Consider the following 103,538-nt stretch of genomic DNA (forward strand, 5'->3'; position numbering starts at 1 on the left):
GCATTTTCAATGCCTATACGATGTATGTCTTTCCAAAATAAGTGGGGGATAAGCCCCCTCCCCTTGCCTTTCGCCCGGTTTCGATGCCTATGCTATACCCAAACAATGGATATGTATTTACATTACCGGTATGACGTTGAAAACTATCAATAATTGAATTAATTAAATTAAAACAGATGAAAACTACAAATTTTTAAGTACAGTAAAACGTATGAGAGAGAAAGATTTTTTTCATAGTCTTGAAAAATCAAATTGCCCCTCTTTCTTAAGATAAATACTTTGCTGTAAGTCGTTCACTTTTACCCCCCCCCCCCCCCCCATCTACATATTACAGACTAGAAATTTTAGAAAGAAACGGCAATAATAATATTAAACAATCATCTCTCTATTTTTTCTAAAAGACCCATTTCCCTTTTATGATGTTAATCAAAACCTTAAATATTCAAAAGTCAATATCTTAGGTCCTGATTTGACCTTATCACCAAAAAGTTATCCAACTAGGGTCAATTATTTATCATACCGATTATTTCTAAGATTATCAAGCAAGCTTTACATTTTTTTTTCAAAGTGCGATAATATGATCGATATTAACGCGCTTTGAAAAGAAATTTGATTTTTTCAAAGTGCGTTAGCTTGGTCCCAAATTTAACGCACTTTGAAAAATTTTTTCAAAGTGCGTAATTTTTCAAGTGCGTTGTAACAAACCATGGTCAATGACCTTGTGTCCTATATGCTAAAATAGTTTTTTGGAACTTTGTTGCCGACGGGCGCATGGTGTTTCACAAACACATCTTGTTTTAAGGACGGATGATACAAACAAACTTTTGTCAAAAATTTTGAAAATAACAACTTGGGTCATGTTTTAAGAATAAAATGAATAGGTTTCACCGCGTAGTTTTTAATTTTTTATTCTAATTTGCACAAACATGGAATTTGAAGTAAAGTCAGGGATCATAAACATGATTTAAATACCACCATTAGTGCATTTCAAGAATATTTCTCGAATTCAGAAGGGTAGAATTTGAATGTCACAGAAGGTTTACAATTTCTTTATATTCTAGAAATTTATTATTTGCATCAGTTGCATACCAATCCAGGCATCCATTTTTTGTTTGTATCATCTGTCTTTAATGAGGATGTTCACTGCATTTTTGTTTTTGACAGTAAATCCTCAAAGTTTGCATATAGAGGAAAGACCTACTTTTTTTTGTAAAAATAATTTTTTATGAAATATTAATTATTAGAATCTTTTCGAGAAATATTCTTGAAGTGCATTAAGTCAGGGATCATAAACATGATTTAAATACCACCATTAATGCAGTTCAAGAATATTCCTCGAATTCTCGAAAAGAAAGACTTGTGTAGTTTCGTGGTTAGCGTGCAGTCTGGTCTCCAAAGAAACAGTTAAGGTTCGAACCCGACGGATACCATTATATTTTTATTTTTAAAAAATTTGCCGTGAAATATTTTCCTCGAAAAAATTCTTATAATAAATACTTAATTCATAAAATGAACACGTGTTTTATATATGTGAAACTATTGGTTTTCTGCACGCTATGTTCGCAAATCTTAGCTGCAGATCTGTAGCGTTATGGTTTTATATAGTAGTCTGTTATGGTCAAGAATATCATATATAAGTAAAAATAATCACAATAACAATATTGAATGTCTATAAAAAATCTCATATTTGTAAATAAAAGAAAAAAGATTTCACACTTTCAATTGAATTTTGATTCTGTTGTACAAATAGAGAAAAGAAAAGAATATGATATAGGAGGTAAAAGTAAAAATTTAATCAACAATAACAATATTGGGAATGTCTATAAAAAAAAATCCATCAAAGTTTCGTATAACATATAAATGAATCTTCAATTCTTCATTTCGATGCTTTACATACATTGGTAAAATTACACATATGTAGTATGCTGAAAGACTTTACTGGGTTTGGTTTGGTTTGAACATATTTTATTGTTAAGATGTTAATTATAACAAAAGGATTGGACACAAGTACTTAATACTTAGAACGTCCTCTCCTTAACTTTACTGGGCTAGATTACGCGTATTTATATTTGCGTAGTACAGTTTTTTTTTAACATTTTGTAGTATTACATGTGTATGTGGTAAACTACAATAATAACAAATGAGACATTCAACAATTGAGTATTTGAAATACTCACAAGTCAAAATCTATATGTAGTACATAATTATAACGACACGCCAGAAATTTCTGTTTTCGTGTGCACATCTTCGTTTGCCAAGGAAGAAGTTCCGCTCAGACTCTGCTTTCTTCAGCAATTTAAAGAAAAAGATGCCATTATGCAATAAGAATGGGATGAAAATTAAGGGCAAGTTAATCATGTTGGATTTCAAGGTCAAATTATCCGGCACCTTTTCGGGACAAATGGACGAAAAGGGGTAATACGCAGAGCTGCGGTTCTTGGCTTAAAATTTTGAATTGAATGGAGAGGTAGGGAAAAAAACCAAATAAAAAAAAATAAAAAAAAAAAATATAGTGCTCAATCGGTCGGACACCCAACTCCAGTATTGTTTGTTGGCTTAGCCATTGGTTTTCGCCTTAAGTTCATTAGAATTTGTATCTTTCTTCAAACATCTCTTTTTAAAACTAGAATAAAAATATTTCATAGTCAGTATGTCTGCCAAACAGATAAGAGCAATGATTCCAAAAATGTTCCAAAGGGACGGTGGAGGCCGACGGACTACGAACGTCTGCCGGAAGTTGATGTCCCAGATGACACCATCCAAGTGATTCTGAGTACACAAGACGAACAGGATATGAAAGATTTGGTGGCTGTTTCCTATGAAGTCAAAAGTCCCCGGTGAGAGACGTTCTGGGAGTTTTGTAGAGTAGAAGAAACAGACGCCAATCATACTGGCCATTTGTTTAAGATGGTGAGCGATCCCGTCCGTCCACTCGTAGTTCCAGATTCTATGGAGAATTGGAATGTTGGACAAAAGATATATTGCACCTGGACCCGAAACTGTTAAGGCTGTCGAATTAAGTTCATGAAGTTTAGCTTTGGACATCGATCCAAAGGCGGTACTTAGTATAGCAAGTACTGAACCGAAGTAAAACACGTTCCTCAGAAGAACCGACTCCAAGAAACACTGATCCAAAGAATAATAGTAGTGGGTAAGTATGGAGCCGTATCCAAAGAGACCGATACATGCATAATCTGCCATAAACAAACAACAGTTCACTTGCATAGATTTGTGAGAAAACATGTGCGCGGTACTACTGGTGATGAACATGACCGTAAAAGAGAGAACTGTTGCTAAAAGGGGCCACGTGTAGGGGTCACCAAGGTCAAAGTTGACACATATTTGGTACAGACGTGACATCATCAGAAGCGTGCCCACGACATGCGTCCAGACATTGAGAGTCTCCATGTTCTTGTAGAAGACGCTGTAGAGGTAGTATGTCCATGGCTCGTGAATATAGCGGTACCCTGCCTCTATGTATGGCACGTGGAAATAGGCCGGGACCCGGGATTTAGGGAAGGTCTTCTTGTATAACTCGCCCTGAAACATAGCCTACAGATAGTTAATCAATGATTATAAAATATTTATACAAAACAGTTTGAAACATCCGTTACATTAATTAAAGCAATATGAGCTGCATTTTCGAGAATTTTATTTTGCTGGTTAAATGTGTTATTATGATTAATTTGTATATTATTTAAACCCTTTATATGACAAATAAGACCACCATAAAGTTTTAAAATGTTTTAGAAGGATTATTTCTTTACAATCGAATATACAGTATTGCATAAGAAGTCATTATTGTACAGGATGACAATAATGCAATTTTGCTTCAATCAGAGCTTATAAAAAGTTCTTCCATCGCATTTATGAACAACAGAAGTTTATAAATGTTGTATTTTTCTGTCATTGAAATAGTTCATTACAAATTTGCAACAAAATTTTCCGATGTCATACATGCAGCTCATATTCCATCCTCCTATGATGTCATATGTTTTTGCAAAAACTCTGATTAATTTAAATTCATATCCAATAGAATAATATCTTTTGGAAGAATTCTATTCAATAGGTGTAATGATGAAAATTGATATTAAAGTAAAATATTTTTAATATGCATATTTGCTTCATTTAAGCAATTATTCAATCTTTAAAAAAAAAGCTGACAGGGAAAATAACTCCTCAAGTATCTTCATTCAGGCATTTTTAGGTCACCTGAGTAACTCAGGTGACCTATTGCTATCCGTTTTCGTCCGTCGTCGTGCGTCGTGTTAACATTTGAACATTTTCAGCTTTTTCTCTGAAACCACTGAACCAATTTCAACCAAATTTGGTATACAACATCTATGGGTAAAGGGAAACAAAAATTGTGTTATGCTCCCCGCCCCCCTGGGGCCTGAGGGGTGGGGCCAAGACCACTAAAATTATTGCAATCTTTAAAAATCTTCTTCTTTACTCCTGGACATCAAGCAGACAAACTGTTGGTATGAATGTAATGAGCATTGAGTCCTCTACCAAAATTGTGAAATTCATGGCCCCAGGGTCAGGGGTTCTAGTGCTAGGGTGGGGCTATATAGATTATATAGTGAAAATGCATGATTTCTTTGAAAATCTTCTTCTCTGCTCCTGGGTATTAAGTAAAGTAACCAAGCACATAATTATCATGAGCAAGAGTGCCTCTTCCAAAATCGTGAATTTTATGGACCCAGGGCCAGGGGTTCTGGTGTTAGGGCGGGGCTCTATTGATTATATAGTGAAAATGCATTTATTCTTTGAAAATCTTCTTTTCTGCTTCTTGGTATTAAATAAACTAACTAAGTATATAGTTATGATGAGCAAGAGTGCCTCTTCCAAAATTGTTAATTTTGTGTCCCCAGGGTCAGGGGTTCTGGTGTTAGGGCGGGGCTCTATTGATTATATAGTGAAATACATTAATTCTTTGAAAATCTTCTTCTCTGCTCCTGGGTATTAAATAAACTAAGTAAGTACATAGTTATGTTGAGCATAAGTGCCTCTTTCAAAATTGTGAATTTTATGGCCCCAGGGTCATGGGTTCTGGTGTTGGGGCGGGGCTCTATTGATTACTAGTATATAGTGAAAATACATTAATTCTTTGAAAATCTTTTCCTCTGCTCCTGGGTTTTATGCCAATGATCCAAGTATATATATTTATGATGAAGAAAGGTGCATCTAGCAAAATGGTTAATTTTTATGCCCCCCGCGGGTCGGGGATGGGGGGAATGGGGGGTTACATAGTCTGAAAATAAATTAATGCTTTGAAATCTGCTTTTTGGTATTAATCAACCATTTTATGATAAAATTTGCAAAATTTTGAAATATGTTGCCCAAGGGTCAGTGGTTCCTTTGGGATGAGGTGCACAACTGGTTATAAAGGGGAAGTGCATTTTCTCTTTGTTACTCTGATCTACCTACTGGGTATTAAGTAAATAGAGTAAGCATGTTAAGTTTATAATTGTGATAAGCAATGGTGCCTCTTTCAAAATAGTGAATTGCGAATTTCATGGCCTCTGGTTTAAAACACGAACCAAATTTAATTGTTTGAAAGTTGTTACACAATACTCAGGTGACCTATAAGGCCCGTGGACCTCTTGTCCTTATTGTACTTCTAATGTAAAAAAGTTTCCCCGATATTCATAATTCAAAAGTATCTTATAAGTAGCAAGTTTTAGGAACTTTCAGCATCAGAATTATGCATTTGAACCAGTTTTTACATAATTTTTATGATGCTGTTTACAAGAAATGTACGATTTTTATGTTGACATATACTTCTGTTTATTTATGCCTCCCGTCTGAAATAATATGGCGACATATACATTTTTTGCGATAAATGGAACATTTAAACTTTATTAAATGAAATTAAATACAGTTTTTAGCTCACCTGAGCCGAAGGCTCAAGTGAGCTTTTCTGATCAAAATTTGTCCGTCGTCTGTCGTTGTTGTCGTTGTCGTTGTCATCGTAAACTTTTCACATTTTCATCTTCTTCTCAAGAACCACTGGGCCAATTTCAACCAAACTTGCTACAAAGTATCCTTGGGTAAAGGGGATTCAAGTTTGTTCAAATGAAGGGCCCTTTTCAAGGGGAGATAATCATGAATTTGTTAAAAAATTAATGGCATTTTTAAAAATCTTCTTCTCAGGTAGTGTAGATTCAAGTTTGTTCAAATCATGACCCCCGGGGCTAGGGTGGGGCCAAAATGGCCGACCCAAGTTTTACATAGGAAGTATATGGGAAAAATCTTTAAAAATCTTCTTCTCAAGATCCACTGGGCCAGGAAAGATGTAACTCATGTGGAATCATCCTCAGGTAGTGTAGATTCAAGTTTGTTCAAATCATGACCCCCGGGGCTAGGCTGGGGCCAAAATGGCCAACCAAAATTTTACATTGAAGTATATGGGAAAAATCTTTAAAAATCTTCTTCTCAAGAACCACTGGGCCAGGAAAGATGAAACTCATGTGGAATCATCCTCAGGTAGTGTTGATTCAAGTTTGTTCAAATCATGACCCCCGGGGCTAGGGTGGGGCCAATATGGCCGACCAAAATTTTACATAGGAGTATATAGGAAATATCTTTAAAAATCTTCTTCTCAAGAACCACTGGGCCAGGACAGATGAAACTCATGTGGAATCATCCTCAGGTAGTGTAGATTCAAGTTTGTTCAAATCATGACCCCGGGGGGTAGGGTGGGGCCAAAATGGCTGATCAAAGTTTTACATAGGAATATAAAAATCTTCTTCTTAAGAACCACTGGGCCAGGACAGATGAAACTCATGTGGAATCATCCTCAGGTAGTGTAGATTCAAGTTTGTTCAAATCATGACCCCCTGGGTAGGGTGGGGCCAAAATGGCTGATCAATGTTTTACATAGGAATATATAGGAAAAATCTTTAAAAATCTTCTTCTCAAGAACCATTGAGACAGGAAAGATGAAACTCATGTGAAATAATCTTCAGGTAGTTTAAATTCAGATTTGTTCAAATTATGACCCCCGGGGGTTAGGGTGGGGCAAAAATGGCCAACCAAAGTCTTACGTAGGAATATATATAGGGAAAACTTTTAAAATATTCTTTTCAAGTACTTCAAAGCCATGATTAGTGATATTTATATGGAATCATCCTTAGGTAGTGTAGATTCTAGTTTGTTTAAATCATGACCCCCTGGGGGGGTTAAAATTCAAGCCCCCCCCCCCCCCCAGCACCTCCCCCTCAGTAAACTTTCAGTTCTGATCAGATATGTGCTTTTTCCTAGCTGATGTGCTCAGGTGAGCGCTGTGGCCCCTGGGCCTCTTGTTATACTTTGAACCATTAGAATTGTGAGGGTGGAAAGAACTTAAGCCTTTTGTTGTCAAATGCGGGAAGAAGGCAGTATGTTCAGATGTTTGGTTGAATATGCTCTATGGAAAATTACATTGATTTGAAATGTATGCACAACAATGCAATTTGCCTGGGTGGGTTGGGGTGTTCAGGCACTATCTTTAATAAAGAAAAGGAATATTTCATATTTATGTTGCAACTGAGGGAAGGACAGGGTTTTTCAAATTAGGAGGGCACCACCGCCGTATTACATGGTGGTGAGAGCCCCATATGTATGTTTGATTAACACAGTAACCTGTTAAACACAATCCATCGATTACAGTACATGAATACACCCAAAGGCAACAAGTACTGGGTATATTGACTTATTGTTACATGCAGTCGGATCACACTGGGGTGTCCGAGTTATACATGTCATGACTGATCGATTTCTGTAATACTGTGAAGTTACTGATCTCTGTATATACGGACTTTAATTTCCGTGTTTGTCTTTGTACATAAAATGTTGGTATAGCGTAAATAGGAACGAAATCTAGATGAAAACATGAATGATTTTAGTTGTACAGTCATGCATGATGTTGTGTGTAAATGAGAAGAAAAATCCCTGACATTTATCATTCATCGTCTGTCATCTGGAGCAGCCTGTATAAAATATTATGAACAATAGCTAAGAAAATTTAAAATTAACTTATGAATACCCGGTGAATGTTTGTGAAAAACTGAATACCGCTGTCCACTATACTTAGTATTTTTTTTTAAACCTACCCCTATCATAACAATTCTGGAAGGGCTTGAGCAGCTACAGGACGGAGGTCTATTTTAGTCGTAGTAGCGACACATTCCCAAACTTTTTCAATGAAACACAAAACAAAAGAAAACACTGTATAATTTCGTAAGGGGCTGAGAGTACCTGCCTTGAATAACAAAGCGCCACTATACTTAGAGATATACGTACCATGAGTTCGCGCACGCACGTTCTCTCCGTTAAGTCCCCCGATCCTTACACATATCACCTTACTAAAAGAAGATTATCATCACAGTCTCTGCTAGTACAAGACCGTGAAATTCCGTCCTTCCTTACGGATTGATAAAGTACTGTTAGAAAAAGGACACAGTGATAATCTATGAAAAATTATAGAGGATATGATAAATCCTTTTACTAAATTTAAATGTGATATTTATCTACCAGCATTTTCATATAAGAATCTTCAAGATCCTAAACGGATCCAAGAATTTTACAAAGGGGGTTGGGGTCCATATCCCTGAATCTAATATTTTTTTTCAAATTTCTTAAGCTTGTTCAACCATTTTCTTTCATTATTAGATACTTTGTCGTGTCCTAAGAAAATTCCTAATGGTTTAATAGGTTTATTTGTCATTTTAATTCCTTCTACATCTTCCAGCATGTTTTTAAGCGGTCCTAAGAGAATATCCGTTGTTTTTTTTTTCTAAATTTAACTTGAAAAGCACCAGACATTTCAGATTTTATTACTTTAATAGTCTCTTTTAAGGATTCTCGATTTTTTATTGGCAATGTGCAGTCGTCTGCATGTTGTAAACATTTTATTTCATTTGATTGTCCAGTTTTGAAACCTTGTATATTTACAGAAGCATTTATTTTAAACACCAGGATTTCAATAACAAAAAGAAAGAGCTATGTTAAGACGGGACATCCTTGTCTAATACCTCTTGACATTGTACATTTTCTAGTTAACCAGTGATTATTTTTAACATGAAAATAAGGCTTTATGTGTAAAATTTTCACCCATCTAAGGAAATTTTCTCTAAAGTTGAACTTTTTAAGAGTTTGAAACAAGAATGTCCATTCAACTGAATCAAATGCTTTTTGAAAATCAGCAAACAATAATATTCCTTCTTCATTGTTTTCTTCACAATATTCATATATATCTTGTATTTATCTTGTAATCTTGTCTTTTCACTAATAAAGCTTCCCTTGGTAAAACCTGTTTGATTGTCATTAATGAGTTTGTCCATAATAATTTGTACATGGTCTCTTTGCAAATACGAAAGCTAAAATCTTATAATCGCAATTTATTAAACTAATATGACGATAGTTATCAAGATTTATTAAGCTCCTTTTTTATGTATGAGTGACATAACAGAAGATCTTTGTAAAGATGATAATTCGCGTACTTCAAATGATCTCACATAATGGTAGATCATACAAATGATCTCACTTTAAATGATCTCACCATAGGCTTTCATATCAATAAAATATTTCTAAACATTTTATAAAACTCCACGGGAATTCCGTCTAATCCTGGTGATTTATTTAATTTCATACTTTAAACAGCTTCTGCACCTTCTTCAATTGTTAGAACTCGCAATTTTCTGTGTATCCTCATCAGATAGGTAATTAGTAAGTTCCGTTTCTTGTAAATATCTATTTACATCGCTTATTGATATATTGTTATGTTAACATTAACATACAAATGTTATTTGTTAAATTGTTGCAAATGGAAGAAATGATTTTTTTTCTGTTTACAGCCTAAATCCCCCCCCCCCCAAAAAAAAATCGTTAGCTACCCAAACTCGAAAATCATATTTCGCGTGAAGGGGAAGTGGTGTTGTTGGAGCTATCTCTATCTCTGATATGTTTTTATTGTGCTGAAATTTGTCTTTGTTCGATCGTACATGCAGCAAACAAAAAGTGGGGTGGGGGGGGATCTTCTGAAATTTACGTAGTAAAATTACATCAGTTAAAGTTCAACGATACACCCCCCGGGACTTGTTTAGATCGAGTGCATTTTTTCCCTGCTACATTTTCTGTATATACATACACAAATACTCATAACGTTAATTCTAAAACCAAAAATAGTGCACTAAGTAGGTTAATTAACCAAATCATTGTACAGTATTTATGTATATGTTTTCGAAGCTGGCGTTTTATATATATATGAGAAATTTTAACTATAATCCTTAAAACATTATGCTTTGTCATTGAAGGTTTCTCTCCCAATGTTTTCCAGTGGTTTAAGAACATAATTATATGTAAATAAAGTCCCATGTCACAAAAGCTAGCATCAACAATACGATAAGCTTAAGCTCTTTTTGAATCCTGCATTAAAACATTTTACATTCTGTATTCTTTAATTTTCTTCTTCCTTTGCTTTATTAGGCCCTGATTTCATTTTTCAATCCTTTTCTATACTCTGCAGTTTTCTAAAATATTTATCTGTTATATCAGACTCAAATGGGAATAAAAGGATCCACGCCTGTGTGCTTCTTATAGTGCCATGTATACATAACGAAAGGTAGTGGCACGGTATGTAATTTACCTATCTAAGAAATCAATCATCTGTCTATAAGGTAAATATACTTCCGTATACCCGCATTTGACTTCAGTAGACTGTACGTACATAATATAAGGGCACGGGCCTCAGGCTAAACTTGTTACATTGTAGAATGCCCATATGTACGGATCAGCGTTTTATCTACTCGGGTTTTAAAGGCCGCCGAGGAACACCAGCGTCGCTAGGTGGGGATAAGGTGCGTGCACGAGCTCATGGTACGTATACCTCTAAGTACTGGCGCTTTGTTAATCAAGGCAGGTACTCTCAGCCCCTTATGGAAATATGCAGTGTTTTTTTAATTGACAAGTTTTTGGAATGCTTGGAATGTGTCGCTACTACGACTAAAATTAAACAGACGTATCGTCCTATTGTTATGATAGGTAGGTTTTTACTTAATAGTGGACAAGGATGTTAAGTTTTTTCACATTCACTGTCTATTCATTAGTTTTTAATTTTTTAAATTTTCTTAGCTATTGTTCATAATATTTTATACAGGCTGCACTAGATGATAGACGATGAATGATAAATGTCAGGGATTTTTCTTCTCATTTACATACAACATCATGCATGAGTGTACAACTAAAATTATTCGTGTTTTCATCTAAATTTCGTTCCTATTTACGCTATACCAACATTTTGTGTACATTGACAAACACGGAAATTGAAGTCCGTATATATATAGATCAGTACAATAACTTCACGTTATTACAGAAATCGATCAGTCCAGTCATGACATAACTCGGACACCCCAGTGTGATCCGCCTGCATGTAACAATAAGTCAATATACCCAGTATTTGTTGCCTTTGGGTGTATTCATGTAATCGATGGTTTGTGTTTAACAGGTTACTGTGTTAATCAAACATTTATATAGGGCCCACAACACTATGTAATACGGCGGTGGTGTCCTCCTAGTTTGAAAAGCCCCGCCCTTCCCTCATTTGCAACTTTGATTTTTATGAAACATTCCTTTTCTTTATTGAAGAAAGAAGCCTTAATCAACGCCCCTCCCACCCACCCAACCCGGTAAATTGTATTGTTGTGCATACATTTCAAATCAATGTAATTTTCCATAAGCATATTCAACAAAATATCTGAACATATTGCCTTCTTCCCCTATTTGACTTTGACAATAAAAGGCTTGTAACGGATGTTTCAAACTGTTTTATATAAATATTTTATAATCATTGATTATTGTAGGCTATGTTTCATGGCGAGTTATACAAGAAGACCCTCCCTAGATCCCGGGTCCCGGCCTACTTCCACGTGCCGTACATAGAGGCAGGGTACCGCTATATTCACCAGCCATGGACATTCTACATCTACAGTATCTTTTACAACAACATGGAGACGCTCAACGTTTGGACGCATGTCGTGGGCACGCTTCTGATGACGTCACGTCTGTATCAAATATCTGTCAACTTTGACCTTGGTGACCCCTACATGTGGCCCCTCTTAGCAGCGATTCTCTCTTTTACGGTCATGTTCGTCACCAGTAGTACCGCGCACATGTTTTCTCACAAATCTATGGAAGTGAACTGTTGTATGTTTATGGCAGACTTTGCATGTATTGGTCTCTATGGATACGGCACCATACTTACCCACTACTATTATTCTTTGGATCAGTGTTTCTTGGAATCGGTTCTTCTGAGGAACGTGTTCTACTTCGGTTCAGTACTTGCTATACTTAGTACCGCCTTTGGATCGATGTCCAAAGCTATAGTTCATGATCTTCATTCCAAACGACGGACAGCCTTAATAGTTTCGGGTCTAGGTGCAATATATCTTTTGTCCAACATTCCAATTCTCCATAGGATCTGGAACTCCGAGTGGACGGACGGGATCGCTCACCATCTTAAACAAATGGCCAGTATGATTGGCGTCTGTTTCTTCTACTCTACAAAACTCCCAGAACGTCTCTCACCGGGGACTTTTGACTTCATAGGAAACAGCCACCAAATCTTTCATATCCTGTTCGTCTTGTGTACTCAGAATCACTTGGATGGTGTCGTCTGGGACATCAACTTTCGGCAGACGTTCGTAGTCCGTCGGCCTCCACCGTCCCTTTGGAACATTTTTGGAATCATTGCTCTTATCTGTTTGGCAGACATACTGACCATGAAATATTTTTATTCTAGATTTAAAAAGAGATGTTTGAAGAAAGATACAAATTCTAATGAACTTCAGGCGAAAACCAATGGCTAAGCCAACAAACAGAAAAACCAGCCAATAAAAAGAGATGCTTGAAGAAAGATACAAATTCTAATGAACTTGATGGAAACCAGTGGCTCAGCCAACAAACAATATGGGGTTGGGGTTTCCGACCGATGGCTGTTTTTGTTTGTTTTTGTTTTATTTTGGGTTTTTTTGCCTACCTCTCCATTCAATTCAATTTTTAGCCAAGAACCACAGCTCTGAGAATTACTCCTTTTTGTTCATTTGTCCCGGAAAAGTGATAATTTGACCTTGAAATCCAACATGATTAACTTGTCTTAATTTTCATCCCATTCTTTCTAGTACTTGCATAATGGCATCCTCTTCTTTTTGTGAAAAAAAAAGAGGAGCGAAACTTCTTCCCTGGCAAACGAAGATGGATACAAAAACAGAAATTTCTGGCATGTCGTTATAATTTTGTAATACATATGGGTTTAGGGTATTTCAATACTCATTTGTTGAATGTCTCATTTGTTATTATTGTAAAAACTGGATCTGGTCTACACTTGCCAAAATGTAACAGTATATCACATACACATGTATATACTTCAAAATGTTAAAAAATATACTATAGTACGCAAATATAGCTAAGCGTGATCTAGCCCAGTCAAGTCTTTCAGCATACTACATATGTGTAATTTTACCAACGTATGTAATGCATCGAAATGAAGATTCATATACTAGTATACGTATGTAATACAAAACTTTGATGGATTCTTTTATATACATTTCCAATATTGTTATCGTTGTTTATTAAATTTTTACTTTTACCTCCAATATGACATTCTTTTCTTTTCTCTATTTGTACAACAGAATCTAAATTCAATTGAAAGGGTAGAATCTGTTGTTGTTTTTTTTTTCTTTACTAAAATAAGATGTGCGAACATAGTGTGCAGAAAGCCCATACCTTTAAATATATAAAACACATTCAATTTGTGGATTAAGTATTTATAATAAGCATTTTTTTCTCGAAAAAAATTTCTCGGCAAAATTTATTAATAAAAAAATAATGGTGTCCGTGGGGTTCGAACCTTAGCTGTATAAACTTTCTTTCGAGACCAGACTGCACGCTAACTACGAGACTACACAAGTCCTGATACATTTAAATCATATTTGTGATCACTGGCTTAATGCACTTCAAGAATATTTCTCAAAAAGATACAAATATTTAATATTTCATAAAAGTATATTTTGATGGTACAGTGAGTCTTTCCTCCATATGCAAACTTTAAGGATTAACTTTCAAAAAATGGAGCAAACACAAACTCATTTTAGAAAATGGTGCTATAGTATGATTGATTGATTGATTGATTGTATGTTGTTTAACGTCCCTCTCGAGAATTTTTCAATCATATGGACGATGCCACCAATTGCGGGTGGAGAGCAACAGATATTTTCCTATACTCGGCATTGAGGGACATTGAGCAATGAAGGATCTTTTTCGTGTCAGCACCTACTGTGATACGGGACCTCGGTTTACTAGTATACGGTCTCATCCGAAGAGTCTCCACGTCCCACAGTGGGATTCGAATCCGCGACGTAAGGATCAACTCCTGCTTTGCGACTCTAGAGCAGACGCTCTAACCACTACGCCACGCAGGCGACATTGTTGACGATCGAAAAGACGCCAACACGTTTTTCATAATACTCCTTGTCATGATCGGCAAAACGGGATATTCTTCGACAAATCGGTAATTAAGTTAATATTGGTCTTACAATTACATGTAGTATGAAAAACGTCATTCATCTTTGACTTAGATGGTATTGCTGACATTGTTGTATCAATCACAAAATAATGACTTTTAAACCAAGACTTGATATTCTTGTCTCATCAACTTGTTTGTCAATAAATTACCTTGTTTTAAAAACTGTTCATACGTACAGCATGCTCTTGCTCTTTCGTATCGAATCAACTGAGAGATATAAACACCGTTTGCAGGTGATGAAAGCATATTGCTGTATATGTAAGGGAAGTTGACGATTTAAAAGTTAAAGTAATCACGTTTATCATAAAGATTGGCTGTTAGATAACCATTAATGTTTTTTATGTAAATGTCCAAATATGACACAAATGTGTCTGACTCTGTGGTATCTTTTATTCAAATATTATTTTATCTAAAAGTTATCAAAACTTCAAATTTCTAGACGGGTTTGATTGACATACCCTTGCACTTTCACAAAGAACGAGGGCACTTTTGATTGGCATTCGACAGGACTCTGGGCGTAATTGAAAAGTGAAAATTTTATCGACATGTCACATGAAATTTTAACATTTTTTTTATTCATCGGGTATCTGTGCAACAGGAAAGGAAAATATTTTCCCGAAATTGAGCTTTGATTTGCTCAAAAATAACTTGAAAATTGGCCAGATCAGACATTTGGTACAAAATGGTACATTTTTACACACGTTTTTCTAAACTTTTTCTATCTCTGGGTCTTCTCTCCATGATTTTGAAACGTTATTTGTGTGTATTTTAATTCAAAGAAACGAATACACATTTTTAAAAAATGGAGAGAAGACCTAGAGACCACGAAAAATGAACTTTTTCCCAAAAAATCCAAATGTGTGAATGTGGTGCTTCTTTGTCCTTTTTAAATCGCTTGTATATGTGTAGCGGTGATAGCTCAGTAAGTAGGGTTACCTTTCAGTGCGCTCGACACAAGAACTTTTTGGTTCGAGCCTGGCATGGGCCGTTAATTTTTTTTTCATGCAAACAACCATTTATTTTGCCAGTTTCGTTTTATGTACTGATGTATTAAAATTTTGAATTAGATAAATTTTGGTTCAGTTTGGTTCTCGAGCGAAATCAATCTTTTATTCTATAATGTACATGTACACGTATCATACATCTATGCATTAAATATTTTAGGTGTTTATTTTTTGTGAAACATTACTATGTTATAGTACCCCAAGGAAAAACGGACATAAATGTTTACAATCTGACAAGGTCTTTCAAACTAAATGAAAAAAAAACCATGGACGTGTTTGTAGCTGCCCAGCTATGTTCATCCAACCAAATCATGGACATTTAAACCATACATGTTTCGTACAAATGCAGATCACACGCCAAATGCGCCCATCTTCTTTTAATTTTATGCTTAAAGGTGCATAGACACAGATTTGAAGTTAATATTTTCTGTATAATATCACGACTTATATTTTATTAGCATTTCACACAAAAAGATATCAAAAATTTTATTTCATCTTAAAGTTATTAAAACTTCAAATTTTCAGACGGGTTTGATTGACACATCCTTGCACTTTCACAAATTTTAATTTTATTCTTAATACCGGTACTTAGGAAAAGGGGCAATCTTGTTGTGTATTGATGAAAAATATTAAAACTTTAATCCAGAAAAATAATTATATTCAGATTAAAAATTGTAAGGAAGCAAATCCCCTTCACAAGTATCGTCATTCCGCGCTAAATGTTGTGTACAGAGTTTAGAAAATTGATCACACCCGTGAAACGTAAAACAGTTTTTGTAAACAGGGCATTAAGAGCTCTGTTATTGTTGACGTTTACGATTCACCGGTAGCGTTCAATTGTAAATGTCTGCTCACCACACCATGCATCTTTAAAGCTCACTGGGATGTTTTGTATCAATATATGAATGGAAACAGCTACTGTTCATTGATTATACGTCGTCGATATATAAACGTCGAGGAAAAGGCCTCGTGCATAAGATTTGAATAAATTCTGCATCAGCTCTGCTAACGGAGCGCAATTGGTATTCATGGGAATTCCTATAGATTGTTGGAAGACCTGGTCTCCAAAAAAAAAAAAAAAAAACAAACAAACAAACAAAACAAACAAACAAAAAACTCCAAATTTCTTGTGGTAAGACATTCCCTTGGGTACAAATATTTAAGCCTTGGAGTTTGTTCTAATTCGAAGAACATTTTTCTTTGGCCATTAATTTTCAACAGTTAGTGCTAGGCTTTTATTTTTCACTTGTACAGCTCTTGTGACAAACCTTCCCTTGTGTACCAACAAATTTGATCTGTTGACACATTTTTTTTCAAATCTTAACCATGGTCATGTTTGGGATTAGGTTTTATTACTTGTAGTAAGACTTTTCAATGGGTACTGATAATATTTAGCTCACCTGAACCGAAGGCTCAAGTGAGCTTTTCTGATCACATTTTGTCCGGCGTCCGTCTGTCTGTCTGTCTGTAAACTTTTCACATTTTCGTCTTCTTCTCAAGAACCGCTGGGCCAATTTCAACCAAACTTGCCACAAATCATCCTTGGGTAAAGGGGATTCAAGTTTGTTCAAATGAAGGGCCACGCCCTCATTCAAGGGGAGATAATTGGGAATTAATGAAAATTTGGTGGCATGTTTTAAAAATCTTCTTCTCAAGAACCACTGTGCCAGGAAAGATGAAACTAATGGGGAACCATCCTCAGGTAGTGTAGATTCAAGTTTGTTCAAATCATGACCCCGGGGGTAGGGCGGGGCCAAAATGGCCGACCAAAGTTTTACATAGACATATATAGGAAAATTCTTTAAAAATCTTCTTCTCAAGAATGATAAAGCCATAATTCATCATATTTATATGGAAGCATCCTCAGGTAGTGTAGATTCAAGTTTGTTTATTAACAAATATTTACATCCACTGAATATTTTTCTCCTTTAGACGTGTTCAAATTATTCATGACCCCCGGGGGTAGGGCGGGGCCAAAATGGCCGACCAAAGTTTTACATAGAAATATATAGCAAAATTCTTTAAAAATCATCTTCTCAAGAATGATAAAGCCATAATTCATCATATTTATATGGAAGCATCCTCAGGTAGTGTAGATTCAAGTTTGTTCAAATCATGACCCCCGGGGGTAGGGCGGGGCCAAAATGGCCGACCAAAGTTTTACATAGAAATATATAGCAAAATTCTTTAAAAATCATCTTCTCAAGAATGACAAAGCCATAATTCATCATATTTATATGGAAGCATCCTCAGATAGTGTAGATTCAAGTTTGTTCAAATCATGAACCCTGGAGGTAGGGCGGGGCCACAATGGCCAATCAATTTTTTCAAAGAAATTTATAGGAAAAACTTTTTAAAAATCTTCTTCTCAAGAATGGCAAAGCCATAATGGATCATATTTATATGGAAGCATCCGCAGGTAGTGTAGACTCAAGTTTGTTCAAATCATGACCCCGGGGGTAGGTTGGGGCCACAATGGCTGACCAAAGTATATAGAAAAATTCTTTAAAAATCATCTTATCAAATACAAATACAAATACATGATTGATCATGGGACTACTTTTGGATTTAAACTTTTCAATAATAAACCAGTAACTACTTTTTTCTCGTCACAGTGCTCAGGTGAGCGTTTTGGCCCATGGGGCTCTTGTTATCCTTTGACCTTGGATTTTGACATAGACCTGAAAAAAAATCTAACCTTGATCATAACTCTTGATCAATTACTGATAGGGCACAGGCACCTGACGTTACTTATTTTTCTTTTCATAAAAAAAAAAATATACCCTTACCTTATAATAAGGTATATAAGGGTATATTTTATTTATCAAAAGAAAAATAAGTAACGTCAGGTGCCTGTTTGATAGGGCTATTATATTTTACAAGATTTGGTTACCAAGATTCTGATCATTTGACATTTGAGTTTGGTCTGCTTTAAACAAAATCTTTTGATCAGATAGTGCTAGAATGTGTGCATTTCTTGTGAAAAGACATACTTTACGCATCACTGATTTTGACCCTTTGTCAGTGACCTTGGGAGTGACCCTCTTTTTAAAAACTTTAACATTGGCCATAACTTTTGAACGATTGGTGCTGGTGCTTTTCTATATCGGAGATGTTTCCTTGTGACAAGACCTTTCATTAGGTACCATTATTTTTTATATCTTGACCTTGGATTTTGACTTGCATTTGAGACACTCTAACGTTCGCCATGAACTGCCATATGGAGACGTCTTCAGAAAATGTTTATTAACAAATATTTACATCCACTGAATATTTTCTCCTTTATTTCTTAAGAAAACCCACTGCGTTTTAATCACTGCATTATTGAACTACATTAGGCATGTTTATCCTGTTCAGGCATTTCTTGATCAGTGGCTGTTCCACCAATGAAATGTATAAAGACGTTCGCGTCATTAATACAATAATTAATCTTTTTAATCCTACTTTTAATGATTATTTAAACAGATATAAATATAAACAATAAAATGTCTTTCTTTGTTTGTTATTACTGGAATTAAAGGTCGCAGCTATTGCAGAAAAAATTTACATTACCTGCTTACGCGGGTTTTGTATTTTTTCTGCAACAACTGCTTCCGTTAATTCCAGTAATAACAAACAAAGAAAGCATTTTATCGTTCAAATGAATGATACTTAAAAACATTTACAGTAAGTCGTAAATTTTTCTGTGAAAAGGGATGCAAATCTATCTTACCATGTTTTACATAGCGTTCTATTCAACTTTGATTTTGTGATACTGTGTATCATTTTTAATTTGAATATTTAAAATTTTCAGCCAAACCAAGGGTATAAAGCATCACTGGAAAAAAAGGAGCCCATATCTTTGTACAAATAGCCATGTTCTTTAAAAAATGATACGCATTTAATGCGATCATGTGGGAAAAGTCTACTTCTGGAGAGCAGTGGACACCAAGGTTCATCTTCTTCTCACCTTGAGTTAAGAGGTTGGTATACTAGTAAGTGTACTAAGACTGACCCCCATAGACGGTAGGTGTGACGTAACGGTCAACTGCTAACCCTCTACGTACATTTAACACTGAGTGATAATATTTATGTACAGGGGAAGAGAACATCGGTCACAGTTTGCCTACACCAAGGTAAGTACCGTCATTTCTATCCTCTTTTTGGGCCTGTGTGCGATTGTAAAATCTTTGAAATTCTGAATACAATTTATATAACTAGAGGCACGCAACATCATTATCATTGCACCTAAGTTAAAAAATTAAAAGGGGAAATCTTTCGAAATCGGAAATCCCTTGATGACAATGATGTGAATAAAATAAGTGGGGGTGCATCTTTTAGTTTAAAAAAAAAGACACTTTCTTAATTTAAAGATTTGGCATGCAACAATAAGTTGGAATAGACTTTCAATAAATATTTTCATTTAAAGTGCATACCTGATAGATACGTTTTTGATGCACTCAGAGGAGGCGAAAATGCATCTTTCTTTTGTTTCTCCTGAGTGAAATTGCAATTTAATTGCATGGAAAGGGGGAGGGGGTGAGTCCTCTCCCTTCCCAATCCTACAGGTCCTCAAAGCACCAATTCTTATTTTCAGATGGAATTGAAGAAGAGAACCCTCAGCAAATCCCAGGTACCAGCATACTTTCACATACCATACGTAGAGACTGGATATCGATACTGCCACCAGCCATGGAAATTCTATTTATACAGCATCTTCTACAACAACACGGAGACTCTCAACGTCTGGACACATGTTGTGGGCACGTTAGTGATGACATCGCGCATTTACCAGATATCCGTCATCTTTGACCTTTATGACCCTTATACTTGGCCTCTGCTGACGGCCCTTCTGTCTTTCTTTGCAACGTTTTTGGCTAGCAGCATGGCTCACATGTTTTCACACAAATCAAAAGATGTAAATTGCTGCATGTTTATGGTAGACTTTGCCTGTATTGGTCTCTTTGGATTTGGTGCCGTTTTGAATCACCATCACTACTCGGTACATAAGAATGCTGATAACACAACTCCGTGGCGAGTACTACTCGTTGGTACAATCCTTGCAGTCTTTTGCTGCACCTGTGGTGCCATCTCTAAAGCTGTCATAACTCACCCAAAACATCGCACCATTTTCCCTACTGCTGGAGTTGGCATTTTATATCTTTTATCCATTACTCCAATTGTGGACCGTATTCTGAATTTCGAGACAACTGGGGGAATTTATCACCATGGCATCCAAATATTCAACATGGTCGCCACCGGGTTCTTTTACTCTGCGCGACTTCCAGAGCGTTTATTTCCTGGAACATTTGACTTCATTGGAAACAGCCACCAAATATTTCACTTGCTTATGATCCAGGCATCAGTAAGTCACGTGGATGGTGTCATCTGGGACATGTTATTCCATAAACTTTTCGTCAGGCTCCCGCGGGTCACAGCCTCATTTTGGAGTACAACTGGCCTCGTTTTCGTTATAGTGGTAATTGATGCCTTTATCATACAGCGTTTTTATTTTCATTTCAAAAGAAAAAGTGTTTGTGATAACTTTTGCTGTCTCTCTGAACACAATAACAATTTGGAACAGAAGAATTAGCTTACATACATGTATACACTTTCTGTTGATTTATGTTTCGCTTGGTAAACAGAAAAGTTAACAAAAATGTCCAAGTAGAATAAAAAATTTTATTGCAACAAAGAAATTACAAGTACAATTGAATAAATGGTCCCCGCACCCAAAAATAAGCTGACAAGCCAATAAAATACCATTTTACTCCTCAATGAAATTTTTGCAGTATGCACAATGGTGAACTCCAACTGTACTGAACATTTTAGCTTGCTTCAAAAAGATCTGCTACTGAAACTGAATGTTTGGCAATTAATATTTAAAAATTTAGAATTTGACTCAGGCATGAAAAAAGAAATTTAAAATCATCTCCATTCCTCAGATTCAGTTAATGCTTAACAATAATATTCTGAAGTTAAAATAATGATATACAAAATACATGTACATGTATTTAAATACCGTATCTCTTTTGAGCTCTTCTTGTTTGAGTGTGTGGATACATGTTTCTGATACCTATCTACAGCCTGATCATCTTGATATTGGGACTTGTTTTGTGACAAATAGAGACAAAATGTGAGGACACATTAATAATCAGTCCTAAACTGATGTTCAGAAAAACACTGACATCTGAAAATTGTAGAGATCTGACACATGTGATACAAATGTGAAACACATGTTTTTACAAAAACTTGTTTTAGAGATGTTTCTTAATTTTAGTCAGAATACAAGAAGCTTAATTATACATATTAATTTTTCCCAATCACACTTTCAATTCTGCTTCATTAAAATTTGCCACGACAGAAATGTGTTGGTGAATGAGATAATGCTTTCTTCTTTGAGTTTGCCCATTTTTAAATTCTAATTCTTGGAATGGTGGCAAAAGGGACGAAAATATCCCTGTATCCATGCAGTGCCATTTCAAATGGGATCTGTTCCCACATTTGTTCACTTTGCAAACTTCAATGTGTGACTCTTGAATTGCCATATACTAACAGTAATTTGTACTTATGATTAGAGCTTGTCAGTAATTATTAGTATCCCTATTTCAGTCTTTTTATGCATATTATATTGAGCAAAATTGGTAGACTGAACTTTTTCAACAACAGCAAATGAAGGTATACATGTCTTTAAGTATAAGATTTTAGTTGTCTTAGTTGTAAGCAGTATCACTCTTTCGGCTTCTCAGTAAAATCTGTCCCGTGGCTTATTTTGTTGCAATGAGTTCATAAAAAATTCAATTCATTCATAAAGGATAGTGAATGATGCTTCCTTAAACAAAGAAAGCTTGACAAAGTTTCTATAGATTTATGATCTACATGTAGATAATTACTGTCTTCTAACACTATATTTTAAGCTTCAACTATGCCAATAATTTTCAGACGCTAACAAAGTTTCAACTCAAGTCAATAACAAAATTTCAAAGTCAATAACATATACTGGCTAATGTTATATAAAATAAAAATTTGTCCAGATCTCATCAAAACTATAAAAAAAAAAAGGCGTAATACAATAAGTTCAATGAATTTCTTCAAAATGATGATTTAAAACGCTGTAAATCATTAATTTTACCTTTCATGCAGTCAGCTATCTCCCTCATTTTCACAAACAAAACTTAGCAATAAAAATCCAAAACCAAATCATTCTTCCCATACAAACCAATACATCGAATATATTCAACTCTCAATAACCTCTAACAATAAAAATATAAATCTGGAAAAATAAGACTGAACAGAAAATATTGTATATATACATATACATGAGCCCACTTTCACTGATAACGGAACATAAAAGTTGTATATTGCATGCCAAAAAGAAAACAGACCAAATTGTACTTAATGGTCTTGATTTCCTAACATAATTCAGTAAAATTACAAAAATGTGCGTTAAAACAAACAAACACGTTTAAGCTACAAAAGCCTGGTTGGAAAGAGAAAGACCCCAAAAATACATGTTTGACAGATGAGTAAAAATCTACATGTATATCTACAATACCTTCTGTTCTGTGGAATGTGAGCACCTGTGTATAGGAAGTGACCTACATTTACACTGACTCGTACCCTGGTACTATATAGATAGAGGCACTTTTTATGTAAACTATGCTAGAAGAAAAGGAAATCACTAAAAATATTGTATTACAAATATATATGCATATTTTAGTAATTTCCAGTATTTAATAAAATAAGCAACTTTTTTTTAAAAATCACACAAAGATGTACATTCTCTCATGAATGATACATACATTTATATTTCATATTCATGTGACGGCAAGAAAAATTTGATTAATGATAGAATGATACTCGCAGACATGTACGTGCACAAATACTCACTAACCATAAACTTAACAAAATAAATGCATTCCAAATGATTTGTCTCGGCATGCCCTAGTAGATCTTGCTGATGTTATAAAAAAAACTTGTTTTAAAAAATATTCAGACCTACCTCGCACTTTTGACAATAATCAACCAAAAAAAAAATTAAACAACTTTTGAGATATCAAATTCTCCTCATTAAATCAATAACTTACATATTAAATTGGACATAAATAATTATAAAATTTTTAAAAAGTAAATATTCCCTACTTGTTAAATCATACTTAGACCTCCCTAACGCAGTTAGTTTTAATTTTTGTCCCATGTTTCTGTCTGACTAGATGAAGTTAATTTTTATCCCGAGCTAGTACTCTCTGAGATCAACTGAGTTTTCCAATCTCCAGCTTCCTAAAGACTTCAGCGGCGGTGAATATACAGGAATCAATGATCCCCGCCACTGTGAATGTTCCCCCAACAATGGCACAAACCTGTAAACAGAAATTAAGGTAAAAAGCACATGTTTTTTAAAATTCTTCTCTGATTTATAAAAACATGAGTTATCTCAGATGAGATGTTTGATTTGATACTTTTAACAATAAGGAATCAGTTCAAGTATCCAGTGAGCTGACCTCAGTCTAGATTACTAATATTACTGTAGTACACTAAACCTCTGCTAGGATAACTTGTATTATTTACTGTGGTAATGAATGGGTTGTAACCTGAATCTAGCATTACTTACTGTGGTAAGGAATGTGTAGAAAGGTTTTCTCTTCTCCTTGTATCTGACTGTAATTGGACTGAGATCGTAGCGGAACCAGATTGCTGGCATCATCCGTCCACCATGGCCATATTGAATAACATCCTAAATAATTGGGAAAATTTAGAACACAAAAAATTACTATATAATCTTACATATATAAAACACGTTTGATTTCTTTACAGGTCAAAACTTAGCGTGAGAAAGAACAGCAGCATAAAGTAACTTCTTGTATATCCCATTTTATCGGTGCCCCCCATCCACCCCCTTCACCCCCATCCCAGGAAGAATAGCAGCATAAAGTAACTTCTTGTATATCCCATCGGTGCCCCCCATCCACCCCCTTCACCCCCATCCCAGGAAGAATAGCAGCATAAAGTAACTTCTTGTATATCCCATTTTATCGGTGCCCCCCATCCACCCCCTTCACCCCCATCCCAGGAAGAACAGCAGCATAAAGTACATGTAACTTCTTGTATATCCCATTTTATCGGTGCCCCCCATCCACCCCCTTCACCCCCATCCCAGAAAGAACAGCAGCGTAAAGTACATGTAACTTCTTGTATATCCCATTTTATTGGTGCCCCCCATCCACCCCCTTCACCCCCATCCCAGAACGAACAGCAGCATAAAGTACATGTAACTTCTTGTATATCCCATTTTATCGGTGCCCCCCATCCACCCCCTTCACCCCCATCCCAGGCAGAGCAGCAGCATAAAGTACATGTAACTTCTTGGCTTGCACATCCTATTTTTCCCCCTAAGAAATGCATATTAAAAATCCACTACAGTACCTAATTTATAGTATGTACACACATGTAGAGTAATCTGAGATAAACTTACTATACTGGAGTATTATATTACAGATTATATAAAAAGAAGTCATTTCCCACCCGAGTATGTGTAAAGGTAATAGAAAACAAACCTATTTCAACAAGGTATGAGTACAGTTAATACAAAACAGACCTGTATCTCAAACGAGTATATCTGTACAGGTTAAATAAAACAGACCTGTGTATATGAATGTTGGTTATCTGATAGAATTTTTTTCCCCAAAGGAGTTTACTATATGTATGTCATCTTTAACAGACTTAAATCACAGAAATATCTGTGTATAGGTTTTCTAAAACAGACTTATCATACAGAGGAATATGTGTACCATTTGAAACAGAGGAGTAAGTATACAGGCACCCTAAAACCAAGAGAAACCAGTCAAAAAAATGTAATGAATTAATTTACCTAAATGAGTCTGTGCATTAAACTTACCCTGTAATAGTAAATGTATCAGACTTTCCCACAAGAGTACAATTACTGCACTAACCCTGTAAGAATATGTGTTATGGACTATTTCTAAAAGATCATATGTATTGAATCTCCTCTTTCAATGTTACGATATTTGCACTAGACAAGTCCTCCAAGAGAATGTGTATACAAAATTGGACTTGCCCTGTAGGAGTATGTCACTTGTATCTACATTTGCACTCATCCTGTAGCAGTAGGTGAATTAGCATTCACAGCTGGACTTACCCTATTGGAATATGAAAACTAGTATCTCCATTTGCACTTACCCTATAAGAGTATGTATACTGATATGGATATCGTAGGTTTCCTCTGGAATCTTCATACACTGATGGGACGATTTTCACAATGTAATCATGTGTAGCTATTGCTGTAATAAAGTGCAATGTTAAATGTAGTTTCATACAATATATCCAATACTCTTTTAAAATAGAAATAAATGAGAAAATCTTCCCCTCTTTTCAAACAATCACTACACACACATTTCTTTCATTCAGACAGGTATTTTAAATCATTTTCATGACCTTTCTTCTAACCTTGTGCTTTGGTCTTATCCAGGCCTTCCATTGGGTTGAAGGACCCAGAAACATCCTGTAACATAAAATAAATAAACATCAAAGACATATTCTGCATGTGCATGGTAGGCTTAGAGTTTTATTCAATCAGTCTGATAATAAATTAATGATTTGTTCCTCGTAAAACACATGAATCCCCATAAAACATTGTTATATTCTATCATCTATGTAACCTATCCTTCAACAGACTAGCCAATAAACCCTTCAATTCATATCTTCCCGACCCTACCTTTCCTTCCTGTAGATCCATTCCAAACCGGACTTTGTGGATGAGGTGAGTCATGTCCGGATTATCCGGCTGCTGTTCCGCGGAGTGAGTAGAGACGTGGAAGTTACCAGGCACCTGTTCATGGACAAAAACGCAAATTTCTGTCAAATATTTCTTCTCAACAACAAAGCTATCTTCTTACAAAGCAATTTTCTCTTTATTATTTAAGACAGGGTATATTGATACTCTTTAATTTATAACAGTAATTTCAGGAAAATTCATAACTTTATACTTTTTAGGGGGAACATTGCTGAGACATTGAAGTTAAACATGAACTGGCAGTTCATAGCGACAAAAAATTGGCGGCGTAAATCGAAGGTTTTTACAATGCTTGGACCTGTAGCTCTCTGCTTTATCTGTCCAAATTTTCTCAAGCAGAGAGCTACAGATCTGCAGCTAGCTTTTATAAAGATGATTCATCTGTCTAATTTAATTACTTTGTTGATGAGGAAGTGGGATTCCATGCGGCACCCTGTTCCCCCATTGACATCAAACTTTTGAGTATTGTCTTGAAAACCCACTTCATGTCTTCCCATATCATCCTGTATGTCAAGTCCTAGATCTGAAATCAGAAATCATTTCCTATAGTCCACAATGTCCATCTGGTTAAGTTAGACATGATGTAGTTAAAAGTTTGATCTCAAAATCAGTAGTAAAAGTACTTCATCATTATTCTTAAATTAAAACATATCAATTTCATAACTTTTTATGCAATATTAATAAAGTGGTGTTGGACTTACATTTACAGTTTAACTTGGGTAAAGTGAGGTTGATGAAGACAGGAATTTTCTCTGAATGTTTGACAGGATCCTCCACTGTCAATTCACTGACTCTGAAATGAATATTTATTACACTGTATAAGCTGATTTAAATGCTTGAGCAAGTTTAGCAAGGAGGTGAGGGAAATCAGGTGGTCAGTCAGTACACCAAAATTAACAGTAGGATAACACAATTCAGGACTTACACATCATGGGAGATGAAAAGCGAGAGCTCGGAGAAAAAGAGAAACAGAATAAACAGAACACTGCAGATAGAGATACAGGCACCAGTTAATGTGGGCTGGGTCAGATCCTTAGGAACCTTCCTGTAAACATCAAATCTGAAATACGAAAAAAAGAAATAAATCAACAACTTAAACGAATCACACAAATATGCTATGTATTAAGGATTTCAAAGCAATGAACTTTAATGGATAATCGATGTAACATATCAGGGGATATTGGAGAAAGTTTATTACAACAGAAAAATTACACTAAAATAGATAGAATATTGTAATTTGTACAGACACTATGACCAACCTAAAGCAATATCTCTTTTTTAATGATCAATCAAACATTAATTCAGTTTTTTTTGTTTTGTTGGGGGCAGAAATGAATAATGGAAAAAAAGTGAAGCACCGCTCATCAATGCAAGCTTTAATGACTACCCCTGGGCAAAGAGAAAAGAAAATTTGGGAATAATGGGATTAATGCACATTCACACAATAGGACCACAATTTTTTTTCAAAATACAGAGAAATCATGGATAAAGTTTTATGTAACTACTGGAAAATTTAAACCCGGATAATATTTTTTCTGTTATTCGGTAATTATTTCAGTAATCTAGAGTGCCGCAAATCATGTTCTGACTGAACAAGTTCAACCTATAATTTATTTTCCAGTGTTAGATGTTCATTTAATATTATATAAAGAACATAATTCACTAAATGCCGTTTCGATATTAAAAGGTGGCGAAGTTTATGTTTTTCATCCAACAAATGAAATGGAGAACAGAGATTGGGTTGCAGATGGACATAGGTATATTTCAAAGATTTATAATTGATAAATATATAGCTGTAAAACAACTGTTCTTATATTTCTTATTCTATCGATTTTCTCTTCTTTCTATCTCACTTCTTTCTTTCCTTTCTTGAAAGCTTTTCATGTGAAGGAACCCGGAAAGTGAAAGGGAACTACGGAAATCGAAAAGTATTATTACTATTTGCATATTGCTCGGAGTGTAGAACGCATTGACAAAAGGTTTAGGAAAGAAGGTATGTTATCTTCGAACTTTAAAAACATTGCCGTGATACACTATCTTGGAGATGCATCTTTCTCAAAACCAAAGGCGCAAGAAATAGTACAAAACAAACAAAAATTTCCAAATTTTTGATCAAAAAAATTCAAGAAAATGTAAAGACCAGTGACAAAAGCGCTCACAAAATTTATAAAGAATCAGTTGTCACGGATGAAAAGCGGAAATCAGGTTACTTTTTTGAAATGTTCGGCAAATTTTTACATAAAAGAAAAAGTCAAATTTTTTGATGAAAGGCCAACAAAAGATGCCTAAAAACAATTCCCCCATTGCCGGCTTTCAGCCTTGTGTCTATGCTGAAAATAATTCGTCCAGTTGTTGACAATTTTTTTCAAATTGTAAATACACACCTTAAAACTGGTGGTCAACATTGGATAATGTTTACAACTATGAATGTAAAATTTCTTTTGGCAGTAAATTTATAATAGCGCAATGTCAAACTCAATTTCATCAGCCGTTAAAATGAGCATTTAATATAATGCATTCTCCAGAGGAAAACATTACAGTACACTTTATGAATTCTGATGTCCAGAAAAATGGCAACGACTGTGGACTGTATGCCATTGCAAATGCAGTAGAGATATGTTTCAGTGGACTTCCAGAGAATACTCATTTCCACACTGAAGCAATGAGGCCCCATTTAATGAAATGTATCATCTCCGTGTAAACGCCAACAGTCAATAGAGTTTACATTTGATATGAAGTTGCTCTGCACGTGCAGAATGCCTGTTTGAAATGGATTCATGTTTAATTGCACAAAAAGTGTCGCCAGTGGTTTACCTTATGTCAAAAACAATACATGAAAAACAAATTGAAAGTCTAAAACCATTTTTATTGTAGAGCAACAGTTTATCATATAAATCTGTGTTATTTAATATTGTAACATTTTCTCCAGATAAATAAATTCCGTGAATATTAATTCAATTTTTATTTAAATCTCAGGATTTTTTTAATGTACAGTGAGGTTGCCATGTATTAAACTTATGTAAATTTGTATATTTCTCTCCCTGAGTTTGATTTAAATTCATTTTACAACATTGTTTGGTGGTACTATGTTTTACTTATAACATCATATATTTTCCCCAATAACCACTGATCAAATAAAAAATTATCGCCGTACTTATATTAATGATTTTTTCTCCATTACCGGATCATTTTCTCCATTACCGAATCACGTGACATAAAGCTGATTATTCTGGTTCAGGACGGGTAAATTTAAAAATACCCTTCTTACGTAACGTTTTACTATGCCTTAAAATATTTCAAACCCTAACCACCCACCCCAAAAAAGTAGAAAAGTTAGGAATCTTTTGAGTTGTTTGCATCCGACAATTAATGTAAAAACAACAACATTGAAATCATAGCGAAAACAAATGACTAGTTCATATAAGAGGACGTAAAATCTTATATGTGATGAACTGCAAACAACCAAAGAATTATTTTCTTATTCAAAAATTGTACTCATTGAGCTATCACACCCCCTCCTCATAATTTTGTCGCTATTGAGATAGAAAATAATAACGCTTATTAATTGTGCCCCCCTCAAAAAAAAAAAAACAAAAAAAAAAACCCGCCAGATGACCTTTTTATGCTTGATTAATTATTTGTCAGGGAAATTTGGTGGTAAATAGTGCCTCCTCAACTGCATATGCATGGCTCTGCACCCCTCCCCTACCAACTGAAATTGCTTCATATGAGCCTGTCCTCAGAGATGTACGTAAAGGCTTATATAACAATTATATTTTTCTAAAATAGTCGATCCAACACCTAAATTTCCTCCGATAGCAGAGACAACTTTACAAATAATGATGTTATATTTTGGAAAAATCCACAGTAGACTTAATATCAATATTCCGATTTTTGGAGGTTGTCCTTTCACTTTACAAAAAAACGTGCCCATCGTCTCTATAGAAATGAATAAGACAGCTCATTCTCCTCTAGTTGCTTTCATAGTGCTCTTTCTCCCTTTCACGTGAAGACATTCCATATAGGCAAAAGGCTGCAGTCTGCATATCATTTTCTCAATGTGTCATTTAAATCAAATGTTTACTAACCAGTATATGTTGATAAGGGGGGGGGGGTATCATAATATTCTGTTTATAATTTATATAGCTTGATGTTGAATTGAAAAAGTATTGTTAGCAATATGCATTTTATATTATACGAGCTTGATTTTGATCATGACAAGAAATAAAAATTAATTATTGGAAATAATTTTTTAGGGAATAGGAAAAGAAAAACTGCATGCGGGGTATTGTTGGAAATAATGACTTAGTAGGGAAGTTTAAATTGCAAAGGGATAAATAAATAAAATTTTAACTTAAAGTAATCAAGACGATTTTTATTTGCTATTAATGTCCACAATAGCTTACGACAGGTATATAGCCTATATATACATTCTGATATAAGCTCTGCACTTCTAAACATATCGATTTTAACTGCTGATTTTGTTTATGTGTATTTTAACCACCTTTTTTGTACGCTTTTGGTGGACATCTTCTGTTGTTGTATTTTATCGTAACTTGTGTGCAAAAAAAAAACGCATACGAAAAATATAATTTGAACAAGATTCCTGCATCTCATATTTCTTGAAACAGCGATTCGTTATTGGAAACGCCAAATTCACAAAAAGAGAATACTATTAATTTCTGATTTAGAAATTGTACGCTTTCAGAGTTAGACACATAATTTTACAAACATCTGCACCAAATTTGTTTAAGAAACGATTCAATTGGAGCGGTATGAAAATTTCTGCATGCATGTACGCTTTATCAGCGTCACAAAAAAGCTTGTTCATGTTTATTTAAAAATTAGGACATCAAACGAGTTGAATTTAATAATTTTATGATAAATGATAAAAGCAAGAATAATTCAGCATGACAGGGTAGGTTAAGCTTAGTATTGGACTTTGATGAGAAAAATACAGAATTTTCATCTTAAAGTGATTAGTTTACAAACCGGGTTAATTCGTTAACGCAACCTCTTATAAATATAGATTTCACAATTTGTGCAAAAAACAACTCCTGATTTGTACTATTTTCTATATTTCAGTGCATCCGTGATTCCGTGACCTGTCCGTGTTTTGTAAACGGCGACACAATAGGCCTATTTTTTTTTTTCTGCAGTAACTCTGGACCTATGATCCTTCGCAAATTGAATCTCGCCGCAAATCATGTTCTGACTGAACAGGTCAATTTATTTTCCAGTTAATCTCTTTTCAGAATGCTTCACAAACAGACTTTTTCTAACTTTGATTTCAAGATAAACAAGTTCATAGTCGACCTGTCAAACCAATCCATCAAATTGGCGATCTACCTCAGTTTTTGCATAGCAATATGCAATATTTTCACATTTAAAATGATAGAATATAAATAAATATGTGTTAAATTACCTTCTTATGTCGAACTGCATCTTGCTAAAATTTCTACAACATAAGATCAACAGCTGCCTTGGGATATGCCAACGTGAAAGGTTTACAACGGAACCGGAAACGCATCAAGTCAATGTAATACGGAAATCGATAACGCTTGACTTAATAAACTCCGAGTGTAGAACGCATGGGGGGGGGGGGGTTACTTCTTCGAGTATAATTTGTCCGCCTCCCCCTTGTTGTCGGTGCTTAGTGCTAGGTTAAGTAATGGTAAATTCAAGATTTTTTTTCAAAGCGTACGTATCAGAAAGTGAGAAATTTTTTTAAGCTTGGCTATCACCTCGGAGAAAATAACACGGTAAGGTATAGATAGAATGTTCTATCGTTAAAATAATGTTGCTCTTAAACACATGATTATCTAACAGGTAAGGTATAAAACAAAACAGGTTACTTTTTTGTTGCTGTTTAAATTTTTTTTGTAAGGTTGTGCCACTTTTTTTTAAACAGCTGCTATAAACCTTCCACCTGTCCTCTATCTATTAAATAATATCGGGAATCTGAAGTGGAAAAGAAACCTTAAAACAAAAACTGCAGAAAGTGCGGACACCCCGCCCCTTCTTTTGGCAGTGAATAAAATAATAAAGAATTCCAAAACTAACCATCAATAAAATCCATTTTTATTTATCGTAAAATAAAATTGATATTATTTATCTTTATCATTATCAACATGTGGGGTCTTTTCCACAAGTACCTGAAATGTGCTCAGAATGCATATTTTCAATTCAATTCAATTCTTTATTGGCACTAAAGCACATATTTATATACAGGAATGTGTTGTTAGCCATATACATGTATTGCAAAATATTATACTATTGTAAGCTTTTTCTAACATCAAAACAGTCTCTTATATATAGACAGATTTGTTTCGTAGATACAAAGTTATGTGGATTAAGCAAACAAGAAAAGTTATTAACATCTAGTATTTAAATACCGAATACAGAATTAGGACTATTCTCCCAAAAAAAATGGGGATGAGGAGTCCTCCTCTCGCACTAGCGACCTGTTTGAAAAGGCGTTATAGCCAAAAATGGAAGGATGTTACCTTATGTTAATCAATACATGTAAACGAAAAATTGAAAAGCCATTTTTATTTATGCAAAATAAAAAAGTGTTTTCTATTTTCCTGCACGTTTGCATGAGTAATATTAGAGAATTCAACACTCGTGGAAAATCCAGAATATCGGCAAATCCAGCTTGGGGCTTATGTTGGCCATGTATTAAACATTCATGTGAAATTTGAAAGTATATTTCGCTTCTCTGGAAAAAAGCAGACAAACTATTTGCATGGGTGTGCTGAGGAATTAGCCTTCAACTAAATGTGCGAAATCCGTGACCCTTGGTAGAGGTATTTGGCATCAGAAAATGACTAAGTTAGTTTAACATTGAAAATATATTACGCATTTGAAAATCTTTTTTTTTCCAGGAAATCTAATCACATTTTGTTTGAATTATTTTATGAGAAATAAGCCCTACATTAAATTGTGAAATTCCTGTCCCGAGGGTAAGATTTCAGCCCCCGGGGTGGGCTTTAAGTTAGTCGTGTATTGAAATAAAGCGTATTATAAATGACACATTTTTTAGAAGGCGAATAATAACGCCTTTTGGAAAGGAGTATTGGAAAGGCGTAATAACGCCTTTTTGAGAGGTCTAATAGGCCTAACACCTTTTGGAAAGAGAAATGTGTAATATAACGCCTTTGAAAAGGCGTAATTTAATGCCTGTTTTCGCGTTATTATATATACGCCTTTAGTTTTGGAAAGGCGTTATATAACGTATTTTCTTTTCTTTTTTTCTCCATAGATCGATCCAAATAGGCTTTCGTACGATACCCTTGTAAGTCGATTTACATTTTTAAAATCTAGAAACTCCAGATCATCTTCCATTTTTGTTAAAGAATTTCAGCGAAAAAAACGTATCCGGGAATTTTTCTTATGAAAAACCCCAAAGCATTTTTTTCCCCGATTTCATAATGTCAACATACTGAAAGTGGACTAATTTACCTTTTCTCTCATATACCCCTTTTAAATAAGATGGCGTGGCGTTTCCCAATACCTGTTATAATACCTGTTATGATCGCGTGTTGCAATCCAACACAGCAGTTTTATCGATAAATCAATTAAGCAAAATTAGCCCTCGTGTAAAGACAAAGAGATTTTATAAAACACTCTGGGGAAGATGCTTTAACTCAAAGGTACTGCTTAATGTCCAGTGTTAAAGAAGAAGTCTCTCATCAGTGTATATACACTGATATAAGCAGGGTGTATCTAAACATATCGATTTTGAGTTGGATGTTGTTAGGAAATCTACCCCGATCCTTGTCTTTTCTATCTGGAAACATGAAATGGATTTTGATTCCGACACCTACCTGGATAACATAGGCGGTGAGCATTTTTCGTATATTTCAATGTAACTGAGGAGGGTGTGTATTAGACTTGTAATTCCATGGGAATAGTAAACAGCTAATCGACTATATAATTATGCAGTGATTGGAAGGTTTAACGTTCTTTTATTACATAAGGGTTCTAAATCATGATTCTATTAAAAAGATAGTTATACCGCTCCAAACAGATGCCGTAATATCGCCGAGAATTTTTTGTGCGCATGTTTTAAATAATGTTTTTTGGAGGGGGGGGGATAAATAATTCTTATAAAGACAGAATGGTAATCTTAAAAAACACAATATTAATTTGCTCTTAAATATGTATATGACAATAAACATAAAAAAGTTAGTCGCGTTTACTTTTTATTCCCGAGTGACCCGCGTGTTCGAAGTGCTGTTAAGGTGTAATTAAACTTGGTATGCAGGAGAAAAAGTACATTCTGACAGTTCCTGCGTGAAAGTACAATAAATGAGACAACGGAAATTAGACTGGAGACAAATTAAATGAGTTCTAGTGTTAAGATGCCGATATTTACCGATATTATCCACTATTAAACACCCAGAAACTGTTCTGGCGTGTGTTAATAACTTAAATAATGATAACCTGGCAGTGCTCACGTCACCGGAGATCAGACCGATCTTATCGAAACTCTGCTGTAAACTTTAATATCAAATGGTGCACAACCGAGGCAGTAACGGAATCAGTTCTTTATTGTAAGATCAGGGGCCGGTAATTGTAATAAAGGACTCGTAAATCGAGGCTCAGTCAAGACAATAGAATTCTTATGTTTGTCATTCCCCATACACCCTGGAATCGACAAGAAAATATATGTAAAAGTATGTAGGGAAATGCAGATATAGTTATCAAGTTGGAGTAATTATGTTTAGTGTTACTTAACATGGGTAAGTTTTCCACTTTCCGACAAAACTTTTTTCATTATTTGAAAGAGAAAACTATTACAAAGACGTTTTTTAAATATTCCAACTATAAACGAATGAAACTTGTAATCATTACACATTCAGTGGTAAATGAGTGTTATAAACAGACGATTTTATGATTAGAAGATTTTTAATGTAATGTCATCATTTACTTACCGCAGATCAGAAAATTATCTATTTCAAGGCATAAAACTACCCACAGGGGGCAGTCAAAGAAACAGAAGGGTCTCTAATAAAATTATGACATCTTTCACAAAATGATTCAACAAACAAACAAAAAGAGCTGTCTCTTATTACATCAGTAGGTAATGTCTCATTACATCAGTAGGTACTGTCTCTTATTACATCAGTAGGTACTGTCTCTTATTACATCAGTAGGTACTGTCTCTTATAACATCAGTAGGTACTGTCTCTTATTACATCAGTAGGTACTGTCTCTTATTACATAGTAGGTACTGTCTCTTATACATCAGTAGATACTGTCTCTTTTTACATCAGTAGGCACTGTCTTTTATTACATCAGTAGGTACTGTCTCTTATTACATCAGTAGGTACTGTCTCTTATTACATCAGCAGGTACTGTCTCTTATTACATCAGTAGGTACTGTCTCTTATTACATCAGTAGGTACTGTCTCTTATTATATCAGTAAGTAATGTCTCTTATCACATCAGGGTACTGTCTCTTATTACATCAGTAGGTACTATCTCTTATTACATCAGTAGATACTGTCTCTTATTACATCAGTAGGTACTGTCTCTTATTACATCAGTAGGTACTGTCTCTCATCACATCAGTAGGTACTGTCTCTTATTACATCAGTAGGTACTGTATCTTATTACATCAGTAGGTACTGTCTCTTATTACATCAGCAGGTACTGTCTCTTATTACATCAGTAGGTACTGTCTCTTATTGTATCAATAGGTACTGTCTCTTATTACATCAGTAGGTACTGTCTCTTATAACATTAGTAGGTACTGTCTCTTATTATATCAGTAGGTACTGTCTCTTATAACATTAGTAGGTACTGTCTCTTATAACATCAGTAGGTACTGTCTCTTATAACATTAGTAGGTACTGTCTCTTATTACATCAGTAGGTACTGTCTCTTTTTACATCATTAGGTACTGTCTCTTATTATATCAGTAGGTACTGTCTCTTATTACATCAGTAGGTACTGTCTCTGATTATATCAGTAGGTACTGTCTCTTATTACATCAGTAGGTACTGTGTTTTATTACATAAGTAGGTACTGTCTCTTATTGTCTCTTATCAAGTAGGTACTGTCTCTTATTACATCAGTAGGTACTGTCTCTTATTACATCAGTAGGTACTGTCTCTTATTACATCAGTAGATACTGTGTTCTTATTACATCAGTAGGTAGTACTGTCTCTTATTGATACTGTCTCTTATCAAGTAGATACTGTCTCTTATTACATCAGTAGGTACTGTCTCTTATTGTATCAATAGGTACTGTCTCTTATTACATCAGTAGGTACTGTGTTTTATTACATCAGTAGGTACTGTCTCTTATTGTATCAATAGGTATTTCTCTAATTACATCAGTATGTAATGTCTCTTATTACATCAGTAGTTACTGCCTCTTATTACATCAGTAGGTACTGTCTCTTATTACATCAGTAGATACTGTGTTTTATAACATCAGTAGGTACTATCTCTTATAGTATCAATAGGTACTGTCTCTTATTATATCAGTAGGTACTATCTCTTATTGTATCAATAGGTACTGTCTCTTATTACATCAGTAGATACTGTGTTTTATTATATCAGTAGGTACTATCTCTTATTGTATCAATAGGTACTGTCTCTTATTACATCAGTAGGTACTATCTCTTATTACATCAGTAGGTACTGTCTCTTATAATATCAGTAGGTACTGTCTCTTATTACATCAGTAGATACTGTGTTTTATTACATCAGTAGGTAGTATCTCTTATTGTATCAATAGACACTGTCTCTTATTACATCAGTAGGTACTATCTCTTATTGTATCAATAGGTACTGTCTCTTATTACATCAGTAGATACTGTGTCTTATTACATCAGTAGGTACTGTCTCTTATTACATCAGTAGGTACTGTCTCTTATTACATCAGTAGATACTGTCTCTTATTACATCAGTAGATACTGTCTCTTATTACATCAGTAGATACTGTCTCTTATTACATCAGTAGGTACTGTCTCTTATTACATCAGTAGGTAGTTATTCAATCAGTAGGCACTGTCTCTTATTACATCAGTAGGTACTGTCTCTTATTACATCAGTAGGTACTGTCTCTTATTACATCAGTAGGTACTGTCTCTTATAACATCAGTAGGTACTGTCTCTTATTACATTAGTAGGTACTGTCTCTTATTACATCAGTAAGTAATGTCTCTTATTACATCAGTAGGTACTGTCTCTTATTACATCAGTAGGTACTGTCTCTTATTATATCAGTAGGTACTGTCTCTTATAATATCAGTAGGCACTGTCTATTATTACATCAGTAGGTACTGTGTTTTATTACATCAGAAGGTACTGTGTTTTATTACATCAGTAGGTACAGTGTTTTATTACATCTGTAGGTACTGTGTTTTATTACATCAGTAGGTATTGTTTCTTATGATATAAGTAGGTACAGTCTTTTGTTATATTAGTAGGTACTGTTTATTATTATATCCATTTTAGATATAGATACCGTCTCTACTTACATCAATAGGTACAGTTATCAGTTAGTACTTTCTTGTTACATTAATTCAGTACACAGTGTCACTTTTATAACAACAGTAAGTATACTAGCTGTTTCATTAGCTCTATCATTCATAATGACTCATGTGTTATAAGGAGTTACTCTTAGTTTACTAACTTACAATATGAATCGACTGCTATTTTAAAATGTATAATTTTTCTCTTGTGTTTGGATGGAACTGAATCGTTTACATGACCTATAGTTCATTAACATCTAGTTTTATATAGTATAATTGCTGTTAAAATATTGATGGACCACAAAAGCATCACAAAGTTTTGTAAACCAGAAGTCTTCTGTTATATCAGTAGATACTGTCTGGTTTGTACTTATAGCAAAGGAAGAGAAAAGTCTTAAGCATTGGAAATTACTTTTCAACAGCAATAAATCAGAATAATGATCTCTTATTAAGTCTCTTTAAGTTCTTAGTCTCTACTTACATGCCACATTTATCTTATTAATCAGTAAATGTCTTTGGATAGCATTTTGAAAGAATTTCACAGAAATTTCTATTTTTAGTAACCACGGTACAATGTCTCGAAATCAAAAACCGATATACAGAATTATGTCTCTTATTGTAGTCTACTTGTGTACTGTCTATATTGAAATCAGACTAGGTACTGTCTCTTAGTACATTTTGAAAGAATTTCACAGAAATTTCTATTTTTAGTAACCACGGCAACACTGTTCATCGAAATCAAAAACCATACACAGAATTATGTATCTTAGTGTATCTACTTGTGTGCTTCTCTATATTAAATCAGACTAATACTGTCTCTCAGTACATTTTGAAAGAATTTCACAGAAATTTCTATTTTTAGTAACCACGGCAACACCGTTCATCGAAATAAAAAACCGATACACAGAATTGTGTATCTTAGTGTAGTCTACTTGTGTGCCAAGTTTATTGAAATCAGACCAAAACTGTAGGAGGAGTAGCATTTTGAAAGAATTTCACAGAAATTTCTATTTTTAGTAACCACGGCAACAACGTTCATCGAAATCAAAAAACGATATATAGAATTATGTATCTTAGTGTAGTCTACTTGTGTGCCAAGTTATATTGAAATCAGACCAAAACTGTAGGAGGAGTATCATTTTGAAAGAATTTCACAGAAATTTCTATTTTTATCAACCAGGCAACACCGTTCATCGAAATCTTTATACACAGAATTATGTATCTTAGTGTAGTCTCTTGTGTGCCAAGTTATACTGAAATCAGACTAAAACTGTAGGAGGAGTCACATTTTATAAGAATTTCACAGAAATTTCTATTTTTGTAACCACGGCAACACCGTTCTCTATCATTCAAAATGATACACATATGTTCTTAGTGTAGTCTACTTGTGTGTCAAGTTATACTGAAATAGACCAAAACTGTATTTTACAATGTAGCATTTTGAAAAATTGTTTGGACAGACAGAATCGTTTACAGATGGACGGACGACGGCATTACTATGCTGTTAAAATTTTGGACCACAAAAGCATCTCAAAGTTTTGTAAAAAAAAATTAGCTTAACTGCTAGACCAATCAAAATACAGTACAAACTGGGCCAGGTATTTCACAAATTTTTAATTTTATTAAACAACGTACATGTACTTTAAACTACTGTGGATTTTCTATTGGTGTAAATTGATATGTTGAGTTTCTTTTTTTTGTTATTAATAATTAACAATAATATGATTTTTTAATCAGTATAGTCATTAATCATTTTGCTCATATTACATGTATACTTACAATTTGATCGAGGTACAAATTTAATGTTAATATACTAATATATATATTGCTTTTTCTGTATATATGCAATGTTTGTACAAAAGTCTGTTTAAGGCAGCGGAGTGTACATTTCTCATAGCCCGAAGAAAGTCATGCAAATATTGCACACCGTTTCTGAATAAAGCTGTCATGATTTATTGAAATCAATTATTAGAGCCCATTAGCAAATCAATACCTGGACAGGACCATATGATTATTTACACAATGGCCATTTCTACATAAAGTTCTGACAATTTAATATAAAAAGTGGCTCTGTCATATTGCTATTAAAGCATGTCACTATAAACGGCCTTCATCTATTATGTATTGGAGTTTTTTAAAACGCAATCTGAGAGATAGATCCAGTAGACAAACAAATTGTTCTGGGTCACTAGTTGACAATGTTCCTGATCACAGAATAAGTATTTAAAAAATCTATAAGGCACAGGAATAGACCAGTCTTTTAATCCTTCATTAAGAAAACTCAATTATCATTTGAATGAAGTTGCATTGATCAAATTTAGAACGCTGATCATGTGCAGGACTGTGATGTAAGAATATCAAGTTACTCAACATTACCAGAACAGGGAAGTTTATCTAATGATTGGTTAGAAGTTTTGAAAATATTCTATGATGGACCATGAATATATTTGTTTAAATAATTTTCGTTGAATGTTGATGTCTGTGAACAAAAACAATGGAGAGTGATGTACTTATTTGCGGAGAATTTAAAGGATGTATTTGTACAAATTACTATATGTTGACTTGATGATAGCATATTTCTCTGTCTATGGATAAGCAGGGGCATATGTCAGCTGCACACAGGAAATATCATCTCAGACGTGAGTTCAGTCAGCACTGATATTACTAAATCCACTCTGTTAATGTCTTGTATCTTCAAAATACTGTAAATGTATTACAAATCTTTTTAGGGCCTTTTATGGAAAGTAACTTCCACTAATTTAAGTACAATGCTAAATGTAATGCATATAAGGAACAAAAAGAAAAGTCAAATCTTCGCTAAATTGTTCAAAAATCAATAACATGTACTGCCAAATATCTTACACACAAAATATAATACACTACATTTCCAGTAAAAGATGCTTTTCTTCCACATCTTGAAAAATTTCATTTGAAAATGTTATTCTTGAAGCTTAATTGTAATTTCTTTATCTTTTGGGGGGGGGAGGGGGGATTCCTTATGTATTTCTAAATTCAAGTATAGATTAGCTTTGGTGTCGACATTGATAGAAAACCTTGAATTTGTCAAAATGAATTGAAAGTCTCTTTATGTATTTAAACCCCAATCTCTCCCATCTTCAGATGTCTTAAAATTAAAGGGATTTTTTTTTCTCTCAGCCCCAGTGAGTAAACAAATGAGGTATGACAGCGCACTGCTTTCCCAAATTCCAAATTCATTTAAAATATTTTCCAAATGTGGAAAACATGTCTATGATCACATACTGTATAGACATTGTATTACGATTAATTCTTAAATGGTTTTTCATTGCATTAAAAAACAGTCATAAAGTTAAGAATTAATTTAAAAAAAGAAGAGCATCAGCAACTCCTGAGATCGACCTCAATTAGAATTTTCTATGAAAGTTTCTGAATGAAATTTGCAGGCATGGTTATTTATTTTAAAAACTTAATGAAAAGTTTGTATTTAAATAATATATACTTGTAACAAAATCTGATAGGCAACATTGAGTTTTTCTTTATTAAAGTCTCATTGTCTAATCATGCTTTAAACCTGACCCATTATTGTAGGTGTCTTTTTAAAAGAAATTTAAAAGGTGTCTCAGTCAAGGGATAAACGTGATACATCCTTCTTATAGAAATTTGTAACACTCGTCACAACATGAAACAATAAAACGTCAACACTCCATCCAAAAAAATCCACCGTGTAACTGTGTGTTACATCAGGTTTAACCAATTAAGTCAATCCAAATTCTGAGAGTGTTTTTAATCTATCCATTTTATAATCGTATTATGTGAACTGTAAGAATTAATCCCTGTGTTAACCGACAGCGCAGTGGAATTATACGGTTTAATGTTCATTTTATCCTCTCCTGAACTACCAACCCACCCCTCTATTACTCCAGGCTTTAATTGCTCTGATCCTAAAGTTTATGTGTCTGTTGTGTAATCCCACCATATTTGTAAACATAATGGCCCATCTCTTACTTTCCGTCAATATTCTGAGACTCAGTAAAAGTTGAAATGACATAGTTCGAAGATTGTTTTTGGATGGATTTCCATATTCAATAAGAATGCAACATACTATTGGACTTAAAAGTGGAATATTTATGGAAGTGGGATATTTGTGGAACTTCTTTAAATTAATTTTGCTCTCCTTTGGTTTTTTCTTCTTTTTGGTTTCAACAGGAAAGTTTAATTAAGATAGCTCTTTTGTGACAAAAGAGAAATTGTGACTGAAGACCGATTCAAATGGTGGAGCAGGGAATACAGTCTGAAAAATCAAATAGGACATTCATAACCTTAACTATGAATGATAACTTACTTAAAGAGAATGATGTCATTACCATTCTTAACTACCAAACAGACCTTTAATGGATACAAGAAAAGTGCTTGAACTTCTGGAGAATGACATGGCAGACACTCTCTGTATCAGTCTGGCCTCTTTGGATCATGGCAATTCTAAACGGGGGGACAAAATTTTACGCAGAGCATCCCATAATCCTCTGTCACCAGAAAAAAATCTGTCCATTGATTGGGTTTCCTTTTCAGGTTTGGAAACCATGTTTTTTTCTACAAATAACTGCATGTTTGTTGCTTCCTGTAAAGTATTGACTTCTAAAATGACATCAGATTGTCTCCCTTTGAGATAAACTTTAAAACAGGGTTTCAGTCCCGTATACTAAATGTTTCCTTAGAATTTTTTAAAAGCATCTTCCTCCTGACAAAAATTACCCACATCTTATCTTGGGTCACTTCATTTCTTACCTTTGACCAAGCAAATCGTCATGAATTGACTAAATAAGCCTATATATAGCAGTAATGTACAACTAAGTCTCAAATACAATGCACATTAATGTGGAGAGTTTCGTTTTCTGAAATTTAAAACTAACTCACTCAGGGAGATCACAAGATTTTTTACATAACTTTTTTGCATTTATAATTTTCCACTTTTTTTGTTACAGAGGACTTCATGTTTTCCTGATTTGGAGTTTAATTCTCCGTTTTTTTTCATTACAGAGGGGTCAGATCCTGATATAGAGAGTGATTCACAGCTCCCCGCTCACCGAGCAGCGGCTAAAGGGGAGATAATTGCTCTCGTTAAGGCCATCAAACGGGACCCCAGCTCTCTAGAGCTAGAGGACAGTGAAGGTAAGGAATATTGCAATGGGGGTTCATCCACCTTAAGTATTCATGTAGACCCAATGAATGGTCTAAATCTGAAAAATAGCAAGAGCAATACCAGTAACAAGAGAGGAGTTTATACATTTAGCCTGTGATGTGAATTAAACCAAAATTTAGTTTCTCGATCTGGATATAGCAGATCGATCTATATATAAATGGTCAATCAGCAAAGAGAGATGCAATTATACTGTATTGAAATATTTACATGTGGTCCAAGAAACATGACCACTAATTATGTATATATCAAGAATCTTTTTTTCCTTGCTCACAGACATCTATTGCAATGTATTATGATTACAATGAGTAACAGGCATCAACTAATCTCACCTTGAGCGGTTTACACAACTGCTTCTGTACCTAATACAATAATAAGCAGGAATCACAAAGGGCTATAAGTCTATGAGATTGAAATGAGAAATAAATTCTGTATCTTGTCATTGTGCAATCTGACTTTTTTAAATTGGAGTAAAGGCCGGTTTACACTATGCATCTTGACACATGCATCTAAACTCATGCTTCAATTTTGCCTCATGCATCTTCTTATTTACACTATGTGTCTTGATGCATGCATCTTTAGAATACTTTGTAAAGATGAAATTTCTCTGCTTAAAAAAATAACAATACCTTCAAATTTCATTTCCAGATTTATTTTAGTTGAACAAATCATTCTTAATTTCCTTTTTATGACAGTTCTTGGAAGGTATAATTTATATTTATTCCAAAACAAAAACTCTGCTAACTTATAATAATCAAATAAGTTTTTCTAATTGTAGTTTTAATCAGTATTTTCTGCTTTTGTGTATCTTGGGAAGTTATTTTTGAAAATATATGAAAAAAATAAGGCTCATGATTCAGTATTAACTCTGACCTTTCTTTTCATTGGTCAGTTCCATGCATCTTGAAGCACGGAATAGAACAAGTTCTATTCCATCGTTCAAGATGCAACATGCACCCATTTAATTTGACACAAGGGGCTTTTACACTGTGAATCTTGACACATGCATCCAAGATGCATGTGTCAAGATGCATAGTGTAAACCGGCCTTAAGGGTGAGGTCCTATATCTAGTGTAATGTCAGCTATATAATCTCTCATCCTCACAACGTCAGGGGTCCTGAGTCAACACGTTGCCGTTGGACCCCTTCCAACGGCAACGTGTTGACTCAGGACCCCTGACGTTGTGAGGATGATAATCTCTATGAGCAGTTCATATAAATAGTGATTACCTGCGGAGCTTAATGGTAAATTACTTTCATTATGCACAATTTCCTGGTGAAAAATCAATAAATCTGGTACTATCTGAAGGTTTTCCTCCTGTCTGTAGAAGCAGCTGTTAAGGTTCCTATGACAATTAAAAGCCCTAGATCATCACAATATTTCAAAGTTCAAGGTGAAATTTCATTTTTCAAGTAATAATGATAAAGCAAATTGACTTGAAGACATGTCCTAATTGGGTTTCTTGATTATGTGATGTGATGTAAAATATATTTGTATATAAATTTTACTGTATTAATTTGAACAGTACGTAAAGTAAATAATTTTCCTTTTTAAGAGATACATGTACTTTGCGAAACTACAATAAATAAAATTTCATTCTCACTAAAAAAAATATTTTACACATTTAATATTACAGGTGTTTAGTACACTTTAAAATCACAGTAAACCATCATTGTCTGTTTCCTGTATAATTTACAGGCTTAACTCCCTTGGGGCATGCTGTAAAGTCCAAACAGCTAGAAGCTGTGAAGCAAATCATCAAGATGGGGGGAAATATAAACACTCAGGACTGTCAGGGAAGAACTCCACTGGCCAGAGCAACATACGAGGTTAGTAACCTGATCTCCTACCAACTAAATCAGTAATCATAGCAGGATCCAAAGCTACACACTATTAAAAAAAACCATAGCTACACACCATGGCAGAAGCAAATGCTCTACATTGTTCAATAACCATAGCTACTCAACCATGACAGGAACGAACAATGTACACCATGGCAGTACCATAGCTACACACTATTCAATAACCATAGCTACACACCATGGCAGGAACAAAAGCTAATAGTACACCATGGCAGTAACATAGTTACACACTATTCAATAACCATAGCTACACACCATGGCATGAACAAAAGCTTAGTACACCATGGCAGTACCATAGTTACACACTATTCAATAACCATAGCTACACACCATGGCAGGAACAAAAGCTTAGTACACCATGGCAGTAACATAGTTACACACCATTCAATAACCATAGCAATACACCTTGGCAGTTACCATAGCAACATACTATTCAATAACCTTAGCTACATACCATCTAGTTACCATACAAAAGCCATAGCTACACACTATTCAGTAACTTAGCTGCACACTATGGCATGAACTGGATAATTAACACCATTTAATATCATAGTTGCAGACCATGGCAATATCCAAACTTCCTAACAAGAGAATAACTCCATAGCTACACTATTCAATAACCATAGCTACACACCATGGCAGGTGTAGTCATGCAGTCCCCATCGCTACATATATACAAGTAACAAACAGTGAAATATACACACCAAATCAGTAAACATTAGCTATCATTAATAATAAATACTGTAAATGCTAAAATATTTGTTAGGGATTTAATTACATTTATTTCATGGTTAAAAAATTATCAATGAAATTAAATCCCACATGCTGAAAAGCTACACAACAAGCAAAGAATCCCAACCAAATAACCAAATTACATGTAGTAATCATACCATTCAAGTATTTTATATTTTCAAATGACAGTCTCAAGAAAATTGCCTAATTGAAGGTTTCAGCATACCATTTAATGTAATTCACTGGTTTGCATTATATACTGGTATTTTATAGGGTTGGTTTGAAGGAGTGATATATTTGCTTAGAAAAGGTGCAAAACAGAGCATAGCTGAGAAATCAGGGAGGACGCCTCTACATGCATCTACCTACGACAAAGATGTCAGGTAGGATTAACTTTAGTTTCTACAAAAGTCAGGTATAGCAACATAACTGGCATCTACTTACAACAAAATCAGATATAGCAACATGTGTTACATAGTGGTCAGCCATAGCCACAGGTCTATCATATTCAGTATAGAATAGTTATGCATGAGAATCTTTTAGTTGACAATATGGCAACATCTAATACAGTCACCTGACAGAGTCAACAGGCTCCGGGGCCATAAAACTGGGATGAGCACACTTTTGATCTCAGTCTCACTTTTCCACTATTAATCCCTTTTGAAAAAGTGAGACTGAGATCAAAAGTGTGCTTGTCTCTGTTTTATGGCCCTGGAGCCAGATATACCAACTTATTCTAGAAAAGGCAAACAAATAGATCCTCCAAAGGTACAGTTTAATGCTCAGCTACTAAGACATTCGCTCTTCTTAAACAGTCTTGACTCAAAATATCCATGGTATTGAAGATATGAATGTTTGAGATTCTAAAGTTAAGTTGTATACTCCAGTACTTTGTATTAGAGATCATTTTTGTTCTATTATTGCAGAATTATTGGTGCTTTACTGCAGACTTTGTCTAAGGAAGAAGTTGTCAAAGATGACAATGAGGTGTGTAGTTTTCTGTTGTTGAGAATTCTCCTAGCCTGGGGACAATAAAGTATAACTTATTCTGAAGACCACAAAATTGAGAATGATAAGGTATGACAATGAGGTTTGATGGATTCTGGGGGAAAATAGCTTCTTCTTATTCTGAGGACCAAAAGGTTTGCCTCATTTACAGAGCCATGATTGATGTTAAAATGTCTTATTTTGAGGATAATGAGTTTTCAGTGACCTCATAATTTAATGGACCACATTGATAAACCTTATAATTTTAAAGACCAAAAAAAACAACCCTTTATCTTATTCTGCAGACAAGAGGGTTTATCTTATTCTGAGGATAATAATGTGTTGTGTTATTTTAAAAATCCATTTTTTTTTTTAACAATTTAAGATGAGTACAATCATTTTGTAGAAAATGACGGCCCTCCATTGGGCTGCCTTCCACAACAGACCAGAACATCTACAGCTGTTACTGATGAGTGGGGCGGTCATGCATTGTCAGGATATTGATGGAAAAACACCACTACACTGGGCTGCAGAGGTAATGATCTAAACTATGTCGGCACACCATAATACACTGAGCTACTTAGGTAAACTGCAAAAGAAGCAATATCACTAATTCTAAAGACTGAGGTTAACTACAAAGCTAAAAAACCATTACTCTATTTGGCTGTGCATCAATTTGAATGCTACTCAACAAAAGATACCACACTAAGCAGCTGAGATGCATCAGATACTGTCCTCAACATCAAAAGAGCTTCAAATGATATAAAAAAAATCAAAATTTATAATACACCAGCATCAATCTCTACAATCTCCAGTGAACCTCTACAAACCTGAGTGTTATCATACTTAGAACTGTACTATAATGCTAACTAAACATCTTTTGAAACTGTAGATGAAATCTGATAAAGACTCTGACCAAGACAATAAAATAAAATAAGTCAAACTTTTAGATCTCTAACATCAATATCTCAAAGGCATACATCAAACTGAGCTGGAAGTCCAAATCAATATTTTTCTTTATATTAATTTTGACCTCAATATCTTGAATCAAACTTTTTTCCCTGGCCCCAGTTAAAGATAACAAGGTTAGACTGTGGTTAATGTTGTTTTCAATCCCCTCCACAGAAAGGTAGTGTAGAGTGCTGCCATCTCCTGCTGCAGTGCTGTAAGGGGCCCAGCCTTGTCAACCAACAAGACCACAGCAGCAAGAACGCCATACACTACGCCGCGGCCGCCGGTCACTGTCTGTTGCTAAGGGAACTGGTCAGTGTGGAGGGGGCTGACCTAGAGGCTGAGGACCCGGATGACAGGTGAGAGAGAATAAATATAAAACTCAAAAAAAGTCAAGTTCCAACAAGTATTTTTTAAAATATAACAATGCTGTATTACATGCTTTAAGATTTTGTGCAAATCTCCCTGCTTACCAACACCTTTATACATGTTTGATTCAGTTTCAAGAATACATGTAATTCTGATAACACAGAAATTACCACCACCCCCCCCACCCCACCCCCACCTTGATAATAACTCAATAATAACTCATGCTAATACCCAATTTAACAGCAAGAATTTTATATTTTTCTAGGACCCCACTCCACTGGGCCGCAGCTATGGGTCACACCCAGTGTGTTAATGTACTGCTGAATATGGGGGTCACGCCCAACCCCACAGACATTGAAGGAGGGACCCCGCTAGATTATGCCAGAAAGACAGGTCACAAAGGTCAGGCATTTACCTGTGGACAGCTGCTTTAATTTAAAAATTAATCTGCTGAGGAAATTTCTGTTCATGTCTCAAAAAGATTTGTCAAAAAGGGGGTATGTATATATATTGACCAATAAGGGGACAAGTTGGACCCACAATCCCTGAGGCATCTCACAGGTCTGAGTCAGACAGGTCATATAAAGCTGCTAAACATAGTGTTACTAGATTAAGGTTCCATATTCTATTGTTTGCTTGCTAAATGTTGACTGATAATTGAAGCAGAAATAGGACAAAGACATCCTTAAAAAAAACCGAATACAATATGTATCCCTGATAATCAAAATGACAATTTTCTGTTGTGAACAGGAACTTCTTTCCAAGCAAAACAGTAAAGATCGAATTTTAAAAGAATTTTTCTGACAAACACTTGATCTCTTTTCATTCTTTTCCCAGGTATTTAAAAAAAAGTTGGTAAAGCAATCTATCAGAAATAAAGACAGCAAAAAAGAATAGATTAAAAGTTCAACACTTTTGTTTGACTTAAATAAGAATATTGACTAGAACTATAGGGTTTGATGTTTATGGAAATGAGAGTTTACACTGCAGTTTACACTGTTACTATGTCAAACAGTCTGGGAGCAATGAATAGTAACCTTATGTGTAATTGATAAAGGCTTAAAAAATAAAATATAAAGTCTCTGTAGAACATGGAAAGTACATTAAGTAATTAACGATAAATCTTGATGGATTGTGATCAAAGTAAAAACATCAAAGGGAGATAATCAGAGCGTTCAGAGCGAACATCTATTGTGAAATGTCAATGGTTGACACTATATACATCTGAAAATAATTATCAGCACTTACTTGATCAATGCTTATATTTAGTGGAACAAGTCAACTGCACAATTACTAAAATATAAATTTAAAATGTGACAAAACTCTAATTAAAATTTTTATGCTCTTTCCTTTAAAATTTTTTTTTATGTCTCTCTTGAGAATTTTTCACAGATATAAGTGATATCATCAGCTTATGGTGACTTTTACCACAAATTTTTACCTATGCTTTGCAATTATGGCTAAGATACGGTTCCGGATTCAGAATCAAAGTGGAGCCTTATGGTCTCAAAGCAAAAACATGTACCCCTATCCCTATCACCTGTTAAGAATTGCACAGCAATGTCAATTAACTGCATACTTTGTATCATGATAGAATGTCCTTTACAGAAAAAGAGTATAAATATTCAAATACTATGATGACAGGGAATATATCAGATACATGTACATTACATAATAATTATAACAGAAATATCAGGCAAATGATTTAAGACATTTTTCTCATAAGTATTTCAGATTTACTTCTCTTTCTCCTTTAGCTGATTTATCTATTGTCTTGGTTAGATTAATTCTTTCTCAATGTGTACTATTATAATGAACTCTTTTTCACATAGAATGTGTAAGGCTATTGGAGGAGAAAATGGGAATCAAGGGCAGTAACATTGTAAACAGACGATCAAAAGTGAAAAAGTCTGACTCCAACCGCAATCCATTTGGGAAACTCAAAGACCTCTTCCGACCCCGAAACAAGAAGATTTCTTCCACCCCAACCTCCGACGCTACAAGTGACTCTATAGAAATGAGGTCATTTGACAAGCAGTCCGGGACCACTTCCATGTCAAACTCCGAGCGATCTCTGAAAGAACTGGCCAAGAGAGAGGAATCGCGGCCCTCGTCAAAGTCACAGAGCCTCGAAAACCAAATAAAATCACCCGTCACCCCCACCAGTGTCATAGTGCCAAAAATCGTCCTGTCCACATTTGATGAGACAGAGGATGACAATGCATTGCTGAAACAGAGAAAAAGCAGGTCAAGGCGACACAAAAAGGTCAGAGGTCATCGCTATCATCTCCATCATGTTTCCTTTAGGAATATGGTTTTTGGCTCTTTTGATATTTAATACTTGTGATGTAAATTCTAACCAATCTTCTAGAATGATTATTCTTCCAAACATTTAATCTGGTGACAGTGTAATAATGATTTGTCTGAAACTCTGAAACACTAACATATAAAGAAATTTCATTCAATGTTGCTTTAAACGCTCTACTCCTAGATTCTAATTATTATAATAGATTTTAATAACAAAGAAAAGTACAATTTCCTTGTCGAAACAGTCAAGCTTATGTTGTTTTGAATAACGGAGAATTAATACTCTAATTTAACTTTGTAAATGTTCTGTTTATATAACATTCTGAATCTGAAACTTTTAATCATTTCGCTAACTGAACTTGTTTTACAACATTTGTTTTTTACAGAAACGCTCACACAGACAGGTAACAGAGTTATTCTTCCTAATATTAACACTGCTATTAATTAATTACCTTTTCAATGGACCATGATAATATTTTTTTATGGAGAGGGGGAGAATTGAAATAAGTCTATAGCTCCTCTTCTCACCTCAACACTATGAAACAAATGTCTCTATCTTTGTGTACGAGTTAATTGATAATAGTATGGTTGATTTATATAAATTTATTAAATGTTTTGGGTCAATTTTAACTTGTTTTTACTTCCTTCATATTTTCTATAGATTTATTTGTCAGGAAAAAAAGGTAAAATAAAGCAAAATTTGATTTTGAAATATTTTCTCTTCATATTGCAGACATCAGCAACAACAACATTTGAAGAAAACTACGACCTTCACACTGGCAGCAGTTTCATCAAGGACAAAAATCGCCTTGACAACCAGAATATTGGTGTTGGCATGGGAACCAGCAACCTGCTCCCTCCTGTGATGAGTCCCAGGATGTCACCTCTACCCCCCTCCCCCATCCCTCAGGACCTCCCCAAAACACCCCCACCTCGCAAATCCTCCAGGGAACTGGCTCCTCTTAGGGTACCTCAGATCAAGTCTCCTGGTGAGTGAAAAAAAATGCCCCCTCCCTCATCCCCAAAAAAATTCTGTGGAAGATACAGATCATGGAAAAGAAAACATTCAAGAAATAAGTTGATATATTTCAAATTAAATTTAATTGACTTGTTATTTTTTAGTCCCTCCACCAATTCCAAGCATCCAGACCCCCGGAATATTGTATGATGATGAGGATTCATCATCCCCAAATGCTTCTCCTCCCTTTTCTGGATACAGACGAATTGACAGGTCAGTGTTTACTTGCCTTTTATTACACTTTAATTGTTCTCACACAAATAAAAGTAGAAATGTATATTTTTCACAAAAATTTCACCTGCTTTTAGTTAGAATAATCTTTCTGCAATGTAAATCACTACGTCAACTTTCTTCGAGAGATCTCGTACACATATGAATGCTGATTATTTTCAGTGGAGTGTCAGTTGCTGTTCCACAGCTTTCACAAGAGCACCTTCACAGACAACTTAAATCAGAGACAAAGTCACCTCACCAGGCCACGTCACCATGGTTACAGGTCCAGCCGATTCAGAGAGACCCATACGAACGTCGTCTTTCAGGAAGTTCCCAAGCCTCCTCTACACAAGGAGGCATGGATCACAATGACTTCCTGTCTGTGTCTTCTGGTCAAAGGTCAAGGTTATCATCTATCTCACAAGGTTCCATCCAATCAGGTCATAGGTCAAGGTTATCTTCCATATCGCCAGGGTCAGCTCGCAGTGACGTCAGTGTCAGATTGACCTCTATCACCCCCACTCATTATGGCTCCCCCAAGCCTGTGTCATTAGTAGGGTCACCAAGTCCCCCACAAATATCAAAAATAGAAAAACGGACAATGGACCGTAGAATTCATAGTCTACTTCATTAACATACACAAGCTTCATTATTTGCTTCTTTGATAAACCAAGAACCTACAAAGAGAGATAACTGTCTAAGTAATTTGATAACTTTTTTAACTAATGTGTAATTGCTAACAGTCACATTTTTTTTTCAATTTGTATGCACACAAAATTGCAATGTCATTTTTTGGATAACATTCATTGTTAACATTTATTGTATCTATTTAAATGAATGAAAATAATTTACTTACATTGAACTCCAGTGTACAACATTGTGCAAGATTATTTATAATTTCCTGACATATTTTCCCTGTGCCTGCTACTAAATGTGGACCTCTGCTTATTTTTTGATGTTAGATTTTATGACAGTGATGTTCTAAGAAAACTGACTCCAAGGCATCTGTGGATCAAAAACTAAGTTTCTTCAAATCACTGGGAATTTGATTTGATACATCAGACAAGTGAACTCTGAACTTTCACAGCTGATAATTAATTTTGACTGTATCCTCCTGCATTTTTTAAAAGACCTTGTGTATAAGGATATTTCCATATGTATGCAAATCTTCAAAGATATCAGATTTCTTATTAAAGATATTCATGACAAATTTTCCCCTGCACACATACACATCAGTTTTCATTGAAAATACTTAGTTATATTGAGTAAAATTCATAAATGTAAAATATAGTTTCCATAACTTGTGTGAATTAATAAGAATTGCTGTCTTCTGACAAAAAAAAATAATGATTCAAGAATGAGAGAGAAAATCAACTTAAGAGCACATCTTATAAAACCTTTTGTCCATTTGACATGCTGAAGTGTTCAAAGTATGTCTGTATATATTTTTAACTTGCGGATCATGGTCAATCAAATACATCCTATGGGTTCACTGATAAAAATGAATCAAATTGTAGGCATGATAAAACATTACCACAATGAAACATTTTATAGAATACCTTTGTAATTTTCTTTTATGTTCTAAATTACTTTTCTGCTGGACTTGCATGGTATATTATCTGATACACAGGTCAAATGTTGATAGTAAATTTAAGTTATTTTTGTTTTATAATTACTTATTGCAATTTGTTGAAAATAAAATACACTGACTGAAGATAACTTTGTTGTTTTCTGTACATAAACTCTATACACCAATACTCTTGTTCTAAAGCAAAAGAATCATTTCACTGGAAAAGAAACGAAATACTGAAATTGCTTTTGCAAGCATTTTATTTTGTCAGTTATGCCAATTTTTTTTTTTTTTTTTTTTAATTTAAAAATATTTATAATATCATATATCAAAAAGTCAAAACTTTGTGTATGAAAGATTACAGCTTGTGTGCCATTGGCAACCTGTCTCTGGATTTCCATCGTTGCCTTCTTCCCTAGAGCCCCTGAACCAATTCAAAGCAAACTTGGCAAAAAGGGATTCAAGTTCCTACACATACGGGAACAGGCCCTTTCAAACCAAAATTTTCAGACAAAATTGTGTGTCTGAGCGTCGGAGCCCCCAGTTCAACACAATGCTTCAATAGGATGGTACCATTGTATTGTGAATTACCACTACATGTAGTTTGACATAGATTGACAAACTGATACATTTTTTTCATTGGTAGTGTGTGAATTGACCCTTTTGCAGGTCACACAGTATGTGGATTAATTGATGTGGCAGATCAAGGATACTGATTTATCTTTTTTGGATAATGGATTGATACTAAGGAAAACAGAGAGAGGATTAATGCTTCTAAGGAAGGCAAAGTGAGGATTGAGGAAGGTAGTTTGAAGGCTGTTTCTTCTTCTAAGGAATGCAGTGGGTAATTGGTCCTTCTAAGGAAGGCAATGGGCGGATTGGTCCTTCTAAGGAAGGTAGTGGGTGATTGATCCTTCTAAGGAAGGCAGTGGGCGATTGATCCTTCTAAGGAAGGCAGTGGATGGATTGGTCCTTCTAAGGAAGGCAGTGGGTAGATTGGTCCTTCTATGGAAGGCAGTGGATGGATTGATCTTTCTAAGGAAGGCAGTGGATGGATTGGTCCTTGTAAAGAAGGCAGTGGGTGGATTGGTCCTTCTAAGGAAGGCAGTAGGTGAATTGGTCATTCTAAGGATAGTGGGGGGTGAATTGTCCTTCTAAGGAAAGCAGTGGGTGGATTGGTCCTTCTAAGGAAGGCAGTGGGTGGATTGGTCCTTCTAAGGAAGGCAGTGGGTGGATTGGTCCTTGTAAGGATAGTGGTGGGTGGATTGGTCCTTCTAAGGAAGGCAGTGGGTGAATTGGTCTTTCTAAGGATAGCGGTGGGTGAATTGGTCCTTCTAAGGAAGGCAGTGGGTGGATTGGTCCTTCTAAGGAAGGCAGTGGGTGGATTGGTCCTTCTAAGGAAGGCAGTGGGTGGATTGGTCCTTCTAAGGAAGGCAGTGGATGGATTGGTCCTTCTAAGGAAGGCAGTGGGTGGATTGATCCTTCTAAGGAAGGCAGTGGGCGATTGGTCCTTCTAAGGATGGCAGTGGGTGGATAGGTCTTTCTAAGGAAGGCAGTGGATGGACTGGTCCTTCTAAGAAAGGCAGTGGGTGGATTGGTCCTTCTAAGGAAGGCAATGGATTGATTGGTCCTTCTAAGGAAGGCAGTGGGTGGATTGGTCCTTCTAAGGAAGGCAGTGGGAGGATTGGTCCTTCTAAGGAAGACAGTGGGTGGATTGGTCCTTCTAAGGAAGGCAGTGGGTGGATTGGTCCTTCTAAGGAAGGCAGTGGATGGATTGGTCCTTCTAAGGAATGCAGTGGGTAATTGGTCCTTCTTAGGAATGCAGTGGGCAATTGATCCTTCTCAAGAAGGCAGTGGGTGGATTAGTCCTTTTGAGGAAGAAAGTCAATGGAAAGATTCCTCTAAGGAAGGCAGTTTCCATTTAAGAAAAAGATATATAGGATTGATATTAGGGAAGGTTTTGGGTGGATTGATTCCTTTGAGAATGGTAGTGGGTAAATTCATTTTTCTAAGGAAGTCAGTGGGTTGGTTAATCCTTGTGATAGACAGTGGGTATATTAATCTTACTTAGGAAAGCAGTGGGTGAATTAGTCCTTCTAAGTAAGGCAAATGGTGGATCATTCCTTTGAGGAAAAGAGTAGGTAAATTGATCATTCTAAGTAAGGCATTAAGTAGGTTGGTCCTTTTGAGAAAGGTAGTCGGTAAATTGATTATTTTGAAGAAAAAAGGTGGATTGATCCTTGCAAGGTAGGCAGATTATGGATTGGTTCTTTTCAAGAAGGAAGTAGGTGGATAGATCCTTCTAAGGAAGGAAGTTTCCATTTAAGGAAAAGATATGGTGGATTGACTGAGTTTATTGATTCTTTTGCAGAAAGTGTAGAAAAATTTATCTTTCTTATGAAGTCAGTGGGTTGGTTATCCTTTTGAAAGGGAGTGAGTGGATTGATCCTTCTAAGAAAGGCAATTGGTGAATTGATCCTCCTAACTAAGGCCAATAATGGATTTTTCCTTTTAGGAAGAAAATGGGTGAATTGATCCTTCAAAAGGCAGCAGTGGGTGGGTTGATCCCTTTAAGAAAAGAATTTGGTGGATGGATTCTAAGGATTGCAGTGAGTGGATTGATTCTTCTGAGGAAGGCCTTGGGAAGATGATCCTTCTAAGGTAGTGGGTGGAATGACCCATTAAAGGAAAGTAATAGGTGGAATGATACTAAGAAAGAAAGAAAAAAAATGATTTAAAAAGTGGGTGGAGTGATCCTTCTAAAGAAGGCAGTACTAGTAAATTGATTGAGCTTTTTGATGAAGGAAGTGGGTGGGTTGATCCTCCTAAGGAATTCAGTGGGTAAATTGATCCTTTTCAGGGAGGTAATGGGTGGATCGATCCTTCTAAGGAAGGTATGTTCCATTTAAGGAAAGGTATTGTGGATTGACTTTAAGGGAGTCAGGTTGCTTTATTTTGAGGAGGACAGTGGGACAATTGACTCTTTTTAAGAAGACAGTGGGTAGATTGATCCTTCTCAGGAAGTTGGTGGGTTGATTGATCCTTTTGAGGAATTCTAAGGCAATGGGTGGATTCATCCTTGTAAGGAAGGTGGTCATTGGATTGATCCTTCTAAGGAAGGTAAAAGGAAGATTTATTATCTTAAGGAAGCCATTGGATGGATTGATCATTCTTTTGAAGACAATTGTAACATAAATTCTTTGAGGTAGGAAGTTGGTAGATTGATCCTTCTTGTAAAGGCAGAAGTTAGATTTATCCTATAGAGGAAGGTAATGGGTAGATTGGTCCTTTTGAGTGCAGTACCCTGTTAGGAAGGCAGGTGATGGATTAACGCTTTTGCGACTGGGAATGTTGGATCAATCTGTTTGAGTTTGTTAATGGTTAAGTGTATGTAAATATTTTAGTTTAGTTTTTTTGGAGTTGGTTGGATTTATGCTAATGGTATTGGTGGTTTGGTCCTTTTGATGTCGTCAAGGTTGAGTGATACTGGGATCAGTGGCTAAGTCTCTTTTTCAGTTTTCAGTGATTGAGTGGATGGACAAAGAGCCAGCGTATTTTGACTATTTAAATTAACTTTCATATTAGAATCATATTCAAAAAAAGAAAATGCACACACCTGCCCAGCCTTAGATCTGAATTTTCATATGTCGCAAGCGCTCTTTTTGCGTGAAAAAAGGAAATAACAACAAATGTCTGCATTGTAATCCGGTAAAATTCAGATATTTAATGGAATCTCCTTAACATGCATTCCCAGAATCTAATTTATAAAGAGCAAATGCATTGCCGGTAACTTGCATGTCTTATTTCTTCTTAATTGGTACATGTAGGTGCTTGCTATTGCATTTATCCCTTTTCCCTAAGATCGAAAAATCTTGATATATCGCATTCTCGTAACATTTGAAGGCAGCTATAATTTGTAGAACTTTAAACTTGACTAAGAAAAAAGAAGTATTTATAATGAAATCACGATTGTGTAATAAGTTAAAAATGAAGAGCCGGTGATAGTTAATTTAGTGTAGTCATATCGAGAAGCTTCAAGTTTTCCCGCGCAAATGTCATTATTGTTTAAACGCTGTATAACTTGTACGGATAAACATAAAACAAAATAAGTCAAGCAGAAATATGTAATCTGTACATCTAAATCAGGGTATATTGTAAGTAAGATCAATAGATTAAATTTTTTATCGAAATAACGGGAGTATACTTGTACTTTAACCTTGACCGTCAGCGAGTTAAATAGCTAAAATACATCAATGATGCGTTCGCTTCTCTCTGCGCACTCTTTATCTAACTTCTCAGATGTTTAAAAAGTGCGATTCGGGTTCAGGAAGTATTATTTAAATTTGATCGTCTGTCACATCAAAGTCACAAACCTAACGTTCACATTAACATGAGAAGAGGCCTCCCCAGTGTGTCCGCCGCCGCGAAGTCTTTTGACAGAACGTGAAATCTTTCGCGGAAATAAATTATTCCCAAATTGTCACATACACAGCAATCGCTTAATTAAAAAAAATCATAGCTGCTTTGATGCATTGAGAAATAATGATGTATATCTTTAGCCGTTTAGATTAGATCCGCAATGTGATACATAGAACAATAAAAGAACACCCCTATTAACTGCGCTAAAAGATCGGGTTAATTGCTTTATATTTCGACATGTTGTCTGGTTTCCTTGCACGTACCCGACCGTCGGATCGATAGATCGACGAGTAACGCCATCATTGGAGGGTCGATACGACAGAAGCGCGGAGGCCGTGTATTCAAGCCGTTCAATTGATTGCGAAGGAAATATTTACTTAAGGAAAAGTTTTATAAACACTGGTGACAAAAACTGCCTTGGATTAACAAAGAGCAAGGAATTTAGCCAGGGGAACTTGAAATAGCCTCAGAAAAGGGAATCTCGCCGCGAGCTTATCCGCTCTAGTACAGAAATAGCGGGGACACATTCCTAAAGCGGATTACCCAGCAGTTAACGAGGAAATACGCTAAACAAGAGTACATTAGCGAAGCGACATCAGCAGGCATCTGACGAAAGATTTATCTATTAACTTATGTACTATTGTTATTGACATGTAGAAATTACGGAAATTAACAGATTAATTAAAGATCAAATCGTGTTAATTTCATGGGATGTGACGGATTTCATTGAAAGGCAGTGTATTCAGTTCCATATAAATGTGACAAAGCAAATAATTAATAGGATTAATAATTTAGCGGGTAAGGACCTATTGGAAAGATCTGTGAATTTATTTCTTTGAATGTGGTGGATCTAAGAAATATGTCGGTGAACAACTGCAATATTCAAGCGCAACTGACCCCCTCCACCCGGCTGCCGATAATTAAGGAGGACCAGGAGAAAGTTCTTCAGGCCAACTTCCGCAGCAATCGGAACCCCACAGACCTAGACCTTACACTCATAGCGGCAGAAGCGGGGCTTTCCGAAGAAAACGTCAAGGTAACCTTAATTTGACAAATGACAAGTTAATTTCTTTATGACTCACATTATCATCCTTGTTAAAGTATTGATTCGTTATATCATTCGAAGTCTAAATGTGCAACACATGTCACCACAGACCCTTGATTCTGTAATGAATGATAATAATACTATGGGTTAAATTATTACAATATCAAGTGCCTGTTCAGGTCACATAATCTGTCATTAGACATCACGGTAATTTTTGGCTTTGTTGCTTCTGACTTCTGGATAGAAGATCAGAAGTCAACACTAAGTATTAGCGTTGTTGTCCTTGTTTAATTAATCTACGATACGAACACGTAATTGTTCTATATACACGTGTTTGGTTGTCCACTTAAGTCCCCATGTCCTCTAAGTAGCTGTATATATTGACTTTACATCAATAGATGACAAATATGCCTATCAATTATATATACTTGTGTACGTTGTGAACCATGTGCTGCCAATATCATTACGCAATAAATCTCTCATGTGCTTACACAAATATTGCCAAGGTACAGAAATTGAACCCAGCACTTATAAGAACTTGAAAATTGACAAAAATAAAAAATAAATAAAAAGATTAATACGTAAGTTCTAGATACGCTATCTTTGTGTACCTTGGGCGTGATATGTTCTATTTATACAGTTCGGCAATCTATATATAACCTGTGTCTCAATATAGGTATTGACTTTGCCATCAGTATATTTGATATATACTGACCGTGACATTACTTCTCTACTACAACATTCTGTATGTGTACAAGTACAGTATATTTGATATATACTGACACTTCCGCAAGTACAGGGACAACTGGCTAGCTACCAAACCACGACCGCTGACCCCCATACCACTTGTTGATATATAATTTATTTACACCATACTGCTAAAAAATCTAATCTGAGAACTTCTTTATAACACAAAGTAAGTAAATGGCTGCATTGAAAAACAGTGCTTTTATCAACCAACGTAGATCAAAGACTAGAGCTAGTTCCGATAAGTTTATTGTTTAAATCTATATAAAGCTCGTTTTCACACACTGTTCCTATTCTGCTTCAGTCTTGCGATACAAGGATTTGCTATTAAATTGGAAAATACGCCCACTTACAAATTAAATTTATCACAAGTTGAACAATTGTCAGTATATTTAGAAATGTGGACAATTCGTTTTTAAATTGTTCCCAAGAAATTTATAGACAAATTTGAATATATTTTAATGGCCCGATATATAATTTTGTCACAATCCAAAGGAAGAATTTATTTAATAAATGCATATACTTGTAATAATTTTTTTCCCTTTTTATTGTGATCTTAAGAAATGTGATGCTGTTGTTTGCCGCTTCCCTGTTAAATAATAATTCCTTTGATTAATAGTGATTTTGTATGAAAGGCCACACAATACACGGGGAAGAAATATTCTCCAGAACACGGAAAAAAAACCCAAAATTGTGTTTTTCTTCAGAAAAGGAATTAAGTTTTCTTTTCAGGAAAATGTGCACGTGTTAGTCACGAAATTGTTAGTCATCTTTCTGGTAAATTAGGCACTTATGATGCAATGAATAGCTTTTCAATTCAAGAAATCTAACAATAATGTGTACAAGATCTTAAAAAGGGGGGGGGGGGGGTACAAATCAAAGAAACAAAATTTTTGAAGGTTGAACCTCTCTCTCTCAATCTCGTAACAAATATTATTGGGAGGCAGTATTTTGTAATCTGAATATTATTTTAAAAACATGACACATTTCCCGCCCCTTTCCTGTTCAAATTCACACAAATCACCCGTAAATTACACAGATTCGTTGATTCAGCGTAAAATGACACGGAATGATGGGCCACTAAACGTTACCTTCAATGAACACCGATATCTGATCATAATAATGTTTACTGACCAAACAATCTGCTTGTCGATAAAAGTGACAGAGTTATCATGTAACAGATAGTTTCATTGATGTGTCACAACGTTACATTAGCCTTCTTCCATCTTTTGATATATTAACACAGACCTCCTCGGGGAAAAGATATGAATTAACCCCCCCACCCTCAAAAAAAAAGAGGATCTGACGAGAAGTTCATCGAATGTCTTCCTAAAGTATCAAAAATGTTTATTGTATCTATCATCTTTTGATTAAATTCTAAAACTGTTTTCAAAATGTATAAAAATAAGGTGTGATGTCAACAATTCAAGCGATTATCAGTATAGTGTCATAAAAGAAATCCTATCCTCTGGAATCTTGCATAAGTGTCAGGTAAATTATCGCAATTTTTGGTGAGGAAACTTGTTAAACTAGCAATATTACAAACACAAATTTGTTGGGAAATTTATTTATTATATTGAGAAATGCCGTCTGTCTTTTTTTAAAATAAAAGAATGCAAAATATATTTTGTGTCTTTTACCCTAGTAAAACTGAAACAAAACATCAATACATATATTTTAAAGCCTTTATTTGTTCCCTTTTAGCCGTTTGGAGTCTGACCTATATGTTAAAGCTTTTATTTTTTAGCTGTGGTATCAGCACCGCCTGGCGTGTTGGCGACAGCAGCAGGGCCTTCCAGCCAATTCTCGCTCCATTATGGACTGATGACGTCATACCACGTGGTGACAAGAGTGATCGTTTGGTGCTTCTGCTTCAGAGAGTGGCGGATTAACATTGCATAGGATATACCAGAATTAAAGACTTATATGCTACAGGACAAAAATCGGGCATGCGTGGATGCTGCTTATTGGTGATATAACTCAGCCATCACAAACCATTTCAATAATTTATTTTGTTTCATTTTCTTCATCATGGACATCACCCCCACCCCCCCCCGTTTGAGTCCCATTTCTTAACCTCTGAATTATTGGCTCAGCTCAATTTAAAACTTAGGACATTGTAAAGAGCTGTGAACTATTCACTGTTACGCAAGTAGTATTAACTGTTGTTGTGTCACTTTTTGAGAGATGTATATATTAAACTTGTTGAGAGATATTGCTTAATTTTGTATTCTGTGTTGTATTTAAGATTACACCGTAAACAACGTGTGCCTCATTTGGCCTAAGTCAAGAACTTAGGAAGCATATCAGGGACCTATATTTGACTTCTTGTAGGATTAGACCTTTAAAATAGATGGTTATACATGTACCAGTAGTTTCACTTAACAATTGTCCATTTTTATGCCCCCATAAACGAAGTTTTGGGGGTATATAGTTTTTGTTGTGTTTGTCTGTATAGCTGTCTGTCTGTCTCTCTGTCTGTTTGTCCGCAAAAACTATATTTCCATTTCTAATTTTTTTCCTCTGTGATAACTCTTTCAAAGTTAGCGGAGTTGATTCTTGATAATTCTACCAGAATGTAAATTAGGCAGGTCGATAGGTCAGAAGCTAAGGAGGCCTAATATGCATGCAAATCTTGTGCGCATCTGTCTCTGTTGCTAAAGAGGCCAAATATCCATGTAAATGTCTGCTGCTGTCTTTGCCTTTGACATGAGTAGGCGAGGACTATTGAAATTGGCCTTGGAGTCCTCATGTAATTTAAATCTATGTCTACATTTGTAAAGTCTAAATCTACAATTTTATTTCACAATGAAATGGAAATATAAGGAATCACTGTCTAGTTAGGGTAGTATGCCAGGGACATCAACGATAGTGGGAAACATGGGATAATTTATGCATAACAGGCTATCTGATGTTTCTTACTATCGTTGATGCCCTGGCATACTATACTAACTAGACAGTGATTCCTTAAATTAACCTTGCCCATAACTTTTGATTTAGTGGAGCTATGACTTTCACATTTTACATGTGTATTCCTTGTGACAAGACCTTCCTTTGGGTACCACCAAATTTGACCTTGACCTTGGAGTTTGACCCACTTTTACACAAAACTTTTCAAACTTTTACTTTGGCCATATCTTTTGAACAATAGATACCACAACATTTATACTTAAAATATGTATTTTTTGTGGAAAGACCTTTCACTGGATACCAACAATCTTGACCTTGGAGATTTCCATACCTATGAAAAAACTTGAACCTTGGCCATAACTTTTGAATGCTAAGGGCTAGTGATCTCATACTTAAGATGTGTAATCCTTGTGAGAAGACCCTTAATTGGATACCAAGAACTTTAACTCTCTGACCTTTACCTTGGAGTTTGAACTACTTTTAAAAAGCAAACCTTGACAATAACTTTTCAAGGGTTAGGGCTAGTGCTTTCATACTTTACATATTTAATCCTTGTGACAAGACCTTTCATTTGATAGCAAGACCTTTGACACTTTGACCTTGGAGTTTGACTTACTTTTTAAATTGTTTAACCTTGGCCATAACTTTTGAAGGGTTAGTGCTAGGACTTCCATATTCACATATGTATTTTTTGTTGCAATAAAGACCTTTCATTGGATACCAATTACCTTGATCTTTTGACCTAGACCTTGGAGATTTCCTCACTTATGAAAAAACTTTAACCTTGGCCTATTTCCATATTTCACAATTGTATTTCCAGTGAGAATACCCTACTTTTGGTACCAATATATTAAATTTGCATTTAAGAAAAATTTAATCTTTGCTATGTTGCCATACGGGGCATCAGTGTTTTACAAACACATCTTTCTGTATTATTTATAGCTTAAAACCTAGAAAAAAACTAACTTAGAATAAAATAAAGCTATTGTTTCCAAAGAGCAGCTTGATATTGAGGTGGACCCCAGTAACAGAGGCAGTTGCTGACATTTTCCAGTATGAGGGGACCTCTCTTACAACTAAGACCATCATTCTCTAAATTCAAATCTGTCAGAACTCTATGACAATTAAGGACTTGTCCAAAACAATCACATAAAATTTGTAAAATATTGCTGATTTAATCTTTCTTGTTTGAAATTTTTACAAAATGAATTGAAAATGAGCATGAATCAAGATCACAATGTTGGATATAAATTAACCTAGTTCCTAGTCAAATGTAGAAAATCTTTTCACAATGCATAAAAAGACAGATCACAAATCTAACCAATCCATACATCTGTATTATCCAATGCTTTGGGTCTCCCTCATCATCCAATCATATGCCTCCTTCTTTCCTTGCCTCTTAAGTTCAGGTCCCACTATATCCCTACACATTGTATGGTAGTCATTTAACCAGCTTATCTGTCAAGGAAAAGTCAAAACATACCTAGTTAAGTAACCAGTGTTGATGGAAGTGGGGCCACTTTTAATTTTAAAATCTCAACCCTACCAACAAGATAGATACTATACATGCAAACATTAGTATAACCCAAAGTGAGTATAATAATTTGATATCCTTGTCGAAAAAACAGTTAATGATACATTACTTTAGAACCATGCTACATTTGCCTAAGATATATGAATTGAAAAGACTGCTTGATTTAAGTCCATATAAGATATGGTTCAACTTCAAGCATGATTTGTCAATGTAAATTGAAGAGCCATAAAATTTTAAAATGAGGATATACTGATTGATCAGTAAGTTATAAGTGCAGTTGTATGTACATGTCTTTGATAGCTATGATCTAGTTTTTTGTTAATGTACAGATACAAGTATCAGTTTTACTGAGATATTGTGTAATAAATCCCACCTCTTTCTCTGTTAATAAGGAGGGCTCTATCATCTTCAGCTGCATGGGTACAAGGGTCAAGGGTTCAAAGGTTAAGAATCCCTTGTTTCTGAAATTATGCTGAAAAGGAAAATGCATAATGGTGTATGTTTATTTTCTTCAAGATATTATGAACAATTTAAATACCTGTAAATAAACAATGCCATGATAATACCTTTGTCTCAGCTTTTACAACCAGAACCAGGTTTTCTATTCGAACACCAAACTTTCCATCCTCATAATAACCGGGCTCTAAATAATAAAATTATGTTTCAAATCACCTTTTAAAAATTTTGACATATAAACTTTATCCTATATAGTAAATACACTCTAGCTACATAATATTATTAAAAAAGCATCTACATGTATATATACAAAAAATTAAATTGACCTAATCAAAAGACTACTGTGATAAGAATGAAAGAATGGATTAGATAGATTAATATTGATTCAGTATGGAGTTATCTGACACACAGCTTACCGTCAGACAGGATCATTCCAGCCTCGAGGGGAATCTCTGCCGCCGAGACTCGGGGACTAATTCCACAGGGGCCTTAAACAGGAAGATTCCACAGATAAATACCATAAAAGACAAAGGAATAAACAAAACACAATGGCATCATAACATACAAGCAACAGAAACATACAACATTCCACAGATAAATACCATAAAAGACAAAGGAATAAACAAAACACAGATAAATACCAGAAAAGACAAAGGAATAAACAAAACACAGATAAATACCAGAAAAGACAAAGGAATAAACATACCAGAAAAGACAAAGAAAAAAAACAACATTCCACAATCGAAAAAACAAAACACATCATAACATACAAGCAACAGAAACATACAAGGTACTTTTAAATGATCATTGACAAAATTATTTTCACCACAACAAATTTACGGGTGTATGTAATATCGGAATTAAATGTTTAAAAGATTTAGCAGAGTAATATATCTTCCAATTTCTGGTTTCTTTTATTTTTTATGACAAAAAGTAAGAGTGCAAATCTTTACCTTCATGAACATTCAGGAAGGCCCCCACTCCGTGACCCGTTCCATGAGCATAATCCAGACCCACTTCCCATAATGCTGTTCTGGCCAAGGTATCTAACATGTGACCTGTTATCATCATTTAATTTGAAAAGCATTAAAAAGATGAAAATACAAATAATAATATTTTTAGTACACATACAGTATATATATATCTTAGCATAGTGTAAACGTGTTCATATTGCAATTGGATAAACATTTTGAAAAACCGTTCATTGACAGACATGTGATGAACACCTTACTAGAAAATAAGCTCTATTCTATCTAAGCATTAAAGCAAAAAACTGAACAGTATGTAGATTTAAATATCCGTTTATTAAAAACTCTACATTGGGAAAGAAAAAGATAAACCAATGTGTCCTTTTAAAATAACATTTAGAAAAAACAACATAATGAAACATTTGTAAAATTTAACTCTTATTATCTCTACAAGTTGACAGACATGTGATGAACACTGGGCCAAAGTAAACAGTATCTGAAACAAAAATTCTTTCCGGGCGAAAAATAACTTGTTTCCAAATATCGAAAATTAAATAACCCTGTATACAGTAAGTTAAAAGAACACATCTATTAAAAGTAGATATAAATACCTTTTCATGAGGACGGAACTCCAAAATGAATTGTCCTTGTGACATCTGTCGTATTAAATGAAAATTATCAGTGAAACTTTTTATACATCTTAACTGCACAAGACTAAATATTTATATCTACTGCATTTCCTTTACTAAGTGAACTATAAATCCAATGTCTAGGAAGGACATAAAGAAGACAAGGATGGATGAGCTTATGAAGATGAATGGAAAAAACTTTGAGAATACTCTATCCTACAATAAGCTGAGTACTAACCTTGTTGTCCTACAATAAGCACTTGTACTGTGTCCCTGAGTCACTTACAAATGAAGCTGAGTACTAACTTGTATGAGTCACTTAGAAATGAAACATTTGTACTGTGCCCCTATGTCACTTAGAAATGACTCTGTCCTACAATAATATGAGTACTAACTTGTACTGTGCCCCTGAGTCACTTACAAATGACTCTGTCCTACAATACTCTGAGTACTAACTTGTACTGTGCCCCTGAGTCACTTACAAATGACTCTATCCTACAATGAGTACTAAACTGTGCCCCTGAGTCACTTACAAATGACTCTATCCTACAATACTCTGAGTACTTTTTTGTACTGTGTCCCTGAGTCACTTAGAAATGACTCTATCGTACAATAATATGAGTACATGTACTAACTTGTACTGTGCCCCTGAGTCACCTAGAAATGACTCTGTCCTACAATAATATGAGTACTAACTTGTACTGTGCCCCTGAGTCACTTACAAATGACTCTGTCCTACAATACTCTGAGTACTAACTTGTACTGTGCCCCTGAGTCACTTACAAATGACTCTATCCTACAATAAGCTGAGTACTAACTTGTACTGTGCCCCTGAGTCACTTAGAAATGACTCTATCCTACAATACTCTGAGTACTAACTTGTACTGTGTCCCTGAGTCACTTAAAAATGACTCTGTCCTACAATAAGGTAAGTACTAACTTGTACTGTGTCCCTGAGTCACTTACAAATGACTCTATCCTACAATAAGCTGAGTACTAACTTGTACTGTGCCCCTGAGTCACTTACAAATGACTCTATCCTACAATAAGCTGAGTACTAACTTGTACTGTGCCCCTGAGTCACTTACAAATGACTCTATCCTACAATACTCTGAGAACTAACTTGTACTGTGCCCCTGAGTCACTTAGAAATGACTCTATCCTGTCCTTAAGCTGAGTACTAACTTGTACTGTTCCCCAAAACTCTATACTCTGAGATAGTCACTTAGAAATGACTCTGTCCTACAATAATGAGTACTAACTTGTACTGTGTCCCTGAGTCACTTAAAATGACTCTATCCCCTGTAAGTACACTGTGCCCATGAGTAGATATGACTCTGTCCTACAATAAGCTGAGTACTAACTTGTACTGTGCCCCTGAGTCACTTACAAATGATCTAAATCCTTTGAGTCACTTACAAATACTCTAAAGCTGACTAACTTGTACTGTGCCCCTGAGTCACTTACAAATGACTCTATCCTACAATAAGCTGAGTACTAACTTGTACTGTGCCCCTGAGTCACTTACAAATGACTCTATCCTACAATAAGCTGAGTACTAACTTGTACTGTGCCCCCGAGTCACTTAGAAATGACTCTATCCTACAATAATATGAGTACTAACTTGTACTGTGCCCCCGAGTCACTTAGAAATGACTCTATCCTACAATACTCTGAGAACTAACTTGTACTGTGCCCCTGAGTCACTTACAAATGACTCTGTCCTACAATAAGCTGAGTACTAACTTGTACTGTGTCCCTGAGTCACTTACAAATGACTCTATCCTACAATAACTGAGTACACTTGTAAGTCACTTACAAATGAAAATAATTTATAACTTGTACTGTGTCCCTGAGCAAATGATTTCCTACAATTGAGTACTAACTTGTAAGTCACTTACAAATGACTCTGTCCTACAATAATATGAGTACTAACTTGTACTGTGCCCCTGAGTCACTTACAAATGACTCTATCCTACAATAAGCTGAGTACTAACTTGTACTGTGCCCCCGAGTCACTTAGAAATGACTCTATCCTACAATAATATGAGTACTAACTTGTACTGTGCCCCTATGTCACTTAGAAATGACTCTGTCCTACAATAAGCTCACTACAATAAGCTGAGAAATGACTGTGCCCATGAGTCACTTAGATATCCTACAATAAGCTGAGTACTAACTTGTACTGTGCCCATGAGTCACTTAGATATGACTCTGTCCTACAATAAGCTGAGTACTAACTTGTACTGTGCCCCTGAGTCACTTACAAATGACTCTATCCTACAATAAGCTGAGTACTAACTTGTACTGTGCCCCTGAGTCATTTACAAATGACTCTATCCTACAATACTCTGAGAACTAACTTGTACTGTGCCCCTGAGTCACTTAGAAATGACTCTATCCTACAATAAGCTGAGTACTAACTTGTACTGTGCCCCTGAGTCACTTACTAACTTGTACTGTGTGCCCCTGAGTCACTTACAAATGACTCTATCCTACAATAAGCTGAGTACTAACTTGTACTGTGCCCCTGAGTCACTTACAAATGACTCTGTCCTACAATAAGCTGAGTACTAACTTGTATTGTGCCCCTGAGTCACTTACAAATGACTCTATCCTACAATAATATGAGTACTAACTTGTACTGTGCCCCTGAGTCACTTACAAATGACTCTGTCCTACAATAATATGAGTACTAACTTGTACTGTGTCCCTGAGTCACTTACAAATGACTCTATCCTACAATAAGCTGAGTACTAACTTGTACTGTGCCCCTGAGTCACTTACAAATGACTCTGTCCTACAATAATATGAGTACTAACTTGTACTGTGCCCCTGAGTCACTTACAAATGACTCTATCCTACAATAAGCTGAGTACTAACTTGTACTGTGCCCCTGAGTCACTTACAAATGACTCTATCCTACAATAAGCTGAGTACTAACTTGTACTGTAGTCACTTAGAAAAATCCTACAATAATATGAGTACAAACTCACAAATGACTCTATCCTACAATACTCTGAGAACTAACTTGTACTGTGCCCCTGAGTCACTTACAAATGACTCTGTCCTACAATACACTGAGTACTAACTTGTACTGTGGATTTTGACTCTGTCCTACAATAATTAACTTGTACTGTGCCCCTGAGTCACCTAGAAATGACTATCCTACAATACTCTGAGAACTAACTTGTACTGTGCCCCTGAGTCACCTAGAAATGACTATCCTACAATAAGCTATATACATGTATCACACAGGAAGATATTTGAGGACTGTGTCTGATTTTGTAGGTCTGAAAAACAAAACAAGGTATTCACTAAAACATCAGTCAGAGATAAAACTACCTTACTGTACAGTAATTTCACGTGAATTTAATTTGCTATATCCATAATTCGTTATATCCATAAAACGAGTTCATATAAGTATGTATAGCGAATTTGCAATATTCACGTTTTCCATCAAGTATTACCACCAAATATTTTAAAGAAGCAATTAGTACAAAACATACCTTGGATAATTAGAGTTTTTATTATGAATGGAACTTTATAAATAGATAATGAAAATAAATTCAGTTCAATTTATCAAATTTTGAGATCTTTGAAAATTCATCATAAAAAATGTAAACTTAATTATATCTAACCTTTGTGGGACTCAAAATAAGTTCACTATATCTGTAAATTTGTTATATCAGAGTTCGTTATAATCGTAAAATTTTACAAAGAATTGTTAAGAATTTTACTGGGAACCCTGAAAAACTTTGCTGTATCTGTGAATTTGCTATATCCATGTTCAGACTAAACAAGTTTTACTGTATCAGACAAAGTTCAGGACTTACTTATAGTGTATAATGGCAGCATTAGGACCAGTGCTTGATATGGTAGCAAAACTCAAACTCACAAAGTCATCCTGTTCCCTTAAAAGAGAAAGAGAAAATTCTTTTTCCATTAAATTAAGACTTGACTTCACTTCATGTCCAATCTTTATAATCACATAATAAATCTATTAGTTTATGTACACTTTGTATAGTAATTCCACACGTATGCCCACTGCTATGCAATATATACTGGATTAGTTTGTTTGTTTTATTTTCCTCCTTCTTACTGTTTAATTTCCTCCAGTTTATCTGCAGCAGACACCTCAGTCACTGATCCTGTGGGAATCTGGTAAAACAAAACAACAAAGTCTACAAAATTTATGTTAAACAATAAAAGAAATCTGTTCAATGTGTCAAGAGGTACAGAAAACAGTTGTAAACAAATATTCAACGTCTAAGACAATTAAATTTTAAATTGTTATTTGTATTTGAATATAAACTTTATTAATACAAAGGTCTCTGACACTACTAACAATTACAAAATTTATTCAATGTTTAAGAGATCCTCACCTGTTTCTCCAACCAAGAAAACAGCTCACAAAGTGTGACAGCATCTTTTATCTGTAATGTACATATCACTGTTAATATTCAAATGTTTGGAAAGACTTATCTATAAAATCAAGTGGTTATGGTATTAATTTCTATTACAAAGAAAAAAGTACCAGCAATTGTCTTTAATATTTGTTTTATACGTACATCAGAGAGACAGGGTAAAAAACCCAGAAATATTGCTAAAACCCTATATAATCTAACTCAGTAATGCATTAAGTTCTATAAACATGTGTATGACATACATGAGCCATTCTCATTCCCTGGATTTCTGTTGCATTCTTCACTGCCTTCATTACAGCCACCGGGGATGTCTGGGCAAACAATCGACTCTGTAATCAAGAAGATCGCAATAATGTAACCAAAGCTAGAAATGAAAAATTTCCATGTATCTGTAAACTCAATATGTTTGGAAAACATCTTCCATACAATGAATGAAATTGCCAGGAAAACCTTCGTTCATATAAAAAATTTTCACTTTATTTCAAAACATTTTTAAAATTAGCAAAAACATTTTCACTTCAGAGGAAAAAGAAGACAAAATTAGATGTAATATTTTCCTTCTTACTTTATCAACACAGTGTGTCAAAGCTACGCTAGATTTGGGACTGATCTGAAAAGAAAGAAAGGTGACAATGCAAAAACATGGATTCTACGAATATCAAAAAATACAATCAAAAACTTAAACAGGGATAAAAATCTTTGGAAAAATTTGAATTCAGTGCATGAAGTAAATGTATAACTAAATTCTTAGTCCTAAGAATTTAAGATAAATGAAAATCATGTCCTTGACCTTACCCAGAATTTACCCTCGACCTGGTCCACAAGAGTTTTGATGACCTCCCCGACCTTGTCATAGGGCATGACCTGTAGGTCACTGCTCACTCCATTCAGCTGCAAATGATGCTTGATTTCAGTGTCAAGCTTTTGTTCATCTATAAATAAACTGTAATTCAAATAAAAAGAAATAATTTTTAAATTTATTGCAAGATACAAAGAGATAAACATTTTTTATCTTTTAATCCTGTCAAAACAATTGTAAGAAAAGTTGCAAGAGATTCTATATAAAGGGGAGAGAACTTGTGATGGAAATATTAGCTATATCCATGGTGCTAATAAATCATGAATTCAACGAAAGTCTTGACCCATGCAAGATGCAACTTAAACATTGAAATGTAGAATTTTGTCTGAAATTTCATTTGCAGCAAATGACACCAATTAAACATTTCTTTGAAGCAGGGAGCAATTCTTTCTGTAAGATATACATACAAAAGAATATGGGAGAAATTATTTCATACAAATTCTGAAATTCATCAACCACAATCAAGTCAGAAGAGAGAACAATGTGAAAATTACAACCTGTGGAATTAATCCTACTAAGAGCAGTTAGATTTATGTTAACATAAAATGTAAAAAGATATCAAATTTAAAACATATGCATGCTCCAAATATCTCTCTAAAATATTTATAAAAAGAGGTTTTTAAATTTATAAGAACATACAATATGTTTTCCAAGGTAACAACAGCATAGGCAAAGAAGACCGGGTTGTACTCAATGTCTGATCCCCGCAGGTTAAACAGATCTGTGGATAGACAGACAGACAATATTTATACAGATAATATTTATTTTGAAATAAAGTTTCTTTAGATAGAAATTAAAAAAAAAGGCTTATCCCATGCATAATTTTAGTAAAAAGTTATATTTATATCAATGAAATTTGAAAACTGTTCAGACTAACACAATATAGTCTTTATCTTTATTTAGCATTAAAATTTACTTGCATGCTATTTCATCCAGAGCTGAGATAACCAATGCCCCACATTTTTTGGCCTGCATTTTCTCTCGTACTTTCTGAATTTTCTCTGGCCAGCTCATGCCTAAAACACATACAAGTAAAAAATGCCATAATGGATCCTAAAAGGTAGATCGAGTCTTGAAAAATCGGAATCTGCTATCAACCTAAGGTACAATTGTGAGTTCTTCGTCTATCATCTCTCTAACAAGGATGAAGCATTTAAGACAACTTACCTGTGTATTTTTCTGAGAGTGTCAGGAGTGGATTCATTGGGGGTGGGGGCTGATCCTCCCACACTAGATCTATCAGGTTATAGGGGACAGCTATGATACTGTGACCCGTAGACTGGAGACTTTTCTTCAAGGGTTTCCAAGCCTCTGCATAAAAATTATCACTAATTCTAATCAACGAGGTATTTTTTTTTAATTTGTGAAATATTACTAGACAAAAATAATGTTATTAACAATGGAATCAATATGTTCCAAGGAGATACAAATTACATAATGCCAATTATTGCATGAAGTAACGTTCCCTCAAATCTTGTAAATTGACAGCAATAAAAAACAAGAGGCCCAAGGGCAACATCGCTCACCTGAGCACATTGGCTATGAAAAAGCACAAATCAGATCAGAGATGAAAAGTTTACGGGGGGAGGGGGAGCTTGAATTTTAATACTACTTGAGAATGCCTCCATATCAATACAGCAATTTATTTTGCTGTTCTTCAGAAAAACGTTTTTAAAGATTTTTTTTTTTACATTTTGTTTGTCTATATTACTTAGTTATAATTTGAATTTGATTCCCCGTTGTTTCCCTCCCTACCCCTGAGGGTCATGATTTGAACAAATTTGAATCTTCAATACATAAAACATAGCACTAAACAAATACACTATACATAGCTTTCTTGTTCTTGAGATTTTTCCCTTCACTTTCCTATTGTAAAACTTTAATGTACCATTGAGACCCTACCCTACCCTACCCTTGGGGATTATGATTTGAACACATTTAATTCTACACTACCTGAGAATGCTTCTATATATATATCACTAATCATGGCTTTGTAGTACTTGAGAAGGAGAATTTTAAAGATTTCCCAACATATTCCTATGTAAAACTTTGATTGGCTATTGTGGCCCCACCTTACCCCAATGGGTCATGATTTGAACAAACTTGAATCTACACTAGCTGAGGATGTTTCCATATAAATATCACTAATCATGGCTTTGCAGTACTTGAGAAGGAGATTTTTTAAGATTACCCAACATATTCCAACGTAAAACTTTGATCAGCCATTGTAGTCTTACCCTACCCCCGGGGATCATGATTTGAACAAACTTAAATTTACACTACCTGAGGATGATTTCACATGAGTTTCATCTTTTCTGTCTCAATGGATCTTCAGAAGAAGATTTTTAAAGATTTTTCCTATATATTCCTATGTAAAACTTTGATCGGTCATTATAGCCCCACCTTAACTTGAATCTACACTACCTGAGGATGATTTCACATGAGTTTCATCTTTCCTAGCCCAGTGTTTCTTGAGAAGAAGATTTTTTGAAAATGCGATTAATTTTTCTCTAATACATGGTTATCTCCCCTTGGAAGAGGGCATGGCCCTTCATTTGAACAAACTTGAATCCCCTTCACCTAAGAATACTTTTTGGCAAGTTTGGTTGAAATTGGCCAAGTGGTTCTTGAGAGAAGATAAAAATGTGAAAAGTTTATGACGACAACAACGACAACTACGATGACTACGACGATGACAGACAACGGACAAATTTTGATCAGAAAAGCTCACTTGAGCCTTCTGCTCAGGTGAGCTAAAAATTGGCCCATACAAATAAAAAATATTCCAAAGTATGATAAATTTATTTTTGTTTACCTGCAGAAATCAGACATGGGTCCACACCTACTGTTCCACCCACAGGTAGTTCCTATAAATAGACATTATGCAATGACAAGTTCTGGACAAATTACTCAAACACAAAAATAAGGAGATGTTATTACAGATATATAATTGCTGTACTAAAAGTATCAATTTCTGATTTCATAGATTCTGATTGTAAGCCTACCTTAGCTAGCCAGTCTGCCTGTGTGGGAGTGCTGGGCTGTCCTAAATGGCAAATCAAATCAATAGAAAACCAGAGTAAAGGAGAGCAAGAATCTCAATTACTGTAAATTAACTTTTATTTGTGATGACTTTATTTCACATTTTACTGGGGTAAACTAGTTCGTGACAATAGATTTTCACCTTTTTTGACCTGTTGCTAATAGACATAGAGACTTTATATAACAGTTCAGGCCAAGAAATACTCGCAATGACAAAGCTATTGTGAACCTTGCAAAAATTTCTCGCATTTGAATAAAGTTGGTTTACAGTAATATACAGAGGAAATGTGACAGAAATATTTATATTTTACCATCTTTCATCAGAGTCCAGTTTTCGTCCAATTGTTTTTCTGCCTGTAGGAAGTACCTGCCATCTGTCCATAGAGCCGCCTTTTCTGTCGTAATAACTGCTGTTCCTATAACAGGGATTTAAAATGTTTTTGTCAAATATTCAGAACGAAGCATGATTCTTTTTTATCAAAATGTCTATCATGTCTATTAAGCAAAAAATTTTATAATTGCTAAATGACATGTCAGGATAAAAGATGATAAAGAAAATTACTATATACATGTAACTTCTTTCAAGGAAGTATTTTTGAATACAAACCTGCAGATCCCGTGAATCCTGAGATGAATGCTCTTCTACAGTCACATGGAGCTATATACTCACTCTGTAAGTAATAAACTGCTCAACTGAGAGATCATCAAATTGTAATGAGAAGGCAGTTATGTAACAGAGACATTTTATTGCCTCTGCTGGGGATCGAACCTGGGACCTCTGGCTTGCCAGTCCAGTGCTCTACCGATTGAGCTAAAGGGTTAACCCACTAGCCCAAGCTAGTAGGATGCCATGTATCTTACACTACTACATTGGCGCCCAACGTGGGACCCGAAAGAGATGAGGACATCTCATTCTCTAGAGGGAGGCAATAAATTGTCTCTGTTACAGTTATAATTCATACCTAGCTGACTGGATTAAATTTTCTACTGACCATTATCTAATGTAATTTTGTTCAAGTATCATGGTCAATAAAGGTTGTCATTTGCAACACAAAATTAATTTGAAGTGTAAAACATGGTAAAACATTAAATCTATACCTTCAACTTTCATTGAATATTCACAATATTCACCAAGTAGCTTCTTCCCATTAAGCCATTAAGCCCCCCCCCCCCCCCCAAATTTTACTCAATGCCTAATTTCTGTTCATGACAGTTGTCTTCCTCTCCATCAAGCTCTGTTCCATTAAATTAACTAGTATTTTTATGGAAACATAACACTTCCATAGTGAGATTTAGAGAGGAAATTATATCAGAATTAAATAATTGATAATGATATTTTTTATTGAGAACTGGATAGGAGAAAAATATTATAAGATTTGATATGATGAAAAAATACATGAAGTGTGCAACAAAAAAGCAGAAGCATAAATCAAAGGTTTTTTCAATGCTTGGATCTGTAGCTTTCTGCTTTATCTGTCTGAATTCTCTCAAGCGGAGAGTTACAGTTCTGCAACTAGAACCCATCTGTCACATTCCTCCCTTCTTTAAGCTGTTTGATCCCTGAAGACACCAATCCAGGCTCTTCCCTGGCAAGTCTTTTACCTCTCACTTCCAAGGATGCCACTTCACTAATCCGAGATTCCTCCAACTCTTACCCCTGCTTTTTTACATTGTGACATGTGTACAGAGTCAGAGGAATCTTAGATATTAGCACCGCACCAAGTGTAACTGGAGAGGAAAAAATGTAACAGACCATAACAAGATTCGAACCTGTGCCCCCTGAATCTCCCCAGCCAAGTGCTTTACCAACTGAGCTATCTGAATCCCATTGTTCAAACCCATAAGAAATTTATTAAATATATTTATAGTGTTAAAACAATATTATTCTCCCTCTCACTCATGGTTCATGTGATGGATTTTTATGGGTTGCCTAAACCCAGTATGATCTCACCTGGTGTGAATCTCCTGAAGGCACGATGTAAGCTTGAATGCTTTCTGGTACATACTTCCTATTACTCATCAATGTCCTGAGCTTCTTCAGCAGTGGTCCTGTTCTATTGTGTGCCAAAGGCATTGTGTCGGAAAACCTCTACTGAAACTTCAAAAGACAGAAAAATGCGCAAATATAGTTGTGCCAAAAATATATCTACGATTACTTATCAAGAAAATTGTTTGTCACTGTATATCACCAGTTTTTCTCTTACTAGATTGTTACAATAATTTTAGTTTTGGTTTCGAGTCAACTCGGGAAAAATTATTTTGAAAGAGGATTTCGATCCCGATCTAATATCTTCAATGCGTTGTTTATTGTCATACTGCTGTACTCTCTACTTTCTGTTTTGAAGAAATTGCATCTATCTTATTTCATTTTAAAGCTTTTGATAAAACGACATTTCAGTAATAAATTAGTGGGAAAATTTTCTTTTCCGGAACAATATACAGCAGTAAATTTTGTTTTTAGTCGGCGTAATATAATTTCCTGTAGCAACATGTTGTATCCGACAGAGCAAATACATGACTTATGCCATTGATTTTAGTCATACCATGGGGCCTACGAGGTAAAAATTCATTTTTTATCTTTTATTCACATCATATCTGACGATGGTCATCACCTAATTGTTTATTTACTTTTTTCCCCATCAGGGAACATATTCGGCGCAATCTCTTGATTAAGCTATCTAGGTTTGATAAGTACATGATGTAGAGAGATCTAGCCTCTAGGCATTTATTTGTTTTTGTAACAAGAAGGGAGCAAATGTATGTCTAAACAGGGAATCGAATCCAGGATCCCTGCATCACTAGTCAGGTGCTTTACGGACTGAGCTACCCAGGCCAATATCCAAAGCCCAAACCATTCCATTCCTTCCTCCTTGAATTGTCTTCGCCCCCAAATACACATTCATCATGACCAAAATGTACATCCTCCTCCATTCTGACCATGGTTGAATGAGAGAGGAATACTTTGTAGGTCATAAAAATATTGACCAATGTGAGTAAAGCATAGATTAGTCGGTCTATAGCACCAAATCTGTAACAGGGTAGGAGAAAATGTATAACTGGATGGGGAATCGAACCTCGGACCCCTGCATCTCTAGTCAGGTGCTCTACGGACTGAGCTAACCAGGTTGATATCCACGGCCCAAACCACTGCACTTCAATACATTTTTATCCTTTATGTTTTACAGTTTGACCTATTGGGGCAAGCACAGTTGTATTTAGTATGTTGATGGTGCGGCCGTTAAGGCAAGTGCAGACACCTATTTAGTTTTAATTTAGATCAGGCCCCGGGATCATGAAGCATCTTAAGCTTAAGTCAAAAAATGCCTTAGATGCTGAAATTTTTTAGAGGTCAAGCAGCCCAAAATGAAAATGCTTTCTGTTTTGTATCATCAGCCTGCTGTTGCATGCAAATTATGAGCTTCCTTTACCAAGTTTTAAAGATTTTATAGATAATTGAAATTTTGACTCAAGTCTAAGTCTGTTTCATGATCCCGGGGCCAGGCACTTCATACTGCATGTGACATTGGTATGTCTCGACTTTGATGTCACATGACGTTGTATGTAAGTTGCTTTACCAAGTGTCTATGATAAAATGTTTAATAACTCATCAGAAAAAAATTCATTGAGCTACATAAAAGCCTATAGGAAAGCTTTTTTAACACAACATTGCCTTTGTTGATGCAACTTTTGGGGGTGAGTGCAGTTGTGTCTTACTGGATATCATCCAAACTTTAACATACACTTTTAATTTTTAAGCACTCTTCATGATATACATTTGGAAGATTTAAAGGTTTGAGTAACAAAGACTATGATCTCATTAATCTTATTTGTTAGTTGCATTTTAAAATCAGAGTCAAAATAGCCTTATTGGAGCAATTTTTTAACCAAGAGCATTTAAGACTATTATCTTGTTATTAATAATAAAAATTAGCTTACATTTTAAATAGAGATAAATGCAAATTGTACACTTCTTATATTAGGATTTTTAATTGATTTGAGTACAACTTTTATTATTTACAGAGTAGTTCAGGCTCAGCAGTGGTTCTTGGGAGTTCTTGGCATCACTGTTGTCTTAGTACTGGTTTATAGTACTCGATACGATGGGACGATGAAGCTAGAACCCAAACCCCCGCCCATAATGCCGAATCCCGACCCCAGGAAAAAAGTGACCGTCACATTCTGGGGGAGAAATGGTAACCATATGTTTGAGTATGGTACACTTATAGGAGCAGCTAGGAGGAACAATATGACTCCCATTCTAGTGGAGTCCACAACAATCTGGAATATGTTTAAATTACCAATACCAAAAGGCAGTGTAGAAAATTTAGACACTTTCAAGCGATACAGAGAACAGCTTCCCTCTGGTTGGTGTAATATGACAGAGCAATTAGACACATCGCAGGGAGCTTATTTAATGGGGTATCTACAATCCTGGAGGTATTTTGAAAATGTTCGTAAAGAATTGCTTAAAGAACATTTTGTTTTTCATGATCATCTGAAAAAAGCTGCCATGGATTATATTAACAATGTCAGAAAAGAACGTAAGAAACAAGATGCAGTGTTAGTTGCAGTGCATGTGAGAAGAGGGGATTTCGTACGACAGAAAAGAAAGGGATACACAGTCGCCCCAATACCTTACTTTTATAGAGCTATGAGTTATTTCAGGAAAAAATACAAAAATGTACTGTTTATCTTGTGTAGCAATGATGTGATATGGTCGATGGATAATTTAGACGATTCACCTGATGTTCATTACTCACACAACACGGATGGGTATTTAGACTTTGCCATCATGTCTTCCTGTGATCACATGGTGATGAGTGCTGGGTCGTACTCCTGGTGGGCGGGGTACATGACGGGGGGAGAGGTCATCTATTATCATGGTTACCCACAGCCAAACACCGTCATGGGGAACAACACAATAAGAAAGGACTACTACCCTCCATGGTGGATCCCACTCTAAGCTTCATCAATTTCTGTACTTTGTTTTTTATCATCTCTTTAAGACAGTATGTTTGTATTTGTGTTTTATTGTCTCTCCAGTTCATAATCATTATTTACTTCCCCTTGTTGCCAATGAGTCATTAGTTATTCAGTAAACAAACTATACTAATAAGTGGTACTATGTAAATATGAAGTATGTGTAGCTGATATGAGGAACAAACTGCTTTGTAAGACGTGTCCATTTTTAGCTCACCTGAGCCGAAGGCTCAAGTGAGCTTTTCTGATCACATTTTGTCCGTCGTCCGTCCGTCTGTCCGTCCGTCTGTCTGTCCGTCTGTAAACTTTCCACATTTTTGACTTCTTCTCAAGAACCACTGGGCCAATTTTGACCAAACTTGGTACAAAGCATCCTTGGGTAAAGGGGAGTTTAAATTGTTAAAATGAAGGGCCACAATTCCTTACAAGGGGAGAAAATCAAGAAAAGACAAAAATAGGGTGGGGTCATTAAAAAATCTTCTTCTCAAGAACCACTGAGCCAGAAAAGCTGAAACTTATGTGGAAGCATCCTGGGGTAGTGTAGATTCTAAATTGTTCAAATCATGACCCCCGGGGGAAGGGCGGGGCCACAATGGGGAATCAAAGTTTTATATAGAAATATATAGGAAAAATCTTTGAAAATCTTCTTCTCAAGAACCAATTGGCCAGAAAAGCTGAAACTTATGTGAAAGCATCCTGATGTAATGTAGATTCTAAATTGTTCAAATCATGACCCCCGGGGGATGGGTGGGGCCACAATGGGGAATCAAAGTTTTATATAGAAATATATAGAAAAAATCTTTGAAAATATTCTTCTCAAGAACCACTGGGCCAGAAAAGCTGAAACTTATGTGGAAGCATCCTGGTATAATGTAGATTCTAAATTGTTCAAATAATGACACCCGGGGGAAGGGAGGGGCCACAATGGGGAATCAAAGTTTTATATAGAAATATATAGGAAAAATCTTTGAAAATCTTCTTCTCAAGAACCAATTGGCCAGAAAAGCTGAAACTTATGTGGAAGCATCCTGGTATAGTGTAGATTCGAAATTGTTCAAATCATGACCCCCAGGGGAAGGGCGGGGCCACAATGGGGTATCAAAGTTTTACATAGAAATATATAGGAAAAATCTTTGAAAATATTCTTCTCAAGAACCACTGGGCCAGAAAAGCTGAAACTTATGTGGAAGCATCCTGGTATAATGTAGATTCTAAATTGTTCAAATAATGACCCTCGGGGGAAGGGAGGGGCCACAATGGGGAATTAATGTATTATATAGAAATATATAGGAAAAATCTTTAAAAATCTTCTTTTCAAGAACCACTGGGCCAGAAAAAGTGAAGCTTATGTGGAAGCATTCTGGGGTAGTGTAAATTCTAAATTGTAGGAATCATGACCCCCCGGGGGAAGGGCGGGGCCATTATAGGGAATCAAAGTTTTACATAGAAATATATAGAAAAAATCTTTGAAAATCTTCTTCTCAGGAACCAATTGGCCAGAAAAGCTGAAACTTATATGGAAGCATCCTGGTATAGTGTAGATTCGAAATTGTTCAAATCATGACCCCCGGGGGAAGGGCGGGGCCACAATGGGGAATCAAAGTTTTACATAGAAATATATAGGAAAAATCTTTGAAAATCTTCTTCTCAAGAACCACTGGGCCAGAAAAGCTGAAACTTATGTGGAAGCATCCTGGTATAATGTAGATTCTAAATTGTTCAAATAATGACACCCGGGGGAAGGGCGGGGCCACAATGGGGAATCAAAGTTTTATATAGAAATATATAGGAAAAATCTTTGAAAATTTTCTTCTCAAGAACCACTGGGCCAGAAAAAGCGAAGCTTATGTGGAAGCATTCTGGGGTAGTGTAAATTCTAAATTGTAGGAATCATGACCCCCGGGGGAAGGGCGGGGCCATTATAGGGAATCAAAGTTTTACATAGAAATATATAGAAAAAATCTTTGAAAATCTTCTTCTCAGGAACCACTGGGCCAAAAAAGCTGAAACATATGTGCCCATGGAAGGATCATGGGGTAGTGTAGATTTCAAAATGTCTAAATTATGATCAGTGGGGTAGGGTGGGGATGCATTATGTATAACAAGGGTAAAATCTGGCAAAGAACAGAATGGTAAAAGCTTCTCAGGTGAGCGATGTGGCCCATGGGCCTCTTGTTTTGTTTTGTGACACTTGCATTTCCTAGAAAAAATACCAGTCTACAAGAACAAAGACCAGAAGAGCTGGTAAGGTTTTCTGTTTAAATTCGATTTGTTGGTCTCTATGTAATCCATTTTTCAAAAAAAGCATCTCTTTCTGTACACTTGTTCAAATCTCATGTTTTTGTTTTAAGTGCTTTCTTACTTTTTTTAGCTCACCTGACCCGAAGGCTCAAGTGAGCTTTTCTGATCATATTTTGTCCGTCATCCGTCCGTCTGTCCATCCATCTGTCAACTTTTCACATTTACAACTTTTTCTCGAGAACCACTAGGCCAATTTTAATCAAACTTGGTACAAAGCATCCTTGGGTAAAGGGAAGTTTAAATTGTTAAATAAGGGCCAAGTCCCTTCACAAGGGGAGATAATCAAGAAAAGTCAAAGATAGGGTGGGGTCATTAAAAAATCTTCTCAAGAACCACAGGGCCAGAAAAGCTGAAACTTATGTGGAAGCATCCTGGGGTAGTGTAGATTCTTAATTCTTCAAATCATAACCTCCAGGGGAAGAGCAGGGCCACAAGAGGGAATCAAAGTTTTACATAGAAATATAGAGGTTAAAACTTTAAAAATCTTCTTCTCAAGAACCACTGGGCCAGAAAAGCTGAAACTTATGTGGAAACATCCTGGGATAGTGCAGATTCTAAATTGTATAAACCATGACCCCCAGGATAGGCCGGGGCCACAATAGGGAATCAAAGTTTTACATAGAAATATATAGGAAAAAACTTTAAAAAACTTCTTCTCAAGAACCACTGGGCCAGAAAAGCTGAAACTTAATTTATGTGGAAGCATCCTGGGGTAGTGTAGATTCTTAATTGTTCAAATCATGACCCCTAGGGGTAGGGCGGGGCCACAACAAGGAATCAAGTTTTACATAGAAATATATAGGAAACTAGAAACGATCTCGTTGCAAGCAACGAGAGGTCTTCCGTCCGATTCTGGAAAAAAACTCGTAAAGTCGAGCTGAGAAGTGATTAAAAATTTTGGTCACAAATTGAATCCAGGTCGCCAGCGTGAAAATCCAATCCGCTTTTTCCCCTTTTATCCCCAAAGCGCTAACCATAACCCTATTGGAAGTACTGCTCTAAATGTACTTGTGTATACTTTTGCTACAGTACACCTGTCTAAGAATTATAAAAGACAGGCCATTATTCATAATCTCGCGCCAAACGCCACGTTAAATCTTCGCGTCTTTTCATTGGACTGATCTATTAAATAGGTGTGATAGCTTCAATGAAATTAAGAAAAAAGAACGTTCTCATAGCCTACATTTCGAGGTTTAGAAAATATTTTTAACACATTGTACACATTCTAAAGAAAAGTAACACAAAAGCAGTGAAATGACTATAATTTTATTTTTTTTTTTATTTCCCGTCTCAGATATGTACTATGCCGATTAGTTATACTTTCCTAAAAAGGTTGAAATGTTTCGCCGAAAAACATGCCTCGCTCTACGACAGTCAAGGAATCAGATACTATTTATGTTCAATAACTTGATTCAGATCTTTGAGAAAAGAATGTTAATATAAACTCCATTAGACGATTTTATTAAAATGGTTTTCTTATTTCTGTCTTTTCTATTCGTTTAATATCACACAAGTGTGCATGGGAAAAACAGTGGTTATACGTTTTATACTTACTATATACATGCATCGATATTGTTTCTTGAAAAACTATAACTTATAACTATGATTTAAGATCTGTTTTTCCGTCTTGCAAAACAAATGATAATATAGGTATCTCTCATTTGCACATTTAGTCTTTTCTTTTTCTACTTTGAGAACCAACCAAAACCAGTTACAGAAGACGTTTGAGAAGACCCTGGAATAAATCTTTAGTTTGACACAGAATTGTAACGTAATTACTACGTGATCTATTAACGCGCAAACCATTAAGCTATTGGGAGCATTGCTCTAAATATACTTGTGTATACATTTGCAACAGTACACCTGTCTAAGAATTATAAAAGGCGGGCCACTATTGATAATTACGCGCCAAACGCCACGAGTAAATATTTGCGCCTTTTCTTTGGACTGATCTATTAAATAGGTGTGATAGCTTCAATGAAATTAAATAAATAAAACGTTCTTATGGCCTTTATTTTATTTCGACGTTAAGAAAGTATATTTAACACATTGTACACATTACATATCGTATCTAGCCCAGTTAAACTAAAGCAGTGAAACGGAAATTAAGTTTTAAGATTGACACGTTATTACAACGTACTACTACGTGAAAGTCCAAGTAGTTTTTTATATTTCATGTATCCTTATGTCTGAACGGTTTAATCAAACGCTCAGCTGCCTCCATAAACCCCTACTCGCGAAATGGCGGAGTTAACAGAGGCAGACGCCATCTTGGGCCCGCTTCAGATTTTCAAATATTAATATCTAGAGTTCAGATTAACCAATATTCAAACAACTTATATAGTAAGCATCAATAGAAGGGTCTCTATTAGTATTAAAAAAAAAATAAAAAATATTGAAAAACAAAAAAGTTAGAAAATACAGTTTTTTAAATTCGTTTCTCCTAACGACAGGAAGTAACGACGACGAACGAAAGGTCGCGTCCTGGATAGTATATATCACGATCTATAATCCCTGAAAGTTTCACATTTATATCTTCTACCGTTCTTGAGATTAACCGTAGACAAAATGTCATTTTAAATTCAGAAAATGTCCCGTAACTTGGCACCAGATGCGAATTTTCAAAAAATCTCTCGGAAAAAATAACTTCAGATAATAACACATAAATTCTGTAAATTTCATGAAAATCCACCCAGTAGTCTTCAAGAAATCGCGTGCACAAAATTCGGTGTACGGAAAAATAATAATAATAACTAGATGCGATCTCGTTGCGAGCAACGAGTAGGTCTTCCGTCCGTTATCTGATGAAATAAGACCTGTGTTGGGATAAATACATTGTCAAAAAAAGCACAAGAATTTTTCAAAACATGTTTAGAAACACAAAAAATGTAAGATCAATCAATTCCAATCAACTGACGGTTCTTCTTATTCATTTCCTGTTCGACCGTTTGTGCTCAAAACAACTTTCAACTCTACATCAAGCATGCAGTAATCATCCCTGAAAGTTTCGATGGAAAATGCTCATTTTAAGACAATTTCGGTTTTTACGAGCTGTACTTCCGGTCGAAATATTAAGATGGTACGCATTCTTTAAGTCTCGACAACGAGCAATTACATTCATTAGAAAATGTGAAAAGAAATCGCTACATTTAAACTACTTCCGGTTTATAACGGAAGTGTCGACGGAAAAAAAATGAAAAATTAAAGAATTAAAAGTATGCATATTGTTGGGAACATTATTTTGACCATCTTTTGTTCAATATTGCTTATCAAAATACTCACGCTTTTCGAGATATAAAGCGTCAAAGATTTCGCATTTTAGCCCCCTGTGACCCTTTATTACATAACATATGATCAAATTTTTAGTATATATTGTTGCAAATTATTAAGTTGAATATCTTTGCTACAGTAATGTATCACAAAATATTGACCATTAAAAAGTTAAAGACGAGAGATTTTTGGCCCCTCTGTGCCCCTAATTTGAAGGGCTAACCCCATTTACTTGATAGCAAATGAAAGGTCTTACTAAATTGCACATTTTTTATTAAATATGTCATAATAAAATATTAACAGGTAAAAAGATGTGAAAGAAAACGTATCAATTTTTGCGAGATGCGTATGAGCCTATTTTTCGAGCCCAGGCGAGCGTCGATGCCTTTTTACCTGGAAAGCTCTGTATGCAAAATGTCACATCTATTGTCCTTCCTCTACCTTCACTGAAAATCTCAAGTCGATATCTTAAGTCGTTTAGGAGGAGATCTCAGGACAAGCCGACCCTCTAAAAATCAGTAAATCGTCAATATATCACGACCGGAAGTGACGACGTACTTATGAAAAATTTCCGACAAGGTTCAGATAAATATCTATCAGATCTGAAAGTTTGGTGAATATTGGTCCAGCCGTTTTTGAGAAATCGCGTGCACAAAATCGGTAAGAAAAAAAATAATAATAATAGGGAAAAAGAAACCGAACGAAAACAATAAGGTCTTCCGTTGGAGACGGAAGACCTTAATAATAATAATAAGAAACAATAGAATCACTATAAGGTCTTCCGTGAAGACGGAAGACCTTAAAAACTTTAAAAAACTTCTTCTCAAGAACCACTGGGCCAGAAAAGCTGAAACTTAATTTATGTGGAAGCATCCTGGGGTAGTGTAGATTCTTAATTGTTCAAATCATGACCCCTAGGGGTAGGGCGGGGCCACAACAAGGAATCAAGTTTTACATAGAAATATATAGGAAAAAACTTTAAAAATCTTCTTGGGAACAACTGGGCCAGAAAATATGAAATTTATGTGGAAGCATCCTGGGGTAGTGTAGATTTTAAATTGTCCAATTTATGTCCCATGTGATAGGATGTGGTCACAATATGTATTACAAGGGGGAAATTTGGTAAAGGACATCATGGTCAAAGCTTGTCAGGTGAGTGATGTGGCCTATGGGCCTCTTGTTTTTATTGATGTCTGTGTTTGATACCATTTAAGTTTGGTAGAGAGCAGAAGAAACAAAAAATAGAATAAAACAAAAAAAATAATGGTAATGTATTTCAGTTACATTCCATTGAGTATGAATATTTTTACTTTTATATACATACAAATTATATAAATGTAAAATATGCTTTTTTCAGATTCCAGCACAGTACATTGTAATTCGTTTGTCAATAAATTTATATTTAAATTTAACTGATGTGTATATGTATGTATTTTCTATTCCAAACTGTCATTTATCTTTATCTTGTACAAATATTCATAATCTTTGTCATTGTTCAAACCAAACTTGCACATCGTATGTAATTATGAAGAAGGATTGAATGTAAAGATGATATTCCTTAAATAGTGACTACACCTCTCAAACCAAGTTTTGGAACGGTTTATGTAGAAAATGTTAGTCTGTATATCTGCCTGTCAATCCCAAGTTTAAAGGTGCTATAAATTGAACTGTGATAATTTTTTAGGGGTTAATTGTGTAATTTCAGTGTAATTGGAATTAAGCACCTTTTGCCAAGACTTTTTATTTATACATTAGAGTAGTTTAATGAATGATAGTACAGGAACCAAAGAACAAAGCGTTATGAAATGTTTCATTTCTCAGGCCATTGCATTAGATGCTAGAACTCTGAGCTGCAGTTCTCTACAAAAAGGCATTTAGATATGAATATTGATGTCGGTAATTTTATTAACAACAAAAAATGATACTGATATTACTTATAGATAAAACCAATGAGCATGTGGGTTGATCAGTGAGTACAAACTTGAATAAATGAAATTATCGAAACATTCTTTATGTTTGTTTCTTTCTTTCTTTTTTCAAAGAATTACACAGTCACATAGAAACCAGTTAATAAGAAAACGTAGGATGGGGCCATATTACTTTGGAAGATTAAGGTTTAGTATAGGAGCTTATATATGAAAGAGTCATATTATGCCAGTTAAAGTTCTCAGGTAATGCAGATTCAAGTATTTTCCCCAAACATTTTAAGGGGAGGGGAAGGGGCACAGCTGGGGATCAAATTTTATGTAGGAATAGGAGAAATCTTCAAAATTGTTTGGAGGAATGTCATGTATGGAAATGAATTATACATTGTTTATGTCATTCACTCATCGAGTAATAGAGGTCAAGGTGTATGAAGTTGGTAACAATTACAGAGATCTCATTAAACTGTAAAATGTATGTGATATATGTCCATTTAGACAATTCCAGGTGGACTCAAAGCAGAGGTACGCTCGTAGCTTGAAAAACTTTTGATACTCAAGTGACCGTTAAGGCCCATGGGCCGCTTGTTAAAATTTAGTGATCATTTTGAACATCCCAATGATAATTAGGCATTGATGACCAAATTTGCAAATGGGGATACTTGATACATTCAACATTTTGTGATCATGTTCCAGGTACAGTTAGAAGATGTGGTTTTATGCCTGGTTAACCAGGTACTCATTGATATCCCTACTATTGAAGATCCTTATTCCACTATTGATAATTTTTAGTGTATAAAACACACTATTTTGAGACCTTGAGGATCTGATGATCTTGATAAGGAAAAAAAATATACAGAATAGAACCTTCAACATAATTATTAACTGGTACTTGTAGGACTGTTACCAAGGGGGACAATCTGCTCCCCCTAAAGATGCAAGAAGAGTGGGTTCTCTTTCTTAGATAACGTGGGTGGACTATTGGGTACAATTTTATAACTGAAAATAAACAAGGACACTGCAAAGCAGAGCATCCCCTCACAATGATCATCTTAAATCAAGACAGCATTCGACATAGATCCTGATGCAAAGTACGTCATTTCCCATTTCCAACAATTTTAAGTTAACATACACACAAACTGAAACGCGTTACTATATCCCATCCAACTCCACTGCGAGTGAAAAATGATGAAACATTTATTAAATTCTGAGAAAGAAATAGAGATCAATTAAACAAACGTTTTTTTGTCAATTCTTGCCCTTCTGGATAATATTGTATACAGTACATAATTCATAATCAATATGGTGCATTGTTTATTCAATTTATTATCCATTTTGTTGTCGCTGAAAAATAAATTCATTGCTTAAAACAAGAGAAATAGTGAGGAAGAAATAAATATTTAATATCTTTATAAAACTTCTACATGCCGGAATAAGTCACAACACATTTATAGGCAGATCTATAGCAATATGAGCTACATACTGGTATATTCATGTATGCATGCGGAGCTAATTAAAGCAGGAGAATGCAGGAGAAACTAACTATAGAAAACTATAGAAGTAGGGCCCTGTGTTAGGACCTATTTATAAGAATGTTTGTTTACACTGTAAAATGCTATTACACATAAAACAGTTTTAAAATTTGATTTCTGGGGTAAAAGTTGTAAAAAAAAAAAAAACAATAGGTTATAAAAGTCTTGAAAAATGAATAAAATTTGTAAGTTAATATCCGAGCACATACAATATTAAATTATCTATAAAAATAAGGATTTGTGAAATAGAAGAACTGTTTAAAATATGATAAAATAAAGTTGTGTAAATAAATAAATGAAAAGAAATACAAATATGGAACAACAATAAGAAATGATATGAGTAAACTGTACAGTAAGCTTTGGTCTTTGTACAAGAATAATGCTGCAGTGCCTATTAAAATCTATATACACATATCAAGAAACTGTACATTCAGAAAGCAGATATATAATTCTAAAAAACGTTTATAAAAATCCCCACCAAGATTAGTATTCTCCCCATAAATATTAATAAATTTGAAAGTAAATTAAAAAATATTTTTAAAATGCTAAAGATATGTTGTTTCTTAAAAAGCACAGGATAAATATCTGCCATTCAGTAAAACTGAAAGATGACTGAATGTTTACTGAAGGCTGACTGAAAGGCAGAGCTCTAGCTGTAATCACTCATTATTCCAGACCTTTCAGTGAGCATTCCATTGGCTGAATGGCAGAGTGTCATCATGTAAAGAAAAAATAAAAAAAAAAGCTAATTAATGCAGTGCCTCTACATTTTCTTGATAATTTTGTTACATGTATCTAAATTGCATGACTTGGAATTACAAAAAAAAGGATCAGTATCCTGTTTGTAAACTATACATTAAGTAAAAGAATATCAGATTATATTGCTTTCAATTTTTTACGACATAAAGAAAAGTTTCTTATCACTCCAATACTAAGAAGTCAACACAGGGAAAATCTTTGAATATCTTTAAAATATTCAAATCATAATACTGTGGATTACATATTAAAATGATTCTTAACAATTGAAAACCCAACAAAGCTACCTTATAACAACAATATATAAACAATGGATATGGACTATCAATGGATAAAAAGTATAAAGTGTTTGTTAAGATTTTGTTCCACTACAATTAAATCCTTGATCAGCAGTGATGGGGGTTGTATGACTGCTTTATACCCTGCGGTGTAAGTTGAATGCCTCCCATCTATTTAGTGGTGGTCATGATGCTTCTGTAAGATATAAAACATAAAATTAGAATGTGCTGCTTTCTCAAATACATATACCTGGTACATATTTAGGATTTAAATAATTCAATAGGATAATGTTGAATTTTATTGCCTGAATATCTTTTTTTTTTTTTACATTTTACAAAGAACATATCTCTTGTATTTTGTTTATGAGAGTGATCAATTCACCTTTGGTGACCTTCCAACAAATTGTCTGAGACTAATTACATGCATCATTTTCACAAACTTTCAGCTATTTTATTTGAGTATTTTGACAAAGATATGAATGAAATTAAATGAAATATTCTAGATAGAAGGTTTCTTTGACTAAAATCAATGTATTAAATAAGTATCTTGCAGAGGTCACCCATACGGAAAAAAAGGGCAAACAAACTACTATAACAAATTACTAACAAACCACTATGGTTTGAAAGTAGTTTAATAGTACAGCAAATCACATGCAAATGAGCTAACAAACTATACTCAACAAACTACTATCAAACCACTCTTAACAAACTACTATCAAACCACTCTAACAAACTACTATCAAACCACTCTAACAAACTACTATCAAACCACTCTAACAAACTACTATCAAACCACTCTAACAAACTACTAACAAATCACTGGTAACAAATCAATCAGCAAAACACAGCTAGATTTGAATTTTCCTTTACAAATCCACAAGTCTTTGAAAACACCTAAAACAATCATATTTGAAATATTCAACAAGTCCTGTTTCGGAGTATTTTAAATTCCAGGATTCACAAGTTTAGCCAATGCAAGTGCAACAATCCAACATGTTCACTTATGCTTAGGAGATGCAATTCCAAGTCAATGTCCATGTACTTATCACATAGTTCCTTCATGTTGTGTACATCTTCATAGTGTTTTTCACCAACAAATGTTCTTCAAGCTGACATATAAATATTCCCTGCTTCATCTGGCATGGAAAATGCTGCAATATTTCCTTTTTCTGGCCTTATTAATGCAACTTTGAAGGACATATCTTTTTTGTCTTATTTTCAAGTATACATACTTCCAATAATCCAATGCATAACTGATCTAAACTAATATAGGAATTATAGGTCAATCTGAAAATGAATAAAAACCCAAAGCTAGTAAAAACCATACACATCCACATCCACAAAAGGTTAATTACTCTAGTCCAGCCTTATTTTAGGTAAAAACTGAACTTCATGACATGCAATATATAAATACCTCTTCTGTATCCAGATCCATCTTTTAATAATGTTAATTGCTGCTTTTTCCAGTCAGGAATCTTATAGAATGATACTAACAATTTGAATGTCCCTTCACCATTTCCTTTGTTTCTGACCTGCTTGGTGGTTTGAAAATTGGCGCAAATAGCTAACACCGGATGTAATGATTAAGCTGTTCTTGGAAACTTCAACAATTTTAGATAATTCAACCCTAAACATGTCTGTAAAGTAATTTCCCATGTGGTTAGATGCAAATGCTATACTAATAAAACACTGTTGCAAGATACCACCAAGTCTAACAAACTATAAAGAAATCACAATCAGCAGAAATGAAAGACTAACAAACCACTGCAGCTATTTTTAGAAACAGTAGTTTGTTTGTGTTTCATTAAATGCTATACTATCAAACTACTCTAACAAACCACAAAAGTATAGTTTGTTGGTAGTTTTTTGATGGTTTAATAGTAGTTTGTTAAAAAACTTTTCCGTCTGGGTCAGCTTAAGAAGTCAAAATGTTTATTAAGAAAAAATAAACTTGTTATGCAATGAAAGCATTATCTTAATAAATACTTTGTATTAATGTTACAGTTCCTTATTTAGATCAAAATAATAATAATCCAATGAAAACAATGTAAAGAATAAAATCCTTGCTTGATTTTTAAAAAAAATCATTGGAGTAGTTTTGCTAGAACTAATTCAATATTTTTACAAAGGGGCACCACTCTATTACTTAACAGTGATGCAAATGTTAGATTTTTTATGAAAATGAAGAAGTTGACTGACAGAGTGATAAATTATCCCTGGTGCTAAGAAGGCAATACCAAAGAGACTCAGGATTTGTGACCATACTCACCTACCCATGTTTGGTGATGTTATTAAACATATATTAATTCATACAAACCTAGAACGAGCTATGATGGTCCTTGAAAATATACATAAATTTTTCTTGTAAATACTTTTTTTTCTACTGTAAATATCATCATTTATAATAGTAATACTGGGATTTATTATCTGAATAAAGCCCTAGCACCTAGCCCAACACCATGAAATCTTACATAAAATACATGTCATTATACAAAATCTAGCCTAGTAAAAACAAAAAGAAAACTTTCTTCATATCAGATTATTGATTTGCATGTGTATGATAGAGCTTTTCACATTTTTTTCTAAATGAATAAAATTCTTGAACCCTGCATTTTATGAAACCATGACAACTATGCAAGCATTTATGTACATGTAGTAAGTTTCAATATTCTTCAAAAATTATATTATATCAACTATAAAGGTTACAATCTGTAACAATTACATTTGCATTACATGTAATTAGGGCTGGGTATTGACCTGAGATTTCGTATTGCGATATATTGCAATATTTTTCACTGTATTGTGATATGTACTGCAATATTTTCAATGTTATTAAATGGGATATTTTTTAATAATATTAACTTTAATTTACATGAAGAACATACATAACTATGATATTAAAGTTAACAAAAGGAAAAAAATCTTGCTGATTTTATTAAAGTTATGCTCTAAAATACATCCATAAAATAGCGTCTTTCTTACTGTTTGGCTTTTTAGCAACACTTTTTATATTTATTTAAATTCCTTAGTTTTAGCATTTTGCCGATATATCGTTATTACAAAAACGTATTGCAATACGATATTTTTTGTCATTGTATTGCAATATACCAAAATATCGCTATTTTTGCCCTGTCCTACATGTAATTACATGCATTCTTGATATTCAACATTTATAAAAAGACTTTAGATTATGTAAACCTTGATTATAAGCAGGGCTCCCACTGGACTGAAAATATTTTTCGCCACTTTTCGCGACAAAAGGAAAGGCATACTTACATCTGATTTCTCGACAATGCAATGCACTTTATGTTATTCCATTTTTTTCATTAAATTTATCACAGACATTGTTTTAAAGTTGTAATGTTTAAAGCTTATGATAGTATCCATTTAAAAAAAAAGATATTGAATTGATATCAGCCAACTCTTGACAGAAAACAGAAAATCTCCTCTTGATTATAATATTTTTTTTGCCTGGGAAGGGGGGGGGGGCTACAGACCTAGTAAAAATATATGACATTTTTTTAAAATGGAAATTTTCATCATTTCATTAATTAATTGTGAAAAGAAGCAATTAAAAAGTAATGAAAACTAGAAAACTGACCAGTCAGCAAGGGCCCCGCCATGGGGTAGAATTAAAAGGGTGCAGCTTACAGAATGATTATGAAGAATACGCAACAGCAACTGTATTCTTAAAATTTAATGATAATTCCTGAATATTCAAAAACCTGAAAATAATATTTTTGTATTTACATTAGGCAGTAAATAACAACTTAACATTGAATGTAAATTTAAACAATTATGAAGCTTTGTGTTATGAAATGCCAGCCTTCAATGAATGCAAATATCATGAAGGCTTGACCTTAACTTCAAACAAACAGCAGTTGCAGACAAAGGTTTTCATTAATCTTAAAGTGACAGATAAAGAAAAGCCTACTAAATTTTCTGCAGCAGGCTAGATAATTAATCCCAAGGGATTAATTGTACCTTTCTCATCATTTTCTTCTGAATTTACAATAAGAACTTTTTCAGTGTTAATGATAGAATGGGGTTTTTATACAACTACATTAAAAATTAATTAAACATGTATTCTTGAATTAATTTTAAAAAAAAAGTGAAAAAAAAGTGAAAAGAAGTAAATCAAAAAAACTTCTTTAATCTTTTTCTTTTCTTTTTTTTTTTTTTTAAATTTCAATGAAATTATAACTATCAAACAAAAATAAATTATAAAAAATTATATTAAAATCCACATTTCAGAGTGTTCATAGCATTCTAAATTGATTTAACTTTCAAACAAACTTCATTTGCAGACAGAGGTGGTAATTAATCTCAATGTGACAGATAAAGATAATGCTCTGGATTTTCTTCAGGAGGAAAGCTAATTAATCTCAAGGGACTCCTAGCAGCATTCAGTTTACAATGTGAACATCTTCAGCAGTTATCTCTCTTTGCCAATGCATTTTATTATGAAGTTAAGGAATCTACCCCACCACCCCAGCTCCAAACTATGGGACATAGAGAACAAAACTTAGCATCAAAATATGCATTTCTGCCTACTGAACTACTGTACCAAATTTGTACTTGATTGGGCAACCATAAAAAAAGTTGCCCGTTCATTCTAATGCATAATTAAGGAATCTACCCCACCACCCCAGCTCTAAACCAGAAGACATAGACAACAAAACTTAGCATCAAAATATGTATTTCTGCCTACTGAACTACCATACCAAATTTGAACTTGATTGGGCAACCATAAAAAAAGTTATTAGAAAAAAACAGAAAATTTGTGGACGGAAGAGTGACAGACGGACAGCTAGACAGACAGACAGACGGACGGACGGACGGACAGACAGAGTGATTACTATAGGGCACCCGCAAATCCTTGCGGGGTCCTAATTAGGTGTTTTTTTTTTAAACTTGACTTTATTTTAACAACTTGGAGACTCCAGAGTTTACTAGAATAGAACAGAACATTTTATTTTTAATTTAGAGAACATAACAGAAAAGTATGAGATTGTTACAATAATAAGGAAAAGAAAAGCCAATGAATAGCAAAACAATTATACAATTAGTAATTGACATAAATCATTTCAACAATAATCCTGTCTAAAAGGAATACATCAAATATGCATGTATACATGTGTAAAAGACTTATGTAATTGTAAATAATTCAATGTAATTTACTAAGATAATTCTGTTTTCAAACCAATTTCTTTTTAACTCTGTGTCAGTTTATGGTATAATGTAAACATTTTTTCAATTTTCATTATGTCAAATTTGAAGCCATTCTTTACAATTTTCGTCATGTTTCCCTACTTTCGGTTTAAATAAAAAATGATCTAAACAGATCCATATTTTGTTGATAAAAATCTTTTATTTACAAACTTCATCTCCTTATAACACTTTATTCCCCCCTTGTTTAATCCAAATTATATTATTTCAAGCAATTTTGTAACCCTTTATTGCTCCAGGCTAATTACCTAGTCAGCTGTGTTCGTTCAAGCAAGACGTGATTTCCTACATGTAGGTTTCAGTTTTCACACCTCTGCTGCATTAAATAAACAAAGGGACTTATCTGTATACATTGAATAAACAAAGGAGCTAATTAGGTCTACACAAATTTTGTACATGGTACATCTAAAAAATTCATTTTCGCCACTTATGAATTTCTTTTCGCCACTTTTGAAAAAAATTCGCAATTGGCGACAATGGCGAATCACAGCTCAAGCCCTGTTATAAGGAACTTTTATAAATAAAGATCTTAATTAGAATTCTTATGAATAAGTCTTACAGGTTAAAGATGTATGCTTGTTTATTTAATTAATAAATTATTGCCCTTCTAATTTTAAAGCACCCCCTCCAATACGTGTGGAATATATGCCATTACTTGATTATGAATATAGTATACATTTCAGTTGGTATAAATACATTTATTTCTATACAAGTATCTGATCCAATGACATGACAATGTGTTTATGAGCCTTTAATTTTTGCTCCAGTATCAACTTGGGCCTGAAGACAAACTTTACTTTTTTTTGGCGAGTGACTTTGGATTTGCTACAATAATCTTTAGATTATGTATATCAGAGGTTTTAAAGTTCTCCAATTTGTGTCAAAAATTTGTTCCAACTTTCTTCTTTGCATAGTTATGATCCAGACATGTCAGATATTGAATTACAAAAAGTTATTCCATTATACCCCACCTTTTCTTCATGTTAAATTCTGCTTCTCAGGCCATAAGAGAGAACATGATATTTAGAGTACATAATAGAATGAACATGCCATAGATGTAAATATCATGCATAAAATTTCTAGATCAAATATTCATCCATAAACATGCAGGTTTCCTTTTTTAATACATGTACTTTATTTCCAGCTTATGAAGATTTTTTTTAATCAAACAGTTCTAAAGTACAACAAGCCCTAGCTTTTTACTAGCATTTTTTTGGAAATGGAGGCTAAAGGAAAAAAAAAATTAACTTACACTCATCTATATCCAGATTTTGACTGAACAAATTAAACATAATGTGTAAATATGTAAACAAGTATCTAACCACATATTAACTGAATTATAATGCATAAAAAATTTCCCAGTCCCAGTATTCTAATCCATTCTGAATGTCATAATACAATATGTGTCAGTACCTCCTTGCTCTTTATTGATATTTCATACTAAATTCAACTATTTAGCTTACAATGACGTGTACTTTCATTATTATACATCATACATGGGATTGCAAAATAAAATACTGTGCTCATTAATACAGAATTCATGCATGTACATGTCAAAAGATAAATACTGCGTTGATAACATAACTGATCTTGATTTTTTTTTATTTTGTGAAGCAGAAAAGGAAATTATTCTCCTATAAAACAAATAAAACACAAGCTGTCACCTATGACACTGATACCTTATGTATAACATCATCAGCTGAACTTCTGTCAGTGATCAATTGTTTGCAAAACTAAGCCTTAACACCATGTTTACTTATTAGATGCTCATTTTTACGTAAATATAAAGTCAGTTATTATTATAAATGTATCAACCTACCATTTTGTCATCTTTCTTTGTGTTGTTTTCAAAGAACATGAAATCCTGTAGTGAAGAAAATGGGAAAAAATAAAACATTTTGTTACTTTTTGTTATTTGAATATTGTTTCAGTTTATGTTATAGACAATTCCAATCAATATTCTTTTAATATACAGAAATAAAGTGTTGTAATTAATGTGTTAAACCCATAATGAAATTATGCCAGTTCTCTGACAGAAGATGGAAACGGTAAATATGTTGACATTCAAGAAAATTCAGTTTACAATAGATGGCAAAATATAGTATACAATACAGGGTTATCTCAGTTTAAAACTAATCATGATTGAACATATAAACATAAGATAAAGAAAACAGCAATTTATTAATAGAAATTGGAATTCCTTGAGATAAAGAGTCTTTTCTCCTTAAAATCGTTAGCAAGGTTTCCGATATAGAGAGAAGGAATCGGACTTACCAAAAGGAAGACGGCCCCAAGGAGGGTGGCCTTGACATTAACATCCAGATCCAGAGGGAAGGAGATTCCAAAGTTATCAGCATCAGTGAACAGCTCCTTACCCAGTCCAGACCACTGCTTAGTGACCCGACCTACATAGGTCTCCTCATCCGGGGCATAAACCTGACAAACAGAAAGTAAAGGTCATCAAACAGAAAGTAAAGGTCATCCATCAAACAGATATTAAGGATACAAAACAGAAAGTAAATATTGGGAAACAGAAAGTTAAAGATGACAAACAGAAAGAAAATATGATTTTAGATGTAAAATTGTCAAATCAGATTTTAAAACATTTTACTTACATCAAACTCGATGTCTCCACAGATGTTGAGCTGACAACATGGTCCTTTGATCCTCAGCATGGTCTCACCTTCAGCGTTCTCAATCCTCATACGAGGTTTACACAAACTCCAGGCCTGAGATACGTATCCCGCCACCTTTCCTGGAGGGGCCTCTACTGTTACTTTCTAAAATCAAGGACACACGTCTATAATAAATGCTTCACAGCCAAATAATCATTATTTCATTATCACTTTAAAAAAAACGATTACAGACAAAGTCATAGGGTGTCACAGTATGCTTAATAATTTTTAGCTTGATCTGGATAGTACTATTACCTAAGAACTGGCTAAGAGTCAAATTGACCACTTGAATTGATAAATGTCACTTTGAAACAAGAGATGTTTGTAAAACACTTATGCCCCCCTCCCCCAAAATTGGAATTTTTCCAAGTCCAACATGTCCAAAAGGGCATAACTCTGTCAAAAATGGTGCAATGGTACCCAAAACAAAACTTGACCTAGATATTCATTATTCATGTGATATATCTGTAAACAAAATTTCATTTTAGTATGTGCAACGGTTGTGAAGAAAATGAACGGAAACTGCAAATAATTGGAATTTTTCTAAGTCTAAGGGGCATAACTCTGTCAAAAATGGCACAATCCTACCTCAAATAGAACTTGACCTAAAATTCATCTGATAAATCTGTACACTAAATTTCATTTCAGTATGTGCAACCTCTGTGAACAAAATGAACGAAAACTGCAAGTAATTGGAATTTTTCTAAGTCCAAGGGGCATAACTCTGTCAAAGACGGTGCAATCGTACCCAAAACAGAACTTTACCTAGATATTTATGTGATATATCTGTACACTAAATTTCATTTCAGTATGTGCAATGGTTGTAAAGAAAATGAATGGAAACTACAAATAATTGGAATTTTTATAAGTCCAAGGGGCATAACTCTGTCAAAAATGGTGCCATTGTACCCAAAACAAGACTTGACCTAGATATTCATGTGATATATCCGTATACTAAATTTCATTTCAGTATGTGCAATGGTTGCGAAGAAAATGAATGGAAACTGCAAATAACTGGAATTTTTCTAAGTCCAAGGGGCATAACTCTGTCAAAAATGGTGCGATCGTACCCAAAACAGAACTTGACCTAGATATTCATGTGATATATCCGTATACTATATTTCATTTCAGTATGTGCAACGGTTGTGAAAAAAATGAACGGAAACTAAGTGGACTGACAGACCGACCGACATACTGACAGACAGCAGCAAAGCAATATGCCCTCCCTTCTTCAAAGGGGGGGGGGGGGGGGGGGCATAAAAAAAAATTCAAAATTTAATTGTTGTAAGATTTGCAAAGCTTTATTCATAAACCTCAATCTAGATCTTTGACCTTCACATTTGACCAATTTTTAAATTTTCCAAAGCATTCTCTATAATCATGTAGTATACACTTTATATGTATATAAAGTCTACAGATAACAACATGTTCAAGCTTCATGACTGAATATGACAAAGAGACTCGCAAAACAGCCTCTACCGTTATTCACCTGTGTAGTTAATATGAATTCTGTGTTTCTTGATAGGAATCAAGTTATCATGTCATGTAAATAGGTAGCACAAGACAAACCATATAATTATTATAAGGGACCCATATCTTGATTCAAGGCCCTAAAATATTTTGAAATTGCAAACAGTGTGCCAAATAAATTAATTTGTTTTTTCAGTGATTTTTTGAATCAGTTGTACATCAGATAAGAATAGTGCCACAAGTTTATATCTCCTAGTGTACACGTCCGAATAGCTTCCTGGTTGTCAACAGCTCACAAGACCATTATGTACAAATGGAAAACTAAATTCATCTTGGAGACAAAACTATTGACTGTGTACCTTTAGTTTCAGAACTTACCTGTAAACAACAGGGAAACCAACATGAGCTACACCTGAGCGGTCGGGACAGATGGATGACTTCCTGGTTCTGATTGTTCAGAATCTTCATATCAAATGGTCGGGAACTCCCACAGCAGTTACGGGTACAGCAACAGGTGTCTATAAATAACACAAATTATCTACTATGCATTTAATTCTGTTAAAAAATTTATCTGTTCAAAATGTTTAAGTAATGGCAGAGTACAAGTGTGATTATTGGCCCTGCCCTTTATGACTCTAAAATCTCTAATTACGCTCTACCTACTTCCAGATTTACTCCAGGATACCTACCCTCTACAGCATGGTACACTCTCTGTCCAAGAGAATTCAGAATCTCATACTTGTTGTTTGTCTCAAAGCCAGTAAAAGCTGAAAAATAAAAAAAAACCAATTAGATATATACCTCATAATTGATTTGTAATTATTAAAACAAATCTTTATATTATTAGTTTGACTATGACTTAAAAATTAATCTCGGCTTTTTCCTTCAACTTAAATTTTTTTTAATTTACTGGTTCTAGTATCTTTTTTCAATGAAAAGCAGATTGAACCATTTATCAAAAGTATGAAACCCCATTTGTGTAAAATGGCTGCATGAGCATATGCCAATGCTTTTAGTTCCTGCTTTCTTTGTAATCAGTGACTGCCTTTTCTTCCTATTTGATTCCCATGCTGCTTTCTCTTTGCCTTACCCTCTAGGGCCTCTACTTTCTGTTTGATCAGTAGCTGGTCCACCTGAGCCAGGTATTCCAGTCCTTTAGGACAGTTAGCGGGGACATTGGTGGGGGCCTGCATCCAGCCACCAGGGGCACTTGGGACAGCTGAATTAAAAAATTATAACTTGATTATAGTTAAACAACAGCAAACATTTTTTTCAATTTTTTTTTCCCTGAGGTAACATTATACATGAGCAATGCCTAACAATACAGATTACATGAGCAATGCCTAACAATACAGATTGTCTAAGTAAAAAATTCATTTATGATCATCATCACATATAAATAAGTTTATTTATTATCATAAAGCTATATGTATATTCCAATTTCTTATCAAAAAATAGAGTAGCAGAGCAATTTCTCAGTTTCAGATCTGATTTCATTGCCTCAAACACATTTACACTGTCATTTACATATTTTGTACACAAGGAATCAACAATTTCTTCATAATAATAATAATTATTGTCTTTCTGTCTTTGTCATGTTTTGTCCCTAATTTTTAAAAAATATTAATTAATTTGTATATGCAAAGTATCCTTACTCAATATGCATTTGAAAAGCAATATAGTACATTGTATAATTCCTCTATGTCCTCAAAAAAGTTTTTTTTATATGGAAAATACTACTAAAGTTAGTCTTGATATTCAATTTCAATCAAAAAGGTTATCAAAATATTATATACTAGCATACATTTTATAAACCAGAATCATCTTTGAAAACACACTGTTGTTATAAATTTAAAGTTATTTATTACATCACTCATTATACACAATAGACTAGCTTTCTTATATAAATTAGTGGTCAAACTCCAGTATCTTTACAATAAAGAAAAAAACATGCAACTGCATCAAAAGAGAAACTGTCACAGAATGAATATTATTCTGTGTAACCAGAGTTTTGATCTGGGATACATTTTTAATGGAGTGGAATTATCATTTGACAGGGAACCCCTCATATAGGCCCTCTTATCGTGTATAAATCCATCAATTCCTTATAAATCTCTTCCCAATTTTAAGGTTCAAAATTCCATAAAAATGGAAACCAAATGAAGTATTTACTATGTACATGTATTTATATGATTTTAACAGAGACATTAATACCAGAGATTTGCAACTCCGCCATTAGCATGTTTGTTTACCGAAATATGTGACGGTCCTGGTACTACCCTAAGAATAACTCTTTTGTCTTGTATTTTGATCTAAATGAAATTAATTTTATCATACTTGGGTGTATAATTTGAAAGGTTTTAATGATTTTTAAAAGCAAACAAAAGTTGCACAAGATTTGAAGAAGTAAACAACAGGGACCGTGAGATCGTGCGAGACTTTGAACAGTTGCAAATCCCTGTTATTTATGTCTCTTGTTTTTACAAATCTCTAGTTAACAAACACATGGTTGTTTTGTACTAGATGTTTATAATGACCACAAGCAGGTGTTATGTCTATATATCCCTGTGTATTGTTTTTCTATTGGATAAATAGTCTAGTTTCTATAGTATGACTAGACAGTTACAATATACATCCAATTCCGTAAAACTCAAACATTGTTTTATTTTGATTAATTAATCACTGGTTTTCTTGTTTACTGCCTTCCTAGTTCTGATAAACATATCGATATTAAGAAATATCAGACAAAGACCTTAATAAACAATTACAACAAATTTGAAATTAAAAATGTTTCTAAAGCTCTCTACATCTAATTGGATGAATAAAGAAATATAAATCCAATGTCAATTATCTCTCCCTTTTTAATTTTTTTTTTAAAGAGGGTCTTTATTAAATATTACAGTTATATTTTTTATAATTTGAAATACAAATTGAAAATTCCACAAAACAAAAGGCAAACTTCAATAAATACATGTCCACACAATCAACTATAGCTTTTCACTCAGTACGTTAGTACATTATATGGACCACATCTGGCCTTGATGCTCACACAGATACAGTTATTATACTTTACCTGGTGTCTGTACAGGATAGTCAGAGACTACCGTCTCCTGTCCAGGGACAACTAACAAACAGATCAGGTACTCTTAGAAATGGAATTTGTTTATTTATTTGTAATTTAACAGAAAAAACCCAGACGCTGAGGCCTTATATAAGTTATATCTCCCAAGGCATGCACCTCCTCTTTCCATGAAGGGATATGAATGCTAGAATGATAGTATTTTGTGCCGAGATAAGGGAGTTCATTTTATTTTTGTGTTCAAATCATAAAGTAGATAAAATGCATACAAAGTGTGTTAAAATCCCACAGTATTTGGATTAAGAGTTTATTATGATTGTTAGGAATGATCATATTGAACTATATGGGACATCCGTGTCAAAGAACCCTTGTACATGTATTTGGATAGGTCATTATCTGTGAAAGAACATAATATGTAAGAATATACATGTACATGTACTACAAATATCCTGCTCAAAGTTATGAGAAAAAAGGTTCGATCCCCTTAGTATTGTCTAAATTGATTGTATGAACATCCCCCTCCCTTAAAAAGAAAGAAGAGAATTAACATTCTGCCCAATATGCATAAAGGAGATTCATTTATGACTAGATTTAAAATATTGTGCACCTATTACCGGGTAATTATAGTGGTTATTTTAATACAGGGAAGAAAACTGTTTCCGCCATATAACATTTAGCATTTATTTTCCAGATTTTTTTTTCTAAAGATATGAAGATTTAAATAAAGCAATGAAACCAGACAGGAACACCTATCAAAACCGAAAGTAATTTCCTCTTAATGACATGCTTTGATACAAATATAAGTATGTCTCAATAAAGGGAAATAAATCTGTATAAATTGTAAACTGGTCCCCACCTCCTGCCCCAGGCTGAGCCACTACTGGTCCTCCGGGCTGTGCCATCGGCTGTCCCCCTGCCATCTCAGACTTTGGATATCCAGACATCGTAAGTCACCTGAATTTTGTCAAATAAAATCAAACTCATAAAAAAATAAAGAAACAAAAACATTGATAATACAGCTAGACTGGTATTGCCTGTCTTTACCGTACGGAGGAAAATTGGATATCAGACAGGCAGGCCAGTCTATAATACAACAACACATACAGAACAAGGGATTGGGTAAGAGGAGGGATTGGACTGATTGTAAATTAATGTATATGCTGATTAAAATGATAGAATCCACTTCACTTAACCACACACAAGAGTACATGTATAACATTACATACTGTATAACACTGATCAGCATCCTGTAGGGTGTAGTATAATTATTACTGTACAAATAGGAAAGGCAATAGCTTCAATGTGTAATAGGGCTCTCTCCTGAGCTCGATTTTTTTTGGAAAAAATAACTAAACAGTAAACACACATTTGATCCCTTTGAACAAGAAATATATGTTTTGGTGGGAGAATTTTAAAATAAAGTTCATCTCTTGCTCGGAATCCATGAATCGTGTATTAAGTGTACAATACTATTACAACACATTATTTTTACCAGTAATGGATATTAAATAAATAGGAAATTTAACCATGTACAATGGTTTAAATTAAATATATCCCTGAATAATGCAATGGTTCCTACTGCTTACTACCAGTCTATTGACATAATGAAAGGAAAGTCAACGAAAGACGCTTATGCCCACAAACATAAAATGATACAAGAAATGTCGTTTATCTTTATCAATGAATATATTTATCTATAGGTAATTAGATCATCTAAAACACTAATCATTACAAATATAATTCCTTGATTCTTTTTAAAGTTTAAAACATTATCAACATTTTGCAATGAATTGACCCACATACCTCTGCAGAAATCTATTTAAATCTCCCTATTTTTACTGAAGTGAGGTGCTTTCTCGATCAATGAGTTTATGAAATACACTGACATTCTACGTCACAATGTTTGTCCCTGTTACTTAGTACATGATCAGTAATATACACTGGCCAGCTTTTTAAATCAAGATTTCCTAGTCCAT

At 34.6% G+C, this 103,538-nt stretch overlaps 9 protein-coding genes across 16 annotated transcripts; 5 read left to right on the forward strand and 4 right to left on the reverse strand.

Annotated features, from left to right (window-relative positions):
- Positions 1-2,504: 2,504 nt before the first annotated feature.
- LOC134269649 (membrane progestin receptor beta-like) lies at positions 2,505-3,590 on the reverse strand. The gene has a single exon (XM_062751855.1). It carries the CDS (start codon positions 3,547-3,549, stop codon positions 2,557-2,559), a length of 993 nt encoding a protein of 330 aa, XP_062607839.1. The 5' UTR covers positions 3,550-3,590; the 3' UTR covers positions 2,505-2,556.
- Positions 3,591-10,598: 7,008 nt separating this feature from the next.
- Positions 10,599-13,490, forward strand: LOC134269650 (membrane progestin receptor alpha-like). Of its 2 annotated transcripts, XM_062751857.1 has the most exons (3): positions 10,599-10,661; positions 10,757-10,860; positions 11,844-13,490. In XM_062751857.1, the coding sequence occupies exons 2-3, from the start codon at positions 10,858-10,860 to the stop codon at positions 12,846-12,848; spliced, it is 1,008 nt and encodes a 335-aa protein (XP_062607841.1). In that variant the 5' UTR covers positions 10,599-10,661; positions 10,757-10,857; the 3' UTR covers positions 12,849-13,490. The 2 variants fall into 2 exon arrangements, with proteins under 2 accessions (XP_062607841.1, XP_062607840.1); XM_062751856.1 differs by lacking the exon at positions 10,599-10,661 and having other exon boundaries at positions 10,677-10,860.
- Positions 13,491-20,143: 6,653 nt separating this feature from the next.
- Positions 20,144-21,139, forward strand: LOC134269652 (membrane progestin receptor alpha-like). The gene has a single exon (XM_062751859.1). The coding sequence runs from the start codon at positions 20,144-20,146 to the stop codon at positions 21,137-21,139; it is 996 nt and encodes a 331-aa protein (XP_062607843.1).
- Positions 21,140-21,206: 67 nt separating this feature from the next.
- Positions 21,207-31,816, reverse strand: LOC134269655 (endoplasmic reticulum-Golgi intermediate compartment protein 1-like). Its single transcript, XM_062751866.1, has 9 exons — positions 31,782-31,816; positions 27,282-27,416; positions 27,058-27,149; positions 26,755-26,879; positions 26,279-26,392; positions 26,011-26,065; positions 25,744-25,844; positions 24,158-24,280; positions 21,207-23,906 (listed from the first exon to the last, which is right to left on the reverse strand). Exons 1-9 carry the CDS (start codon positions 31,799-31,801, stop codon positions 23,799-23,801), a joined length of 873 nt encoding a protein of 290 aa, XP_062607850.1. The 5' UTR covers positions 31,802-31,816; the 3' UTR covers positions 21,207-23,798.
- Positions 31,817-34,121: 2,305 nt separating this feature from the next.
- Positions 34,122-52,286, forward strand: LOC134269653 (ankyrin repeat domain-containing protein 55-like). 5 transcript variants are annotated; one of them, XM_062751863.1, is made up of 13 exons: positions 34,122-34,201; positions 42,865-42,996; positions 44,724-44,854; positions 45,893-46,002; positions 46,546-46,606; positions 47,013-47,141; positions 47,732-47,916; positions 48,192-48,328; positions 49,759-50,192; positions 50,620-50,637; positions 50,967-51,222; positions 51,356-51,464; positions 51,645-52,286. In XM_062751863.1, exons 1-13 carry the CDS (start codon positions 34,162-34,164, stop codon positions 52,096-52,098), a joined length of 2,196 nt encoding a protein of 731 aa, XP_062607847.1. In that variant the 5' UTR covers positions 34,122-34,161; the 3' UTR covers positions 52,099-52,286. The 5 variants fall into 5 exon arrangements, with proteins under 5 accessions (XP_062607847.1, XP_062607848.1, XP_062607844.1 ...); XM_062751864.1 differs by lacking the exon at positions 34,122-34,201 and adding an exon at positions 35,011-35,103 and having other exon boundaries at positions 51,645-52,285; XM_062751860.1 differs by lacking the exon at positions 34,122-34,201 and adding an exon at positions 39,959-40,496.
- Positions 52,287-57,561: 5,275 nt separating this feature from the next.
- On the forward strand, positions 57,562-61,468 carry LOC134269651 (homeodomain-only protein-like). Its single transcript, XM_062751858.1, has 2 exons — positions 57,562-58,489; positions 60,993-61,468. Exons 1-2 carry the CDS (start codon positions 58,313-58,315, stop codon positions 61,068-61,070), a joined length of 255 nt encoding a protein of 84 aa, XP_062607842.1. The 5' UTR covers positions 57,562-58,312; the 3' UTR covers positions 61,071-61,468.
- A 1,842-nt stretch (positions 61,469-63,310) lies between these two features.
- On the reverse strand, positions 63,311-76,346 carry LOC134269658 (xaa-Pro aminopeptidase 1-like). The gene is made up of 20 exons (XM_062751871.1): positions 76,022-76,346; positions 74,678-74,741; positions 74,382-74,486; positions 74,034-74,074; positions 73,844-73,895; positions 72,196-72,339; positions 71,949-72,044; positions 71,668-71,749; positions 70,965-71,112; positions 70,735-70,779; positions 70,412-70,498; positions 70,128-70,178; positions 69,845-69,903; positions 69,579-69,656; positions 68,687-68,712; positions 65,099-65,203; positions 64,562-64,633; positions 64,256-64,332; positions 64,063-64,161; positions 63,311-63,613 (listed from the first exon to the last, which is right to left on the reverse strand). Exons 1-20 carry the CDS (start codon positions 76,142-76,144, stop codon positions 63,494-63,496), a joined length of 1,674 nt encoding a protein of 557 aa, XP_062607855.1. The 5' UTR covers positions 76,145-76,346; the 3' UTR covers positions 63,311-63,493.
- A 142-nt stretch (positions 76,347-76,488) lies between these two features.
- LOC134269656 (galactoside 2-alpha-L-fucosyltransferase Sec1-like) lies at positions 76,489-79,475 on the forward strand. Its single transcript, XM_062751867.1, has 2 exons — positions 76,489-76,628; positions 78,091-79,475. The coding sequence occupies exons 1-2, from the start codon at positions 76,585-76,587 to the stop codon at positions 79,031-79,033; spliced, it is 987 nt and encodes a 328-aa protein (XP_062607851.1). The 5' UTR covers positions 76,489-76,584; the 3' UTR covers positions 79,034-79,475.
- Positions 79,476-87,840: 8,365 nt separating this feature from the next.
- LOC134269657 (phospholipid scramblase 1-like) lies at positions 87,841-103,474 on the reverse strand. Of its 3 annotated transcripts, XM_062751868.1 has the most exons (10): positions 103,366-103,472; positions 102,419-102,516; positions 99,574-99,702; positions 99,173-99,250; positions 98,862-99,001; positions 96,954-97,118; positions 96,613-96,774; positions 96,158-96,202; positions 95,591-95,613; positions 87,841-89,305 (listed from the first exon to the last, which is right to left on the reverse strand). In XM_062751868.1, exons 2-9 carry the CDS (start codon positions 102,504-102,506, stop codon positions 95,593-95,595), a joined length of 828 nt encoding a protein of 275 aa, XP_062607852.1. In that variant the 5' UTR covers positions 102,507-102,516; positions 103,366-103,472; the 3' UTR covers positions 87,841-89,305; positions 95,591-95,592. The 3 variants fall into 3 exon arrangements, with proteins under 3 accessions (XP_062607852.1, XP_062607853.1, XP_062607854.1); XM_062751869.1 differs by lacking the exon at positions 95,591-95,613 and having other exon boundaries at positions 103,366-103,474; XM_062751870.1 differs by lacking the exons at positions 102,419-102,516; positions 103,366-103,472 and adding an exon at positions 101,557-101,631.
- Positions 103,475-103,538: the final 64 nt, after the last annotated feature.

Source organism: Saccostrea cucullata, unplaced genomic scaffold, assembly GCF_032062105.1.
Source record: "Saccostrea cucullata isolate Sc308-1 unplaced genomic scaffold, CSIRO_AGI_Scuc_v1 ctg1171, whole genome shotgun sequence".
Lineage (NCBI taxonomy): Eukaryota > Metazoa > Mollusca > Bivalvia > Ostreida > Ostreidae > Saccostrea > Saccostrea cuccullata.

Coding starts and splice junctions, on each gene's coding strand:
- LOC134269649 (XM_062751855.1), bottom strand. CDS start 3,549: ATGTTTCAGGGCGAGTTATACAAGAAGACCTTCCCTAAATCCCGGGTC.
- LOC134269652 (XM_062751859.1), top strand. CDS start 20,144: ATGGAATTGAAGAAGAGAACCCTCAGCAAATCCCAGGTACCAGCATAC.
- LOC134269655 (XM_062751866.1), bottom strand. CDS start 31,801: ATGCAGTTCGACATAAGAAG. Junction 27,417..31,781: donor ATGCAGTTCGACATAAGAAG/GTAATTTAACAC, acceptor TTCGTATTTCAG/ATTTGATGTTTACAGGAAGG. Junction 26,393..26,754: donor CCCACTTCCTCATCAACAAA/GTAATTAAATTA, acceptor GTCCATGAACAG/GTGCCTGGTAACTTCCACGT.
- LOC134269653 (XM_062751860.1), top strand. CDS start 40,436: ATGGATAAGCAGGGGCATATGTCAGCTGCACACAGGAAATATCATCTC. Junction 46,607..47,012: donor TTGTCAAAGATGACAATGAG/GTGTGTAGTTTT, acceptor ATCATTTTGTAG/AAAATGACGGCCCTCCATTG. Junction 51,223..51,355: donor ACCTCAGATCAAGTCTCCTG/GTGAGTGAAAAA, acceptor GTTATTTTTTAG/TCCCTCCACCAATTCCAAGC.
- LOC134269651 (XM_062751858.1), top strand. CDS start 58,313: ATGTCGGTGAACAACTGCAATATTCAAGCGCAACTGACCCCCTCCACC. Junction 58,490..60,992: donor TTTCCGAAGAAAACGTCAAG/GTAACCTTAATT, acceptor TTTATTTTTTAG/CTGTGGTATCAGCACCGCCT.
- LOC134269658 (XM_062751871.1), bottom strand. CDS start 76,144: ATGCCTTTGGCACACAATAGAACAGGACCACTGCTGAAGAAGCTCAGG. Junction 72,045..72,195: donor ACTCTCAGAAAAATACACAG/GTAAGTTGTCTT, acceptor TATGTGTTTTAG/GCATGAGCTGGCCAGAGAAA. Junction 65,204..68,686: donor TCTAAGTGACTACAGTACAA/GTTAGTACTCAG, acceptor TGATGATAACAG/GTCACATGTTAGATACCTTG.
- LOC134269656 (XM_062751867.1), top strand. CDS start 76,585: ATGACTTATGCCATTGATTTTAGTCATACCATGGGGCCTACGAG. Junction 76,629..78,090: donor CATACCATGGGGCCTACGAG/GTAAAAATTCAT, acceptor TATTATTTACAG/AGTAGTTCAGGCTCAGCAGT.
- LOC134269657 (XM_062751869.1), bottom strand. CDS start 102,506: ATGTCTGGATATCCAAAGTCTGAGATGGCAGGGGGACAGCCGATGGCA. Junction 99,251..99,573: donor GAAAGTAGAGGCCCTAGAGG/GTAAGGCAAAGA, acceptor TTTATTTTTCAG/CTTTTACTGGCTTTGAGACA. Junction 97,119..98,861: donor GGTTTCCCTGTTGTTTACAG/GTAAGTTCTGAA, acceptor CCTTGATTTTAG/AAAGTAACAGTAGAGGCCCC.